Source organism: Ranitomeya imitator, chromosome 4, assembly GCF_032444005.1.
Source record: "Ranitomeya imitator isolate aRanImi1 chromosome 4, aRanImi1.pri, whole genome shotgun sequence".
Lineage (NCBI taxonomy): Eukaryota > Metazoa > Chordata > Amphibia > Anura > Dendrobatidae > Ranitomeya > Ranitomeya imitator.
The window spans coordinates 3823001-3966854 of NC_091285.1; the positions used below are offsets into that span (position 1 = coordinate 3823001).

General features: G+C 49.2%; 2 protein-coding genes and 1 long non-coding RNA gene across 3 annotated transcripts; 1 reads left to right on the plus strand and 2 right to left on the minus strand.

Annotated features, from left to right (window-relative positions):
• Window positions 1-41640: 41640 nt before the first annotated feature.
• Window positions 41641-44364, minus strand: LOC138673823 (uncharacterized). Its single transcript, XM_069761859.1, has one exon. It carries the CDS (start codon window positions 44362-44364, stop codon window positions 41641-41643), a length of 2724 nt encoding a protein of 907 aa, XP_069617960.1.
• A 38403-nt stretch (window positions 44365-82767) lies between these two features.
• Window positions 82768-83908, plus strand: LOC138674941 (uncharacterized). The gene is made up of 2 exons (XR_011320620.1): window positions 82768-83176; window positions 83779-83908. It is a non-coding gene; the product is annotated as an uncharacterized lncRNA (long non-coding RNA).
• KCNJ8 (potassium inwardly rectifying channel subfamily J member 8) lies at window positions 83898-120844 on the minus strand. The gene is made up of 3 exons (XM_069762779.1): window positions 119650-120844; window positions 99372-99807; window positions 83898-85365 (listed from the first exon to the last, which is right to left on the minus strand). Exons 2-3 carry the CDS (start codon window positions 99722-99724, stop codon window positions 84474-84476), a joined length of 1245 nt encoding a protein of 414 aa, XP_069618880.1. The 5' UTR covers window positions 99725-99807; window positions 119650-120844; the 3' UTR covers window positions 83898-84473.
• Between the last annotated feature and the right edge of the window lie 23010 nt (window positions 120845-143854).

Genomic DNA, 143854 nt, shown 5'->3' on the forward strand with positions numbered 1-143854 from the left:
CCTGCGGAACCTCTCTGTAAGAGAATAGCAGGTGTGGGCGGTAGCACTCCCATCCTTGGGTCTCAACCAGCCTGCATAGCATCTGTTTGAGGGTGTCGTTGTAGCAGCGCTCACACAAACCGCTTTGGAACTTGTAGCTCTCTGGCGCCCCCCTTACCCTCAGGTCAAGCAGGGAACTACACCTAGGATAATTGGTCGCCGGATGGGCCGCTTCACTGCAGACTGGCTAGTAGTCACGCTGCAGCGAGGGAATTATAAATGCTCAGGCCGCAGCCAGACAATAGCTTATAAAACCCTGTTCCGTCGCTACCAGCTCACCTGAGTAGCCCAGAACACAATTCGCTGCCACCAGCTCAGATTTCTCCACAGAGGGGTTCAGAGCCGACCCAAATTAGTAGCGTAATTAATTTCAGAAGACTTAGGGTACATTTTAGAGCAAGGGGGCGAAGCTAGTAAATATTATAACTTTTACACCATAAAAGCTTAGGCAGTGCTTATAAAAGTTCACCTATGAACAAAACAAAGCTTAAGGAGTGGCGCTTCCCACAACAATACACAATCCAAACCGAAAGAATCAGAAGTAGATGCCAATATAAAATTTTCAGAACAGTTTATTAGCAACAATTTACTAAAAAAAAAAGTACAAACAAGTTAAAAAAATGAAGATACTAGTGCACAATACAACCGCCCAACTGGGTAGTACACCCCTATATATCTTGACATTATCACCATAAATTGCCATCCATTAAGCTGAACACCACATACGTATAAGCTGAGGGCTCCTTATAAATGCATATGATGCCCCACTATATAGGTTCCTTTTGTTCAAGGTGGCTGATCTTGGCCTACAACCCTCCCATGGAAATGTTCCCAAGAGGATACAAGATATTCTAACTGTCAAAAAACTGTCAAAAAGACACAAAGCTATATGTGATTCCTATAGTGTATATAGGTAACTGCTTGTCAAAAAAATGCAAACTGATTCCATGAGAATAAAGTGCACAGTGCGTAAGGTCGGTCACAAGTCATATTGCATATATGTTATTAACAATATAATCTTATTGTGGCAGACACAGATAAAGGTAAACGGTCAACTTAACATGAGCATACAGATTGCTTCAATGTACCAGTACAGCAGTATACAGCATTTAATAGCAGCATAAGGACTCTTTCTTTGTGGGGTCTTTACTCAGTTCGGAGCCCCCGCAGATCACATCCCCAGTCCCCCCTCTCCAGTATCTGACCCCATGATGTGATGCTGGATCCGATCCCTTCCTCTGACATGTAATTATGTCTGTCGCCTCCTCTGATTATGGGGCAGGATTGTGCTGATGAGATGGAGTGATTACTGCCTGTAGGGGACGGCGTCTCGTATCACCGGTACCCAGAGACTGTACAGGTTAATGCCGCCATAGATGAGCACAGAGAGTTAATAATCCCGCAGCCAATTATAAGGTGACATCGAATCATTGCACAACACCTGCCTCCATCAGCCTTCACATCACTCCGATTACAGCAGCTCTCGCTGTTATCAGCCACTGCAATCATCGCTGTGCCGGATTTCATATTTACTCTTTTGCGGCCCCTCGTCATATGCAGACATGTGTGCCTGACAAGGAGCATGACCCCACATGTGGCCGGCTACAGACATTTACTTACCGGCCTCAGTATCGTGGTCATTTGATGCATCTTCCTAGAGATCGTTCCTCCATCTTGTACAAGCCAAAATAGGTCACCAGCAGTGCCAGCGTTAGGGGCAGGCGAACTAGGCAGCTGCCCGGGGTTCCCATTACCCAAGGGGCCAACAGGCATCATTGACGCGGATACAGTTGAAAGCAATGAAGGAGGAGAAAACATTACGACACGCTCCTTGTCCCATCATCACCCTCTGCCTCTGACGCCGCGGGTGCGAGGACGTCATGGTGCAACCCGCTGTGTCAGGCAGAGGAGCTGCTGAGGTACTGTGTTATCAGCCATTGTACAGGAGGGGGAGAAGGTGAGCTGTGATATCACCTATTGTGAATGGTGGATCCTGATGTGATGCTAGTTACTACTCATGGACAATGGGTAATGAAAACACCGGAGGTCTGAAGCCAGGAGGGAGCATCTAAGAGGGGTGAAATAACAGAATAGTCAGGTCACAGTCCAGGAGGATTAAATACCAAGAAGACAGAGGATCAAGCAAAGGAATGGCCAGAACGAGGTCCAAGGTCAGGCAGAAGATCAGGGCACTGAGGAGAGAGGACCAAGGCAAACAGAGGACCAAGGCAAACAGAGGACCAAGGCAAACAGAGGACAATGGCAAACAGAGGACCAAGGCAAACGGAGGACCAAGGCAAACAGAGGACCAAGGCAAACGGAGGACCAAGGCAAACAGAGGAGCAAGGCAAACAGAGGACCAAGGCAAACGGAGGACCAAGGCAAACAGAGGACCAAGGCAAACGGAGGACCAAGGCAAACAGAGGACCAAGTCAAACAGAGGACCAAGGCAAACGGAGGACCAAGGCAAACAGAGGACCAAGGCAAACAGAGAACCAAGGCAAACGGAGGACCAAGGCAAACGGAGGACCAAGGCAAACGGAGGACCAAGGCAAACAGAGGACCTAGGCAAACAGAGAACCAAGGCAAACGGAGGACCAAGGCAAACGGAGGACCAAGGCAAACGGAGGACCAAGGCAAACAGAGGACCATGGCAAACAGAGGACCAAGGCAAACAGAGGACCAAGGCAAACAGAGGACAAAGGCAAACAGAGGACCAAGGCAAACGGAGGACCAAGGCAAACAGAGGACCAAGGCAAACGGAGGACCAAGGCAAACAGAGGACCAAGGCAAACAGAGGACCAAGGCAAACGGAGGACCAAGGCAAACAGAGGACCAAGGCAAACATACACCAGGGAGAAAGAAGCTACAACTGGCACACAGCAAGAGCTGGACTCAGAGTCAAGAGTTCCCACTTTTAGTGTGAATTCCTCCATCAACAGCTGGACAACGTTCTGAAGTAGCGGTGTCCTGTCAATGGCGACAATCTTACTGTCCCATAATCCTAATTTAAGAACCAATCCGGAATCAATGAAGTTGGCGACAGATGCACAGTCAATGAAGGAGAAAAAAAAAAAACAGCCACAGCCTCTGGAGGCATAGTTCCACATTCAGACACATATAGATAGATAGATAGATAGATAGATAGATAGATAGATAGATAGATAGATAGATAGATAGGTAGATAAAAAAGAACACAGCAGCACATGTACTTGAATCTAGGCCATGTGAAAACACAGACAAATATTCAAAAATGAAGATTCTTAGCACATAAATTGGCCAATTCATGTGTGCCCATCAACCAGGGCAAGGTGATCTCCCTCTGATTGGTCCTACTCTACTGTACATGCCACTCTTGGGCCACCAGCCTACAACTCTGGACAAAACATGTCACTCTGGGCTAAACCTACAATTTATGGGCAGGTAGAGTTGATTACCGCCACCTGCAAGGTCAATGGGAGGAGTACAAGATCAGTCTGGATGCAGCCACATCCATATATTAAATAGAGAAAAAGATCACCTTGCCATGGTTGATGGGCACAGATGAATTGGCCAATTTATGCGCTAACAATCTTCATTTCATCTATAACTGTAAGTTTCATGAAAAAAACTATTTAAAAATTTTTTTTGAGAAAAAATATTTTTGAGAACTATAATTCATATTGAATATTTGTCTGTGTTTTCACATGGCCTAGATTCATGTACATGTGCTGAAGAATGGTCTAAAATTCCAGAAGAGCATTCTTAGGCTACGTTCACATTAGCGTTCCGCTACTGTGCGTCGCTGTTGCTTCGGCGACGCAGCGGCGACGCAGCGGTGACGCGCCCCTATGTTTAACATAGGGGACGCGTGCGTTTTTTGGGTGGCGTTTTTCGACACGTGCGTCGTTTCCGACGCTAGCGTCGGACGCAAGAAAATGCAACAAGTTGCATTTTTCGTGCGTCCGATTTTCGTCAAAAAACGACGCACGCGTCGCAAAATGCAGCGTTTTTGCCGACGCACCAGCGCGCAACGCTAATGTGAACGTAGCCTAAGACACTCATTGATGGTTACCGGAAGCGGTTGGTCGCAGTTATTTTGGCTAAAGGTTGTGCAACCAAGTATTAGGCTGAGGGTGCCAATACTTTTGTCTGGCCCATTTTTGGAGTTTTGTGTGAAATGATCAATGTTTTGCTTTTTGCTTCATTCTCTTTTGTGTTTTTTTCATTGAAGACAAATTAAATGAAGATAATAATACCAAAGAATTTGTGTTTGCAATCATTTTCAGGAAGAAACTGAGTATTATCTGACAGAATTGCAGTCCTAATGCACTGGGACATATGGAACTAGCCTGGTTGCCTGCAATGCTCTGAACACATGTAAGTGTTAATTTCTCATTTAACCCCTATTATTTTATAATTACCTTGTACGTATTTTCAATTGTCTCATATTGTAACATCTTTATATAACTGTTTATAAACACTGCCTGAAACCTTTGGTGGGATATATTATTTAATACTAGATTCGTTCTTCCTGTTCTAAAACGTACCCTAAGTCTTCTGAAGAGAATTACGCTACTGTTTTGGGTTAGCTTCGGACCCGTTTAATCGAAGCTGGTGGCAGCATATGTTTGTACTGGGTAGTTGGGAGTCATTGTAGCGACTGCGGTGTTGATAATTATTGTTCCTGCCTGAGTGGGAGTAGTTAAATCGCCTCGTTGCAGCGTGCCCAATAGCCAGTACATAGCAGGCAGCCTTTCTGGCGACTAATTACCCCAGGGTGCAGTACCTAATCTGACCTGAGAGTAAGGGGGGCGCAAGGGAGCTGCAAGTTTCATGTGGAACTGTAAAGCGGGATATACATAAATCCCTGCAGTTCGTGGTATATTGAAGAGCAGTGGGATACCTAGAATAAGCCCCTGCTGTAAACTAAGAGGTCAATAGCCTTGTGTGTTTTTTCATCACATTGTGGAGTGGAGAGATAACTAAGATAAGCCCCCCTGCACATGTAATAGCCGTCTGTTGGCCTAAAGTCACCCCGATCCGTGACGGCAGGGCTGCCACTAGAAATTTCGGGGCCCCATACTGGCAAAATTTTCGGGGCCCCCTTGAGACTCCGCCCAGGCTCCACCCCAGCCCCGCCTCCAGGCTCCACCCCTCGAACTGTCCACAGTCCCACCGCCATCTCTTGGAAAATCTCCACTTCTCACCTATCACACATTAACAGTTCCCATCACCAGATCACACATATAGCCAGCAGCTTTTGTTTTGGCCAAAAGATTTTTTAAGCCGCCACCAGAACACGGTAGACACTTTTGGCCGGGCCCTACTCTACTGTAACCTACTAAATATTTGTTAAAATATGCAATACAATTTAGGTATATTTTTATTTATTTTTCAATTTTTAAAATGAACAATAATATCACATAGAAGGAACAAATACCACAACACCATGACCAGATGACATATTACCACCACAGTGACTGAATAATATCAAACACAAGGAACAAATACCACAACACCATGACCAGACCGCATATTACCACCACATAGTGACTGAATACTACAATACTGATCAGTAATAAATAAAAAAAACCACAATACTATCACCATCAGTGCCATTATACACAGGAGATCTGTAATTAGTAAGCAGTGTCTACAGGTAATACAGTGATCACCGGTGACATTATACACAGGAGCTCTGTATATAGTATACAGTGTATAGTGTCAGTGTATAGTTAACACTGACTCACCAGTGACGTCTCTAGGTGAAGTCCTTCATCTTTCATCCAGCACAGACCGCCATCATTTCTTCCAGCCAGGACTCGTCTCTGCAGAAATAACACAGTTATCTTGAGTTCCACTTGCAGAACACATTACTTAATTTTTCACAACTTCTACATTACACCACATAAAGAAGGTGACATAGTATCACTCTGCACAGTAACAGGACCTCCCCCCCATTTAAAACAGTATACTCAAAAAATAAAATAAATACATCACTGCAATAATAATATCCCTTAATTAGCCCCTATGGTAATATTCGCCATCCTAGCCCCCGTGTGTCTCATTGCAGGCTCCAGCCATATGTTCTCCCATCCTGCCCTCATGAGTATCCATTCTGCCCCATATGATCTCCCCATCCTGCCCCATCTGTCTCCATCGTATCCATCCTGCCCCCTCTGCGTCCAGCACACTCTGCCCCCTCTGCGTCCAGCACACTCTGCCCTCTCTGCGTCCAGCACACTCTGCCCCCTCTGCGTCCAGCACACTCTGCCCCCTCTGCGTCCAGCACACTCTGCCCCCTCTGCGTCCAGCACACTCTGCCCCCTCTGCGTCCAGCACACTCTGCCCCCTCTGCGTCCAGCACACTCTGCCCCCTCTGCGTCCAGCACACTCTGCCCCCTCTGCGTCCAGCACACTCTGCCCCCTCTGCGTCCAGCACCCTCTGCCCCCTCTGCGTCCAGCACACTCTGCCCCCTCTGCGTCCAGCACACTTTGCCCCCTCTGCGTCCAGCACACTCTGCCCCCTCTGCGTCCAGCACACTCTGCCCCCTCTGCGTCCAGCACTCTGCCCCCTCTGCGTCCAGCACACTCTGCCCCCTCTGCGTCCAGCACACTCTGCCCCCTCTGCGTCCAGCACACTCTGCCCCCTCTGCGTCCAGCACACTCTGCCCCCTCTGCGTCCAGCACACTCTGCCCCCTCTGCGTCCAGCACACTCTGCCCCCTCTGCGTCCAGCACACTCTGCCCCCTCTGCGTCCAGCACCCTCTGCCCCCTCTGCGTCCAGCACACTCTGCCCCCTCTGCGTCCAGCACACTCTGCCCCCTCTGCGTCCAGCACACTCTGCCCCCTCTGCGTCCAGCACACTCTGCCCCCTCTGCGTCCAGCACACTCTGCCCCCTCTGCGTCCAGCACACTCTGCCCCCTCTGCGTCCAGCACACTCTGCCCCCTCTGCGTCCAGCACCCTCTGCCCCCTCTGCGTCCAGCACACTCTGCCCCCTCTGCGTCCAGCACACTTTGCCCCCTCTGCGTCCAGCACACTCTGCCCCCTGTGCGTCCAGCACACTCTGCCCCCTCTGCGTCCAGCACACTCTGCCCCCTCTGCGTCCAGCACACTCTGCCCCCTCTGCGTCCAGCACACTCTGCCCCAGCGTTCTTCCCTGGGCCCCCGGATCGCCGCTCTCAAGAAAAAAAAAAAAAAGTTCTTCTTACCTGCCGCGGTCCTGCGGCGGGCGAAGTCTCCACGCAGCTGCAGCGTGCATGCACTCGCCGGCGACTGACAATGATGTCAGACGCCGGCGACATGCACGCACGCTGCGGCTGACGTCAGCGCCTGCCAGCCTCAGATTGGCTGGTGGCGCCGCGGCTGTTAACTATTGACGTGCGGGCCCGCACGTCAATAGCTTTAAACAGCTGCAGCGTCAGCGCTAAGGGCCCGGTTCAGCCTGCGGCTGCCGGTAGGGGCCCGGTGAGCAGATAAGACGGGGCCCGATGCGGGCCCCCTCTGCTCACCGGGCCCCATACGCCAGTCACGGCCGTCATGCCCTGATGGCGGCCCTGCGTGACGGGGTGACGGTCACGGTGGGAATCATGACAATGGTAGAATAGGACCCATCAGAGGGAGATCACCTTGCCGTGGTTGATGGGCACACATGAATTGGCCAATGTATGTGCTAAGAATCTTCATTTCATCTAAAATTGTAAGTTTTATGAAAAAAAAATTATTTTGAGAATACTTTTGAGAACTATAATTCATATTGAATATTTGTCTGAGTTTTCACATGGCCTAGATTCATGTACATGTGCTGCTGTGTTCATATATATATATATATATATATATATATATACCGTATATTTATATATATTTCATACAGCGCTAGATAGCAGAAAACCCAGTAATTCAATTGCCGGCTTTTGCTATCTCCTTCCCAAACCCGACAGGATATGAGACATGATTACATACAGTAAACCATCTCATATCCCTTCTTTTATTACATATTCCTCTTTACTGTTAGAGGTCTCTGTGTGCAAAATTTGGGGACTTTAGCTGTTAAAATAAAGGGTTAAATTGCGGAAAAAACTGGCGTGGGCTCCCACTCAATTTTCTCTGCCAGAATGGTAAAGCCAGTGACTGAGGGCAGATTGTATATTGTGAGCCCTCGCGGGCAGGGTCCTCTCTCCTCCTGTATCGTCACCCATCCCTTGTAGATTGTGAGCCCTCGCGGGCAGGGTCCTCTCTCCTCCTGTATCCTCACCCATCCCTTGTAGATTGTGAGCCCTCGCGGGCAGGGTCCTCACTCCTCCTGTATCCTCACCCATCCCTTGTAGATTGTGAGCCCTCGCGGGCAGGGTCCTCTCTCCTCCTGTATCGTCACCCAGCCCTTGTAGACTGTGAGCCCTCGCGGGCAGGGTCCTCTCTCCTCCTGTATCCTCACCCATCCCTTGTAGATTGTGAGCCCTCGCGGGCAGGGTCCTCACTCCTCCTGTATCCTCACCCATCCCTTGTAGATTGTGAGCCCTCGCGGGCAGGGTCCTCTCTCCTCCTGTATCCTCACCCAGCCCTTGTAGATTGTGAGCCCTCGCGGGCAGGGTCCTCTCTCCTCCTGTATCCTCACCCATCCCTTGTAGATTGTGAGCCCTCGCGGGCAGGGTCCTCTCTCCTCCTGTATCCTCACCCATCCCTTGTAGATTGTGAGCCCTCGCGGGCAGGGTCCTCTCACCTCCTGTATTCTCCCCCAGCCCTTGTAGATTGTGAGCCCTCGCGGGCAGGGTCCTCTCTCCTCCTGTATCCTCACCCATCCCTTGTAGATTGTGAGCCCTCGCGGGCAGGGTCCTCACTCCTCCTGTATCCTCACCCATCCCTTGTAGATTGTGAGCCCTCGCGGGCAGGGTCCTCTCTCCTCCTGTATCCTCACCATCCCTTGTAGATTGTGAGCCCTCGCGGGCAGGGTCCTCTCTCCTCCTGTATCCTCACCCATCCCTTGTAGATTGTGAGCCCTCGCGGGCAGGGTCCTCTCTCCACCTGTATCCTCACCCATCCCTTGTAGATTGTGAGCCCTCGCGGGCAGGGTCCTCTCTCCTCCTGTATTCTCACCCATCCCTTGTAGATTGTGAGCCCTCGCGGGCAGGGTCCTCTCTCCTCCTGTATCCTCACCCATCCCTTGTAGATTGTGAGCCCTCGCGGGCAGGGTCCTCTCTCCTCCTGTATTCTCACCCATCCCTTGTAGATTGTGAGCCCTCGCGGGCAGGGTCCTCTCTCCTCCTGTATCCTCACCCATCACTTGTAGATTGTGAGCCCTCGCAGGCAGGGTCCTCTCTCCTCCTGTATTCTCACCCATCCCTTGTAGATTGTGAGCCCTCGCGGGCAGGGTCCTCTCTCCTCCTGTATCCTCACCCATCCCTTGTAGATTGTGAGCCCTCGCGGGCAGGGTCCTCTCTCCTCCTGTGTCCTCACCCATCCCTTGTAGATTGTGAGCCCTCGTGGGCAGGGTCCTCTCTCCTCCTGTATCCTCACCCATCCCTTGTAGATTGTGAGCCCTCGCGGGCAGGGTCCTCTCTCCTCCTGTACCAGTTATGACTTGTATTGTTTAAGATTATTGTACTTGTTTTTTATTATGTATACCCCTCCTCACATGTAAAGCGCCATGGAATAAATGGTGCTATAACAATAAATAATTATAATAATAATAGCCTGGAGAGGGTCCATGGTTACTTCCCCCTCCCCCCCTGGCTAAAAACATCTGCCCCCAGCCACCCCAGAAAAGGCACATCTGGAAGATGCGCCTATTCTGGCACTTGACCACTCTCTTCCCATTCCCCTGTAGCGGTGGGATATGGGGTAATGAAGGGTTAATGTCACCTTGCTATTGTAAGGTGACATAAAGCCGGGTTAATAATGGAGAGGCGTCAATAAGACCGCTATCCATTATTAATCCAATAGTAGTAAATGGTTAATAAAACACACACACATTAGGAATAAAGTATTTTATTGAACTAAAGACAGGTTGTTGTAATAGTTTACTATACTCTCAATCCAATTGAAGACCCTTGTCACCTGAAACAAAGTTAAAATAAAAAATCAACAATATCCCATACCTTCCGTCGTTCAGTCTTGTCCCACGCTGTAAATCCATCTGAAGGGGTTAAATAATTTTACAAGCAGGAGCTCTGCTAATGCAGCAGCCCCTACCTGTAAAAATTGGGGAATGAATGGAAAGCAGGGGAACGTAGCTACCTAGACTTGCGGGGTGAAGGAAGTGGGGCTGTCTGATAATTTGCCCACTGATGTTTTGTTGGGGACTGATTTGGGGAGGATGGTTGCATACTACGTCCCTGACACCCCTCCCCAATCTACTAATAAGGGTAAAGTTAACCCTGATGATGATGATGATGGGAAATCGCATGTGTTACCTGACCATGCTTTATCTTGTAATGATGCATCTAATAACCATTTTTTCCCTAGGATTGATGGTGAAAATGTTGTACCTGTGCCAGCTGAACCTGATAATGATTTTTCTGTGAAGGTTGATGTGTCCATAGGTACAGGCGTGCCCAGCCACGTCGCTCTGCGGAGTGAGACGGCTGAGGAACCCCTAACAGGGGCAAGTGTCGGTGCTACAGGAAATGGGAAGATGCATGGGAACCGTGAGGAAGGTGATGCCATGAAAGTGACCAGTGCCAGCGAGGAAGGTAACTGGCCCATAAGTAGCACTGCCCCTGGAGTGTTGGGGGTGGATGGGAGGTAGAGCCCATAGCAGCGCCGGTTGATGGGCCTGTAGAAACCCCCGGGGAGACAGCCTACGTAGCTGCTGTCACCCGCAGTCAGAGTGCCCGGAACGCAGATAACGTTCTGCCTTCCGGACCCTCATCAGTCATCACTGTGACTGAACCAGAGGTGGACCCAGAGCAGGTCCAAGAGGGTTCCCGTGGGGAAGGGACCCTGACATCGCTTCTGGCTTCCCCTAGCCAGGAGTTTCAGGCCGCTCTGCACACAGATGCGAGCCTAGAGAGTGTGAGACAACTCGCCGAGACATCCACCTCCGGGACTGAGGAGAGGGAGTTCTGGGAACGAGGAAGGTTGTACCGGGAGACAGTACCCGGAAAATTGCAAAAGGAGTGCTTGAGGGAAAGACAGCTGGTCGTCCCGCAGCAATTCTGGGGTGAGTTGTTGCGGATTGCCCATGAGATCCCGCTAGCTGGACACTTGGGGATCAGCAAAACTAAGGCCCGGCTGTCTCAACACTTCTATTGGCCTAAGATGGGGACAGATGTGTCAAACTACTGCCGCTCCTGTGTCACCTGTCAAAGAGTGGGGAAGGCGGGGCCTGCTCTTAAGGCTCCCCTGATCCCTTTGCCAGTGATAGAAGAGCCTTTCCAGAGGATCGCGGTGGACATTGTGGGCCCGCTGGCCGTCCCCAGCAGCTCTGGAAAGCAATACATCCTTACTGTGGTAGACTACGCTACCCGGTACCCAGAGGCAGTAGCTCTGTCGTCAACTAGGGCAGATAAGGTGGCGGATGCCCTGTTGGCCATCTTTTCATGTGTAGGGTTTCCCAGGGAAATGCTTACTGATCAAGGGACCCAATTTATGTCTCGCCTAATGGAGGCTCTTTGTAAGAGAATGCAGGTGAAGCACCTGGTATCGAGTGCGTATCACCCACAGACCAATGGCTTGTGTGAACGATTCAATGGTACCCTCAAACAGATGCTACGCATGCTGGTTGAGACCCAAGAGCACAACTGGGAGCGGTATCTCCCACACCTGCTATTCGCTTACCGAGAGGTTCCGCAGGCCTCAACGGGGTTCTCCCCTTTCGAGCTCCTGTACGGCAGGCGAGTCTGGGGACCCCTTGGGTTCTTAAGAGAATCCTGGGAAGAGGAGCCGAACCCTTCTGAAGTGTCCATAGTGGATTATCTCATGTGCTTCCGTGACAAGATGCAGACCTTGACGCAGTTGGTGCATGACAACATGACGCAGGCTCAGGCTGACCAGAAGCACTGGTACGACCAGAACGCCCGGGAAAGGACCCACCACGTGGGTCAAAAGGTGTGGGTGTTGGTCCCCGTACCAAAGGATAAGCTTAAGGCAGCCTGGGAGGGCCAGTACGTCGTCCACCAACAGCTCAACCCGATCACCTACGTGGTCACGCTTGACCACACTCGGGGTAGGCGAAAGGCCTTTCACGTCAACATGATGAAGGCTCATCACGAACGTGAACCTTTCGTCCTACCGGTCTGCGGCCTGCCCGAAGACGGGGAGAAAGACACCCTCCTTGACATGCTGGCCCAAGCCAAGGCCGGTGGGTCCATCGAAGACGTGGAGGTAAGCACCTCACTAACCCCAGCAGTCCCAGTTGCGGACCATGCTGAAACCCTTCCGGGCCAAGTTCTCCAGCCGACCTGGAAGGACTGAGTTAGCAGTCCACGAGGTGGACACCGGGAATCATGCCCCACTACGGCGAACACCTTATCGAATCTCCGACCAAGGGCAGCAGGTTATGTGCCAGGAGATCGATGAGATGTTACAGCTGGGGGTGATTCGACAGTCAAAGAGCGCGTGGGCCTCACCTGTAGTTCTCGTGCCAAAGAAGGATTGGACCACCCGGTTCTGCGTGGACTAAAAGGGGGTTCAATGCCATCACAGCCTCTGACGTGCACCCAATGCCGTGTATCGAGGAGCTGCTTGAAAGGTTAGCTGGCGCAAACTACCTGACCATAATGGATCTGAGTCGAGGATACTGGCAGATTCCTCTGAGCCCCGAGGCACAGGAGATGTCCGCTTTATCACACCCTTTGGACTGTACGAGTCCACGGTCATGCCCTTCGGCATGAAGAATTCCCCTGCCACTTTCCAGCGGATGGTCAACCACCTGCTTCAGGGACTGGAGGAGTACGCGGTGGCGTATTTGGATGACATTGTCATCTTCAGTTCCTCCTGAGATGAACACCTGCAGCATCTCGAGAAGGTGCTCAGGCGAATTCACCGAGTCGGACTGACTATCAAGCCCGAAAAGTGCAAGATAGGCATGAGTGAGGTCCACTACCTGGGGCACCGGGTAGGCGGGGGCACCCTAAAGCCAGAGCCTGAGAAAGTGGGAGCGATCGTGAACTGACCCACACCCAGGACCAAGAAACAGGTGATGTCCTTACTGGGCACCGCAGGGTAATATAGGCGCTTCGTACAGCACTATAGTAGCCTGGCAAAACCCTTGATGGACCTCACCAGGAAGAAGCTACCCCACATCGTCAACTGGACCGATGGCTGTGAGGGGGCCTTCCAGGTGTTCAAAACAGCACTGTGCAACGCCCCTGTGTTGAAAGCAGTTGACAGCAGTCAATTGTTCTTGGTACAGACCGACGCCAGCGAGTTTGGCCTTGGTGCTGTGCTCAGCCAGGTTGACTCGGAGGACCAAGAGCACCCCGTGTTGTACCTGAGCCGGAAACTTTTGCCGAGGGAAGTGGCCTACTCCATCATCGAGAAGGAGTGCCTGGCTATAGTCTGGGCTCTGCAACGCTTGCAGCCCTACTTGTACGGTCACACCTTCACCGTAGTGACTGACCACAACCCTCTGCACTGGCTAAACGCCATGTGCGGAACCAATGGCAGGTTGCTACATTGGAGCCTTGCTCTTCAACAGTTTGACTTCACCATTGAACAGAAAGCGGGCAGGGAGCATGGCAATGCAGATGGACTCTCCCGCCAGGGTGAACCTACTGAGGTGCGCATGGAGGAGCACCGAGAGGTCCTGCCTCCGTAGCGCAGACCAAAAGGGGGAGGTATCACGATATTGTATGAAATGTAATATGATTTTGTAGCTTTACCTGTTAGCACCCATGCTGTGGGCTAAAAACCCCCCTTCTCTGTGTGTTTCTGTTTGCTGAGATGTGTATGTGTAGATCCCAAACCCCTCATGCCCCAACCAGAAGAATTTTTATTGTGCTTAGAGCTGTAAGCCGATCTCCCTACATTGCTCACTCTCCCTCCTCCCATCTAGAATGAGCTAGAACTGGTATAGAATTTCTTTAAAGACAGGAAGTCCTTTGTTCCATTATAATAAGATATTGGGCCACCAATTTGGGCTAGGAAAATGAGAAGTCCATGTTGCGAATCTCCATCGGCGGATCTATCATCCACTATAAGAGCGAGCAGCTAGGCCCAATGAGTGCAAAGTGCGGATTTCTCCTCAACTGTGCAGAACAACTAGGACAAATTTGGTCTCATTAGAAAGCCAATTTTAAAATAAGATGAATGCTGGGTGTGTTATGATTCTGACACGTTCGGGAGCGAAAATACAAGAATTATAACAATTGTTGGCGAAAATTGTACAGCTGAGGAGAGGGGAGGGCGATGTTAACTCAACCCTTTTAGTGACGTCATCAGGCTGCAGCTATAAGTTTTCTGCAAGGCACTAACAGTTAGTCTTACCTGAGGAGCTCTTACTGCCAGCCCTGATGAACTGGGATATTTGGAGCTCCACCCACTAGCCTGGTTTTGCCTGAAATGACCTGAACACATGTAAGTGTTAACTTCTCATTTAATCCCTGTTATTTTATAATTACCTTTGTACATATTTCCAATTGTCTCTTTTGTAACATCCTTGTAATATTTTGATAAACACTGCCTAATCTTTCGGAGTAAAAATATTTAAATTACTAGTCTCGTTGTTCCTGCTCTAAAAACGTACCCTAAGTCTTCTGAAGGGAATTACGCTACTGTTTTGGGTTAGCTTCGGACCCGTTAATCGAAGCTGGTGGCAGCATACCTTGTCCTGCGCTTTTGGGAGTCGTTGTAGCGACGGCGGCGTTGATAATTATTGTTCCTGCCTGAGTGGGAGTAGTTATATCGCCTCGCTGCAGCATTCCGAATAGCCAGTACATAGCAGGCAGCCTTTCTGGCGACTAATTACCCTAGGTGCAGTACCTAATCTGACCTGAGGGTAAGGGGGCGCCAGAGAGCTGCAAGTTTTCAAGCGGAACTGTAAAGCGGGATATACATAAATCCCTGCAGTTCGTGGTATATTGAAGAGCAGTTGGATACCTAAAATAAGCCCCTGCTGTAAACTAAGAGGTCAATAGCCTTGGGTGTGTTTTCATCACAGTGTAGCAGTGGGGGGATAACTAAGATAAGCCCCCCTGCACATGTGATAGCCGTCTGTTGGCCTAAGGTCACCCCGATCGGTGACGTAGGGGTGACAGTCACGGTGTGAATCGTGAAAAGTACACTATATAGTGGTGTGTGATCTCTGTGTAGTGCACTATATAGCGGTGTTTTCTCGGTGTAGTACACTATATAGCGGTGTGTGATCTCTGTGTAGTGCACTATATAGCGGTGTGTGATGTCGGTGTAGTACACTATGTATAGCGGTGTGTTTTCTTTGTGTAGTGCACTATATAGCGGTGTTTTCTCGGTGTAGTACACTATAGTGGTGTGTTTTCTCTGTGTAGTACACTATATAGCGGTGTATGTGATCTCTGTGTAGTACACTATATAGCGGTATGTGATCTCTGTGTAGTACACTATATAGCATTGTGTGTGTGATCTCTGTGTAGTACACTATATAGCGGTGTGTGATCTCTGTGTAATGCACTATATAGCTGTGTGTGATCTCTGTGTAGTACACTATATAGCGGTGTATGTGATCTCTGTGTAGTACACTATATAGCGGTATGTGATCTCTGTGTAGTACACTATATAGCTGTTTGTGATCTCTGTGTAGTACACTATATAGCGGTGTGTGATCTCTGTGTAATGCACTATATAGCTGTGTGTGATCTCTGTGTAATGCACTATATAGCTGTGTGTGATCTCTGTGTAGTACACTATATAGCGGTGTGTGATCTCTGTGTAATGCACTATATAGCTGTGTGTGATCTCTGTGTAATGCACTATATAGCTGTGTGTGATCTCTGTGTAATGCACTATATAGCTGTGTGTGATCTCTGTGTAGTACACTATATAGCGGTGTGTGATCTCTTTGTAGTGCACTATATAGCGGTGTGTGATCTCGGTGTAGTACACTATGTATAGCGGTGTGTGATCTCTGTGTAGTGCACTATATAGCGGTGTGTGATCTCTGTGTAGTACACTATATAGCGGTGTGTGATCTCTGTGTAATGCACTATATAGCTGTGTGTGATCTCTGTGTAGTACACTATATAGCGGTGTGTGATCTCTGTGTAGTACACTATATAGCAGTGTGTGATCTCTGTGTAGTGCACTATATAGCGGTGTGTGATCTCGGTGTAGTACACTATGTATAGCGGTGTGTGATCTCTATGTAGTGCACTATATAGCAGTGTTTTCTCGGTGTAGTACACTATAGCGGTGTGTGATCTCTGTTTTTTGCACTATATAGCGGTGTGTTTTCTCTGTGTAGTGCACTATATAGCGGTGTTTTCTCGGTGTAGTACACTATAGTGGTGTGTTTTCTCTGTGTAGTGCACTATATGGCGGTGTTTTCTCAGTGTCGTACACTATAGCGGTGTGATGGCGTCACTTTCAGTATACTTTGCGCACTTGGTGACCTGATCGCGCCGAGATCCGTAGCTGTCGCAGGATCCCAGTACAGCCATGGTGACAGTGTCTGGTGTAGTGAGGATATGTGACTGGTGACCTTTTTACGCTCCTTCCGTCTGGCTTCTCACGTGTCTCCTAATAAACCGTAATGAGCGCGGTGATTGTGGCCGCTCCGGGCGCTGGTGGACGCGCTATGGATGCGCTCGGTGGCGATGCCGCAGGTGGAGGTCAGGCTCTTGGACGCCACAATTTTGCACACTCTATTATGTGTCATTTTCTTCTGGGAAAAAACATTCATCACCGTAAATTACATCCAATTTACTGCGCATATTACACGCGGTCACCGAGCGCCGGAGATGTCAGCGCGGCTCTCACCGGAGGATAAGCGATGAGCGGCGGCTATTTATCACAGTAATTGTGTTGTGGATTATGTGTGCGACGGAAAGAGCCGAAATAATGAGATCTGTGACTATGAAATTATCCCGGAGGACGGAGCATCCACATCATCTGCCTGTTCTCCACCTTATGTGTTTATGTATCTTCTAATACCTACTATCTATTATCTAATATCTACGATAATCTACTATCTATTATCTCCGCTCTCTCTGCGCACTCACATACTGCTCCACTCTTTCTTTCAACCGCTCTCTTTCCCTCTCCCACTCACATACTGCTCCACTCTTTCTTTCGCCCGCTCTTTCTTTCGCCCGCTCTTTCTTTCGCCCGCTCTCTTTCCCTCTCCCACTCACATACTGCTCCGCTCTTTCTTTTGCCCGCTCTTTCTTTCGCCCGCTCTCTTTCCCTCTCCCACTCACATACTGCTCCGCTCTTTCTTTCGCCCGCTCTTTCTTTCGCCCAATCTTTCCTTCTCCCGCTCACATACTGCTCTGCTCTTTCTTTTGCCCGCTCTTTCTTTCGCCCGCTCTTTCCTTCTCCTGCTCACATACTGCTCCGCTCTTTCTTTCGCCCGCTCTTTCCTTCTCCCGCTCACATACTGCTCCGCTCTTTCTTTCGCCCGCTCTTTCCTTCTCCCGCTCACATACTGCTCCGCTCTTTCTTTCGCCGGCTCTTTCCCTCTCCCACTCACATACTGCTCCGCTCTTTCTTTCGCCCGCTCTTTCCTTCTCCCGCTCACATACTGCTCCGCTCTTTCTTTCGCCGGCTCTTTCCCTCTCCCACTCACATACTGCTCTGCTCTTTCTTTCACCCGCTCTTTCCTTCTCCCACTTACATACTGCTCCGCTCTTTCTTTCGCCCGCTCTTTTCCTTCTCCCGCTCACATACTGCTCCGCTCTTTCTTTCGCCCGCCCTTTCTTTCGCCCGCTCTTTCCTTCTCCCGCTCACATACTGCTCCGCTCTTTCTTTCGCCCGCTCTTTCTTTCGCCCGCTCTTTCCTTCTCCCGCTCACATACTGCTCTGCTCTTTCTTTCGCCGGCTCTTTCCCTCTCCCACTCACATACTGCTCTGCTCTTTCTTTTGCCCGCTCTTTCCTTCTCCCGCTCACATACTGCTCCGCTCTTTCTTTCGCCCGCTCACATACTGCACCGCTCTTTCTTTCGCCCGCTCTTTCTTTCGCCCACTCTTTCCTTCTCCCGCTCACATACTGCTCCACTCTTTCTTTCGCCCGCTCTCTTTCCCTCTCCCACTCACATACTACTCCATTCTTTCTTTCGCCCGCTCTCTTTCCCTCTCCCACTCACATACTGCTCCGCTCTTTCTTTCGCCCGCTCTCTTTCCCTCTCCCACTCACATACTGCTCCGCTCTTTCTTTCGCCCGCTCTTTCTTTCGCCCGCTCTTTCCCTTGCCTGCTCACATACTGCTCCGCTCTTTCTTTTGCCCGCTCTCTTTCCCTCTCCCACTCACATAATGCTCTGCTCTTTCTCTCACCCGCTCTTTCTTTCACCTGCTCTTTCCTTCTCCCGCTCACATACTGCTCCGCTCTTTCTTTCGCTCGCTCTTTCTTTCGCCCGCTCACATACTGCTCTGCTCTTTCATTCACCCGCTCACATACTGCACCGCTTTCTTTCACCCGCTCTTTCTTTCACCCGCTCTTTCCTTCTCCCGCTCACATACTGCTCTGCTCTTTCTTTCGCCGGCTCTTTCCCTCTCCCACTCACATACTGCTCTGCTCTTTCTTTTGCCCGCTCTTTCCTTCTCCCGCTCACATACTGCTCCGCTCTTTCTTTCGCCCGCTCACATACTGCACCGCTCTTTCTTTCGCCCGCTCTTTCTTTCGCCCACTCTTTCCTTCTCCCGCTCACATACTGCTCCACTCTTTCTTTCGCCCGCTCTCTTTCCCTCTCCCACTCACATACTACTCCATTCTTTCTTTCGCCCGCTCTCTTTCCCTCTCCCACTCACATACTGCTCCGCTCTTTCTTTCGCCCGCTCTCTTTCCCTCTCCCACTCACATACTGCTCCGCTCTTTCTTTCGCCCGCTCTTTCTTTCGCCCGCTCTTTCCCTTGCCTGCTCACATACTGCTCCGCTCTTTCTTTTGCCCGCTCTCTTTCCCTCTCCCACTCACATAATGCTCTGCTCTTTCTCTCACCCGCTCTTTCTTTCACCTGCTCTTTCCTTCTCCCGCTCACATACTGCTCCGCTCTTTCTTTCGCTCGCTCTTTCTTTCGCCCGCTCACATACTGCTCTGCTCTTTCATTCACCCGCTCACATACTGCACCGCTTTCTTTCACCCGCTCTTTCTTTCACCCGCTCTTTCCTTCTCCCGCTCACATACTGCTCCGCTTTTTCTTTCGCCCGCTCACATACTGCACCGCTCTTTCTTTCGCCCGCTCTTTCCATCTCCCGCTCACATACTGCTCCGCTCTTTCTTTCGCCCGCTCACATACTGCACCGCTCTTTCTTTCACCCGCTCTTTCCTTCTCCCGCTCACATACTGCTCCGCTCTTTCTTTCGCCCACTCTTTCTTTTGCCCGCTCTCTTTCCCTCTCCCACTCACATACTGCACCGCTCTCTCCGAAGAGTCTCCTGAAGTGAGTGTCCCTCACTACTGAGTATTTGGTGCAGTGTAGCAGTAAGTGGCTCTCATCCTCCAGGGCCTCCAGGTCACAGTGTAGGCACAGTCTTTCCTCCCTGGGCTTGTAGCTCTGTCTGTGCCAGCCGACCTCGATGACCAGACTGTGGGCACTGAGTCTATATCGGCTCAGGATCTGGCGATCTCTGGGATCCGAGAGTTACTCCAGATATGGGGCTGTAATGACCAGAGGTCCGAATAAGATCCAGTGAGTCACAAACCAAGACCAAGGCAGAAATCTCCAACGGTATTTACTCAAAAGCAAAATAATAAAGGTAATATGGAGAATATTAAGGCAGATGCACCCCAAAGATACACTAGCTCAGCAGCAGCTGAAATCACTGTGCCACTCCAAGGGAGTTCTCTCCAGAGAACTGTATACTACAACAGACTAATAAGAAATTTACCTAACAGGGCAACTAAAAACAGGAAACAAGTGTAAATTGAATGTAGTGTTATCAAGGGAGCCCCTGGAACGGCACACTGAGTATAACTTACACAACTCTAACATAAGATACACCTCTAAAGTAACAATTAAACACTCAGAGCAGAGATACCCGGGTATCTATAACTATGGTACCGTATCCTGAGATGGATTTACTCTGAGGCAGGAATCCGCACAGGCTGCAGCCAGTCCATATCTTCAGCGCCAATAAGTTACAGCAAGCTCCTCTTGTCTTGTCGGCCGATGCCGAGCCCAAACGCCGGGGACTTAGTTAGTGGTCTCACGATGTAGTCTCTGCTTCTGTAGCTCCTAGGAATGCTTCCACGACAACCCGTCCGTCTCTGTATCAGCAGTCTGCCCAGACTTGTTTCTCCACTCAATGCACAGGGAATCCACAGACTTCCAAATACGTACTGGGTTTTTAGTAAAGTCTCAGTCTTTTCTTAGATAAAGGGTTAGCTCTTCTCCAGGAAACGTTAGCAACAAAAGTCTCTCAAAAGCTTCTTTTCCTCCAAACACACTCGCAGTAAATCCACACACAGTCTCTTTTTAAGATATCACAGCAGCTTCTGCCTTTTCTTCCCGCCTTTCTCTCTCAGCTCTCACTTCCTTGTTTCACTTTACACACAAGACACCAGACCCCACCCCCCAGCACACATTGTCTCCGGGAGTTTTGCAGGGTCTGTCCTCTGCTGCAGCAGGCAAAAACCACAGGGTCCTAGTGCCCTCTCAGTGGGACTACAGTTCACTCACTTACAGGGCCAGTCTGTAGTCTCTCTGTAGACTCTGGTACACGGTCAGTTTCTGTGAGCTGCTGATCTCGTTCCTCCAGACACTGACGTACCTCTCCTGCCTCTCCTCTACCATCTTCATGATTGTGGCTTTGTCAGGTTGTTTTGGTTGACGGTTCGGTCAGGTTGGGTTTGGGTGAACTGATCTGGGGGTTCTGGTTTATTTAGGTTTTATGGTGACGAGAGCTCAGACTGCTACTCTGTAGGTGAGCCTGGAAGGATAGCGCCCTCTTCAGGACTGCTAGGTGCAGTGGGAATCTGCCCAGCTCGGCCCGACAGGCACTGTTGGAGGTGCTCCGATGGACCTGGAGAAGGTGCTTGTAGAATTCCAGGTGGAATATTTCTGTTCGGTTTGAATCCCATCTTGACCAGTCTGGGTAGGTGTGAGGACCCCAGACTTTACTGCCGTACAGGAGGATTGGGACAGTGATGGAATTAAGGATTTTTAGCCAGACCCTCACTGGTGGCCTCAGATGGTAGTTTTCTTCGGATGGCATAGAGGGGCCTTGTCTTTCATGGTCTCTATGGCTTGTTTGACGCTCCCTGATTATGGATTTCCAGGCCCAGGTCTGTGCTTCTGCCCTACCTGTAAGTGGCACAAATGAAGGGTTCTGGTGGATCTTGCCTTTCTCCTCTGGACACCATGATGTTTGTTTTTATTTGGGCTGATATGGAGTTAGTGAGTACGGAAAGTATTCAGACCCCTTTAAATTTTTCACTGTTTCATTGCAGCCATTTGGTAAATTCAAAAATGTTAAATTTTTCTCATTAATAATTAATAATCTTTATTTTTATATAGCGCTATCATATTCCGCAGCGCTTTACAGTTTGCACACATTATCATCACTGTCCCCGATGGGGCTCACAATCTAGAATCTCTATCAGTCTTTGGAATGTGGGAGGAAACCGGAGAACCCGGAGGAAACCCACGAAACGCGAGGAGAACATACAAACTCCTTGCAAATGTTGTCTGTACACTCTTCAACATTTATTTATTTATTTATTTCAGTCAAGATGGGGTGCAATTTTTGCAAATTTATTAAAAAAGAAAACCTGAAATCTCCCATGGTCATAAGTCTTCAGCCCCTTTGCTCAGTATTGGGTAGAAGCCCCTTTTGAGCTCGTACAGCCAGGAGTCTTCTTGGGAATGATACAATAGGTTTTTCACACCAGGATTTGGGGATCATCGGCCATTCTTCCTTGCAGATCCTCTCCAGTTCCGTCAGGTTGGATGGTGAACGTTGGTGGACGCCATTTTCAGGTCTCCAGAGATGACCATTGGGTTTAGGTCAGGGCTCTGGCTGGGCCGGTCAGGAATGGTCACAGAGTTGTTCTGAAGCCGCTCCTTTGTTATTTTAGCTGTGTGCTTAGGGTCATTATCTTGTTGGAAGGTCAATCTTCGGCCAAGCCTGAGGTCCAGAGCACTCTGGAAGAGGTTTTCATCCAGGATATCTCTGTACTTGGCCGCATTCATGTTTTCTTTAATGACAACCAGTCCTATCCCTGCAGCTGAAGAACACCCACATAGCATGATGCTGCCTCCACCATGCTTCACTGTGGGGATTGTATTGGGCAGGTGATGAGCAGTGCCTGGTTTTCTCCACACATACCGCTTAGAATTATCACCAAAAAGGTCTATCTTCATCTCATCAGACCAGAGAATCTTATTTCTCATATTCTGGGAGTCCTTCATGTGTTTTTAGTAAACTCTATGCGGCTGCCATAAAGGCCTGACTGGTGGAGGCTGCAGTGATAGTTGACTTTGTGGAACTTTCTCCCATCTCCCTCCTGCATCTCTGGAGCTCAGCCACAGTGATCTTGGGTTCTTCTTTACCTCTCACCAAGGATCTTCTCCCATGATTGCTCAGTTTGGCTGGACGGCCAGGTCTAGGAAGACTTCTGGAGGTCCCAAACTTCTTCCATTTAAGGATTATGGAGGCCACTGTGCTCTTAGGAACCTTGAGTCCTGCAGAAATTCTGTTGTAACCTTGGCCAGATCTGCGCCTTGCCACAATTCTGTCTCTGAGCTCCTTGGCCAGTTCCTTTGGCCTCATGATTCTCCTTTGGTCTGACATGCACTGTGAGCTGTGAGGTCTTATATAGACAGGTGTGCGCCGCTCCAAATCGAGTCCTAACAGTTTAATTAACCCCTTGTGTCCCCCCCGAAAGCTCTCCTTAAAGAGATATTTCACAACAGTACACGGAGCCAAGAGCCAGGATTCTCAAAACTCAAACATACCGTATTTTTCGGACTATAAGATGCATCGGACCATAAGACGCACCCCAAAATTGGGGTGAAAATTGCAGAAAAAAAAGATTTTTTATAACATGGGGGTCCGTCTTATTGTCCGAATTTACAGTATCTTACCTGAGGGATGGCGGTGGCAGAGCAGGGTCACAGGAGGCAAGGTGTCGGAAGAAGGTGGGGTGATGCTGGGATGAGAAGGTGCTGGGATGAGAAGGTGCTGGGATCAGGAGGTGCTGGGATCAGGAGGTGCTGGGATCAGGAGGTGCTGGGATCAGGAGGTGCTGGGATCAGGAGGTGCTGGGATCAGGAGGTGCAGTGAGCGGTTTGGCGTGAGAGGGGTCCCTGGCTTACCATGCAGGCTTACCTAGGTGGCAGAGGTAAATGGCCGCGGGAGGCCGCGCGTGCGCAGATGGAGATCGCGGCGGCCATTTTCCTGAAGCCCCGGGAAGCAGAGCGCTCCATCTGCGCATGCGCGGCCTCCGGAAAATGGCCGCCACCACCGATAACAAGAGGATTCACCCGGCTCTGCTGCATACCGGGCCTGCTGCATCACCTCACCGGAGAAAGGGACCCCGCTTACTGCGCCTCCTCTACCGCCACACCCCCGCAACCACACCTCTGCCACCGCACCTCAGCCACCTAGGTAAGCCTGCATTGTGACTATTAGACGCACCCCCCATTTTCCCCCCTTTTTTGGGGGGGGAAAAAGTGCGTCTTTTAGTCCGAAAAATACGGTAAGTGCTTCTCTGGGATCCACTGAATAAAACAATGTATATCCGATAGTTTTGGGCACAAAATACTAATTCTCCTAAATCATCCTATCAAAAAAGCTTGGAGAATTTCTTAATAAAATCAAGAATTCTTTATTGAACACTAATTAATAAAACACACAGATTGTAAGTAGTACATGATTGGACAATACATGATACCTTCAAGTAAGAAGTGCTACAAATATTTGATAGTTTCTTAAAAATACATGATTATTATTATTATAACCTTCTCAATTGCAGTCACAAATCTCCACAATTTATTCATGCAAAATCAGTACAGAAATGTTATATATAGGATGATTATTGATATTCTTTTATTACATTGCCCTCTAGTGGGATGGAGAGGATTGCATCCTATTGGTGATGTAAGCCATATACCCTGCTGCAATGCTTTCTATAGTTCCTTGTTTGCCTTTTTGCAGATTAAGCCAAGCTCCATCCAATACCCATATACTGTATCTCCTTTACATTGATTTATAATCACTGCAATAGTGCATAAACAAAGAGGAAAGAGGAAAGGCGATCCCCATAGCAAACCGATGCCTCTAAGCCTTAGGGTGACACCACAGAGTCAGACTGAAGGGCCACATGTGGGAACCTCCTAACATGTTTCGCGCTCTTGCCGGCGTGATCATTTTACCCCGTTGCCGGGACTTCTGCCTGCTACAGAGCTTGCAGAGAGGTTTATCCAGCACATCTTCCGCTGTCACGGATTTCCTCTGGAGACCTATGTGCAAACCTCCAAACGTGGTGCTGACTTCTCTTCTGCAGACCGCCCTCCATCCAGTGGCCAGGGTGAGAGTCCACCAGGTTCTGGCCACTTCCTGCGGCATTTCCCACACGCATCATGACGATTGGGCCGAGCTCTTACATGATTGTTATAGGAGAATTCTGCCCAGGGTAAGAAAGTCTTCTGCAAGATCGCCCTCCTTCATGACCAGCCAGGAATCCCCCTTCCAGGGTCGGCCGATGCTGTCGCCAAGGATTTCGCTAATATCTGGGAGGAAACGAAATCCACTGTAGAGAAATCACCTATGAAGAGGCATGCTGAGTGCTGACGAGACGCTGGGGCCCACCTTCTTATCGTCGTGGAGATAAGGTCGAGTTATCGTAAGTACGTTCTGATCAAGAACCCATCCTACAAGCTGGTTCCTCACTTCATCGGGACCTTTGCAGTCATCGAGCACATGAATGCCAATATGCCATACCTTCTAAGTGTAACCCGCCAGCCTCACAAGTAGCCGGTCAATTCCACGTGTCCCTCCTGACCTGGTCATCTTGAGTCCCTTCTTCAAGGATCCAGGTGCTCTGCCTGTGGGACGCCCGCCAGGGCCGTGGGTCCGGTACTAAAAGGGGATGTCACGGTGGCGGTGACCCAGTACATGGCCCTGGGCGACCAAGTAAAAGGGAAAGTCTTTAAAGGGGTTTGGTGAAATAAAGTTTTTTTGTGGTTTTCAGTCAGAGGGACCAATGCTGCTTTAAGGGGTCCGCTGGGGTGATGTTATGGCAGCTAGATGGTATAACGTCCCACAGGTGAAGTATCTCCCCAGGGCTCCCGGTGTGTAGATGGAGATGGTAAATGATGTAGCAAGAAATGGAGGACACAGGTGTCTTTACCTGGTTTACTGAAGACTTCAGGCAGCCACAGTCCAGGGTCCCAGATCATGGCAGGCAGGGTCCGGCCGGCTTGGAGGAGAGTCCAGAGTCCATTTTACAAGGTGGAGTTAGAAGCCTTCCTCTAGCGCGGTGGTGGTGTAGTCCCTTGCTGCCTTAGGCCTCACACAAGGTCCCCACGTGTTTTCTCTGTCTCATCTCTTCCCGGGTTTGATGTCCTGGTGGAGTAGGGAGACTCTGGTGGTATATAGGTGACGTAGACATCAGATGGAGAGGGGAGGATGGAGCTGCTGATTCTGGTCTCTTCATGGCCGTCTCCTCTCTTCCCCGGTTTGATGTCCTGGTGGAGTAGGGAGACTCTGGTGGTATATAGGTGACATAGACATCAGATGGAGAGGGGAGGATGGAGCTGCTGATTCTGGTCCATTCATGGCCGTCTCCTCTCTTCACCGGTTTGATGTCCTGGTGAAGTAGGGTGACTCTGGTGGTATATAGGTGATGTAGACATCAGATGGAGAGGTGAGGATGGAGCTGCTGATTCTGGTCTCTTCGTGGCCATCTCCTCTCTTCCCCGGTTTGATGTCCTGGTGGAGTAGGGAGACTCTGGTGGTATATAGGTGATGTAGACATCAGATGGAGAGGGGAGGATGGAGCTGCTGATTCTGGTCCATTCATGGCCGTCTCCTCTCTTCACCGGTTTGATGTCCTGGTGAAGTAGGGTGACTCTGGTGGTATATAGGTGATGTAGACATCAGATGGAGAGGTGAGGATGGAGCTGCTGATTCTGGTCTCTTCGTGGCCGTCTCCTCTCTTCCCCAGTTTGATGTCCTGGTGGAGTAGGGAGACTCTGGTGGTATATAGGTGATGTAGACATCAGATGGAGAGGTGAGGATGGAGCTGCTGATTCTGGTCTCTTCGTGGCCGTCTCCTCTCTTCCCCGGTTTGATGTCCTGGTGAAGTAGGGTGACTCTGGTGGTATATAGGTGACGTAGACATCAGATGGAGAGGTGAGGATGGAGCTGCTGATTCTGGTCTCTTCGTGGCCGTCTCCTCTCTTCCCCGGTTTGATGTCTTGGTGGAGTAGGGAGACTCTGGTGGTATATAGGTGACGTAGACATCAGATGGAGAGGTGAGGATGGAGCTGCTGATTCTGGTCTCTTCGTGGCCGTCTCCTCTCTTCCCCGGTTTGATGTCCTGGTGAAGTAGGGTGACTCTGGTGGTATATAGGTGATGTAGACATCAGATGGAGAGGGGAGGATGGAGCTGCTGATTCTGGTCTCTTCGTGGCCGTCTCCTCTCTTCCCCAGTTTGATGTCCTGGTGAAGTAGGGAGACTCTGGTGGTAGATAGGTGACGTAGACATCAGATGGAGAGGTGAGGATGGAGCTGCTGATTCTGGTCTCTTCGTGGCCGTCTCCTCTCTTCCCCGGTTTGATGTCCTGGTGAAGTAGGGAGACTCTGGTGGTATATAGGTGACGTAGACATCAGATGGAGAGGTGAGGATGGAGCTGCTGATTCTGGTCCATTCATGGCCGTCTCCTCTCTTCCCCGGTTTGATGTCCTGGTGAAGTAGGGTGACTCTGGTGGTATATAGGTGATGTAGACATCAGATGGAGAGGTGAGGATGGAGCTGCTGATTCTGGTCTCTTCGTGGCCGTCTCCTCTCTTCCCTGCTTTGATGTCCTGGTGAAGTAGGGAGACTCTGGTGGTATATAGGTGACGTAGACATCAGATGGAGAGGTGAGGATGGAGCTGCTGATTCTGGTCTCTTCGTGGCCGTCTCCTCTCTTCCCTGCTTTGATGTCCTGGTGAAGTAGGGAGACTCTGGTGGTATATAGGTGATGTAGACATCAGATGGAGAGGTGAGGATGGAGCTGCTGATTCTGGTCTCTTCGTGGCCGTCTCCTCTCTTCCCTGCTTTGATGTCCTGGTGAAGTAGGGAGACTCTGGTGGTATATAGGTGACGTAGACATCAGATGGAGAGGTGAGGATGGAGCTGCTGATTCTGGTCTCTTCGTGGCCGTCTCCTCTCTTCCCCAGTTTGATGTCCTGGTGGAGTAGGGAGACTCTGGTGGTATATAGGTGATGTAGACATCAGATGGAGGTGAGGATGGAGCTGCTGATTCTGGACCTTTCATGGCTGTCTCCTCTCTTCCCCGGTTTGATGTTCTGGTGAAGTAGGGAGACTCTGGTGGTATATAGGTGATGTAGACATCAGATGGAGAGGTGAGGATGGAGCTGCTGATTCTGGTCTCTTCGTGGCCATCTCCCCTCTTCCCCAGTTTGATGTCCTGTTGGAGTAGGGAGACTCTGGTGGTATATTGATGATGTAGACATCAGATGGAGAGGTGAGGATGGAGCTGCTGATTCTGGTCTCTTCGTGGCCGTCTCCTCTCTTCCCCAGTTTGATGTCCTGGTGAAGTAGGGAGACTCTGGTGGTGTATAGGTGACATAGACATCAGATGGAGAGGGGAGGATGGAGCTGCTGATTCTGGTCTCTTCGAGGCCGTCTCTGTTATGAAAGGCAATTCAGTACTACAATGGACATAGCGGTCAGAGCACATACAGTGATCTGACAATAACCCAAAATCATAGAACGAGCTCTGAGACGTGGGAACTCTGCAGACCGCAATCCCTAATCCTCTCCAAACAACACTAAAGGCAGCCGTGGATTGTGCCTAACTCTGCCTATGCAACTCGGCACAGCCTGAGAAACTAACTAGCCTGAAGATAGAAAATAAGCCTACCTTGCCTCAGAGAAATACCCCAAAGGAAAAGGCAGCCCCCCACATATAATGACAGTGAGTAAGATGAAAAGACAAACGTAGAGATGAAATAGATTCAGCAAAGTGAGGCCCGACTTTCTTAACAGATCGAGGATAGAAAAGGTAACTTTGCGGTCTACACAAAACCCTAAAGAAAACCACGCAAAGGGGGCAAAAAGACCCTCCGTACCGAACTAACGGCACGGAGGTACACCCTTTGCGTCCCAGAGCTTCCAGCAACAAATTAGACAAGCTGGACAGAAAAAATAGCAAACAAATAGCAAAGAAGAACTTAGCTATGCAGAGCAGCAGGCCACAGGAATGATCCAGGGAAAAGCAAGTCCAACACTGGAACATTGACAGGAAGCCAGGATCAAAGTATTAGGTGGAGTTAAGTAGAGAAGCACCTAACGACCTCACCAGATCACCTGAGGGAGGAAACTCAGAAGCCGCAGTACCACTTCCCTCCACCAACAGAAGCTCACAGAGAGAATCAGCCGAAGTACCACTTGTGACCACAGGAGGGAGCTCTGCCACAGAATTCACAACAGTACCCCCCCCTTGAGGAGGGGTCACCGAACCCTCACCAGAGCCCCCAGGCCGACCAGGATGAGCCACATGAAAGGCACGAACAAGATCGGGAGCATGGATATCAGAGGCAAAAACCCAGGAATTATTTTCCTGAGCATAACCCTTCCATTTAACCAGATACTGGAGTTTCCGTCTAGAAACACGAGAATCCAAAATCTTCTCCACAATATACTCCAATTCCCCCTCCACCAAAACCGGGGCAGGAGGATCAACAGATGGAACCATAGGTGCCACGTATCTCCGCAACAATGACCTATGGAATACGTTATGTATGGAAAAAGAATCTGGAAGGGTCAGACGAAAAGACACAGGATTAAGAACCTCAGAAATCCTATACGGACCAATGAAACGAGGTTTAAACTTAGGAGAGGAAACCTTCATAGGAATATGACGAGAAGATAACCAAACCAGATCCCCAACACGAAGTCGGGGACCCACACGGCGTCTGCGATTAGCGAAACGTTGAGCCTTCTCCTGGGACAAGGTCAAATTGTCCACTACATGAGTCCAAATCTGCTGCAACCTGTCCACCACAGTATCCACACCAGGACAGTCCGAAGACTCAACCTGTCCTGAAGAGAAACGAGGATGGAACCCGGAATTGCAGAAAAATGGCGAAACCAAGGTAGCCGAGCTGGCCCGATTATTAAGGGCGAACTCAGCCAAAGGCAAAAAGGACACCCAGTCATCCTGATCGGCAGAAACAAAGCATCTCAGATATGTTTCCAAGGTCTGATTGGTTCGTTCTGTCTGGCTATTAGTCTGAGGATGGAAAGCCGAGGAAAAAGACAAGTCAATGCCCATCCTACCACAAAAGGCTCGCCAAAACCTCGAAACAAACTGGGAACCTCTGTCAGAAACAATATTCTCTGGAATGCCATGCAAACGAACCACAAGCTGGAAGAACAAAGGCACCAAATCAGAAGAGGAAGGCAATTTAGACAAGTGTACCAGATGGACCATCTTAGAAAAGCGATCACAGACCACCCAAATGACTGACATCTTTTGAGAAACAGGAAGATCAGAAATAAAATCCATAGAGATATGTGTCCAAGGCCTCTTCGGGACCGGCAAGGGCAAAAGCAACCCACTGGCACGAGAACAGCAGGGCTTAGCCCGAGCACAAATCCCACAGGACTGCACAAAAACACGCACATCCCGCGACAGAGACGGCCACCAAAAGGATCTAGCCACCAACTCTCTGGTACCAAAGATTCCAGGATGACCAGCCAACACCGAACAATGAACCTCAGAGATAACTTTATTGGTCCACCTATCAGGGACAAACAGTCTCTCCGCTGGACAACGATCAGGTTTATTAGCCTGAAATTTTTGCAGCACCCGCCGCAAATCAGGGGAGATGGCAGACACAATTACTCCTTCCTTGAGGATACCCGCCGGCTCAGACAAACCCGGAGAGTCGGGCACAAAACTCCTAGACAGAGCATCCGCCTTCACATTTTTAGAGCCCGGAAGGTACGAAATCACAAAGTCAAAACGGGCAAAAAACAGCGACCAACGAGCCTGTCTAGGATTCAACCGCTTGGCAGACTCGAGATAAGTCAAGTTCTTATGATCAGTCAATACCACCACGCGATGCTTAGCTCCTTCAAGCCAATGACGCCACTCCTCGCATGCCCACTTCATGGCCAGCAACTCTCGGTTGCCCACATCATAATTACGCTCAGCAGGCGAAAACTTCCTGGAAAAAAAAGCGCATGGTTTCATCACTGAGCAATCAGAACCTCTCTGTGACAAAACAGCTCCTGCTCCAATCTCAGAAGCATCAACCTCGACCTGGAACGGAAGCGAAACATCTGGTTGACACAACACAGGGGCAGAAGAAAAACGACGCTTCAACTCTTGAAAAGCTTCCACAGCAGCAGAAGACCAATTGACCAAATCAGCACCCTTCTTGGTCAAATCGGTCAATGGTTTGGCAATACTAGAAAAATTGCAGACGAAGCGACGATAAAAATTAGCAAAGCCCAGGAACTTTTGCAGACTTTTCAGAGATGTCGGCTGAGTCCAATCATGGATGGCTTGGACCTTAACAGGATCCATCTCGATAGTAGAAGGGGAAAAGATGAACCCCAAAAATGAAACCTTCTGCACACCAAAGAGACACTTTGATCCCTTCACAAACAAAGAATTAGCACGCAGGACCTGAAAAACTGTTCTGACCTGCTTCACATGAGACTCCCAATCATCCGAGAAGATCAAAATGTCATCCAAGTACACAATCAGGAATTTATCCAGGTACTCTCGGAAGATGTCATGCATAAAGGATTGAAACACTGATGGAGCATTGGCAAGTCCGAACGGCATCACTAGATACTCAAAATGACCCTTGGGCGTATTAAATGCAGTTTTCCATTCATCGCCTTGCCTGATTCTCACCAGATTATACGCACCACGAAGATCTATCTTGGTGAACCAACTAGCTCCCTTAATCCGAGCAAACAAATCAGATAACAATGGCAAGGGGTACTGAAATTTAACCGTGATCTTATTTAGAAGGCGGTAATCTATACAAGGTCTCAGCGAACCATCCTTCTTGGCTACAAAAAAGAACCCTGCTCCTAATGGTGACGATGACGGGCGAATATGTCCCTTCTCCAGGGATTCCTTCACATAACTGCGCATAGCGGCGTGCTCAGGCACAGATAAATTAAACAGTCGACCTTTTGGGAATTTACTACCAGGAATCAAATTGATAGCACAATCACAATCCCTATGCGGAGGTAGGGTATCGGACTTGGGCTCATTAAAATACATCCCGGTAATCAGACAAGAACTCTGGAACCTCAGAAGGGGTGGATGACGAAATTGACAGAAATGGAACATCACCATGTACCCCCTGACAACCCCAGCTGGACACCGACATGGAGTTCCAATCTAATACTGGATTATGGGCTTGTAGCCATGGCAACCCCAACACAACCACATCATGCAGATTATGCAACACCAGAAAGCGAATATCCTCCTGATGTGCAGGAGCCATGCACATGGTCAGCTGGGTCCAGTACTGAGGCTTATTCTTGGCCAAAGGCGTGGCATCAATTCCTCTCAATGGAATAGGACACTGCAAGGGCTCCAAGAAAAACCCACAACGCCTAGCAAACTCCAAGTCCATCAAATTCAGGGCAGCGCCTGAATCCACAAATGCCATGACAGAATACGATGACAAAGAACAGATCAAGGTAACAGACAAAACAAATTTTGACTGTACCGTACCAATGATGGCAGACCTAGCGAACCGCTTAGTGCGCTTAGGACAATCAGAGATAGCATGAGTGGAATCACCACAGTAGAAACACAGCCCATTCAGACGTCTGTGTTCTTGCCGTTCAACTCTGGTCAAAGTCCTATCGCACTGCATAGGCTCAGGTTTATGCTCAGGTAATACCACCAAATGGTGCACAGATTTACGCTCACGCAAGCGTCGACCGATCTGAATGGCCAAAGACATAGACTCATTCAGACCAGCAGGCATAGGAAATCCCACCATGACATCCTTAAGGGCTTCAGAGAGACCCTTTCTGAAAATAGCTGCCAGCGCACATTCATTCCACTGAGTGAGCACGGACCACTTTCTAAACTGCTGACAATAAATCTCTATCTCATCCTGACCCTGACACAGAGCCAGCAAATTTTTCTCTGCCTGATCCACTGAATTAGGTTCATCGTACAGCAATCCGAGCGCCAGGAAAAACGCATCGATATTACTCAATGCAGGATCTCCTGGCGCAAGAGAAAATGCCCAGTCCTGAGGGTCGCCGCGCAAAAAAGAAATAACAATCAAAACCTGTTGAACTGGGTCACCAGAGGAGCGAGGTTTCAAGGCCAGAAACAATTTACAATTATTTTTGAAACTCAGAAACTTAGTTCTATCTCCAAAAAACAAATCAGGAATAGGAATTCTTGGTTCCAACATAGATTTCTGATCAATAGTGTCTTGAATCTTTTGTACTCTTGCCGAGAGCTGATCCACAAATGAAGACAGACTTCTAATGTCCATCGCTACACCTGTGTACTGAACCACCCAAATGTCTAGGGGAAAAAAAGGCAAAACACAGTGCAGAGAAAAAAAAATGGTCTCAGAACTTCTTTTTTCCCTCTTTTGAGAATCATTAGCACTTTGGGCTTCCTGTACTGTTATGAAAGGCAATTCAGTACCACAATGTACATAGCGGTCAGAGCACATACAGTGATCTGACAATAACCCAAAATAATAGAACGAGCTCTGAGACGTGGGAACTCTGCAGACCGCAATCCCTAATCCTCTCCAAACAACACTAGAGGCAGCCGTGGATTGCGCCTAACTCTGCCTATGCAACTTGGCACAGCCTGAGAAACTAACTAGCCTGAAGATAGAAAATAAGCCTACCTTGCCTCAGAGAAATACCCCAAAGGAAAAGGCAGCCCCCCACATATAATGACTGTGAGTTAAGATGAAAATACAAACGTAGGGATGAAATAGATTCAGCAAAGTGAGGCCCGACTTTCTTAACAGATCGAGGATAGAAAAGGTAACTTTGCGGTCTACACAAAACCCTAAAGAAAACCACGCAAAGGGGGCAAAAAGACCCTCCGTACCGAACTAACGGCACGGAGGTACACCCTTTGCGTCCCAGAGCTTCCAGCAACAAATTAGACAAGCTGGACAGAAAAAATAGCAAACAAATAGCAAAGAAGAACTTAGCTATGCAGAGCAGCAGGCCACAGGAATGATCCAGGGAAAAGCAAGTCCAACACTGGAACATAGACAGGAAGCCAGGATCAAAGCATTAGGTGGAGTTAAGTAGAGAAGCACCTAACGACCTCACCAGATCACCTGAGGGAGGAAACTCAGAAGCCGCAGTACCACTTCCCTCCACCAACAGAAGCTCACAGAGAGAATCAGCCGAAGTACCACTTGTGACCACAGGAGGGAGCTCTGCCACAGAATTCACAACACGTCTCCTCTCTTCCCCGGTTTGATCTCCTGGTGGAGTAGGGAGACTCTGGTGGTATAAAGGTGATGTAGACATCAGATGGAGAGGGGAGGATGGAGCTGCTGATTCTGGTCTCTTCGTGGCCGTCTCCTCTCTTCCCCAGTTTCATGTCCTTGTGAAGTAGGGAGACTCTGGTGGTATATAGGTGACGTAGACATCAGATGGAGAGGTGAGGATGGAGCTGCTGATTCTGATCTCTTCGTGGCCGTCTCCTCTCTTCCCCGGTTTGATGTCCTGGTGAAGTAGGGAGACTCTGGTGGTATATAGGTGACGTAGACATCAGATGGAGAGGGGAGGATGGAGCTGCTGATTCTGGTCTCTTCGTGGCCATCTCCTCTCTTCCCCGGTTTGATGTCCTTGTGGAGTAGGGAGACTCTGGTGGTATATAGGTGACGTAGACATCAGATGGAGAGGTGAGGATGGAGCTGCTGATTCTGGTCTCTTCGTGGCCATCTCCTCTCTTCCCCGGTTTGATGTCCTGGTGAAGTAGGGTGACTCTGGTGGTATATAGGTGACATAGACATCAGATGGAGAGGTGAGGATGGAGCTGCTGATTCTGGTCTCTTCGTGGCCATCTCCTCTTCCCCGGTTTGATGTCCTGGTGGAGTAGGGAGACTCTGGTGGTATATAGGTGACGTAGACATCAGATGGAGAGGTGAGGATGGAGCTGCTGATTCTGGTCTCTTCGTGGCCATCTCCTCTCTTCCCCGGTTTGATGTCCTGGTGAAGTAGGGTGACTCTGGTGGTATATAGGTGACATAGACATCAGATGGAGAGGTGAGGATGGAGCTGCTGATTCTGGTCTCTTCGTGGCCATCTCCTCTCTTCCCCGGTTTGATGTCCTGGTGAAGTAGGGTGACTCTGGTGGTATATAGGTGACGTAGACATCAGATGGAGAGGGGAGGATGGAGCTGCTGATTCTGGACCTTTCATGGCTGTCTCCTCTCTTCCCTGGTTTGATGTCCTGGTGAAGTAGGGAGACTCTGGTGGTATATAGGTGACGTAGACATCAGATGGAGAGGTGAGGATGGAGCTGCTGATTCTGGTCCATTCATGGCCGTCTCCTCTCTTCCCCGGTTTGATGTCCTGGTGAAGTAGGGAGACTCTGGTGGTATATAGGTGATGTAGACATCAGATGGAGAGGTGAGGATGGAGCTGCTGATTCTGGTCTCTTTGTGGCCGTCTCCTCTCTTCCCTGGTTTGATGTCCTGGTGAACTTGGGAGACTCTGGTGGTATATAGGTGACGTAGACATCAGATGGAGAGGGGAGGATGGAGCTGCTGATTCTGGTCTCTTCGTGGCCGTCTTCTCTCTTCCCCGGTTTGATGTCCTGGTGAAGTAGGGAGACTCTGGTGGTATATAGGTGACGTAGACATCAGATGGAGCTGCTGATTCTGGTATCTTTGTGGCCGTCTCCTCTCTTCCCCGGTTTGATGTCCTGGTGAAGTAGGGAGACTCTGGTGGTAGATAGGTGACGTAGACATCAGATGGAGAGGGGAGGATGGAGCTGCTGATTCTGGTCCATTAATGGCCGTCTCCTCTCTTCCCCGGTTTGATGTCCTGGTGGAGTAGGGAGACTCTGGTGGTATATAGGTGACGTAGACATCAGATGGAGAGGGGAGGATGGAGCTGCTGATTCTGGTCCATTCGTGGCCATCTCCTCTCTTCCCCGGTTTGATGTCCAGGTGAAGTAGGGAGACTCTGGTGGTATATAGGTGACGTAGACATCAGATGGAGAGGGGAGGATGGAGCTGCTGATTGTGGTCCATTCGTGGCCATCTCCTCTCTTCCCCGGTTTGATGTCCTGGTGGAGTAGGGAGACTCTGGTGGTATATAGGTGCCGTAGACATCAGATGGAGAGGTGAGGATGGAGCTGCTGATTCTGGTCCATCCTGGTGGAGCTCTTCTTCACACCAGATCACTGTTCCTCCTGAGCAGCCGCCCTGTTTGATGTCTTTATTTTCCAGGGCAGGCACAGATTTCCCTGTATCTGATGGGCACCAGGGTTTCGTGTTCAGCTCTGGTCTATGTTTCTGTATTTCTCGTCTCTGTAGAACGTCGGGGTCATTTGTTTTACATCTAAAGGTCGAGGTGTTCAGGCTCAAGAACACTAGTAACCTTCAGATTCACCGCAAATCTGCAATTTGTTAACATTTTGGGACTTGAATGGTTTCCTGCAAAGAGTCACAATTGAAAAAAATCTTCCTAAAAATATCTAGAACATTCCAAACAGTCCTCATTAATCAACCAGATACAACAACATTGGACGAGGCGAAAATAGAAAACTGTCACATGGTTATTACATACAGCAGATGCCACAAAAGTCACAATGTACCGAAAACAATAGAAACAAAGCAAAAACTGACCCCAGAGACTCATAACAATGTATCCCATCGTGTCTTCTACTCAAATCACCTCCAGAGCTGCACTCACTATTCTGCTGTTACATCGTGTCTTATCCTCCAGTCACCCCAGAGCTGCACTCACTATTCTGCTGTCACATCATGTCTTATCCTCCAGTCACCTCCAGAGCTGCACTCACTATTCTGCAGTTACATCGTGTCTTATCCTCCAGTCACCTCCAGAGCTGCAGTCACGATTCTGTTGTTATATTATGTCTTATCCTCCAGAGCTGCAGTCACTATGCTGATTGGAAGTGCCCCTATGTCCCTAACAAAATGCCCCATGTTCTCCCTGAACTATTGGGGGGTCCTATGTGTACCCCCTGTTCATGAACAGATCGCACTGAGGTGTTGGGATCTGTCGATCACTTGCTCTGTTGGTGTCCTGGACTCGGTGCCTTCTAGATTCCGCTGTTGGCTCCTTGTAGTACCGCACTCCTGTCTCCAGCAGGTGGCGGCAGATGCCCGTGTCATGGTGTACAGAGAGGAGGCTGTGCTCAGTCCCTGGACTCTACCGATACTGCGGCCGGGGACCGGGGGACCGATACTGCGACCGTGGACCGGGGGACCGATACTGCGGCCGTGGACCGGGGGACCGATACTGCGGCCGGGGACCGGGGGACCGATACTGCGACCGTGGACCGGGGGACCGATACTGCGACCGGGGACCGGGGGACCGATACTGCAGCCGGAGACCGGGGGACCGATACTGCGCCCGTGGACCGGGGGACCGATACTGCGGCCGGGGACCGATACTGCGACCGTGGACCGGGGGACCGATACTGCGACCGAGGACCGGGGGACCGATACTGCAGCCGGAGACCGGGGGACCGATACTGCAGCCGGGGACCGGGGGACCGATACTGCAGCCAGGGACCGGGGGACCGATACTGCAGCCAGGGACCGGGGGACCGATACTGCGACCGAGGACCGGGGGACCGATACTGCAGCCGGAGACCGGGGGACCGATACTGCAGCCGGGGACCGGGGGACCGATACTGCAGCCGGGGACCGATACTGCAGCCAGGGACCGGGGGACCGATACTGCGGCCGGGGACCGGGGGACCGATACTGCGGCCGGGGACCGGGGGACCGATACTGCGACCGGGGACCGGGGGACCGGTACTGCGACCGGGGACCGGGGGACCGATACTGCGGCCGGGGACCGGGACCGGGGGACCGATACTGCGACCGGGGACCGGGGGACCGATACTGCGACCGGGGGACCGATACTGCGGCCGGGGACAGGGGGACCGATACTGCAACCGGGGACCGGGGGACCGATACTGCGGCCGGGGACCGATACAGCGACCGTGGACCGGGGGACCGATACTGCGACCGAGGACCGGGGGACCGATACTGCAGCCGGAGACCGGGGGACCGATACTGCAGCCGGGGACCGGGGGACCGATACTGCAGCCAGGGACCGGGGGACCGATACTGCGGCCGGGGACCGGGGGACCGATACTGCGGCCGGGGACCGGGGGACCGATACTGCGACCGGGGACCGGGGGACCGATACTGCGACCGGGGACCGGGGGACCGATACTGCAGCCGGGGACCGGGACCGGGGGACCGATACTGCGACCGGGGACCGGTGGACCGATACTGCGACCGGGGGACCGATACTGCGGCCGGGGACAGGGGGACCGATACTGCAACCGGGGACCGGGGGACCGATACTGCGGCCGGGGACCGGGAGACCGATACTGCGGCCGGGGACCGGGGGACCGATACTGCGACCGGGGACCGGGGGACCGATACTGCGGCCGGGGACTGATACTGCGACCGGGGACCGGGGGACCGATACTGCGGCCGGGGACAGGGGGACCGATACTGCGGCCGGGGACCGGGGGACCGATACTGCGACCGGGGACCGGGGGACCGATACTGCGGCCGGGGACCGGGGGACCGATACTGCGACCGGGGACAGGGGGACCGATACTGCGGCCGGGGACCGAGGGAACGATACTGCGACCGGGGACCGATACTGCGACCGGGGACCGGGGGACCGATACTGCGGCCGGGGACCGGGGGACCGATACTGCGGCCGGGGACCGGGGGACCGATACTGCGACCGGGGACCGGGGGACCGATACTGCGGCCGGGGACCGATACTGTGACCGGGGACCGGGGGACCGATACTGCGACCGGGGACCGATACTGCGACCGGGGGACCGATACTGCGGCCGGGGACAGGGGGACCGATACTGCGGCCGGGGACCGGGGGACCGATACTGCAACCGGGGACCGGGGGACCGATACTGCGGCCGGGGGACCGATACTGCGACCGGGGACAGGGGGACTGATCCTGCGGCCGGGGACCGGGAGACCGATACTGCGGCCGGGGACAGGGGGACCGATACTGCGGCCGGGGACCGATACTGCGGCCGGGGACCGGGGGACCGATACTGCGGCCTGGGATCGGGGGACCGATACTGCGGCCGGGGACCGGGGGACCGATACTGCGGCCGGGGACCGGGGGACCGATACTGCGGCCGGGGACAGGGGGACCGATACTGCGGCCGGGGACCGGGGGACCGATACTGCGGCCGGGGACCGGGGGACCGATACTGGGGCCGGGGACCGGGGGACCGATACTGCGGCCAGGGACCGATACTGCGGCCGGGGACCGGGGGACCGATACTGCGGCCGGGGACCGGGGGACCGATACTGGGGCCGGGGACCGGGGGACCGATACTGCAACCAGGGACCGGGGGACCGATACTGCGGCCGGGGACAGGGGGACCGATACTGCAGCCGGGGACCGGGGGACCGATACTGCGGCCGGGGACCGGGGGACCGATACTGCGGCCGGGGACCGGGGGACCGATACTGCGGCCGGGGACAGGGGGACCGATACTGCGGCCAGGGACCGATACTGCGGCCGGGGACCGGGGGACCGATACTGCGGCCGGGGACCGGGGGACCGATGCCGGGGACCGGGGGACCGATACTGGGGCCGGGGAGCGGGGGACCGATACTGGGGCCGGGGACCGGGGGACCGATACTGCGACCGGGGACCGGGGGACCGATACTGCGGCCGGGGACCGGGGGACCGATACTGCGGCCGGGGACCGGGGGACCGATACTGCGACCGGGGACCGGGGGACCGATACTGTGACCGGTGACCGGGGGACCGATACGGGGACCGGGGGACCGATACTGCGGCCGGGGACCGGGGGACCGATACTGCAGCCGGGGACCGGGGGACCGATACTGCAGCCGGGGACCGATACTGCAGCCGGGGGACCGATACTGCGGCCGGGGACCGGGGGACTGATACTGCGGCCGGGGACCGGGGGACCGATACTGCGGCCGGGGACCGGGGGACTGATACTGCGGCCGGGGACCGGGGGACCGATACTGTTGCTGGGGATCTATGTCGGGGACTGGAGCGGTTAATGTCTGTGCTGGGCGGCTCCATCAGGCCCGGCCGCCCCCCCTCTCCCCCCGCTCCATTAACCAATATGTTGGAACATTTTTAACCCCTTAATGACCGGCAATGCATCTCTATGCTGCCCTGAGATATCAGAGACTAGCGCCCCCCACAGGCTATAATCCCGCAGCTGTCGCCGTCCTCTATAACTGACCACTTCCTGCATCAACCACGATCAGAGCTGTCACCGTCCAACTCTGTTTAACCCCTTACATGCTGCTGTCAGTAGTGACTACATCATATAAATGGTTACAGATTGTGGGGGCTTCTCCCTCTTTATCGGCCCCCAGAGATCATCATTGTGGGGTCCTGATGTTTGCCGGCAGTTCACGACCAAATCGCGGCCTCAGAGTCTGCCGGCTGTTGTAACCTGTTCATGAGATAATTATACACATTATCATTCCTGTCCCGCCACTTTGTATTACTTCCTGATAATCACCTGAAGGGTTAATAACCCACCTGACAGTTTTCAGTATGTCGGGGGGCGCGGTTTTTATATGGTCTCCAATATATGAGACCCCTAAAGACGCTTCAGACCTGGATAGGACCCTAAAAAAACACATTTTGTAAATTTCAAAGAAAAATTGCTGCTCCATTATTAAACCTCCTAAAATTTACATTTTACAAACGGCGCCGATGTGAAGCCGACACAGGATTAAAGGGAAAATCATTCAAAGGGTGAAAATTGCTCATTTTTAACCATTTTTCTCAAATTTCTGATTTGTTTTTTTTACATAAACATAAAACATATCAACCTAAATTTATAATTATCATAAAGTATAATGTGCCACGAAAAAACAGTCTCAAAATCACTGGGATTTGTTGAAGTGTTCCAGTATGACCACATAAAGTGACACTGGTCAGATTTCAAAAATTTGGCTCCGTCACTAAAGGGTTAAACAACTTCACAACGCACAAGATGTGAACTAATCATTGTCTATCACTGCTATCCGGTTATCAGCCCCGCCCCCAGTGATGACATCACTGATATAATGATGAGACCACGCCCTTTATACTCCAGCCCCGCCCCCAGTGATGACATCACTGATATAATGACGAGACCACACCCCTTATACTCCAGCCCCGCCCCCGGTGATGACATCACTGATATAATGACGAGACCACACCCCTTATACTCCAGCCCCGCCCCGGTGATGACATCACTGATATAATGATGATACCACACCCCTTATACTCCAGCCCCGCCCCTAGTGATGACATCACTGATATAATGACTAGACCACACCCCTTATACTCCAGCCCCGCCCCGGTGATGACATCACTGATATAATGATGATACCACACCCCTTATACTCCAGCCCCGCCCCTAGTGATGACATCACTGATATAATGACTAGACCACACCCTTTATACTCCAGCCCCGCCCCCAGTGATGACATCACTGATATAATGACGAGACCACACCCCTTATACTCCAGCCCCACCCCCGGTGATGACATCACTGATATAATGACGAGACCACACCCCTTATACTCCAGCCCCGCCCCGGTGATGACATCACTGATATAATGATGATACCACACCCCTTATACTCCAGCCCCGCCCCAGTGATGACATCACTGATATGAGACCACACCCCTTATACTCCAGCCCCACCCCCGGTGATGACATCACTGATATAATGATGAGACCATACCCCTTATACTCCAGCCCCGCCCCGGTGATGACATCACTGATATAATGATGAGACCACACCCCTTATACTCCAGCCCCACCCCTCATCTATCACTGCTGACAACCTGCCTGTATACATGTGAGAGATTATCAGCCCCGCCCCCGGTGATGACATCACTGATATAATGAGACCACGCCCCTTATACTCCAGCCCCGCGCCCTCATCTATCACTGCTGTCAGCCCCGCCTGGTTGTGTTCTCATCAGTTATGAAGTCACATCCTCTCTTCCTGCTTCTCATTGGCTGGTTGTCCTATAGTTAGTGATGTCATTATGTGCTGTCAGTGATGGGTTTGTGCCGTATTATTTTCTTTCTATACTTTGATTTCCGCAGATCTACAACCGTTCACCCTCCAGACTGCAGGGGAGATCTCTGCGGAGGCTGCGGGGAGATCGCTGTGGGGGGCTGTGGGGAGATCTCTGCGGGGAGCTCTCTGCGGAGGCTGCGGGGAGATCTCTGCAGAGGCTGCGGGGAGATCGCTGTGGGGAGATCTCTGCGGGGAGCTCTCTGCGGAGGCTGCGGGGAGATCGCTGTGGGGGGCTGTGGGGAGATCTCTGCGGGGAGATCTCTGCGGAGGCTGCAGGGAGATCGCTGTGGGGGGCTGTGGGGAGATCTCTGCGGGGAGATCTCTGCGGAGGCTGCGGGGAGATCTCTGCAGAAGCTGCGGGGAGATCTCTGTGGGGGGCTGTGGGGAGATCTCTGCAGGGAGATCTCTGCGGAGGCTGCGGGGAGATCTCTGCGGAGGCTGCGGGGAGATCTCTGCAGAGGCTGCGGGGAGATCTCTGCAGAGGCTGCGGGGAGATCTCTGTGGGGGGCTGTGGGGAGATCTCTGCGGGGAGATCTCTGCGGAGGCTGCGGGAAGATCTCTGTGGGAGGCTGCGGGGAGATCTCTGTGGAGGCTGCGGGGAAATCTCTGTGGGGGGCTGCGGGGAGATCTCTGCAGGGAGATCTCTGCGGAGGCTGCGGGGAGATCTCTGTGGAGGCTGCGGGGAGATCTCTGCGGAGGCTGCGGGGAAATCTCTGTGGGGGGCTGCGGGGAGATCTCTGCGGAGGCTGGGGGAGATCTCTGCGGGGGCTGCAGGGAGATCTCTGCGGGGGCTGCGGGGAGATCTCTGCGGAGGCTGCGGGGAGATCGCTGTGGAGGGCTGTGGGGAGATCTCTGCGGGGAGATCTCTGCGGAGGCTGCGGGGAGATCGCTGTGGGGGGCTGTGGGGAGATCTCTGCAGGGAGATCTCTGCGGAGGCTGTGGGGAGATCGCTGTGGGGGGCTGTGGGGAGATCTCTGCGGGGAGATCTCTGCGGAGGCTGCGGGGAGATCTCTGTAGGGAGATCTCTGTGGAGGCTGCGGGGAGATCTCTGCGGAGGCTGCGGGGAGATCTCTGCAGAGGCTGCGGGGAGATCTCTGTGGGTGGTTGTGGGGAGATCTCTGCGGGGAGATCTCTGCGGAGGCTGCGGGGAGATCTCTGTGGGAGGCTGCGGGGAGATCTCTGTGGGAGGCTGCGGGGAGATCTCTGTGGGGAGATCTCTGCAGAGGCTGTGGGGAGATCTCTGTGGGGGGCTGTGGGGAGATCGCTGTGGGGGGCTGTGGGGAGATCTCTGCGGGGAGATCTCTGCGGAGGCTGCGGGGAGATCTCTGCAGGGAGATCTCTGTGGAGGCTGCGGGGAGATCTCTGCGGAGGCTGCGGGGAGATCTCTGCAGAGGCTGCGGGGAGATCTCTGTGGGGGGTTGTGGGGAGATCTCTGCGGGGAGATCTCTGCGGAGGCTGCGGGGAGATCTCTGTGGGAGGCTGCGGGGAGATCTCTGTGGGAGGCTGCGGGGAGATCTCTGTGGGGAGATCTCTGCAGAGGCTGTGGGGAGATCTCTGTGGGGGGCTGTGGGGAGATCTCTGCAGGGAGATCTCTGCGGAGGCTGCGGGGAGATCTCTGCGGAGGCTGCGGGGAGATCTCTGCGGAGGCTGCGGGGAAATCTCTGCGGAGGCTGGGGGGAGATCTCTGAGGGGGCTGTAGGGAGATCTCTGCGGGGGCTGCGGGGAGATCTCTGCGGAGACTGCGGGGAGATCTCTGCGGAGGCTGCGGGGAGATCTCTGCGGAGGCTGCAGGGAGATCTCTGCGGAGGCTGCTGCGGAGGCTGCAGGGAGATCTCGGCGAAGGCTGCGGGGAGATCTCTGTGGAGGCTGCGGGGAGATCTCTGCGGAGGCTGCGGTGAGATCTTTGCGGGGAGACCTCTGTGGAGGCTGCGGGGAGATCTCTGCGGAGGCTGCGGGGAGACCTCTGCGGAGGCTGCGGGGAGATCTCTGTGGAGGCTGCAGGGAGATCTGTGCGGAGGCTGCGGGGAGATCTCTGCGGAGGCTGCGGGGAGATCTCTGCGGAGGCTGCGGTGAGATCTTTGCGGGGAGACCTCTGTGGAGGCTGCGGGGAGATCTCTGCGGAGGCTGCGGGGAGACCTCTGCGGAGGCTGCGGGGAGATCTCTGTGGAGGCTGCAGGGAGATCTGTGCGGAGGCTGCGGGGAGATCTCTGCGGAGGCTGCGGGGAGATCTCTGTGGGGGGCTGTGGGGAGATCTCTGCAGGGAGATCTCTGCGGAGGCTGCGGGGAGATCTCTGCGGAGGCTGCGGGGAGATCTCTGCGGAGGCTGCGGGGAGATCTCTGTGGGGGGCTGTGGGGAGATCTCTGCAGGGAGATCTCTGCGGAGGCTGCGGGGAGATCTCTGCGGAGGCTGCGGGGAGACCTCTGCGGAGGCTGCGGGGAGATCTCTGTGGAGGCTGCAGGGAGATCTGTGCGGAGGCTGCGGGGAGATCTCTGTGGAGGCTGCGGGGAGACCTCTGTGGAGGCTGCGGGGAGATCTGTGCGGAGGCTGCGGGGAGATCTCTGTGGAGGCTGCGGGGAGATCTCTGTGGAGGCTGCGGGGAGATCTCTGTGGGGGGCTGCGGGGAGATCTCTGTGGGGAGGGTCATCAGTGGGTCCGGGAAGCTTTATCAGATGGTGACCAGTGTCCCTCTGCCACCTCACAGGGGTCCGTGGTGCCGGCCTGCGGTACATCGTCTGCGCGTCTCCTCCCGGCGTCGTCCTCCTTTGTACATTTGCTTTGTCCGTTCTTGCTGACAACCAACGTGGCCGCCATTACTCTTGCTCAGGTTGTCAGGCAGCTTCCCCGTTGCCGATGGTTACACTGTGACAATTTTTGACATATTTTAGGTCTGGTGTCGGTGCAGTCACATGACTCCGTGACGAGCGACATTCCCGGCGACCGCTGCTCTGAAGCCTTCTGTGAACTCCGCGCCCTCCACCTCGTGTCACTGTGGATCTAACAGAAATGTTCCCACAGCTTCATCCGAGCGACACATCTGCCCCAGAGCGGAAGACGCAGCCCCTCAAAGGCCGAGACGCCGCAGCTGCACCCTGACATCTCCCACCAGAGCAAAGCGTGGGAAACTCCACTGAGGAGAGCGACTCCCAGAAGCCTCTGCTGCAAGGACTCAGGAGAACCACCGAACACATGTGCCAGAAAGCATGCTGGGAAATGGGAGAGACGGACCGCAAAACACAAAGTCCGCACTGATCCTGAGTTACGTCCTGCATTATACTCCAGAGCTGCACTCACTATTCTGCTGGTGCAGTCACTGTGTACATACATTACATTACTGATCCTGAGTTACATCCTGTATTATACTCCAGAGCTGCACTCACTATTCTGCTGGTGCAGTCACTGTGTACATACATTACATTACTGATCCTGAGTTACCTCCTGTATTATACCCCAGAGCTGCACTCACTATTCTGCTGGTGCAGTCACTGTGTACATACATTACATTACTGATCCTGAGTTACATCCTGTATTATACTCCAGAGCTGCACTCACTATTCTGCTGGTGCAGTCACTGTGTACATACATTACATTACTGATCCTGAGTTACCTCCTGTATTATACCCCAGAGCTGCACTCACTATTCTGCTGGTGCAGTCACTGTGTACATACATTACATTACTGATCCTGAGTTACATCCTGTATTATACTCCAGAGCTGCACTCACTATTCTGCTGGTGCAGTCACTGTGTACATACATTACATTACTGATCCTGAGTTACCTCCTGTATTATACCCCAGAGCTGCACTCACTATTCTGCTGGTGCAGTCACTGTGTACATACATTACATTACTGATCCTGAGTTACATCCTGTATTATACTCCAGAGCTGCACTCACTATTCTGCTGGTGCAGTCACTGTGTACATACATTACTGATCCTGAGTTACATCCTGTATTATACTCCAGAGCTGCACTCACTATTCTGCTGGTGCAGTCACTGTGTACATACATTACATTACTGATCCTGAGTTACCTCCTGTATTATACCCCAGAGCTGCACTCACTATTCTGCTGGTGCAGTCACTGTGTACATACATTACATTACTGATCCTGAGTTACATCCTGTATTATACTCCAGAGCTGCACTCACTATTCTGCTGGTGCAGTCACTGTGTACATACATTACATTACTGATCCTGAGTTACCTCCTGTATTATACCCCAGAGCTGCACTCACTATTCTGCTGGTGCAGTCACTGTGTACATACATTACATTACTGATCCTGAGTTACATCCTGTATTATACTCCAGAGCTGCACTCACTATTCTGCTGGTGCAGTCACTGTGTACATACATTACATTACTGATCCTGAGTTACATCCTGTATTATACCCCAGAGCTGCACTCACTATTCTGCTGGTGCAGTCACTGTGTACATACATTACATTACTGATCCTGAGTTACATCCTGTATTATACCCCAGAGCTGCACTCACTATTCTGCTGGTGCAGTCACTGTGTACATACATTACATTACTGATCCTGAGTTACCTCCTGTATTATACCCCAGAGCTGCACTCACTATTCTGCTGGTGCAGTCACTGTGTACATACATTACATTACTGATCCTGAGTTACCTCCTGTATTATACCCCAGAGCTGCACTCACTATTCTGCTGGTGCAGTCACTGTGTACATACATTACATTACTGATCCGGAGTTACCTCCTGCATTATACTCCAGAGCTGCACTCACTATTCTGCTGGTGCAGTCACTGTGTACATACATTACTGATCCTGAGTTACATCCTGTATTAAACTCCAGAGCTGCACTCACTATTCTGCTGGTGCAGTCAGTGTGTATATATATTACATTACTGATCCTGAGTTACATCCTGTATTATACTCCAGAGCTGCACTCGCTATTCTGCTGGTGCAGTCACTGTGTACATACATTACATTACTGATCCGGAGTTACCTCCTGCATTATACTCCAGAGCTGCACTCACTATTCTGCTGGTGCAGTCACTGTGTACATACATTACATTACTGATCCGGAGTTACCTCCTGTATTATACTCCAGAGCTGCACTCACTATTCTGCTGGTGCAGTCAGTGTGTATATATATTACATTACTGATCATGAGTTACATCCTGTATTATACTCCAGAGCTGCACTCACTATTCTGCTGGTGCAGTCACTGTGTACATACATTACATTACTGATCCGGAGTTACCTCCTGTATTATACTCCAGAGCTGCACTCACTATTCTGCTGGTGCAGTCACTGTGTACATACATTACTGATCCTGAGTTACATCCTGTATTATACCCCAGAGCTGCACTCACTATTCTGCTGGTGCAGTCACTGTGTACATACATTACATTACTGATCCTGAGTTACCTCCTGTATTATACCCCAGAGCTGCACTCACTATTCTGCTGGTGCATTCACTGTGTACATACATTACATTACTGATCCTGAGTTACCTCCTGTATTATACCCCAGAGCTGCACTCACTATTCTGCTGGTGCATTCACTGTGTACATACATTACATTACTGATCCGGAGTTACCTCCTGTATTATACCCCAGAGCTGCACTCACTATTCTGCTGGTGCAGTCACTGTGTACATACATTACATTACTGATCCGGAGTTACCTCCTGCATTATACTCCAGAGCTGCACTCACTATTCTGCTGGTGCAGTCACTGTGTACATACATTACTAATCCTGAGTTACATCCTGTATTATACTCCAGAGCTGCACTCACTATTCTGCTGGTGCAGTCAGTGTGTATATATATTACATTACTGATCCTGAGTTACATCCTGTATTATACTCCAGAGCTGCACTCACTATTCTGCTGGTGCAGTCACTGTGTACATACATTACATTACTGATCCGGAGTTACCTCCTGTATTATACTCCAGAGCTGCACTCACTATTCTGCTGGTGCAGTCACTGTGTACATAAATTACTGATCCTGAGTTACATCCTGTATTATACCCCAGAGCTGCACTCACTATTCTGCTGGTGCAGTCACTGTGTACATACATTACATTACTGATCCTGAGTTACCTCCTGTATTATACCCCAGAGCTGCACTCACTATTCTGCTGGTGCATTCACTGTGTACATACATTACATTACTGATCCTGAGTTACCTCCTGTATTATACCCCAGAGCTGCACTCACTATTCTGCTGGTGCATTCACTGTGTACATACATTACATTACTGATCCGGAGTTACATCCTGCATTATACCCCAGAGCTGCACTCACTATTCTGCTGGTGCAGTCACTGTGTACATACATTACATTACTGATCCGGAGTTACCTCCTGCATTATACTCCAGAGCTGCACTCACTATTCTGCTGGTGCAGTCACTGTGTACATACATTACATTACTGATCCGGAGTTACCTCCTGCATTATACCCCAGAGCTGCACTCACTATTCTGCTGGTGCAGTCACTGTGTACATACATTACATTACTGATCCTGAGTTACCTCCTGCATTATACTCCAGAGCTGCACTCACTATTCTGCTGGTGCAGTCACTGTGCACATACATTACATTACTGATCCTGAGTTACCTCCTGTATTATACCCCAGAGCTGCAATCACTATTCTGCTGGTGGAGTCACTGTGTACATACATTACATTACTGATCCTGAGTTACCTCCTGTATTATACCCCAGAGCTGCACTCACTATTCTGCTGGTGCATTCACTGTGTACATACATTACATTACTGATCCTGAGTTACCTCCTGTATTATACCCCAGAGCTGCACTCACTATTCTGCTGGTGCAGTCACTGTGTACATACATTACATTACTGATCCGGAGTTACCTCCTGCATTATACTCCAGAGCTGCACTCACTATTCTGCTGGTGCAGTCACTGTGTACATACATTACATTACTGATCCGGAGTTACCTCCTGCATTATACCCCAGAGCTGCACTCACTATTCTGCTGGTGCAGTCACTGTGTACATACATTACATTACTGATCCTGAGTTACCTCCTGCATTATACTCCAGAGCTGCACTCACTATTCTGCTGGTGCAGTCACTGTGCACATACATTACATTACTGATCCTGAGTTACCTCCTGTATTATACCCCAGAGCTGCAATCACTATTCTGCTGGTGGAGTCACTGTGTACATACATTACATTACTGATCCTGAGTTACCTCCTGTATTATACCCCAGAGCTGCACTCACTATTCTGCTGGTGCATTCACTGTGTACATACATTACATTACTGATCCTGAGTTACCTCCTGTATTATACCCCAGAGCTGCACTCACTATTCTGCTGGTGCATTCACTGTGTACATACATTACATTACTGATCCGGAGTTACATCCTGTATTATACTCCAGAGCTGCACTCACTATTCTGCTGGTGCAGTCACTGTGTACATACATTACATTACTGATCCGGAGTTACCTCCTGCATTATACTCCAGAGCTGCACTCACTATTCTGCTGGTGCAGTCACTGTGTACATACATTACATTACTGATCCGGAGTTACCTCCTGCATTATACCCCAGAGCTGCACTCACTATTCTGCTGGTGCAGTCACTGTGTACATACATTACATTACTGATCCGGAGTTACCTCCTGCATTATACCCCAGAGCTGCACTCACTATTCTGCTGGTGCAGTCACTGTGTACATACATTACATTACTGATCCTGAGTTACCTCCTGCATTATACTCCAGAGCTGCACTCACTATTCTGCTGGTGCAGTCACTGTGTACATATCTGCCATCTTCTCGAGTTTTCTGTTCTCTGTCTGGAGTCCATTATTTCACTCACAGGAGATTGTTTAGAACAAAGTCTCAGACATTGATTACATTGAAAGTCTTCACACCCGTGAACGTTTCCACATTTTTTACGTTACAGCCACAAAGTTCCATGTTTGTTATTGGGATTTTCTGTGACACAAAGTAACAAGTATTAGTGACGAGTAAAGGGAATGATACAGGGTGTACTAACTATTGTACAAATATAAATCTGAACATTCTGAAATTGTGCATTAGTATTCACCCCCGTGAGTCAGTAGTTTGAAGGAAAACCCCGTGCTGCAGTCTTTTGGGGTCTGTCTCTCCACCTTTCTCTGCAGTCTTTTGGGGTCTGTCTCTCCACCTTTCTCTGCAGTCTTTTGGGGTCTGTCTCTCCTCCTTTCTCTGCAGTCTTTTGGGGTCTGTCTCTCCACCTTTCTCTGCAGTCTTTTGGGGTCTGTCTCTCCTCCTTTCTCTGCAGTCTTCTGGGGTCTGTCTCTCCTCCTTTCTCTGCAGTCTTTTGGGGTCTGCCTCTCCACCTTTCTCTGCAGTCTTTTGGGGTCTGTCTCTCCTCCTTTCTCTGCAGTCTTTTGGGGTCTGTCTCTCCTCCTTTCTCTGCAGTCTTTTGGGGTCTGTCTCTCCACCTTTCTCTGCAGTCTTTTGGGGTCTGTCTCTCCACCTTTCTCTGCAGTCTTTTGGGGTCTGTCTCTCCACCTTTCTCTGCAGTCTTTTGGGGTCTGTCTCTCCTCCTTTCTCTGCAGTCTTTTGGGGTCTGCCTCTCCACCTTTCTCTGCAGTCTTTTGGGGTCTGTCTCTCCACCTTTCTCTGCAGTCTTTTGGGGTCTGTCTCTCCACCTTTCTCTGCAGTCTTTTGGGGTCTGTCTCTCCTCCTTTCTCTGCAGTCTTTTGGGGTCTGCCTCTCCACCTTTCTCTGCAGTCTTTTGGGGTCTGTCTCTCCTCCTTTCTCTGCAGTCTTTTGGGGTCTGTCTCTCCTCCTTTCTCTGCAGTCTTTTGGGGTCTGTCTCTCCACCTTTCTCTGCAGTCTTTTGGGGTCTGTCTCTCCACCTTTCTCTGCAGTCTTTTGGGGTCTGTCTCTCCTCCTTTCTCTGCAGTCTTTTGGGGTCTGCCTCTCCACCTTTCTCTGCAGTCTTTTGGGGTCTGTCTCTCCACCTTTCTCTGCAGTCTTTTGGGGTCTGTCTCTCCACCTTTCTCTGCAGTCTTTGGGGTCTGTCTCTCCTCCTTTCTCTGCAGTCTTTTGGGGTCTGTCTCTCCTCCTTTCTCTGCAGTCTTTTGGGGTCTGTCTCTCCTTTCTCTGCAGTCTTTTGGGGTCTGTCTCTCCACCTTTCTCTGCAGTCTTTTGGGGTCTGTCTCTCCACCTTTCTCTGCAGTCTTTTGGGGTCTGTCTCTCCACCTTTCTCTGCAGTCTTTTGGGGTCTGTCTCTCCTCCTTTCTCTGCAGTCTTTTGGGGTCTGTCTCTCCACCTTTCTCTGCAGTCTTTGGGGTCTGTCTCTCCTCCTTTCTCTGCAGTCTTTTGGGGTCTGCCTCTCCACCTTTCTCTGCAGTCTTTTGGGGTCTGTCTCTCCTCCTTTCTCTGCAGTCTTTTGGGGTCTGTCTCTCCTCCTTTCTCTGCAGTCTTTTGGGGTCTGTCTCTCCTCCTTTCTCTGCAGTCTTTTGGGGTCTGTCTCTCCACCTCTCTCTGCAGTCTTTTGGGGTCTGTCTCTCCACCTCTCTCTCCAGTCTTTTGGGGTCTGTTTCTCCTCCTTTCTCTGCAGTCTTTTGGGGTCTGTCTCTCCACCTTTCTCTGCAGTCTTTTGGGGTCTGTCTCTCCACCTTTCTCTGCAGTCTTTTGGGGTCTGTCTCTCCTCCTTTCTCTGCAGTCTTTTGGGGTCTGCCTCTCCACCTTTCTCTGCAGTCTTTTGGGGTCTGTCTCTCCTCCTTTCTCTGCAGTCTTTTGGGGTCTGTCTCTCCTCCTTTCTCTGCAGTCTTTTGGGGTCTGTCTCTCCCTCCTTTCTCTGCAGTCTTTTGGGGTCTGTCTCTCCACCTTTCTCTGCAGTCTTTTGGGGTCTGTCTCTCCACCTTTCTCTGCAGTCTTTTGGGGTCTGTCTCTCCACCTTTCTCTGCAGTCTTTTGGGGTCTGTCTCTCCACCTTTCTCTGCAGTCTTTTGGGGTCTGTCTCTCCTCCTTTCTCTGCAGTCTTTTGGGGTCTGTCTCTCCACCTTTCTCTGCAGTCTTTTGGGGTCTGTCTCTCCACCTTTCTCTGCAGTCTTTTGGGGTCTGTCTCTCCTCCTTTCTCTGCAGTCTTTTGGGGTCTGTCTCTCCACCTTTCTCTGCAGTCTTTTGGGGTCTGTCTCTCCTCCTTTCTCTGCAGTATTTTGGGGTCTGTCTCTCCTCCTTTCTCAGCAGTCTTTTGGGGTCTGTCTCTCCCTCCTTTCTCTGCAGTATTTTGGGGTCTGTCTCTCCTCCTTTCTCTGCAGTCTTTTGGGGTCTGTCTCTCCCTCCTTTCTCTGCAGTATTTTGGGGTCTGTCTCTCCTCCTTTCTCAGCAGTCTTTTGGGGTCTGTCTCTCCCTCCTTTCTCTGCAGTATTTTGGGGTCTGTCTCTCCACCTTTCTCTGCAGTCTTTTGGGGTCTGTCTCTCCTTTCTCTGCAGTCTATTGGGGTCTGTCTCTCCTCCTTTCTCTGTAGTCTTTTGGGGTCTGTCTCTCCTCCTTTCTCTGCAGTCTTTTGGGGTCTGTCTCTCCCTCCTTTCTCTGCAGTCTTTTGGGGTCTGTCTCTCCCACCTTTCTCTGCAGTCTTTTAAGGTCTGTCTCTCCAGCTTCTCTGCAGTCTTTTGGGGTCTGTCTCTGCCACTTTTCTCTGCAGTCTTTGGGGTCTGTCTCTCCACCTTTCTCTGCAGTCTTTTGGGGTCTGTCTCTCCTTTCTCTGCAGTCTTTTGGGGTCTGTCTCTCCTCCTTTCTCTGCAGTCTTTTGGGGTCTGTCTCTCCACCTTTCTCTGCAGTCTTTTGGGGTCTGTCTCTCCCTCCTTTCTCTGCAGTATTTTGGCGTCTGTCTCTCCTTTCTCTGCAGTCTATTGGGGTCTGTCTCTCCTCCTTTCTCTGTAGTCTTTTGGGGTCTGTCTCTCCTCCTTTCTCTGCAGTCTTTTGGGGTCTGTCTCTCCTTTCTCTGCAGTCTTTTGGGGTCTGTCTCTCCTTTCTCTGCAGTCTATTGGGGTCTGTCTCTCCTCCTTTCTCTGCAGTATTTTGGGGTCTGTCTCTCCTCCTTTCTCTGCAGTCTTTTGGGGTCTGTCTCTCCTCCTGTCTCTGCAGTATTTTGGGGTCTGTCTCTCCCTCCTTTCTCTGCAGTCTTTTGGGGTCTGTCTCTCCACCTTTCTCTGCAGTCTTTTGGGGTCTGTCTCTCCTTTCTCTGCAGTCTATTGGGGTCTGTCTCTCCTCCTTTCTCTGCAGTCTTTTGGGGTCTGTCTCTCCACCTTTCTCTGCAGTCTTTTGGGGTCTGTCTCTCCTCCTTTCTCTGCAGTCTTTTGGGGTCTGTCTCTCCTCCTTTCTCTGTAGTCTTTTGGGGTCTGTCTCTCCTCCTGTCTCTGCAGTATTTTGGGGTCTGTCTCTCCCTCCTTTCTCTGCAGTCTTTTGGGGTCTGTCTCTCCTCCTTTCTCTGCAGTCTATTGGGGTCTGTCTCTCCTCCTTTCTCTGCAGTCTTTTGGGGTCTGTCTCTCCCTCCTTTCTCTGCAGTCTTTTGGGGTCTGTCTCTCCAGCTTCTCTGCAGTCTTTCGGGGTCTGTCTCTGCCACCTTTCTCTGCAGTCCTTGGGGTCTGTCTCTCCACCTTTCTCTGCAGTCTTTTGGGGTCTGTCTCTCCTCCTTTCTCTGCAGTCTTTTGGGGTCTGTCTCTCCTTTCTCTGCAGTCTATTGGGGTCTGTCTCTCCTCCTTTCTCTGTAGTCTTTTGGGGTCTGTCTCTCCACCTTTCTCTGCAGTCTTTTGGGGTCTGTCTCTCCCTCCTTTCTCTGCAGTATTTTGGGGTCTGTCTCTCCACCTTTCTCTGCAGTCTTTTGGGGTCTGTCTCTCCTTTCTCTGCAGTCTATTGGGGTCTGTCTCTCCTCCTTTCTCTGTAGTCTTTTGGGGTCTGTCTCTCCTCCTGTCTCTGCAGTATTTTGGGGTCTGTCTCTCCTCCTTTCTCTGCAGTCTTTTGGGGTCTGTCTCTCCTTTCTCTGCAGTCTATTGGGGTCTGTCTCTCCTCCTTTCTCTGTAGTCTTTTGGGGTCTGTCTCTCCACCTTTCTCTGCAGTCTTTTGGGGTCTGTCTCTCCTCCTTTCTCTGCAGTCTATTGGGGTCTGTCTCTCCACCTTTCTCTGCAGTCTTTTGGGGTCTGTCTCTCCTTTCTCTGCAGTCTATTGGGGTCTGTCTCTCCTCCTTTCTCTGTAGTCTTTTGGGGTCTGTCTCTCCTCCTTTCTCTGCAGTCTTTTGGGGTCTGTCTCTCCTTTCTCTGCAGTCTATTGGGGTCTGTCTCTCCTCCTTTCTCTGCAGTCTTTTGGGGTCTGTCTCTCCCACCTTTCTCTGCAGTCTTTTAAGGTCTGTCTCTCCAGCTTCTCTGCAGTCTTTTGGGGTCTGTCACTCCACCTTTCTCTGCAGTCTTTTGGGGTCTGTCTCTGCCACTTTTCTCTGCAGTCTTTGGGGTCTGTCTCTCCTCCTTTCTCTGCAGTCTTTTGGGGTCTGTCTCTCCTTTCTCTGCAGTCTTTTGGGGTCTGTCTCTCCACCTTTCTCTGCAGTCTTTTGGGGTCTGTCTCTCCTTTCTCTGCAGTCTATTGGGGTCTGTCTCTCCTCCTTTCTCTGCAGTCTTTTGGGGTCTGTCTCTCCTCCTTTCTCTGTAGTCTTTTGGGGTCTGTCTCTCCTCCTTTCTCTGCAGTCTTTTGGGGTCTGTCTCTCCTCCTTTCTCTGCAGTCTTTTGGGGTCTGTCTCTCCACCTTTCTCTGCAGTCTTTTGGGGTCTGTCTCTTTTTTCTCTGCAGTCTATTGGGGTCTGTCTCTCCTCCTTTCTCTGTAGTCTTTTGGGGTCTGTCTCTCCTCCTGTCTCTGCAGTATTTTGGGGTCTGTCTCTCCTCCTTTCTCTGCAGTCTTTTGGGGTCTGTCTCTCCTTTCTCTGCAGTCTTTTGGGGTCTGTCTCTCCTTTCTCTGCAGTCTATTGGGGTCTGTCTCTCCTTTCTCTGTAGTCTTTTGGGGTCTGTCTCTCCTCCTTTCTCTGCAGTCTTTTGGGGTCTGTCTCTCCCACCTTTCTCTGCAGTCTTTTGGGGTCTGTCTCTCCCTCCTTTCTCTGCAGTATTTTGGGGTCTGTCTCTCCTCCTTTCTCTGTAGTCTTTTGGGGTCTGTCTCTCCTTTCTCTGCAGTCTTTTGGGGTCTGTCTCTCCTTTCTCTGCAGTCTATTGGGGTCTGTCTCTCCTCCTTTCTCTGTAGTCTTTTGGGGTCTGTCTCTCCTCCTTTCTCTGCAGTATTTTGGGGTCTGTCTCTCCTTTCTCTGCAGTCTATTGGGGTCTGTCTCTCCTCCTTTCTCTGCAGTCTTTTGGGGTCTGTCTCTCCCACCTTTCTCTGCAGTCTTTTGGGGTCTGTCTCTCCCTCCTTTCTCTGCAGTATTTTGGGGTCTGTCTCTCCTCCTTTCTCTGTAGTCTTTTGGGGTCTGTCTCTCCTTTCTCTGCAGTCTTTTGGGGTCTGTCTCTCCTTTCTCTGCAGTCTATTGGGGTCTGTCTCTCCTCCTTTCTCTGTAGTCTTTTGGGGTCTGTCTCTCCTCCTTTCTCTGCAGTCTTTTGGGGTCTGTCTCTCCACCTTTCTCTGCAGTCTTTTGGGGTCTGTCTCTCCTTTCTCTGCAGTCTATTGGGGTCTGTCTCTCCTCCTTTCTCTGTAGTCTTTTGGGGTCTGTCTCTCCTCCTTTCTCTGCAGTCTTTTGGGGTCTGTCTCTCCCTCCTTTCTCTGCAGTCTTTTGGGGTCTGTCTCTCCCTCCTTTCTCTGTAGTCTTTTGGGGTCTGTCTCTCCACCTTTCTCTGCAGTCTTTTGGGGTCTGTCTCTCCAGCTTCTCTGCAGTCTTTTGGGGTCTGTCTCTGCCACTTTTCTCTGCAGTCTTTGGGGTCTGTCTCTCCACCTTTCTCTGCAGTCTTTTGGGGTCTGTCTCTCCTTTCTCTGCAGTCTATTGGGGTCTGTCTCTCCTCCTTTCTCTGTAGTCTTTTGGGGTCTGTCTCTCCTCCTTTCTCTGCAGTCTTTTGGGGTCTGTCTCTCCACCTTTCTCTGCAGTCTTTTGGGGTCTGTCTCTCCCTCCTTTCTCTGCAGTATTTTGGGGTCTGTCTCTCCACCTTTCTCTGCAGTCTTTTGGGGTCTGTCTCTCCTTTCTCTGCAGTCTATTGGGGTCTGTCTCTCCTCCTTTCTCTGTAGTCTTTTGGGGTCTGTCTCTCCTCCTGTCTCTGCAGTATTTTGGGGTCTGTCTCTCCTCCTTTCTCTGCAGTCTTTTGGGGTCTGTCTCTCCTTTCTCTGCAGTCTATTGGGGTCTGTCTCTCCTCCTTTCTCTGTAGTCTTTTGGGGTCTGTCTCTCCTCCTTTCTCTGCAGTCTTTTGGGGTCTGTCTCTCCACCTTTCTCTGCAGTCTTTTGGGGTCTGTCTCTCCTCCTTTCTCTGCAGTCTATTGGGGTCTGTCTCTCCACCTTTCTCTGCAGTCTTTTGGGGTCTGTCTCTCCACCTTTCTCTGCAGTCTTTTGGGGTCTGTCTCTCCTCCTTTCTCTGCAGTCTTTTGGGGTCTGTCTCTCCCACCTTTCTCTGCAGTCTATTGGGGTCTGTCTCTCCTCCTTTCTCTGTAGTCTTTTGGGGTCTGTCTCTCCCCCTTTCTCTGCAGTCTTTGGGGTCTGTCTCTCCTCCTTTCTCTGCAGTCTTTTGGGGTCTGTCTCTCCTCCTTTCTCTGCAGTCTTTTGGGGTCTGTCTCTCCTCCTTTCTCTGCAGTATTTTGGCGTCTGTCTCTTCACCTTTCTCTGCAGTCTTTGGGGTCTGTCTCTGCCACTTTTCTCTGCAGTCTTTGGGGTCTGTCTCTCCTCCTTTCTCTGCAGTCTTTTGGGGTCTGTCTCTCCACCTTTCTATGCAGTCTTTGGGGTCTGTCTCTTCACCTTTCTCTGCAGTCTTTGGGGTCTGTCTCTGCAGTCTTTGGGGTCTGTCTCTCCCACTTTTCTCTGCAGTCTTTGGGGTCTGTCTCTGCAGATTTGCCCATCTAGAAGTGACATTTTGCTCTCTCAGTGACGTCTGTGATCAGTCATTTTCCCGTCTCGTCACAGATTCTCTGGGATTTGGGTCTGGACGGTGACTGCTCCTCTCTAAACCCTCTATGGTGGCTCTGGCAGGATGTTGAGGGCTGTTCCCATGCTGGAAGGTGAACCTACGCCCCAGTCTCAAGAATTTCACTGTCTCTAACAGGTTTTCCTCTAGGATCGCCTTGTATTTAGCTACATCTATCGACCCATCACCTCTGACCAGATTCCCTGCCACTGCTGAAGAAAAGCCTCCCCACAGCATGATGCTGCCACCATGTATGACAGTGGGGATGGTGTTTTCAGGGTGATATGCAGTGTTCGTTTTCCTCCACATACTCACTGTGTCCCCTACATGGGACTTCTTGCGGCTTCCACAATGCCTTTCTACTTGCTCCTCTTCCATAAAGGGCAGATTTGTGGAGCACACGACTAATAGTTCTCCTGTGGACAGTTTCTCCCCCCTGTGGATCTGCGGCTCCTCCAGTGACCATGGGCCTCTCGGCTGCTTCTCTCATTAATCCTCTCCTTCCTTCAGATGTCAGGTTAGGTGGACAGCCATGTCTTGGTAGGTTTGCAGTTGGCCATACTCCCTCCATGTTTGGATGATGGATTGATGCTCTGTGAGATGCTCAGAGCTTGGGCTATTTTCTATAACCTAACCCTGCTTTCCTCCTCTCCACCACTTTATCCCTGACTTGTCTGGTGGGCTCCTTGGTTTTCATGATCCCTGATGTTCTCACACAAACCTCTGAGGCCTTCACGGAACAGCTGTCGTTATACTGAGGAGGAATCACACCCAGGGGGACGCAGGGTACTAATGATGTGACTTCTGGGGGCGATCGGTCACTCAGGATGATATTTAGGGGCATCAGACTACAGGGGGATGAATATTAATGCACAATATTCAGATTTATGTTTGTATAATAAATAGTACACCCCATATCATTTCCTTTACTCATCACAAAAAATGTGCTACTTTGTTTCACAGAAAATCCAATAAAATTGTCATGCTCCTGGGTTTGATCCGTTGAGCTTGTGTTTTGTGGTCGGCTTCTCTTTCAGCGGAGGGATAGGAGATGCACCTTTTCTCTGTCTAGCTTAGCACAGGTGTTTCCCTTTGTCCACCTATCTCCTTTCAGGTGCAGCTTTATATTCTGTCCCCCTGCAGGTGTTTCCTGCTGGTTCTAGATGCATTCAGATGTGCTGGCATTGAAGTTTGGAGCCAGTCTGTGAGATTCCGGCTAAGGGTTTCCGCTTTGCTGTTTCTTCTGTTTAGCTTTAGTAAGTCCGCTGTATATTTGTTATCAGAACTTGCTTTATTCTCTCTTTGGTATCTAGTTACTTTACTCACTCTGAGATCTTTCCTTGGTCCAGCACACTTCTCTTCTTGTAGGTAATTCACACTCTGCTCTCCGATTCTTTAGCAGGAACGTGAACTCACCTATTTTTCCCAGTAAGTAGCTATACTTGAAGCTGTTCGGGGCGTTCAGGGTGAGCCGCCGTCTAGTGGGGGCGCCATTGTGCTATCTTAGGGTCCCAATCTCTGCGGTCAGGTAGGGACACACCAGGGTCAGAGTCGGGCTTTTGCCAGTCTGAGCGCGGATCTGTCAGGTTCTGGTTTTTGTACGCTACCTGTGTGCAGTCATAATAAGAATACATTTAAGTTTGTGGGTGTAACCTGAAAAAAAAGTTGGAAAAGTTCACGGGTTCTGAAGACTCTACAAGCCACATTGAGATGTATTCCGCCCCAGATAAAGCTGCTTAGGACAGGACTTATCCCTTTAAGGGTGTGTGTTCAGTCAGTGGATGGGCAGCGAGGGGTTACGTCTGCTGTGTGCAGGGAATGAGGTTACTTCGTGCCTTCTGCGTGCCGCCCTCCACATACAGTGTAATGCAGACCATCTGTCACTGATCTCCGCCATCCACGAGGTCGTGGGAAACTTTATAGATCCGAGAAGAACATCCTCAGCGTCTAATGCCGCCACCCGGACGAAAAGCTGCAGCCGCTGGGCCGAACACCGCCGCTCCGAATTATCTGGCATAACCCGCTGAGAAATCAGGAAAAACGAGCGACACGGCGCAAAGCCAAAAGGCACCGCGGAAACGTGAACGTTCCCGGACTAGAAATGTCAGAGCACAGCTCTGTCTAATGGTGCATTTACAGCTGGTACAACCTGGGTATATAAGGATATATGTACAGCCGGTATAACCTGGGTATATATGTACAACCTGGATATATAAGGATTTATGTACAGCCGGTATAACCTGGGTATATATGTACAACCTGGATACATAAGGATATATGTACAGCCGGTATAACCTGGGTATATAAGGATATATGTACAGCCGGTATAACCTGGGTATATATGTACAACCTGGGTATATAAGGATATATGTACAGCCGGTATAACCTGGGTATATATGTACAACCTGGGTATATAAGGATTTATGTACAGCCGGTATAACCTGGGTATATATGTACAACCTGGGTATATAAGGATATATGTACAGCCGGTATAACCTGGGTATATATGTACAACCTGGGTATATAAGGATTTATGTACAGCCGGTATAACCTGGGTATATATGTACAACCTGGGTATATAAGGATTTATGTACAGCCGGTATAACCTGGGTATATATGTACAACCTGGGTATATAAGGATATATGTACAGCCGGTATAACCTGGGTATATATGTACAACCTGGGTATATAAGGATATATGTACAGCCGGTATAACCTGGGTATATATGTACAACCTGGGTATATAAGGATATATGTACAGCCGGTATAACCTGGGTATATATGTACAACCTGGGTATATAAGGATATATGTACAGCCGGTATAACCTGGGTATATATGTACAACCTGGATACATAAGGATATATGTACAGCCGGGATAACCTGGGTATATATGTACAACCTGGGTATATAAGGATATATGTACAGCCGGTATAACCTGGGTATATATGTACAACCTGGGTATATAAGGATATATGTACAGCCGGTATAACCTGGGTATATATGTACAACCTGGGTATATAAGGATATATGTACAGCCGGTATAACCTGGGTATATATGTACAACCTGGATACATAAGGATATATGTACAGCCGGTATAACCTGGGTATATATGTACAACCTGGGTATATAAGGATATATGTACAGCCGGTATAACCTGGGTATATATGTACAACCTGGGTATATAAGGATATATGTACAGCCGGTATAACCTGGGTATATATGTACAACCTGGGTATATAAGGATGTATGTACAGCCGGTATAACCTGGGTATATATGTACAACCTGGGTATATAAGGATGTATGTACAGCCGGTATAACCTGGGTATATATGTACAACCTGGGTATATAAGGATGTATGTACAGCCGGTATAACCTGGGTATATATGTACAACCTGGGTATATAAGGATGTATGTACAGCCGGTATAACCTGGGTATATATGTACAACCTGGGTATATAAGGATGTATGTACAGCCGGTATAACCTGGGTATATATGTACAACCTGGGTATATAAGGATGTATGTACAGCCGGTATAACCTGGGTATATATGTACAACCTGGGTATATAAGGATATATGTACAGCCGGTATAACCTGGGTATATATGTACAACCTGGGTATATAAGGATATATGTACAGCCGGTATAACCTGGGTATATATGTACAACCTGGGTATATAAGGATGTATGTACAGCCGGTATAACCGGGGGATTTATGTACAGCTGGTATAACCTGGGTATATAAGGATATACTGTATGTATAGCTGGTACAACCCGCAGAGTGAAGGCAAAAGGGCCAACAAGTCCTAAGCATCTCTGGGAACTCCTTCAAGATTGTTGGAAGACCATTCCCGGTGACTACCTCCTGAAGCTCATCAAGAGAATGCCAAGAGTGTGCAAAGCCGTCATCAAAGTAAAAGGTGGCTACTTTGAAGAACCTGGAATATAAGACATAATTTCAGTTGTTTCACACTTTTTTGTTAAGTATATAATTCCACATGTGTTAATTCATAGTTTTGATGCCTTCAGTGTGAATGTACAATTTTCATAGTCATGAAAATACAGAAAAATCTTTAAATGAGAAGGTGTGTCCAAACTTTTGGTCTGTACTGTATGTATAGCTAGAACAACCTGGGTATATAAGGATATCAGGAAGGGCTCCAGATCCCGCCAAACACAGAGCTTCTGCTACTATCCTCCAGTCACCTCCAGAGCTGCACTCACTATTCTGCTGCTACATCGTGTCCTATCCTCCAGTCACCTCCAGAGCTGCACTCACTATTCTGCTGCTACATCCTGTCTTATCCTCCAGTCACCTCCAGAGCTGCACTCACTGTTCTGCTGCTACATCATGTCTTATCCTCCAGTCACCTCCAGAGCTGCACTCACTATTCTGCTGTTACATCCTGTCTTATCCTCCAGTCACCCCCAGAGCTGCAGGGATCGCTGGGACATCGGACATTCTCCTTTCTGGATATGGGGAGAGATGATTTGCAGCCAGTAACAGGCGGTAACCATGGTAACAGCGATTGTTGTTTCCAGAGGTCTCGTTTTGTTCAGGAATAAATCTCTTCCTGTAAACTTGTGAGTCCCGGAGCGCAGATTCCCGGGTGATGGCGTCACAGGTTGCACCGCGGCGTGCGGGAGACGTCCGGGGTCCGCACAGCCCATAATATTCAGAAACACACATATACATGTGAGAACAGCGGCCATCAGCCCGGCCCGAGCTGCAGCGCGGAGTCCGCACACGGCTGACGTGAATAGTGAGTGCAGCTCTGGAGGTGACTGGAGGATAACACACGATGTAGCAGCAGAATAGTGAGTGCAGCTCTGGAGGTGACTGGAGGATAAGACACAATGTAACAGCAGAATAGTGAGTGCAGCTCTGGAGGTGACTGGAGGATAAGATACGGTCACTTATCGCACGAGGAGACTAGGGGGGTTGAATATGGTGAACCCCGTGGTGTTTCTAGTGAACACCTTTTTGAAAGTTAACGTGGCAAACCTCTGGAAAGAGAGGGCTCCTCTGTGGGTATTCTCCTGCAAAGGATGGTTTCAGCCTTTCTTCCAGGAATGGGAGACAGGGGGAAGATTGAAGGATCTTCGCACACCCCACGGGCATCTCCCGGCTTATGTTACCCCGGTTCTGAAAATGATGCGCCGGTGGGGTCTGGGAATGTGGGAAGTGAGGTCCCTCCCGAGGAAACTCCTCGACATGCGGGTCTTGCTTTTGCATTTTCAGAGACCATTGATCCTCAAGGACTGCCCGAGTCGGGATCTAGAGGTTGGGTTGAGTTTGTTAAATTCTAGCAGGATCCCCAAGAAATATTGGGACTTGACTTGGCGCTGGTTCCAAGGTAAGTTGTATGTGAGGGACAATTTGAAGCACAGGAGCTCCGAGGACAGGAATTGTCCCCGTGAGGCTTGCGCTACCTTGCTGGAAAGCATGGAGCACTTCCTGCTTCATTGTCCCTTTAATACAGAGATGTACAACAGGGTGGGCGCTTCCATTGGTTGGCCGCGGCTGGCCACTCTGTCCTATGCCGAGTGGGCCTACGGAGCGTTCAGAGACCTCGGGAGAAGGGACCGAGCCACTTTATTCTTAGTCAGCGCAGTGGTCAGGTATTTCACGTGGAACGCACGAGTTTTAGTTTCGACGCAGAGTAAAATCCTCCGAGTAGATGAAGTTTGTAGCAGCATCCTAGGTGCCCTGGTGAAGGTGCGTTCTCTGGAGTGCGGGGGTCTGGGTGCCCGGAGGGCGGCCCATCTCTGGAGGGGTTTCTCCTTCGGGGTGCCTTAGTCCATTAGCGCTCCTATATCCTGGTGGTGGGCTGATATCTTTACACCCTAGATTTTTGTTTTGTATTTCTGTTGCCTGAATAGAAGGTTTGCAGGCATCGAACTTGAGCCTCGGGTGGTGAGAATGTAGGTTGTGTTCTGTGATGTTGGTTTATGTATATATTGTATATAGTGTATTGTATATATTGTATATAGTGTGTATAATAGAGGGTCTTAGTTAGGTTGGGTGGGGGGATTGGGGGGTTCAACGGCGATAATAAGAGACTGATCCGGCCTGGCCCAGGCCCCCGCCTGGGGAAAAACTTTGGGGCCTGATCCTAGCTCGGATGATTCCTGAACTTTGTGGCCAGAGCTGGATCAGGGGTGGCGGGATAGTTAGGGTAGGTGTGTGTATATATATTTAAAAAAAAAAAATTAAAAAATAAATAAAATTAAAAAAAAACAACAAAAAAAACAAGACAAAAACAAATGTTAATGTTGTACACTGTGTTGTGTTTAGGTTTGTTGTAGGGTGAATGTGGTGGTGTAAGGGGGGCTGTAAGGTTCGGCAGTGGGACCAGCAGGGTTGTGTTGTGTTTGCGGTGTTGTATAGTGTTTGGTTTAGTGTAATGTGTTTATAGTGTATATATTGTATATAATATTGTATATAGGACGGTGTGAATGTAGTTGGGGTTGTATATAGTAGTATGAATGACGCTGGGCCGGGGGTCTTACATGATTTTATACTATTTATTATTTATAATTTTTTACAGGTATTCACGTAAGTTATGAGTATTTTGTTTGTTGTCTTTTAGTTTTGCTTTTTTATGTTATTGGAATTTTTCTTTCTCGTCCCTGATTTGTAGGTCATGAACTTTCTCCATTTTTGTTCCATTTCCGGTTTATTACTTTGTGGCTTTTCTCGTTTGTTGTCGTCTGATTGGAGCTTTGTTCTTATGTTCTGTTCTGTTGTGTTTTATTTGTAATGTATCACAGTTATTGTCATGTAAAGTATTTCATTTTATTTAATAAAAGACCTGGAGGATAAGACACAATGTAGCAGCAGAATAGTGAGTGCAGCTCCGGAGGATAAGACACAATGTAGCAGCAGAATAGTGAGTGCAGCTCCGGAGGATAAGACACAATGTAGCAGCAGAATAGTGAGTGCAGCACTTTTTCCCGTCAGTGTTGTCATTTAGACTGTTGGAATGTTGGGGGCTTCTCCCTCTCGGAGGAAATCTTCTCCTGACAGCACAGGCAGCGTGTTCTCCGGTAAGTATGTGCCCCCCGCGCCTCTGTGTGATGTCAGCGAGTTCTTATAATGAATCGGTCCAGACCCGATGAATTCTCCTTATAAGGGAATCTGTGCTGCGCCCGGGGCTCGTCCCCCCCCCCCCCTGCGCCTGGGGCCCATCACCGCCCGTCCTCAGGGATCATCCGGTTTATGTGCCTTCGGGTATAGGGGGCCGCAGCGTCGCTGATCCCACCGCAGGCTACTCCGGGCCCCAAGCCTTTAGGGCCCAGTGTGGGTCATGTGGCAGCGCATCCGTTATCTGCCCCTGGAGCTGCCGTCCTCAGTCTCAGACTGTGTGAATGAGTCGTTACTTTGGATGCTGAGGGTTTGTGACATTGTGTCGTTTCTGCTTCTCCAGATCTTTGCTGCTTATTATCTTTTTGTGACGAGATGATTCGTGGTCCAGCGTCATCCGCCCGTCTCCGCACCGTCCGCAGCCGGTCACGGCCATCATTACCAGGCTTCCGCCCCGTGGTCAGTGATGAGCTCTCACCTGGATCCACCTGTCCTATTTAAGATAGATGATGCTATGGTAACAAATCCTCAGCTGTAGGAGACATTCGATATTTAGCGCTGGTCATGGTCTCAGCGGGTTGTGGTGACAGCCCTCCAAACAGTATAATGGCCCCCACATAGCCCTCCAGACAGTATAATAGCCCCCACATAGCCCTCCAGATAGTATAATAGCCCCCACATAGCCCTCCAGACAGTGTAATAGCCCCCACATAGCCCTCCAAACAGTATAATGACCCCCACATAACACTCCAGACAGTATAATGGCCCCCACATAGCCCTCCACACAGTATAATAGCCCCCACATAGCCCTCCAGACAGTATAATAGCCCTCACATAGCCCTCCAGATAGTATAATAGCCCCCACATAGCCCTCCAGACAGTGTAATAGCCCCCACATAGCCCTCCAAACAGTATAATGACCCCCACATAACACTCCAGCCAGTATAATGGCCCCGAAATAGCCCTCCAGACAGTGTAATAGCCCCCACATAGCCCTCCAAACAGTATAATGACCCCCACATAACACTCCAGACAGTATAATGGCCCCCACATAGCCCTCCAGAGAGTGTAATAGCCCCCACATAGCCCTCCAAACAGTATAATGACCCCTACATAGCCCTCCAAACAGTATAATGACCCCTACATAACACTCCAGACAGTATAATGGCCCCCACATAGCCCTCCAGACAGTATAATAGCCCCCACATAGCCCTCCACACAGTATAATAGCCCCCACATAGCCCTCCACACAGTATAATGGCCCCCACATAGCCCTCCAGACAGTATAATAGCCCCCACATAGCCCTCCAGACAGTATAATAGCCCCCACATAGCCCTCCAGACAGTATAATGGCCCCCACATAGCCCTCCAGACAGTATAATAGCCCCCACATAGCCCTACAAACAGTATAATGACCCCCACATAACACTGCAGACAGTATAATGGCCCCCACATAGCCCTCCACACAGTATAATAGCCCCCACATAGCCCTCCAGACAGTATAATTGCCACCACATATCCCTCCAGACAGTATAATGGCCACCACATAGCCCTCCAGACAGTATAATTGCCACCACATATCCCTCCAGACAGTATAATGGCCCCCACATAGCCCTACAAACAGTATAATGGCCCCCACATAGCTCTCCAGACAGTATAATGACCCTTACATAGCACTCCAGACAGTATAATAGCCCCCACATAACCCTCCAAACAGTAAAATGGCCCCCACATAACCCTCCACACAGTATAATAGCCCCCACATAGCCCTCCAGACAGTATAATGGCCACCACATAGCCCTCCAGACAGTATAATGGCTCCCACATAGCCCTACAAACAGTATAATGGCCCCCACATAGGCCTCCAGACTGTAATAGCCCCCACATAGCCCTCCGAACAGTATAATGACCCCTACATAGCACTCCAGACCGTATAATAGCCCCCACATAGCCCTCCTAACAGTATAATGGCCCCCCATAGCCCTCCAGGCAGTACAATGGCCCCCACATTGCCCTCCAAGCAGTATGATAGCCCTCACACAGCCCTCCAAACAGTATAATAGCCCCGCACAGATACTCATCCAAACAGTATAATGGCCCCTCACACAACCCTCCAAACAGTATAATAACCCCCCAGGGGTGGATTAAGGGTAGCCAGGGCCCCGGGCTGTTCACATACTGTGGGCCCCCCCGGTCATGTGACGGGGGTCATGTGACGGGAGTCATGTGATGGGGGTCATGTGACGGGGGTCATGATATACCTGAACCAGATTATTCCAGAAAAATGGCCGGGCCCTACTCTGCTGTAACCTATTAAATATTTGTTAAAATCTGCAATACAATTTAGGTATATCTTGACCAATAATATAGTAACATAGTAACATAGTTAGTAAGGCCGAAAAAAGACATTTGTCCAGCCAGTTCAGCCTATATTCCATCATAATAAATACCCAGATCTACGTCCTTCTACAGAACCTAATAATTGTATGATACAATATTGTTCTGCTCCAGGAAGACATCCAGGCCTCTCTTGAACCCCTCGACTGAGTTCGCCATCACCAACTCCTCAGGCAAGCAATTCCAGATTCTCACTGCCCTAACAGTAAAGAATCCTCTTCTATGTTGGTGGAAAAACCTTCTCTCCTCCAGACGCAAAGAATGCCCCCTTGTGCCCGTCACCTTCCTTGGTATAAACAGATCCTCAGCGAGATATTTGTATTGTCCCCTTATATACTTATACATGGTTATTAGATCGCCCCTCAGTCGTCTTTTTTCTAGACTAAATAATCCTAATTTCGCTAATCTATCTGGGTATTGTAGTTCTCCCATCCCCTTTATTAATTTTGTTGCCCTCCTTTGTACTCTCTCTAGTTCCATTATATCCTTCCTGAGCACCGGTGCCCAAAACTGGACACAGTACTCCATGTGCGGTCTAACTAGGGATTTGTACAGAGGCAGTATAATGCTCTCATCATGTGTATCCAGACCTCTTTTAATGCACCCCATGATCCTGTTTGCCTTGGCAGCTGCTGCCTGGCACTGGCTGCTCCAGGTAAGTTTATCATTAACTAGGATCTTCAAGTCCTTCACATACAAGGAACAAATACCACCGCACCATGACCAGACTACAAATTACAACCACAGTGATCGAAGAATATCACATACAAGGAACAAATACCACAACACCATTTCCAGACCACATATTACCACCACATAGTGACTGAATCCTACAATACTGATCAGTAATAAAAAAAAAAAACACAATACTATCACCATAAGTGCCAGTATTCACAGGAGATATGTACTTAGTATGCAGTGTCTATGTAGAGGTAATACAGAGATCACTGGTGGTATTATACACATGAACTCTGTATATAATGTATAGGTAATACAGTGATCACTGGTGACATTGTACACAGGACCGCTGTATATAGTGTATAGTGTCAGTGTATAGGTAACACTGACTCACCAGTGACGTCTCTAGGTGAAGTCCTTCATCTTTCATCCAGCACAGACCGCCATCATTTCTTCCAGCCAGGACTCATTTCTGCAGGAAATAACAGTTATCTCGAGCTCCGCTTGCAGAACACATTACTTAATTTTTCACAACTTCTACATTACACCACATGAAGATAAAAAGGCGATATAGTGTCACTCTGCACAGTAACAGGACCGCCCCCCCATTTAAAACAGTATACTAAAAAAAAATAAAATAAATACATCACTGCAGTAATAATATCCCTTAATTAGCCCCTATGGTAATAATATTCCCCATCCTGGACCCCGTGTGTCTCATTCCTGGCTCCAGCCATATATTCTCGCATCCTGCCCTCATGAGTATCCATTCTACACCATATGATCTCCCCATCCTGCCCCATCTGTCTCCATCGTATCCATCCTGCCCCATGATCCAATCCTGCCCCGTGTCTCCAATCATGCCCCATGTCTACTGTCATGATCTGGTAATTCAGTACCACAATGGACATAGGAGTCAGAGCACATACAGTGACCTGACAATAACCCAAAAACATAGAACGAGCTCTGAGACGTGGAAACTCTGCTGACCGCAATCCCTAATCCTCTCCAACACAACTAGAGGCAGCCGTGGATTGCGCCTAACGCTCCCTATGCAACTCGGCACAGCCTGAGAAACTAGCTAGCCTGAAGATAGAAAATAAGCCTACCTTGCCTCAGAGAAATACCCCAAAGGGAAAGGCAGCCCCCACATATAATGACTGTGAGTTAAGATGAAAAGACAAACGTAGAGATGAAATAGATTTAGCAAAGTGAGGCCCAACTTTCTGAACAGAGCGAGGATAGGAAAGGTAACTTTGCGGTCAACACAAAACCCTACAAACAACCACGCAAAGGGGGCAAAAAAGACCCTCCGTACCGAACTAACGGCACGGAGGTACACCCTCTGCGTCCCAGAGCTTCCAGCAAGCAGGAAAAAACAAATAGACAAGCTGGACAGAAAAAAACAGCAAACAAAAAGCAAAAGCGGAACTTAGCTATGCAGAGCAGCAGGCCACAGGAACGATCCAGGAGGAAACAGGTCCAATACTAGAACATTGACTGGAAGCCAGGATCAAAGCACTAGGTGGAGTTAAATAGAGCAGCACCTAACGACTTCACCACATCACCTGAGGAAGGAAACTCAGAAGCCGCAGTACCACTTTCCTCCACCAACGGAAGCTCACAGAGAGAATCAGCCGAAGTACCACTTGTGACCACAGGAGGGAGCTCTGCCACAGAATTCACAACAGTACCCCCCCCTTGAGGAGGGGTCACCAAACCCTCACCAGAGCCCCCAGGACGACCAGGATGAGCCATATGAAAGGCACTAACAAGATCGGGAGCATGGACATCAGAGGCAAAGACCCAGGAATTATCTTCCTGAGCATAACCTTTCCACTTAACCAGATACTGGAGTTTCCGTCTTGAAACATGAGAATCCAAAATCTTCTCCACAATATACTCCAACTCCCCCTCCACCAAAACCGGGGCAGGAGGATCAACAGATGGAACCATAGGTGCCACGTATCTCCGCAACAATGACCTATGGAATACGTTATGTATGGAAAAAGAATCTGGAAGGGTCAGACGAAAAGACACAGGATTAAGAACCTCAGAAATCCTATACGGACCAATGAAACGAGGTTTAAACTTAGGAGAGGAAACCTTCATAGGAATATGACGAGAAGACAACCAAACCAAATCCCCAACACGAAGTCGGGGACCCACACAGCGTCTGCGATTAGCGAAACGTTGAGCCTTCTCCTGGGACAAGGTCAAATTGTCCACTACATGAGTCCAAATCTGCTGCAACCTGTCCACCACAGTATCCACACCAGGACAGTCCGAAGACTCAACCTGCCCTGAAGAGAAACGAGGATGGAACCCAGAGTTGCAGAAAAACGGCGAAACCAAGGTAGCCGAGCTGGCCCGATTATTAAGGGCGAACTCAGCCAAAGGCAAAAAGGACACCCAGTCATCCTGATCAGCAGAAACAAAGCATCTCAGATATGTTTCCAAGGTCTGATTGGTTCGTTCGGTCTGGCCATTAGTCTGAGGATGGAAAGCCGAGGAAAAAGACAAGTCAATACCCATCCTACCACAAAAGGCTCGCCAAAACCTCGAAACAAACTGGGAACCTCTGTCAGAAACGATATTCTCTGGAATGCCATGTAAACGAACCACATGCTGGAAGAACAATGGCACCAAATCAGAGGAGGAAGGTAATTTAGACAAGGGTACCAAATGGACCATCTTAGAGAAGCGATCACAGACCACCCAAATGACTGACATCTTTTGAGAGACGGGAAGATCTGAAATAAAATCCATAGAGATATGTGTCCAAGGCCTCTTCGGGACCGGCAAGGGCAAAAGCAACCCACTGGTATGAGAACAGCAGGGCTTAGCCCGAGCACAAATCCCACAGGACTGCAAAAAAGTACGCACATCCCGCGACAGAGAGGGCCACCAAAAGGATCTAGCCACTAACTCTCTGGTACCAAAGATTCCAGGATGACCAGCCAACACCGAACAATGAACCTCAGAGATAACTTTATTCGTCCACCTATCAGGGACAAACAGTTTCTCCGCTGGGCAACGATCAGGTTTATTAGCCTAAAATTTTTGCAGCACCCGCCGCAAATCAGGGGAGATGGCAGACACAATTACTCCCTCTTTGAGGATACCCGCCGGCTCAGATAAACCCGGAGAGTCGGGCACAAAACTCCTAGACAGGGCATCCGCCTTCACATTTTTAGAGCCCGGAAGGTACGAAATCACAAAGTCAAAACGGGCAAAAAACAGCGACCAACGAGCCTGTCTAGGGTTCAACCGCTTGGCGGACTCGAGATAAGTCAAGTTCTTATGATCAGTCAAGACCACCACACGATGTTTAGCTCCTTCAAGCCAATGACGCCACTCCTCGAATGCCCACTTCATGGCCAGCAACTCTCGATTACCCACATCATAATTTCGCTCAGCAGGCGAAAACTTCCTGGAAAAGAAGGCGCATGGTTTCATCACCGAGCAATCAGAACTTCTCTGCGACAAAACAGCCCCTGCTCCAATCTCAGAAGCATCAACCTCGACCTGGAACGGAAGCGAAACATCTGGCTGGCACAACACAGGGGCAGAAGAAAAACGACGCTTCAAGTCTTGAAAAGCTTCCACAGCAGCAGAAGACCAATTGACCACATCAGCACCCTTCTTGGTTAAATCGGTCAATGGTTTGGCAATGCTAGAAAAATTGCAGATGAAGCGACGATAAAAATTAGCAAAGCCCAGAAACTTTTGCAGACTTTTCAGAGATGTCGGCTGAGTCCAATCATGGATGGCTTGGACTTTAACAGGGTCCATCTCGATAGTAGAAGGGGAAAAGATGAACCCCAAAAATGAAACCTTCTGAACACCAAAGAGACACTTTGATCCCTTCACAAACAAAGAATTAGCACGCAGGACCTGGAACACCATTCTGACCTGCTTCACATGTGACTCCCAATCATCCGAGAAGACCAAAATGTCATCCAAGTATACAATCAGGAATTTATCCAGGTACTCTCGGAAGATGTCATGCATAAAGGACTGAAACACTGATGGAGCATTGGCAAGTCTGAATGGCATTACTAGATACTCAAAATGACCCTCGGGCGTATTAAATGCTGTTTTCCACTCATCGCCTCGCTTAATACGCACAAGATTATACGCACCACGAAGATCTATCTTGGTGAATCAACTAGCCCCCTTAATCCGAGCAAACAAATCAGATAACAACGGCAAGGGGTACTGAAATTTAACCGTGATCTTATTTAGAAGGCAGTAATCTATACAAGGTCTCAGTGAACCATCCTTCTTGGCTACAAAAAAGAACCCTGCTCCTAATGGCAACGATGATGGGCGAATATGACCCTTCTCCAAGGACTCCTTCACATAACTCCGCATAGCGGCGTGCTCAGGCACAGATAAATTAAACAGTCGACCTTTTGGGAATTTACTACCAGGAATCAAATTGATAGCACAATCACAATCCCTATGCGGAGGTAGGGTATCGGACTTGGGCTCATCAAATACATCCCGGTAATCAGACAAGAACTCTGGAACCTCAGAAGGGGTGGATGACGAAATAGTCAGAAAAGGGACATCACCGTGTACCCCCTGACAACCCCAGCTGGACACAGACATGGATTTCCAATCTAATACTGGATTATGGACTTGTAGCCATGGCAACCCCAACACGACCACATCATGCAGATTATGCAACACCAGAAAGCGAATAACCTCCTGATGTGCAGGAGCCATGCACATTGTCAGCTGGGTCCAGTATTGAGGCTTATTCTTGGCCAAAGGTGTAGCATCAATTCCTCTCAATGGAATAGGACACTGCAAGGGCTCCAAGAAAAAACCACAGCGCCTAGCAAACTCCAAGTCCATCAAATTCAGAGCAGCGCCTGAGTCCACAAATGCCATGACAGAATACGATGACAAAGAGCAGATCAAGGTAACGGACAGAAGAAATTTTGACTGTACCGTACCAATAGTAGCAAACCTAGCGAACCGCTTAGTGCGCTTAGGACAATCAGAGATAGCATGAGTGGAATCACCACAGTAGAAACACAGCCCATTCAGACGTCTGTGTTCTTGCCGTTCAACTCTGGTCAAAGTCCTATCGCACTGCATAGGCTCAGGTTTAAGCTCAGGTAATACCGCCAAATGGTGCACAGATTTACGCTCACCAAGCGTCGACCGATCTGAATGGCCAAAGACATAGACTCATTCAGACCAGCAGGCATAGGAAATCCCACCATGACATCCTTAAGGGCTTCAGAGAGACCTTTTCTGAAAATAGCTGCCAGCGCACATTCATTCCATTGAGTGAGTACGGACCACCTTCTAAATTTCTGACAGTAAATCTCAATCTCATCCGGACCCTGACACAGATCCAGCAAATTTTTCTCTGCCTGATCCACTGAATTAGGCTCATCGTACAGCAATCCGAGCGCCAGGAAAAACGCATCAACATTACATAATGCAGGATCTCCTGGCGCAAGGGAAAATGCCCAGTCTTGAGGGTCGCCACGTAAAAAAGAAATAATAATTCTCACTTGTTGAACTGGGTCACCAGAGGAGCGAGGTTTCAAGGCCAGAAACAGTTTGCAATTATTTTTGAAATTCACAAACTTGGCTCTATCACCATAAAACAAATCAGGAATAGGAATTCTTGGTTCCAACATAGACTTCTGAACCACCAAATCTTGAATCTTTTGTACATTTATAACGAGATTATCCATTGAAGAGCACAGACCCTGAATGTCCATGTCCACACCTGTGTCCTGAACCACCCAAATGTCTAGGGGGAAAAAAAGGCAAAACACAGTGCAGAGAAAAAAAAATGGTCTCAGAACTTCTTTTTTCCCTCTATTGAGAATCATTAGTACTTTTGGGCTTCCAGTACTGTCATGATCTGGTAATTCAGTACCACAATGGACATAGGAGTCAGAGCACATACAGTGACCTGACAATAACCCAAAAACATAGAACGAGCTCTGAGACGTGGGAACTCTGCTGACCGCAATCCCTAATCCTCTCCAACACAACTAGAGGCAGCCGTGGATTGCGCCTAACGCTCCCTATGCAACTCGGCACAGCCTGAGAAACTAGCTAGCCTGAAGATAGAAAATAAGCCTACCTTGCCTCAGAGAAATACCCCAAAGGGAAATGCAGCCCCCACATATAATGACTGTGAGTTAAGATGAAAAGACAAACGTAGAGATGAAATAGATTTAGCAAAGTGAGGCCCGACTTTCTGAACAGAGCGAGGATAGGAAAGGTAACTTTGCGGTCAACACAAAACCCTACAAACAACCACGCAAAGGGGGCAAAAAGACCCTCCGTACCGAACTAACGGCACGGAGGTACACCCTCTGCGTCCCAGAGCTTCCAGCAAGCACGAGAAAACAAATAGACAAGCTGGACAGAAAAAAACAGCAAACAAAAAGCAAAAGCGGAACTTAGCTATGCAGAGCAGCAGGCCACAGGAACGATCCAGGAGGAAACAGGTCCAATACTAGAACATTGACTGGAAGCCAGGATCAAAGCACTAGGTGGAGTTAAATAGAGCAGCACCTAACGACTTCACCACATCACCTGAGGAAGGAAACTCAGAAGCCGCAGTACCACTTTCCTCCACCAACGGAAGCTCACAGAGAGAATCAGCCGAAGTACCACTTGTGACCACAGGAGGGAGGTCTGCCACAGAATTCACAACAGTCTACATTCTGCCCATGCCTCCAGTCCTGCCCCCAGTGTGTCCAGCAATCTGCCCCAGTGTGTCCAGCATATTACCCCCAGTGTGTCCAGCAATCTGCCCCAGTATGTCCAGCATATTGCCCCCAGACAGTGTCCAGCAATCTGCCCCAGTGTGTCCAGCAATCTGCCCCAGTGTGTCCAGCAATCTGGCCCAGTGTCTCCAGCATTGCCCCAGTGTCTCCAGCATTGCCCCAGTGTGTCCAGCAATCATCTGCCCCAGTGTGTCCAGCATATTACCCCCACCGTCTCCAGCAATCTGCTCCACTGTCTCCAGCAATCTGCCCCACCGTCTCCAGCAATCTGCCCCACTGTCTCCAGCAATCTGCCCCACCGTCTCCAGCAATCTGCCCCACCGTCTCCAGCAATCTGCCCTACCGTCTCCAAGATTGCCCCACTGTCTCCAGCATTGCCCCACTGTCTCTAGCAATCTGCCCCACTGTCTCCAGCATTGCCCCCCAGTGTGTCCTCCAGCATTGCGCCCCAGTGTGTCCTCCAGCATTGCCCCCCAGTGTGTCCTCCAGCATTGTCCCCCAGTGTGTCCTCCAGCATTTCCCCCCAGTGTGTCCTCCAGCATTGCCCCCCAGTGTGTCCTCCAGCATTGCCCCCAGTGTGTCTAGCAATCTGCCCCAGTATGTCCAGCATTGCCCCCAGTGTGTCCTCCAGCATTGCCCCCCAGTGTGTCCTCCAGCATTGCCCCCCAGTGTGTCTAGCAATCTGCCCCAGTATGTCCAGCATTGCCCCCAGTGTGTCCTCCAATCTGCCCCAGTGTCTCCAGCATTGCCCCCAGTGTGTCCTCCAGCATTACCCCCAGTGTGTCCTCCAGCATTGCCCCCCAGTGTGTCCTCCAGCATTGCCCCCCAGTGTGTCCTCCAGCATTGCCCCCCAGTGTGTCTAGCAATCTGCCCCAGTATGTCCAGCATTGCCCCCAGTGTGTCCTCCAATCTGCCCCAGTGTCTCCAGCATTGCCCCCAGTGTGTCCTCCAGCATTGCCCCCCAGTGTGTCCTCCAGCATTGCCCCCAGTGTGTCCTCCAGCATTTCCCCCCAGTGTGTCCTCCAGCATTGCCCCCCAGTGTGTCCTCCAGCATTGCCCCCTAGTGTGTCCTCCAGCATTGCCCCCCAGTGTGTCCACTGATAACTGATCCAACAAAAAAACAAACTAAAAAAAACAAACAAGCAGTCTCCTCACCTGTCCGCGCTCCAGGCGGCGAGCTCCCTGCTGCAGCGCACACTCGCCGGCGACTGGCAATGACGTCAGACGCCGGCGACGTGTGCGCTGCGGCCGACATCAGCAGCCAGCCTCCGATTGTCTGGCGGCTGTTGTTGTTAACTATTGATGTGCGGGCGCGCGCCCGCACATCAATAGGAAACCGCCGCAGCGCCGGAAAGGGCCCGGTGAGCAGATGAGAAGGGGCCCAATGCGGGCCCCCTCTCTCTGCCCACCGGGTCCGGGGGCACATAAACGCCGCCCGGCGGGCATTCACAATCACAGACGATTATCAGAGGGTTAATCTGTGCGGTAGCCCAGGGCCCCCCAGACCACTGGGCCCTGGGCTACCGCCCATATTGACCCTCTGATAATCCGCCCCTGTAACCCCCACATAGCCCTAAAAACAGTATAATGGCCCCAACACAGCCCTCCAAACATTATAATCGCCCCCACATAGTCCTCCAGACAGTATAATAGCCGCCACATAGCCCTCCACACAGTATAATAGCCCCCACATAGCCCTCCAGACAGTATAATAGCCCCCACATAGCCCTCCAGACAGTATAATAGCCCCCACATAGCCCTCCAGATAGTATAATAGCCCCCACATAGCCCTCCAAACAGTATAATGGCCCCCACATAACACTCCAGACAGTATAATGGCCCCCACATAGCCCTCCAGACAGTGTAATAGCCCCCACATAGCCCTCCAAACAGTATAATGACCCCCACATAGCCCTCCAGACAGTATAATAGCCCCCACATAGCCCTACAAACAGTATAATGACCCCCACATAACACTGCAGACAGTATAATGGCCCCCACATAGCCCTCCACACAGTATAATAGCCCCCACATAGCCCTCCAGACAGTATAATGGCCCCCACATAGCCCTCCAGACAGTATAATGGCCCCCACATAGCCCTACAAACAGTATAATGGCCCCCACATAGCCCTCCAGACAGTATAATAGCCCCCACATAGCCCTCCAGACTGTAATAGCCCCCACATAGCCCTCCGAACAGTATAATGACCCCTACATAGCACTCCAGACAGTATAATAGCCCCCACATAGCCCTCCTAACAGTATAATGGCCCCCCATAGCCCTCCAGGCAGTATAATGGCCCCCACATTGCCCTCCAGACAGTATAATGGCCCCCACATTGCCCTCCAAACAGTATAATGGCCCCCACATTGCCCTCCAAGCAGTATACTAGCCCCCACACAGCCCTCCAAACAGTATACTAGCCCCGCACAGATACTCATCCAAACAGTATAATGGCCCCTCACACAACCCTCCAAACAGTATAATAACCCCCACATAGCCCTAAAAACAGTATAATGGCCCCAACACAGCCCTCCAAACATTATAATCGCCCCCACATAGTCCTCCAAACAGTATAATGGCCCCTCACACAGTCCTTCAAACAGTATAATGACCCCTCACATAGCCCTCCAAACAGTATAATGGATCAGACATAGCCCTCCAAACAGTATAATGGATTAGACACAGCCCTCCAAACAGTATATTGGCCCCAACACAACCCTCCAAACAGTATAATCACCCCCACATAGCCCTCCAAACAGTATAATGGCCCCTCACACAGTCCTCCAAACAGCATAATGACCCCTCAAATAGCCCTCCAAACAGTATAATGGATCACACATAGTCCTCCAAACAGTATAATGGCCCCACATAGACCTCAATGTACTCAACCCTCCCCTCTCCCTGTGTCCCCATTCTTCGGTCTCATGTCCTGAAGCTGTGCACTTCACTTTGTGTCTTCACGCCCTCTGTGCAGAGACGCGGAGTTCAGACGCAGAGGACAATAAAGGTGAAGGACGTTGTCTCCATTCCATCGGCATTCAGGATACTGCTACAGCTGAAAGTGCAATGCCGGACGGGGGGAAACCGGTGTCCCTGGGACCCCAAGGACGGGCGGTGACCAAATACTGATGATGGAGGCGATGGGCGGTCACCAGGTACTGATTGGATTGACATTTTTCTTCTCTTCAACCACTTTGTATTTAGTTAATTGATACAATAAACCATTAATGATTCTGTGTCTGAAGTGTCTTACTCTGCATCATTTTCCACACCTGCCTCACTTTTGCACAGCACTGTATATACAGTATACACTATATATATATATTGCAAGATTGCTCTCACTAAGTGTATTGGGGGACACTCGCTTGGCGCGGGATTAACGTAGTCAGGCACGATTTTTCGCTTAAACACAGTCTATACGGTTTATTAAAGGGTCATAAACCGGGTTGTGCACAGTTCATATTATACATTTCATCAAACACAACAGGCACCAACTGGTGATATTAACTTGCAGCTTTGTCTTCAACACTTCACTTACGGCTTTGTTTCACGGACACTAAACATGCTGGACCTCACACTTCGCCCAGTTACCATGGGTGTTCGTACACCGTACACTTCACCAATGTCCATGGAGCACAACAGGCACCAACATACGACATTACGGTTGTAGCAACTAAACACGCTGGTCCTCTCCTGACCAGTTGCCGTGGGTTACCACACAGTTCATATCACAAGCACCAACAGTCTGTATAGGTACCTGACTGGAGCTCCTGCTCCACCTGCTGACTCCTTGTCAGTCCTCCGGGAAAGCGGCCTCACGGGAATCACCAACTTGCCTGGGCAGCATATCTTAGTCAGTCCAGACCCACCGAAGGACGGTAGCTTACCCAACAGTTCCACTGTGCGCTTTTCAGGGATCCGGTCCTACTCCCAGGACCTCCCAAAACACAAGCGTGTGGCCTGTCCAGGTGCTATTCAGGACCACTGTCCAACACCCCAGGCCACTAGGTCCAAAGCCCCACCATGTGCTCTTCAGGACTCCTACTCCCAGGAAATCCAAACACAGGTGGTTCAGTGTGCTATTCAGGGATCCGGTCCTACTCCCAGGACCTCCCAACACACAGACTCTCCAGGACCTTCCACTGGAACCACACAGGAACATGTGACCCACACCCTGGCCACATTATATACCCTTAACCACTCCCCTGGGAGGGAGTGTGGGTGTGTGGCTAGTTTGTCCCGCCCATCTCACATAACTAGCCCTGCCAAACCTCCCATCTCTATTATACAACACTATAACTATAGGACTACAGGTCCCAGAACACCACATCGCTTCAGGCTGGCAGCGCAGAGTCTCCTCCTCTGCGGCACATATATCGGCCATTCACCACAATGCCGGACTTTGTCACAATCACATCCATGCATGCAACTGCCATGCACTGTCACAGCCTCAATACACCTCTGTGTGTATACTGGGGAGACTATGCAGCGCCCCCTACCTGTTACAGGGGTCACTGCATCACAATATACAGTTAGGTCCATATATATTTGGACAGAGACAACATTTTTCTAATTTTGGTTACAGACATTACCACAATGAATTTTAAACAAAACAATTCAGATGCAGTTGAAGCTCAGACTTTCATCCTTCATTTGAGGGTATCCACATTAAAATTGGGTGAAGGGTTTAGGAGTTTCAGCTCCTTAACATGTGCCACACTGTTTTTAAAGGGACCAAAAGTAATTGGACAATTGACTCCAAGGCTATTTCATGGACAGGTGTGGACAATCCCTTCGTTATGTCATTCTCAATGAAGCAGATAAAAGGCCTGGAGTTGATTTGAGGTGCGGTGCTGCATTTGGAAGGTTTTGCTGTGAAGTAAACATGCGGTAAAGGAGGTCTCCATGCAGGTTAAACGAGCCATCCTTACGCTGCGAAAAGAGAAAAAAACCATCTGAGAAATTGCTACAATATTAGGAGTGGCAAAATCTACACTTTGGTACATCCTGAGAAAGAAAGAAAGCACTGGTGAACTCATCAATGCAAAAAGACCTGGGCGCCCACGGAAGACAACAGTGGTGGATGATCGCAGAATAATCTCCATGATGAAGAGAAACCCCTTCACAACAGCCGACCAAGTGACCAACACTCTCCAGGAGGTCGGCGTATCAATATCCAAATCTTCCGTAAAGAGAAGACTGCATGAAAGTAAATACAGAGGGTTCACTGCACGGTGCAGCAGCTCATAAGCATCAAGAAGAAAAAGGCTAAAAAACATCTAAAAAAGCCGCACAGTTCTGGAAGAACATTCTATGGACAGATGAAACCAAGATCAACCTCTACCAGAATGATGGAAAGAGAGAAGTATGGTGAAGGCGTGGTACAGCTCATGATCCAAAGCATACCACATCATCTGTAACACCCGGCGGAGGCAGTGTGATGGCGCGGGCATGCATAAACCCGGCGGAGGCAGTGTGATGGCGCGGGCATGCATAAACCCGGCGGAGGCAGTGTGATGGCGCGGGCATGCATAAACCCGGCGGAGGCAGTGTGATGGCGCGGGCATGCATAAACCCGGCGGAGGCAGTGTGATGGCGCGGGCATGCATAAACCCAGCAGAGGCAGTGTGATGGCGTGGGCATGCATAAACCCGGCGGAGGCAGTGTGATGGCGCGGGCATGCATAAACCCGGCGGAGGCAGTGTGATGGCGCGGGCATGCATAAACCCGGCAGAGGCAGTGTGATGGCGCGGGCATGCATAAACCCGGCGGAGGCAGTGTGATGGCGCGGGCATGCATAAACCCGGCGGAGGCAGTGTGATGGCGTGGGCATGCATGGCTGCCAGTGGCACTGGGTCACTAGTGTTTATTGATGATGTGACACAGGACAGAAGCAGCCGAATGAATTCTGAGGTATACAGAGCCGCCATACTGTGTGCTCAGATCCAGCCAAATGCAGCCAAACTGATTGGTCGTCGTTTCATACTACAGATGGACAATGACCCAAAACATAAAGCCAAAGCAACCCAGGAGTTTATTAAAGCAAAGAAGTGGAATATTCTGGAATGGCCAAGTCAGTCACCTGATCTCAACCCAATTGAGCAGCATTTCACTTGTTAAAGACTAAACTTCAGGCAGAAAGGCCACAAACAAACAGCAACTGAAAACCACCGCAGTGAAGGCCGAGCATCAAAAAGGAGGAAACAGCGTCTGGTGATGTTCATGAGGTCAAGACTTCAGGCAGTCATTGCCAACAAAGGGTTTTCAACCAAGTACTAAAAATGAACATTTTATTTACAATTATTGAATCTGTCCAATTACTTTTGGTCCCTTTCAAAACAGGATGGCACATGTTAAGGAGCTGAAACTCCTACACCCTCCATCCAATTTTAATGTGGATACCCTCAAATGAAAGCTGAAAGTCTGAACTTCAACTGCATCTGAATTGTTTTGTTTAAAATTCATTGTGGTAATGTCTATAACCAAAATTAGAAAAATGTTGTCTCTGTCCAAATATATATGGACCTAACTGTATGTTAAACACACAGGGCCTGCCAGATGATAAAACCAGAGCACAAACAATGTACAGTTCAAAATATATATTTTATTTATAGAAAATACGAGTTTAATAACAGCGACAGTAACATCAAACTTACCTTTCAATACGGCAGAAAAATTGACTTTCTCGATCTCACTATTGGTGTTGATTAAAGAGGATATCTTTACACCAATCTTTACAGGAAACCTACTGCTTCAAACTCATTTCTGCATGCTACATCGTCCCACCCACAGGCAACAATTAGGGGTATTCCAGTGGGACAATTTTTGAGAGCTAAAAGGATATGCACCAAATCTGAGGATTTTCTGGAACAATCCAGAGACCTCGCTGAACGCTTTCAACAAAGAGGCTACAGCAGAAGAAGCATTAGAAGGGGATATGCGAGAGGAAACCAAAAATCAAGGGTCGATCTATTATACGGGACAGCTGGGCAGGTTGGCAGTAAAAAGGCGGATGATCAAGTCAGAATGATCACCACCTACCATAATAAATGGCATCAGTTTCGGGAGGTTATAGAAAAACACTGGAGTGTTCTATTTACCGACCCAGTTCTTAAAAAAGTCCTGCCCATAAAAGCACAAATTACTGCCAGAAGGTCTAAGAATTTGTCCGATACTCTGGTTCACAGTTTCTACAATCCAACCAGTTTAAACAAGAAATTAGCAGATGTTGCCAATGCTGGTTTTTATCCATGCCGTCTATGTAAGGCCTGCTCTAATACTATTAAATCTAAGATTTTGTTAAATTTTGACGGTACAAAGAAATATAACATCAGAAAACACATAACATGTTCAACTAGGGGAGTAATTTATCATGCCACCTGCCCCTGTGGGAAAATTTATATCGGTCTTACTTCCCGAGAATTAAAGAACACTGCAGGGATATAGAAAAGGCCAGAACAGTGGAGGACGAAACAAGCCTAAAAACGTTGCCAAGACATTTTAAGAAATATCATGCATGCAGTACGGTTGGATTGGTAATAAGGGGCATAGACTCTGTAACCATGGGAATACGAGGAGGGGACATTGGTAGGACCCTGGCTCAAGTGGAGAGCCGGTGGATTTATAGATTAGGTACCATGGCCCCTCAGGGTTTAAATGAAAGTCTTGGCTTTGGGGCTTTTTTGTAATTAACATTCTTGCTGTCATCTATCTGATACAGTTTTAGGGGATTCAGTGGGTTTATTGGTTATGGTTTTAATTGTTTTTATTTCTCTCTTTATATGTCTTTAGTTCATCTGACACCAATCATTGTTCAATCTCCGGCTCTGGCTTAATTGGTTTTGTGATGGTGCATGTGTAATTGAAAATTTATGGACGCCATATATTTACTACGCTCAAGGCCCTAACACTATGTATCAACTCTGGTTGATTGAAAAATGGATACAGACTTAGAAGAATTTGGAGATGGTGCTCTTTCTAATAACGGACATCATGGAAAGCCGTGGGGGATCGTCATTATTAATTCAATATAAATGTTTGGTTTAATCACTTTAGCACATGAGCACCTTATTATAGATTGCCCTAATAGGGTAGGTTTTTTCTTGCAATACTACCCTATGTGTTTAGTATATTGCTTTAGATAAATATCATGTATGATGTATTTGTCATCACATTAACACTTATTTGCACATGTCCACGTACAGCGTTGGGATGTGCGCATGGTACTGGCACTAAGGCTGGACCCTCTCGCTTCTGGTACAGGCGGGTGTCCCCCACCTCACCCCATAATTGGGCTGGGATGTGGGTCCCGCCACCTCCGGAGGTGCGTGGATCCTTTATAGCTGAGGCCCCGGTTATACATGCGCCATTATTCCCACGCTGACTTATACACAATCACTTTTTCAAATGTGCATGTATTTATGCCTTTCGACACAAGTATTGAGATGATTGTCCATCCCTATGGGGGTGGTGATATTTATGTCTTGTGTGGGCACGATGTCTTTGTATTTTGTATTATGTATTATTTTTTTATTTTTCATCTTTTATTTTTTATTTTTGTTTTTTATTTCCCACTTATTATTCCTCATTATTTATTATCCTTATGTCTAATTTGGTTTTGGGTTAATATATTATAGTGATCCCCTTTGCGGTGAATTGCGACAATCATGTTATTCTTCCGATTTCATAGGATCCCATTTGCGGTCGGTAATGTGCAGAATTTTCACCTTATAGTAACGTAGTTAAATGGCGTAGCATACATGAATTTTGGATGCATTGTATTGGTAATAGATGATTCAACTTACTTATGGCGATTTTGTTTGCCGGGTTGATCTATGGCTGTGGTGCTGCATTTTTGATAGGTGGTGGTGTATTCTGTGGTGTGGATCATGCGGATTGACTATTCAGCGTCATGGTTACTTGGCAACCTGAATCATTTACGCCACTACCGCTCTTGCGCTCTCTATGTAGAGCCTTGGATGATCGGTGATTAAGCTCACGGCTGTTCGGCCGTTCTCTTGCAGTTGCGCACTAGCAGAAGGGCGTGTTTAAGATCATTGAATCCTTCGAGTCAGGAAAGCATCTTCGTCATTAGGAAACGTAGCAGTATGTCATCATTGATCCGGCGTTCCGGATGAGGCGCTGAGTATATGGAATAACTTTTAATTGTTATGGTTGCTTGGTAAGCTGAATCAGCTATATCACGATCGCTCTTGTGCTCTTTATACAGAGCTTTGGGCGATGGGTAACTATGATAGGCCGTTTGCTTGCAGTTGCGCATTATGCTGATGGGCGTGTTAGGGGAGCGTCATGGTTACTAGGCAACGTAGCGGTGCGTCATCACTGATCCGGCGCTCCGGATGTAATGCTGACATTTGTATTCACACGTGGTAATGCCGGAGAATGGATGATTGGCTGATGGTGTCTTAAATAGCCCTCCTTCCCCTCCCTACTATACGCCCCCAGAGGAAGAACATATCGAAACGCGCGTAGGGGTATATGCTGGTCTCGTGTGTGTGCATAGAGGTAATTATGGTCTTCTGCTTTACATCTTAGCTAGCCGAATATATGGTAGCATTGCCTGCTTTCTTAGTCATTAGTGTCATATAGAGGCTTTATTATGGTAGTAAGTCTTGACGTATTATTAGTCCATTCAAGCCTTATTGGCTGGCGTTCAAGTAAATTGTGCTAACACATGGACACGTTAATTGACTGAATGTCTTGCTTCAGGCTGACCTACAGATTTATAATTAAGCAACAACAACCAGAAATAAATTTATTTATATTTACCATACTAGTACCCAAGAGGGGTTGTTGTTTAGCTTATATGCACCGCACTTTAAACCAGACATTGGTTCGGAGGTATTTTTCCACATTATGAGATTGTATTATATGGATGTTTTTATTCCTTTTTTGTATAAATATATATTTTGAACTGTACATTGTTTGTGGTCTGGTTTTATCATCTGGCAGGCCCTGTGTGTTTATCATTGTGCTCAATGTGTTCTGTTAAATAATTTGGACTAATATGTATAAAAATATCACAATATATGTGTATATACTATAGCTTTATGCACTGTATAATGCTCTGGATGTTTATTCACTCTTGTTTTTTTTTTTTTATACAGTTTTTGAAACCAAAAAAAAAGCCAAGAGAAACTCCAGAGATGTCTCCACATAGATCAGCTCCCGTGGCGCCCCCTGTAGACCATCCTTACATCTTCCATGAAAAAAATAAACACAAGGATTGTGGGTAAATCATTTAATAATTGCAGCAGAAAACATTCACTCATTCTAGAAGTAACGATACAATATGGAGGGGAGGGTAGGAGAGGTGGACGAAGTGGGGGGAAAAAGAAGGAAGGTGGACGAGGCAGAGGGAGGAAGATGGTGGAAGGAAAAGGAAGATGGCGGTTGATGGAAGAGGCAGAAGAAGGTGGAAGAGGCAGGAGAAAATGGAGAAGGTGGAGAATGTGCAGGAAGATACTGGAAGAAGAGGAAGGTGGAAGAGGCAAAGACAACCTTTATGGTTCAGGATGATGAAAATGAGAAGAGAAAGGAGGAAAAGGGTGAAAGATGGTGGAATGTGGAAAAAGGCAGAGAAGTGAGGAGGAAAATGGTAGAATAGTGTTAAGAGTGGTGGAAGGCAGAGAAGAGTGGAGAAAGTGAAGGAAGATGGAAGACATTGGAGGAAGGTGCAAAGGGTGAAAGAAAGAGGAGGAAAAGGATGGGAGAGGAGTACGGAAAAGGCAGAAGATAGGCGATAGCGGGAAACCAGTATGGAGGACAGTGGCGAGTGATGGAGGACGACAGGGCGCGTCTGTCATGTCTCCTTGCTCTGCTCTGGGGCCATGAACTGCACTTTGGGCACAATGAGTCCCGAGTTGTTGCGTCTCATGGAGTTGGTGCGCCGCATAGAGTTGTTTCTCCTCATGGAGTTGCGCTTCCTCAGAGAGTTCTGGTGGGAGAGCTCGCTCTTCTGGAGAGTGTGTATCAATATGGAGGGCTTTTCATCCAGTTCGCGGGCGCTGCAGCGGGGAGTTGCCACTTTGGTTGTGTTACCAAATTTGGAATAGTCCACAGAGTAGACCTCTTCCTCCTCGGAGACAATGGGCATGAAGCGATGACCCCACAGGATCTCCTCAGTGACATACGAGGTTCTGGCCTGGGTGGTAATCCCTGTGGTCTCCACCACCCCCTCTAGAAGAACAATGACCTCCAGGTCCTGGGTGGACAGGTCGGAGGCGCAGATGTCATACAGGGGACTCCTCTTATCTATCACATGACTGATAATCAGCGGCGCCACCAGGAAGATGTTGTTGCTCTCTATGGCGTTGTCCACCGGGACATCGATCTGATGGATGGGGATGATCTCTCCTTCTGGCGTAACGGTCTTCCTGACCACCTGAATCCTCACAGATGCGCTAATAATCATGCTCTTACGCAGATCTCCGACCCGGAACATGAAGCAAAGCTTCCCGTTCCTCACGGCAATAACAGCATGGCGGCTGAAGATTAGGGTCTCGGCCCGACGGTGCGACTGTGTCGTCTTCATGAAGATACAGCCCAACATGATGGCGTTAACGATCAGACCCACAATGTTCTGCATGATCAGGAGGGAGATGGCGAGGGGGCACTCTTCTGTCATCATCCGCCCCCCAAAGCCAATGGTCACCTGCACCTCGATGGAGAAGAGGAACGCGGCAGTGAACGACCTGGAGGAGGGAAAACATGGTGGTCACTATGGATGTCACTGCCATTACGGGGACAGATCAGTCAGTTGTAGGTTGTATTGCAGCTAAAGGAAAAGCAGCTGTATTTAAATCATCTGATATAGGGAGTGAGCGAGTGGGGAGTGGTGTGCGCTCAGTGTGGTGTATGCTCAGTCCGGTGTGACCTCAGTCTGGTGTACGCTCAGTCCGGTGTACGCTCAGTCCGGTGTGACCTCAGTCCGGTGTACGCTCAGTGTGGTGTGACCTCAGTCCAGTGTGACCTCAGTCCGGGGTGCGCTGAGTCCGGTCACATGCGGTCACATGCATGCAGTCCTTGAGCAGCCGTGTGAGGGTGCAGACTGCTGTGCCAGATGTGAGGAACTGCATATAAATGAACAGCTGACAACACCGAGATCTATAGACAATGTGGAGAGGAGAGTGCGGATCACGGAGCAGGTGAGCGCTGAGGTAGAGGAGGGGTGGATGGTACCATGGAGCTGAAGGACACTGAGGCCGCCAGCTGGGTGACAGTGGGTGGGATAGAGGGAAGGAGGAGTCAAGGGAATAATACAAGAGGGAGGAGACGAGGGAATAATACAAGAGGGAGGAGACGAGGGAATAATACAAGAGGGAGGAAACATGGGGGAGGAGAGGAGGAAATAATACAAGAGGGAGGAGACGAGGGAATAATACAAGAGGGAGGAAACATGGGGGAGGAGACGAGGGAATAATACAAGAGGGAGGAGACGAGGGAATAATACAAGAGGGTGGAGACGAGGTAATAATCAAGAGGGAGGAGACGAGGGAATAATACAAGAGGGAGGAAACATGGGGGAGGAGACAAGGGAATAATACAAGAGGGAGGAGACAAGGGAATAATACAAGAGGGAGGAGACGAGGGAATAATACAAGAGGGAGGAGACGAGGAAATAATACAAGGAGGAGAGGAGGAACAAATACAAAATGGAGGAGAAAAAGAACTAAAACAAGAGGGAGGAAATAACACAAGAGGGAGGAGACTAGGAAATAATACAAACGGGAGGAAATGAGGAAATAATGCAAGAGAGAAAAGATGAGGAAATGACTCAAGAGGGAGGAGACGAGGAAATATGACAAGAGTGAGGAGGTGGCGAGGGATTTATACAACAGGGAAAAGGAGGTGAATAAATCATACAGGAGTGAGGAGAAAATACAAGAGCGAGGAAAGGATAAATAATACAAGAGGGAGGAGACAATAAAATAATACAAGATGGAGGAGACGAATAAATACTATAAGATGAGGAAATAATACTGAAGGAAAGTGTAAGGAAAATCACACACACACACAAGGGAGGAGCCGGGGGATACGGATATGCCCCCGCTGTCACCAATCTGTGGCAGAGCTTACAGTCACAGCTCTCTGGCGCCCCCCTTACCCTCAGGTCAGTCATGGAACTGTACCTATGATAAGTAGTCACCGGAGAGGCTGCCCTATCACATTCTGGTTATTGGGGCACTATGAGGTGAGGGCAGTATATATACCAGCAGTCCCAGGTCAGGAATATAGATATAAACCTCCGATCCATCACTGCCAGGATCCTCCAATAACACCAGGACGGTGTGCTGCCACCAGTTCCTCGTTAGATATAAGCCCGGTCCGTTAAGCTTATATCTGGTCAGAAACCAACCTCAGGTAGCGTATAAGTACTAGCCGGACTCACAGGTGTGAGAAATCGGGTTTCTAGATAAAAGAGCAGCCCAAAATTAATTGATATTTTAATTGCCAAAAGGCAAACTAGATAATACACATATATACAGAGTAATATACAGAGATTACAGCCAGAGGTACAGATAAAGGCCATGTGCACACGTTCAGTATTTTTCGCGTTTTTTTCACGTTTTTTCGCTATAAAAACGTGATAAAAATGCTTACATATGCCTCCTATTAATTACAGTGTATTCCGCATTTCTAGTGCAAATGTTGCTTTTGTTTCCGCGAAAAAAATCGCATTGCGGAAAAAAAAGCAACATGTTCATTAAAAATGCGGAATTCGGGATTCCGCACACCTAGGAGTGCATTGATCTGCTTACTTTCCGCATGGGGCTGTGCACACCATGCGGGAAGTAAGCAGATTATGTGCGGTTGGTACCCAGGGTGGAGGAGAGGAGACTCTCCTCCACGGACTGGGCACCATATAATTAGTAAAAAAAAAGAATTAAAATAAAAAATAGTCATATACTTACCCTCTGATGGCCCCGGAGTCCTCCCGCCTCTCATCAGTGCATGCTGCCGATTCTGTTCCTATAGATGGTCTGTGTGAAGGACCTGCGATGACGTCGCGGTCCTGTGATTGGTCGCGTGACCACGACGTCATCGAAGGTCCTGCACACACACACCATCTATAGGAATGGACGCCGCTGAGGAGATCGGCTGTCTGCAGGGTGAGTATAACCATTTTTTTAATATTTTTTATTATTTTTAAACATTCTATCTTTTACTATAGATGCGGCATAGGCTGCATCTATAGTAAAAAGTTGGTCACACTTGTCAAACACTGTGTTTGACAAGTGTGACCAACCTGTCAGTCAGTTTTCCAAGCGATGCTACAGATCGCTTGGAAAACTTTAGCATTCTGCAAGCTAATTACGCTTGCAAAACGCAAAAAAACACAAAAAAAACACAAAAAAAAAAAATGCGGATTTCTTGCAGAAAATTTCCAGTTTTCTTCAGGAAATTTCTGCAAGAAATCCTGACGTGTGCACATACCCAAGGGGAGGATACAGGTTGGGATAGCAGCTAGCCGTATGTGTCACGTTACCGGTTCTTATCACTTGTGGATGGAGGGAAGCTCTTGTATCCACAGGCGCTGTCTTAGCTCCTGGTAAGTCTCCACATGTGACGTGATGTGGCATCCATGGCAGAACAAAGATGGGGCTACAGGTGTGTAGCTAGCTTTTAACCCTTAGTGCGCCCCTCCCATATTTGCCACCGCCGCTCTGGGTTGGAGTGAATTCTCGTCATCGGGTTCATTGGGGCTGGACCGATACAGAGAGTCCAAATTTGGGTCGGCTAAGTGGTTCTGGAGAGCCGGTCTCGATAGCTCGGTATCGGGCACAGCTAGAGAAATATAAAACGCAAGGGTGTGTGCAGGGGGCTCCCAGGGTTCTGGTGGTACACTGGACTTAACCCTGAGATGCACAGTACTTTCATAATTCATCTCTAGATGTCAGTGCCAAAGAGTCTAGATGTTTCCCTTGATGTTGGCTGCCTTGCACACACAGGACAGCAGGGGGTCCTAGCTCTGTTCCTCCTTGCCTCCATTAACATTAGGCTTGTAATTTTCGGGCCATTTGGCAAAAAGTTCTGCTCTTTTGGGAATTGTGTACTTTTCCCAAGGGTGGGGGGTCTCACCCTTCAGGAGTAGAGGGAGATCTCTGGATAATCTATGGGGCCTGAATTCATAAATCCAAAATGGAGTCTTCCTTGTCCCTCACACCCCTGCTGTAGAGGGCGCTAGGGGGTATCACATTCCGCAACCTCCCCTTGCCGGGATAATCCGTCATCATTGCCATGGTCCCACCCCCTTTTGTGGCGAATGGCGAAATGGTATTGCTGGAGCGAGTCTCCAGCGTAGCAACCTCCCATTCGTCCCGGAGACCATGTGTAACCAGCTGAGGGGTTGTGGTCCATCTCCATGGTGATGTGGTGCCCGTATAAGTAGGACTGCAGACGCTGCAGGGCCCATACGATTGCCAGGCATTCCTTTTCCATCATGGAGTAGGCCACCTCCCTTGGCAAAAGCCTCCTGCTCAGATACAGGATGAGATGCTCTTGGCCCGTCGAGTTAACGTGACTGAGCACAGCATCGAGGCCATAGTCACCGGCGTCTGTCTGTACTATAAATAGCCGTTCAAAGTCAGAAGCTTGGTACTGGGAAGCTAGAGAGCAGTTTTGAGTGCCTGAGAAGCTGTCTCGCAGGGGACTGTCCAGTCAACTGCGACGGACAGCTTCTTCTTGGTGAGGTCCATCAGGGGCTTTGCCTGGTTACTATAGTACCCGGCGGTCCCCAGGAAGGACATCACCTGCTTCTTAGTCCTGGGGGTGGGCCAGGATGCAATGGCATCCACTTTCCCAGGCTCTGGCTTCAGAACACCCCGCCTACCCGGTGACCCAGGTAGAGGACCTTGCTCATGCCCAGATGGCATTTTTCCAGCTTGATGGTCAAACCTGCCCGTTGGATCCGCCCAAGCACCTGCGCCAGATGCTCTAGGTGATCCTCCCAGGAGGCAGTTAAGATGGCAATATCATCCAGGTACGCGGTCGCATACTCTTCAAGTCCCTTGAGCAGTGTGTTTACCATCCACTGAAAAGTGGCAGGGGCATTCTTCATGCCAAACGGCATCACAGTGGACTCGTACAGTCCAAAAGGAGTAATAAAGGCATAGCATTCCCATGCCTCACAGGTCAGGGGAATCTGCCAATATCCCCGGCTCAGATCCATGATGATCAGGTACTTGGCCCCGGCCAACTGGTCGAGCAGGTCATCGATGCGTGGTATGGGGAACGCATCGGTGACGGTCACAGCATTGAGCCCCCTGTAGCTCACGGAGGACCAGGTTGTTCGGTCCTTTTTGGAGACGAGGACCACGGGCGAAGCCCACGCGTTGCTGGACACTTGGATCACCCCCAGCTTCAGCATTTCATCAATCTCTTGGCGCATGTGCTGCTGCATCTTGAGAGAGACACAATATGCTGAACGCCGGATTGGGGGGTGATTACCGGTGTTCACGTCATGGCCGGCTGTCTATGTCCTTCCGGGCAGGCTGCTGAACAGCTCCCGGAAGTGGTGTAGGGTGACCCCTCAGCTGGGACTGTTGGTCCTCCGAGGGCTGGTTGCCAACCTTCACATCCTCAATGGATCCACCCGCCATAGCCTGGGTGAGCAGATCCAGGAGGGTTTCTGCTTCTCCTTCCTCGGAAAGGTTGCACAAGGGGAGGGTGCAGGCCTCCCACTAATGATGGGCCTTCATCATGTTCACATGGAAGGCATTCCTCCATCCACGGTTGTGGTCCATGGTGACCAGGTACATGACGGCGTTAATCTGCTTGGGCACGAAGTATGGGCCCTCCCAGGCCGCCTGAAGCTTGTTCTGTGGTACAGGGACCAGTACCCTCACCTTTTGACCCACCTGGTAGGTCCACAAGGATTCTGGTTGTACCAACGCTTCTGATCAGTCTAAGCTTGTGCCATATTGTCATGCACCAGCCTCGTCAAGGCCATCATCTTGTCCCGGAAGCGCACAACATACTCGATGACTGACACTCCAGGGGTGGCCAAGTCCTCTTCCCATGCCTCTTTCACCAGAGCCAGGGGCCCCTGCACACATCGCCCATACAGGAGCGCAAAGGGGGAGAAGCCTGTTGAACCTCCAGATAGGCGAATAACAGGTGTGGGAGGTACCGCTCCCAATCTCTCCCATTGGAATCGACCAACATCTTAAGTATCTGCTTCAAGGTGCCATTGAACTGCTCGCACAAGCCATTAGTCTGTAGGTCGTACGGGCTGCCCACCAGATGTGGTACATTTATTTTATTACAGAGGGACTCCATCAGCTGCGACATGAACTGGGTCCCTCGGTCGGTGAGCATTTGGCAGTAGCCACCTTCTCAGCCCGAATGGACGACAAAGCTACAGCTTCCGGGTACCGGGTGGCATAATCTACTACCGTCAGTATGAAGCGTTTCCCGGAGCGGCTGGGAATGGACAGCGGTCCACTGAGATCTACAGCTACCCTTTTGAAAGGCTCCTCAATGATGGGCAAAGTCACCAGTGGGCTTTGGGGCGCAGCCCTGCCTTCCCCACCCTCTGACAGGTGTCAAGCCAACGGCAGTAGGCAGCCACATCAGCCCCCATTTTAGGCCAGTAGAAATGCTGGGCTAGCCTGGCCTTGGTTTTAGCGATCCCAAAGTATCCGGCCATCGGATCTCATGTGCGATCCGCAACAATTCCGCCCTGAACGAATAAGGTACCACTAACTGTCGATCCCTGGGCCACACCTCCGGTGAACCCTGCTAGACTGTTACCCGGTACAGCAGTCCCTGGTCACAGACAACCCGCTCGCAGTCTGACTCCATGGGAGGCTGTGACACCTGTTCTTTAAGAGCTTTCAGGACGTCATCAGCTTCTAACGCTGCCTGAAACCCTTGACTAAACGTGGCCAGAATAGACAAAACTGTCACGTCCTCCGTCAGCTCCCCCGTCTCCTGGCCTCTGTCTGTCTGACTCGGCAGCCAGGACGGACTGCAGACACCCAGAGTACTGCAGGAGGGACACCAGACACCCCCGAGTACTGCAGGAGGGACGCCAAACACCCCCGAGTACCTCAGGATGGACTGCAGACACCCAGAGTACTGCAGGACGGATGGCAGAGACCCCCGAGTAGCACAGGATGGATGGCAGGCACCTCCGAGTACCGCAAGACGAATGGCAGACACCCCCCGAGTACCGCAGGATGGACGGCAGACACCCCCGAGTACCGCAGAACGGACTGCAGACACCCCCGAGTACCTCAGGATGGACTGCAGACACCCCCGAGTACCTCAGGACGGACTGCAGACACCCCCGAGTACCTCAGGACGGACTGCAGACACCCCCGAGTACCTCAGGACGGACTGCAGACACCCCCGAGTACCTCAGGACGGACTGCAGACACCCCCGAGTACCTCAGGATGGACTGCAGACACCCCCGAGTACCTCAGGATGGACAGCAGACACCCCCCCGAGTACCTCAGGACGGGCTGCAGACACCCCCCCTTCCCCCCGAGTACTGCAGGAGGGACGCCAGACACCCCCCGAGTACTGCAGGAGGGACGCCAGACACCCCCCCCGAGTACTGCAGGAGGGACGCCAGACACCCCCCGAGTACTGCAGGAGGGACGCCAGACACCCCCCGAGTACCGCAGGATGGACGGCAGACACCCCGAGTACCTCAGGATGGACTGCAGACACCCAGAGTACTGCAGGACGGATGGCAGAGACCCCCGAGTAGCACAGGATGGATGGCACGCACCTCCGAGTACCGCAAGACGAACGGCAGACACCCCCCGAGTACCGCAGGATGGACGGCAGACACCCCTGAGTACTGCAGGATGGATGGCAGACACCCCCGAGTACTGCAGGACACACGGCAGACATCTCCGAGTACCGCAGGATGGACGTCTTACACGAGGATCTCACATCACCTCATGACCTGGCGTCAACATGGCCGTGAGAGGGATCGGTCCTGTCAATGATGACTTCTGGACATCTGTCAGGTCAGCAGTCTTCCCCATGATTGTGGACCTATTAAAACAGACTAACATACCTTTATAAACACTTAGGAGCCTTTACAGGTGTTTATTCTTAATTATTCTAATTTACTGAGATAATGACTGTTGAGTTTTCATTGGCTGTAAGCCATAATCATCAACATTAACAGAAATAAACACATGAAATAGATCCCTCTGTGTGTAATGAGCCTATAGAATATATGAGTTTCACTTTTTGTATTGAAGAACTGAAATAAATTCACTTTTTGATGATATTTTCATTTTGTGAGAAGCCCCTGTATTTGAAATTGATTTAACAACTGAATGGTTATTAATGGAACATGCTGGCATTGGGGAACAGGTATCAGTGGGGAAACACAGGGTCAGCATTAGGTACCACAAGGGTCAGTATTGGGCCCTCTTCTTTTTTTACATATTTATTAACAACCTTGTAGAGGGCGTTCAGAGTAGAATTACGATATTTGCAGATGACACTAAACTCCTGTAAAGTAATGATACTCAACTGCAGAAGATGGCTCATAATCACATTGGGGGTTATTCAGATATAAAAGCGAAGGATGAGGGGTGATTTTATTGTAATGTAGAAATATATGAGGACTAGATGGTGGCCCGATTCTAACGCATGGGGTATTCTAGAATATGCATGTCCACATAGTATATTGCCCAGCCACGTAGTATATTGCCCAGCCACGTAGTATACTGCCCAGCTATGTAGTATATTGCCCAGCCACATAGTATATTGCCCAGCCACATAGTATATTGCCCAGCCACGTAGTATATTGCCCAGCCACATAGTATATTGCCCAGCTATGTAGTATATTGCCCAGCCACATACTATATTGCACAGCCACGTAGTATATTGCCCAGCCACGTAGTATATTGCCCAGCCACGTAGTATATTGCCCAGCCACATAGTATATTGCCCAGCCATGTAGTATACTGCCCAGCTATGTAGTATATTGCCCAGCCACATACTATATTGCACAGCCACATAGTATATTGCCCAGCCACGTAGTATATTGCCCAGCCACGTAGTATATTGCCCAACCACGTAGTATATTGCACAGCCACATACTATATTGCACAGCCACGTAGTATATTGCCCAGCTATGTAGTATATTGCCCAGCCACATAGTATATTGCCCAGCCACATAGTATATTGCCCAGCCACGTAGTATATTGCCCAGCCACGTAGTATACTGCCCAGCTATGTAGTATATTGCCCAGCCACATACTATATTGCACAGCCACGTAGTATATTGCCCAGCCACGTAGTATATTGCCCAGCCACGTAGTATATTGCCCAACCACGTAGTATATTGCCCAGCCACATACTATATTGCACAGCCACGTAGTATATTGCCCAGTCACGTAGTATATTGCCCAGCCACGTAGTATATTGCCCAGCTATGTAGTATATTTCCCAGCCACATACTATATTGCACAGCCACGTAGTATATTGCCCAGCCACGTAGTATATTGCACAGCCACGTAGTATATTGCCCAGCCACGTAGTATATTGCACAGCCACGTAGTATATTGCACAGCCACGTAGTATACTGCCCAGCTATGTAGTATATTGCCCAGCCACATAGTATATTGCCCAGCCACATAGTATATTGCCCAGCCACATACTATATTGCCCAGCCACGTAGTATATTGCCCAGCCACGTAGTATATTGCCTAGCCACGTAGTATATTGCCCAACCACGTAGTATATTGCCCAGCCACATACTATATTGCACAGCCACATACTATATTGCCCAGTCACGTAGTATATTGCCCAGCCACGTAGTATATTGCCCAGCCACGTAGTATATTGCCCAGCCACGTAGTATATTGCCCAGCCACGTAGTATACTGCCCAGCTATGTAGTATATTGCACAGCCACGTAGTATATTGCACAGCCACGTAGTATATTGCACAGCCACGTAGTATACTGCCCAGCTATGTAGTATATTGCCCAGCCACATAGTATATTGCCCAGCCACATACTATATTGCCCAGCCACGTAGTATATTGCCCAGCCACATAGTATATTGCCCAACCACGTAGTATATTGCCCAGCCACATACTATATTGCCCAGCCACATACTATATTGCACAGCCACGTAGTATATTGCCCAGTCACGTAGTATATTGCCCAGCCACGTAGTATATTGCCCAGCCACGTAGTATATTGCCCAGCCACGTAGTATACTGCCCAGCTATGTAGTATATTGCCCAGCCACATAGTATATTGCCCAGCCACGTAGTATACTGCCCAGCTATGTAGTATATTGCCCAGCCACATACTATATTGCACAGCCACGTAGTATATTGCCCAGCCACATAGTATATTGCCCAGCCACATAGTATATTGCCCAGCCACGTAGTATACTGCCCAGCTATGTAGTATATTGCCCAGCCACATACTATATTGCACAGCCACGTAGTATATTGCCCAGCCACGTAGTATATTGCCCAGCCACGTAGTATATTGCCCAACCACGTAGTATATTGCCCAGCCACATACTATATTGCACAGCCACGTAGTATATTGCCCAGTCACGTAGTATATTGCCCAGCCACGTAGTATATTGCCCAGCCACGTAGTATATTGCCCAGCTATGTAGTATATTTCCCAGCCACATACTATATTTCACAGCCACGTAGTATATTGCCCAGCCACGTAGTATATTGCACAGCCACGTAGTATATTGCCCAGCCACGTAGTATATTGCACAGCCACGTAGTATATTGCACAGCCACGTAGTATACTGCCCAGCTATGTAGTATATTGCCCAGCCACATAGTATATTGCCCAGCCACATAGTATATTGCCCAGCCACATACTATATTGCCCAGCCACGTAGTATATTGCCCAGCCACGTAGTATATTGCCCAGCCACGTAGTATATTGCACAGCCACGTAGTATACTGCCCAGCTATGTAGTATATTGCCCAGCCACATAGTATATTGCCCAGCCACATAGTATATTGCCCAGCCACATACTATATTGCCCAGCCACGTAGTATATTGCCCAGCCACGTAGTATATTGCCTAGCCACGTAGTATATTGCCCAACCACGTAGTATATTGCCCAGCCACATACTATATTGCACAGCTACATACTATATTGCCCAGTCACGTAGTATATTGCCCAGCCACGTAGTATATTGCCCAGCCACGTAGTATATTGCCCAGCCACGTAGTATATTGCCCAGCCACGTAGTATACTGCCCAGCTATGTAGTATATTGCACAGCCACGTAGTATATTGCACAGCCACGTAGTATATTGCACAGCCACGTAGTATACTGCCCAGCTATGTAGTATATTGCCCAGCCACATAGTATATTGCCCAGCCACATAGTATATTGCCCAGCCACATACTATATTGCCCAGCCACGTAGTATATTGCCCAGCCACGTAGTATATTGCCCAACCACGTAGTATATTGCCCAGCCACATACTATATTGCCCAGCCACATACTATATTGCACAGCCACGTAGTATATTGCCCAGTCACGTAGTATATTGCCCAGCCATGTAGTATATTGCCCAGCCACGTAGTATATTGCCCAGCCACGTAGTATACTGCCCAGCTATGTAGTATATTGCCCAGCCACATAGTATATTGCCCAGCCACGTAGTATACTGCCCAGCTATGTAGTATATTGCCCAGCCACATACTATATTGCACAGCCACGTAGTATATTGCCCAGCCACATAGTATATTGCCCAGCCACATAGTATATTGCCCAGCCACGTAGTATACTGCCCAGCTATGTAGTATATTGCCCAGCCACATACTATATTGCACAGCCACGTAGTATATTGCCCAGCCACGTAGTATATTGCCCAGCCACGTAGTATATTGCCCAACCACGTAGTATATTGCCCAGCCACATACTATATTGCACAGCCACGTAGTATATTGCCCAGTCACGTAGTATATTGCCCAGCCACGTAGTATATTGCCCAGCCACGTAGTATATTGCCCAGCTATGTAGTATATTTCCCAGCCACATACTATATTGCACAGCCACGTAGTATATTGCCCAGCCACATAGTATATTGCCCAGCCACGTAGTATATTGCACAGCCACGTAGTATACTGCCCAGCTATGTAGTATATTGCCCAGCCACATAGTATATTGCCCAGCCACATAGTATATTGCCCAGCCACATACTATATTGCCCAGCCACGTAGTATATTGCCCAGCCACGTAGTATATTGCCCAACCACGTAGTATATTGCCCAGCCACATACTATATTGCCCAGCCACATACTATATTGCACAGCCACGTAGTATATTGCCCAGTCACGTAGTATATTGCCCAGCCATGTAGTATATTGCCCAGCCACGTAGTATATTGCCCAGCCACGTAGTATACTGCCCAGCTATGTAGTATATTGCCCAGCCACATAGTATATTGCCCAGCCACGTAGTATACTGCCCAGCTATGTAGTATATTGCCCAGCCACATACTATATTGCACAGCCACGTAGTATATTGCCCAGCCACATAGTATATTGCCCAGCCACATAGTATATTGCCCAGCCACGTAGTATACTGCCCAGCTATGTAGTATATTGCCCAGCCACATACTATATTGCACAGCCACGTAGTATATTGCCCAGCCACGTAGTATATTGCCCAGCCACGTAGTATATTGCCCAACCACGTAGTATATTGCCCAGCCACATACTATATTGCACAGCCACGTAGTATATTGCCCAGTCACGTAGTATATTGCCCAGCCACGTAGTATATTGCCCAGCCACGTAGTATATTGCCCAGCTATGTAGTATATTTCCCAGCCACATACTATATTGCACAGCCACGTAGTATATTGCCCAGCCACGTAGTATATTGCCCAGCCACGTAGTATATTGCCCAGCCACGTAGTATATTGCACAGCCACGTAGTATATTGCACAGCCACGTAGTATATTGCACAGCCACGTAGTATATTGCACAGCCACGTAGTATATTGCACAGCCACGTAGTATATTGCACAGCCACGTAGTATATTGCACAGCCACGTAGTATATTGCCAGCCACGTAGTATATTGCACAGCCACGTAGTATATTGCCCAGTCACGTAGTATATTGCCCAGTCACGTAGTATATTGCCCAGCCACGTAGTATATTGCCCAGTCACGTAGTATATTGCCCAGTCACGTAGTATATTGCCCAGCCACGTAGTATATTGCCCAGCCACGTAGTATATTGCCCAGCCACGTAGTATATTGCCCAGCCACGTAGTATATTGCCTAGTCACGTAGTATATTGCCCAGCCACGTAGTATATTGCCCAGCCACGTAGTATATTGCCCAGCCACGTAGTATATTGCCCAGCCACGTAGTATATTGCCTAGTCACGTAGTATATTGCCCAGCCACGTAGTATATTGCCCAGCCACGTAGTATATTGCCCAGCCACGTAGTATATTGCCCAGTCACATAATATATTGCCCAGTTACGTAGTATATTGCCCAGTCACGTAGTATATTGCACAGTGACCGAGTATACAGCACAGAGCCATGTAGTATACAGACTTAAAATAAACATATACTCACGCTCCGTTGAAGTCCTGGCCCTGTGTGCGGTGCATCCAGCAACTTCCGGTCCCAGGGTTGGTATGGGCGCAGGACCTGTGATGAGGTCGCGGTCACATGACCATGACGTCATGGCAGGTCCTTGTCGCATACCATCTTTGCCACCAGACCCTGCCGCTTGCATGGAGCGGTCACCGGAGCGTCGCGAGGTGCGGGAAAGGCGCCGGAATGTGAGTATATAATGATTTTTTATTTTTTTTTTATTATTTTTAACATTAGATCTTTTTACTATTGGCAGTGCATAGGCAGCCTCAATAGTAAAAAGTTGGTCCCACAGGGTTATTAGCGGCGTTAACGGAGTGCGTTACACAGCGGCTTAGCGCGGTCCGTTACCGCCGGCATTAACCCTGTGTGAGCGCTGACTGGAGGGGAGTACGGAGCGGGCACTGACTGCGGGGAGGAAGGAGCGGCCATGTTGCCGCCGGACTGTGTCCGTCGCTGATTGGTCGTGGCAATGGTCGTGGGCGTTTTGCCACGACCAGTCAGCGACTTAGATTCCATGACAGACAGAGGCCGCGACCAATGAATATCCGTGACAGACAGACAGAAGGACAGACAGAAAGACGGAAGTGACCCTTAGACAATTATATAGTAGATGAGTACAGACATCTGTATAATGATCATTACACTAATGACTGCTAAGGGGACAAGGGGCATCCTCTACGCCTGGAAGAAAGAATCACAGACACAGATTCTCTACGGTAAGAGCAGTGAGACTATGGAACTCTCTGTGACGTGGGTTTACGATGGTTGATTCACTATCTAGACGTCTTTCTTGATAAATATAATATTCCAGGTCATGTGATGGGACGTGGAACCGGGGAACTCGTCTGCTCGCTGTGTGGAGTCAGGAAGCAATTTTCCCCTAATATGGAGCCATTAGTATTTGACCCAGGGGGTTTCTTGCTTCTTCTGGACCAACATGTGAGGTGATAGAATGAACTCGATGGTTTACGTCTACCTTCAACACTATGAAACTATGGATGTCGCTGTTATGGGGGCACTGAGGATGCTACTAGGACATCAGAGCAATACCCCTGCAGCCACCATTGCGTTCGGTCCGGACCCTGTGACTTCGCCCCTCTCCCTCCTTACTTGACATTGGCGACACACGGCTCCCGGGAGGTCGTGTTCTCAGTGATGTCCATGTCACCGTGAGCGAAGGCGACGAGCCACCAGATCATGGCGAACAGCAGCCAGCTGCACAGGAAGGACATGGTGAAGATGACCAGCGTGTGGCGCCACTTCAGGTCCACCAGGGTGGTGAAGACGTCCTGCAGGAAGCGGCCCTGTTCCCGGATGTTTTTGTGCGCCACGTTGCAAGCTCCATTCTTTGCTACAAATCGTGCTTTCCTCAGTTGGTCACGGATTCTTGGTTTCCGTAGATTTTCAGCAGCAATTCTGGCCAGAACATATTCCTCAGGGATTATACTTTTCCGGGCCAACATCCTGTCGGTGTCATAGTCCGTAATAATTTGTAATATACAAGGTGGGGGCGACGATGAGTCCTGCTACCTCCCGGGGGTCCGCACTAAAGGGGAAACGGAAAAGAGATCGATGAAGACCAAAAACATCAATGACATCACTGAGACGCCTATCCATCACTAGAGATCAGCGGTGACCTCACTGAGAATGCCTCCTATCCATCACCAGAGATCAGCGGTGACCTCACTGAGAATGTCTCCTATCCATCACCAGAGATCAGCGGTGACATCACTGAGAATGCCTCCTATCCATCACTAGAGATCAGCGGTGACCTCACTGAGAATGTCTCCTATCCATCACCAGAGATCAGCGGTGACCTCACTGAGAATGCCTCCTATCCATCACCAGAGATCAGCGGTGACATCACTGACAATGTCTCCTATCCATCACCAGAGATCAGCGGTGACATCACTGACAATGTCTCCTATCCATCACTAGAGATCAGAGGTGACATCACTGAGAATGCCTCCTATCCATCACCAGAGATCAGAGGTGACATCACTGAGAATGCCTCCTATCCATCACCAGAGATCAGCGGTGACATCACTGAGAATGCCTCCTATCCATCACCAGAGATCAGAGGTGACATCACTGAGAATGCCTCCTATCCATCACCAGAGATCAGCGGTGACATCACTGAGAATGTCTCCTATCCATCACCAGAGATCAGAGGTGACATCACTGAGAATGCCTCCTATCCATCACCAGAGATCAGCGGTGACATCACTGAGAATGCCTCCTATCCATCACCAGAGATCAGAGGTGACATCACTGAGAATGTCTCCTATCCATCACCAGAGATCAGAGGTGACATCACTGAGAATGTCTCCTATCCATCACCAGAGATCAGCGGTGACATCACTGAGAATGTCTCCTATCCATCACCAGAGATCAGCGGTGACATCACTGAGAATGCCTCCTATCCATCACCAGAGATCAGCGGTGACATCACTGAGAATGCCTCCTATCCATCACCAGAGATCAGAGGTGACATCACTGAGAATGTCTCCTATCCATCACCAGAGATCAGCGGTGACATCACTGAGAATGCCTCCTATCCATCACCAGAGATCAGAGGTGACATCACTGAGAATGTCTCCTATCCATCACCAGAGATCAGCGGTGACATCACTGAGAATGCCTCCTATCCATCACCAGAGATCAGAGGTGACATCCCTGAGAATGCCTCCTATCCATCACCAGAGATCAGAGGTGACATCACTGAGAATGTCTCCTATCCATCACCAGAGATCAGCGGTGACATCACTGAGAATGCCTCCTATCCATCACCAGAGATCAGAGGTGACATCACTGAGAATGTCTCCTATCCATCACCAGAGATCAGCGGTGACATCACTGAGAATGCCTCCTATCCATCACCAGAGATCAGAGGTGACATCACTGAGAATGTCTCCTATCCATCACCAGAGATCAGAGGTGACATCACTGAGAATATCTCCTATCCATCACCAGAGATCAGCGGTGACCTCACTGAGAATATCTCCTATCCATCACCAGAGATCAGCGGTGACATCACTGAGAATGTCTCCTATCCATCACCAGATATCAGAGGTGACATCACTGAGAATGCCTCCTATCCATCACCAGAGATCAGCAGTGACATCACTGAGAATGTCTCCTATCACCAGAGATCAGCGGTGACATCACTGAGAATGCCTCCTATCCATCACTAGAGATCAGCAGTGACATCACTGAGAATGTCTCCTATCCATCACTAGAGATCAGAGGTGACCTCACTGAGAATGCCTCCTATCCATCACCAGAGATCAGCGGTGACATCACTGAGAATGCCTCCTATCCATCACCAGAGATCAGCGGTGACATCACTGAGAATGCCTCCTATCCGTCACCAGAGATCAGCGGTGACATCACTGAGAATGCCTCCTATCCATCACCAGAGATCAGAGGTGACATCACTGAGAATGTCTCCTATCCGTCAGCAGAGATCAGCGGTGACATCACTGAGAATTTCTCCTATCCGTCACCAGAGATCAGCGGTGACATCACTGAGAATGCCTCCTATCCATCACTAGAAATCAGAGGTGACATCACTGAGAATGCCTCCTATCCATCACCAGAGATCAGAGGTGACATCACTGAGAATGTCTCCTATCCATCACTAGAGATCAGAGGTGATATCACTGAGAATGTCTCCTATCCATCACCAGAGATCAGAGGTGACATCACTGAGAATGCCTCCTATCCATCACCAGGGATCAGCGGTGACATCACTGAGAATTTCTCCTATCCATCACCAGAGATCAGCGGTGACATCACTGAGAATGCCTCCTATCCATCACCAGAGATCAGAGGTGACATCACTGAGAATGCCTCCTATCCATCACCAGAGATCAGAGGTGACATCACTGAGAATGCCTCCTATCCATCACCAGAGATCAGAGGTGACATCACTGAGAATGTCTCCTATCCATCACTAGAGATCAGAGGTGACATCACTGAGAATGTCTCCTATCCATCACCAGAGATCAGCGGTGACATCACTGAGAATGTCTCCTATCAATCACCAGAGATCAGCGGTGACATCACTGAGAATGCCTCCTATCCATCACTAGAGATCAGAGGTGACATCACTGAGAATGCCTCCTATCCATCACCAGAGATCAGCGGTGACCTCACTGAGAATGCCTCCTATCCATCACCAGAGATCAGCGGTGACATCACTGAGAATGCCTCCTATCCATCACCAGAGATCAGCGGTGACATCACTGAGAATGCCTCCTACCCATCACCGGAAATCAGAGGTGACATCACTGAGAATGCCTCCTATCCATCACCAGAGATCAGCGGTGACATCACTGAAAATGCCTCCTATCCATCACCAGAGATCAGTGGTGATGTAAGGAGGTTGCTTTCCCTGCTCCTTGCCTGGAACCACTTAGACAGCTGGGTTGTTGGGGGGAAGACTTTCTGCCCTGGACAGAGGGGAGGAGGTGACTGCTGGGAAGAGAGGGGTGTGGTCAGAAAAAGAGCGGGAAAGCAGAGAGAGGGCAGCGCGCCAAAGAGAGGGCAGGCTGCAGCGCCATGCTCCCCTAAAGGTAGTGCTCCCCGTGAGGGCACTGAGGCGGAGATACCCACCATAGTGAGGCTGGATGTGAGAGTGTGGACTTGGCAGCCTCCGTAATCCGAAAAGACGCATCTCCTGACAGGGACCTGAGCGCACTGCCCTGGTGATTGCAGTGACAAGCCAGAACCCCTGAGTGACAAGTGAACTGCTCAGTGTGTGTGTAGCATTTCTGCTGCAGAAATCCTGCCAGCCTGATATACAGAGACTCAGCAGAGTGGCTGAGTTACTTCCTGCTTTCAGCTTCACTGGAAGAAAAGACTTAACCCCGGAGTCTCCAGTTCCCAGGAGACAGAGAAGAGACTTCAGGATCTCAACCACTGTGGGTGACTGTATCCACGTTGGAATAAGGGCCCTCAAGTCAGGACCTTCCTGGACTGATAAGTTACAAGAACATTCGTTAACCATTGAGATTCTGCTTAACTGTTTGCTGTTTGCTTTATCTCTATTAACCCCCTGTTTACTCACTGCGAGGAGAATCTTACTCCTGTTAATAAATTCCCCTCAACAGTTGGTCTGTCTGTTCCGTGGTGACATACTCTACCCTGCACTCTATTACAGTGACATCACTGAGAATGTCTCCTATCCATCACCAGAGATCAGCGGTGACATCACTGAGAATGCCTCCTATCCATCACCAGAGATCAGCGGTGACATCACTGAGAATGCCTCCTATCCATCACTAGAGATCAGCGGTGACATCACTGAGAATGCCTCCTATTCATCACCAGAGATCAGAGGTGACGTCACTGAGAATGTCTCCTATCCATCACTAGAGATCAGAGGTGACATCACTGAGAATGTCTCCTATCCATCACCAGATATCAGAGGTAACATCACTGAGAATGTCTCCTATCCATCACCAGAGATCAGAGGTGACATCACTGAGAATGTCTCCCATCCATCACCAGAGATCAGAGGTGACATCACTGAGAACGCCTCCTATCCATCACCAGAGATCAGAGGTGACATCCCTGAGAATGCCTCCTATCCATCACCAGAGATCAGCGGTGACATCACTGAGAATGTCTCCTATCCATCACCAGAGATCAGCGGTGACATCACTGAGAATGTCTCCCATCCGTCACCAGAGATCAGCGGTGACATCACTGAGAATGTCTCCTATCCATCACCAGAGATCAGCGGTGACATCCCTGAGAATGCCTCCTATCCATCACCAGAGATCAGCGGTGACATCCCTGAGAATGCCTCCTATCCATCACCAGAGATCAGCGGTGACATCCCTGAGAATGCCTCCTATCCATCACCAGAGATCAGCGGTGACATCACTGAGAATGTCTCCTATCCATCACCAGAGATCAGCGGTGACATCCCTGAGAACGCCTCCTATCCATCACCAGAGATCAGCGGTGACATCACTGAGAATGCTTCCTATCCATCACTAGAGATCAGAGGTGACATCACTGAGAACGCCTCCTATCCATCACCAGAGATCAGAGGTGTCATCACTGAGAATGTCTCCTATCCATCACCAGAGATCAGAGGTGTCATCACTGAGAATGTCTCCTATCCATCACCAGAGATCAGAGGTGTCATCACTGAGAATGTCTCCTATCCATCACCAGAGATCAGAGGTGACATCACTGACAATGTCTCCTATCCATCACTAGAGATCAGCGGTGACATCACTGAGAATGTCTCCTATCCATCACCAGAGATCAGAGGTGACATCACTGAGAATGCCTCCTATCCATCACCAGAGATCAGCGGTGACATCACTGAGAATGCCTCCTATCCATCACCAGAGATCAGCGGTGACATCACTGAGAATGCCTCCTATCCATCACTAGAGATCAGAGGTGACATCACTGAGAATGCCTCCTATCCATCACCAGAGATCAGCGGTGACATCACTGAGAATGCCTCCTATCCATCACCAGAGATCAGCGGTGACATCACTGAGAATGCCTCCTATCCATCACCAGAGATCAGAGGTGACATCACTGAGAATGTCTCCTATCCATCACCAGAGATCAGCGGTGACATCACTGAGAATGCCTCCTATCCATCACCAGAGATCAGAGGTGACATCACTGAGAATGTCTCCTATCCATCACCAGAGATCAGCGGTGACATCACTGAGAATGCCTCCTATCCATCACCAGAGATCAGAGGTGACATCCCTGAGAATGCCTCCTATCCATCACCAGAGATCAGAGGTGACATCACTGAGAATGTCTCCTATCCATCACCAGAGATCAGCGGTGACATCACTGAGAATGCCTCCTATCCATCACCAGAGATCAGAGGTGACATCACTGAGAATGTCTCCTATCCATCACCAGAGATCAGCGGTGACATCACTGAGAATGCCTCCTATCCATCACCAGAGATCAGCGGTGACATCACTGAGAATGCCTCCTATCCATCACCAGAGATCAGAGGTGACATCACTGAGAATGTCTCCTATCCATCACCAGAGATCAGCGGTGACATCACTGAGAATGCCTCCTATCCATCACTAGAGATCAGAGGTGACATCACTGAGAATGTCTCCTATCCATCACCAGAGATCAGCGGTGACATCACTGAGAATGTCTCCTATCCATCACCAGAGATCAGAGGTGACATCACTGAGAATGTCTCCTATCCATCACCAGAGATCAGCGGTGACATCACTGAGAATGCCTCCTATCCATCACTAGACATCACTGAGAATGCCTCCTACCCATCACCAGAGATCAGCGGTGACATCACTGAGAATGCCTCCTATCCATCACCAGAGATCAGCGGTGACATCACTGAGAATGCATCCTATCCATCACCAGAGATCAGCGGTGACATCACTGAGAATGCCTCCTATCCGTCACCAGAGATCAGAGGTGACATCACTGAGAATGTCTCCTATCCATCACTAGAGATCAGAGGTGACATCACTGAGAATGCTTCCTATCACCAGAGATCAGCGGTGACATCACTGAGAATGCCTCCTATCCATCACCAGAGATCAGCGGTGACATCACTGAGAATGTCTCCTATCCATCACTAGAGATCAGCAGTGACATCACTGAGAATGTCTCCTATCCATCACTAGAGATCAGAGGTGACCTCACTGAGAATGCCTCCTATCCATCACCAGAGATCAGCGGTGACCTCACTGAGAATATCTCCTATCCATCACCAGAGATCAGCGGTGACATCACTGAGAATACCACCTATCCATCACCAGAGATCAGAGGTGACATCACTGAGAATATCTCCTATCCATCACCAGAGATCAGCGGTGACATCACTGAGAATATCTCCTATCCATCACCAGAGATCAGCGGTGACATCACTGAGAATGTCTCCTATCCATCACCAGATATCAGAGGTGACATCACTGAGAATGCCTCCTATCCATCACCAGAGATCAGCAGTGACATCACTGAGAATGTCTCCTATCACCAGAGATCAGCGGTGACATCACTGAGAATGCCTCCTATCCATCACTAGAGATCAGCAGTGACATCACTGAGAATGTCTCCTATCCATCACTAGAGATCAGAGGTGACCTCACTGAGAATGCCTCCTATCCATCACCAGAGATCAGCGGTGACATCACTGAGAATGCCTCCTATCCATCACCAGAGATCAGCGGTGACATCACTGAGAATGCCTCCTATCCGTCACCAGAGATCAGCGGTGACATCACTGAGAATGCCTCCTATCCATCACCAGAGATCAGAGGTGACATCACTGAGAATGTCTCCTATCCGTCAGCAGAGATCAGCGGTGACATCACTGAGAATTTCTCCTATCCGTCACCAGAGATCAGCGGTGACATCACTGAGAATGCCTCCTATCCATCACTAGAAATCAGAGGTGACATCACTGAGAATGCCTCCTATCCATCACCAGAGATCAGAGGTGACATCACTGAGAATGTCTCCTATCCATCACTAGAGATCAGAGGTGATATCACTGAGAATGTCTCCTATCCATCACCAGAGATCAGAGGTGACATCACTGAGAATGCCTCCTATCCATCACCAGGGATCAGCGGTGACATCACTGAGAATTTCTCCTATCCATCACCAGAGATCAGCGGTGACATCACTGAGAATGCCTCCTATCCATCACCAGAGATCAGAGGTGACATCACTGAGAATGCCTCCTATCCATCACCAGAGATCAGAGGTGACATCACTGAGAATGTCTCCTATCCATCACCAGAGATCAGAGGTGACATCACTGAGAATGTCTCCTATCCGTCACCAGAGATCAGCGGTGACATCACTGAGAATGCCTCCTATCCATCACCAGAGATCAGAGGTGACATCACTGAGAATGCCTCCTATCCATCACCAGAGATCAGAGGTGACATCACTGAGAATGTCTCCTATCCATCACTAGAGATCAGAGGTGACATCACTGAGAATGTCTCCTATCCATCACCAGAGATCAGCGGTGACATCACTGAGAATGTCTCCTATCAATCACCAGAGATCAGCGGTGACATCACTGAGAATGCCTCCTATCCATCACCAGAGATCAGCGGTGACATCACTGAGAATGCCTCCTACCCATCACCGGAAATCAGAGGTGACATCACTGAGAATGCCTCCTATCCATCACCAGAGATCAGCGGTGACATCACTGAAAATGCCTCCTATCCATCACCAGAGATCAGTGGTGATGTAAGGAGGTTGCTTTCCCTGCTCCTTGCCTGGAACCACTTAGACAGCTGGGTTGTTGGGGGGAAGACTTTCTGCCCTGGACAGAGGGGAGGAGGTGACTGCTGGGAAGAGAGGGGTGTGGTCAGAAAAAGAGCGGGAAAGCAGAGAGAGGGCAGCGCGCCAAAGAGAGGGCAGGCTGCAGCGCCATGCTCCCCTAAAGGTAGTGCTCCCCGTGAGGGCACTGAGGCGGAGATACCCACCATAGTGAGGCTGGATGTGAGAGTGTGGACTTGGCAGCCTCCGTAATCCGAAAAGACGCATCTCCTGACAGGGACCTGAGCGCACTGCCCTGGTGATTGCAGTGACAAGCCAGAACCCCTGAGTGACAAGTGAACTGCTCAGTGTGTGTGTAGCATTTCTGCTGCAGAAATCCTGCCAGCCTGATATACAGAGACTCAGCAGAGTGGATGAGTTACCGTATTTTTCGGACTAAAAGACGCACTTTTTCCCCCCCAAAAAAGGGGGGAAAATGGGGGGTGCGTCTAATCGTCGCAATGCAGGCTTACCTAGGTGGCAGAGGTGCGGTGGCAGAGGTCCGGTGGCAGAGGTGCGGTTGCGGGGGTGTGGCGGCAGAGGAGGCGCAGTAAGCGGGGTCCCTTTCCCCGGTATGGTGATGCAGCAGAGCCGGGTGAATCCTCTTGTTATCGGTGGTGGCGGCCATTTTCCGGAGGCCGCGCGTGCGCAGATGGAGCGCTCTGCTTCCCGGGGCTTCAGGAAAATGGCCGCCGCGATCTCCATCTGCGCACGCGCGGCCTCCCGCGGCCATTTTCCTGAAGCCCCGGGAGCAGAGCGCTTCATCTGCACACGCGCGGCCTCAGGAAGATGGCCGCGCCCACCGATAACAAGAGGATTCACCCGGCTCTGCTGCATACCGGGCCTGCTGCATCACCATACCGGGGAAAGGGACCCCGCTTACTGCGCCTCCTCTGCCGCCACACCCCCGCCACCGCACCTCTGCCACCGGACCTCTGCCACCGCACCTCTGTCACCTAGGTAAGCCTGCATGGTACGCCAGGGACCCCTCTCACGCCATATCTCTCACTGCACCTCCTGATCCCAGCACCTCCTGATCCCAGCACCTCCTGATCCCAGCACCTCCTGATCCCAGCACCTCCTGATCCCAGCATCACCCCATCTCTGCCGACACCCTGCCTCCTGTGACCCTGCTCTGCCACCGCCATAAGATACTGTAAATTCGGACAATAAGACGGACCCCCATGTTATAAAAAAAAATCTTTTTTTCTGCAATTTTCACCCCAAATTTGAGGTGCGTCTTATGGTCCGGTGCGTCTTATAGTCCGAAAAATACGGTACTTCCTGCTTTCAGCTTCACTGGAAGAAAAGACTTAACCCCGGAGTCTCCAGTTCCCAGAAGACAGAGAAGAGACTTCAGGATCTCAACCACTGTGGGTGACTGTATCCACGTTGGAATAAGGGCCCTCAAGTCAGGACCTTCCTGGACTGATAAGTTACAAGAACATTCGTTAACCATTGAGATTCTGCTTAACTGTTTGCTGTTTGCTTTATCTCTATTAACCCCCTGTTTACTCACTGCGAGGAGAATCTTACTTCTGTTAATAAATTCCCCTCAACAGTTGGTCTGTCTGTTCCGTGGTGACATACTCTACCCTGCACTCTATTACAGTGACATCACTGAGAATGTCTCCTATCCATCACCAGAGATCAGCGGTTACATCACTGAGAATGCTTCCTATCACCAGAGATCAGCGGTGACATCACTGAGAATGCTTCCTATCACCAGAGATCAGCGGTGACATCACTGAGAATGTCTCCTATCCATCACCAGAGATCAGAGGTGACATCACTGAGAATGTCTCCTATCCATCACCAGAGATCAGCGGTGACATCACTGAGAATGCCTCCTATCCATCACTAGAGATCAGAGGTGACATCACTGACAATGCTTCCTATCACCAGAGATCAGCGGTGACATCACTGAGAATGCCTCCTATCCATCACTAGAGATCAGAGGTGACATCACTGAGAATGCTTCCTATCACCAGAGATCAGCGGTGACATCACTGAGAATGCTTCCTATCACCAGAGATCAGCGGTGACATCACTGAGAATGTCTCCTATCCATCACCAGAGATCAGCGGTGACATCACTGAGAATGCCTCCTATCCATCACCAGAGATCAGCGGTGACATCACTGAGAATGTCTCCTATCCATCACTAGAGATCAGAGGTGACCTCACTGAGAATGCCTCATATCCATCACCAGAGATCAGCGGTGACATCACTGAGAATGCCTCCTATCCATCACCAGAGATCAGCGGTGACATCATTGAGAATGCTGTTATGAAAGGCAATTCAGTATCACAATGGATATGGAGGTCAGTGCACATACAGTGATCTGACAATAACCCAAAATAATAGAACGAGCTCTGAGACGTGGGAACTCTGCTGACCGCAATCCCTAATCCTCTCCAAACAACACTAGAGGCAGCCGTGGATTGCGCCTAACTCTGCCTATGCAACTCGGCACAGCCTGAGCAACTAACTAGCCTGAAGATAGAAAATAAGCCTACCTTGCCTCAGAGAAATACCCCAAAGGAAAAGGCAGCCCCCCACATATAATTACTGTGAGTTAAGATGAAAAGACAAACGTGGGGATGAAATAGATTCAGCAAAGTGAGGCCCGACTTTCTTAACAGAGCGAGGATAGGAAAGATAACTTTGCGGTCTACACAAAACCCTAAAGAAAACCACGCAAAGGGGGCAAAACGACCCTCCGTACCGAACTAACGGCACGGAGGTACACCCTTTGCGTCCCAGAGCTTCCAGCAAAACAATTAGACAAGCTGGACAGAAAAAATAGCAAACAAATAGTAAAGAAGAACTTAGCTATGCAGAGCAGCAGGCCACAGGAATGATCCAGGGAAAAGCAAGTCCAACACTGGAACATTGACAGGAAGCATGGATCAAAGCATTAGGTGGAGTTAAGTAGAGAAGCACCTAACGACCTCACCAGATCACCTGAGGGAGGAAACTCAGAAGCCGAAGTACCACTTTCCTCCACAAACGGAAGCTCCCAGAGAGAATCAGCCGAAGTACCACTTGTGACCACAGGAGGGAGCTCTGCCACAGAATTCACAACAGTACCCCCCCCCCTTGAGGAGGGGTCATCGAACCCTCACCAGAGCCCCCAGGCCGACCAGGAAGAGCCACATGAAAGGCACGAACAAGATCGGGAGCATGGACATCAGAGGCAAAAACCCAGGAATTATCTTTCTGAGCATAACCCTTCCATTTAACCAGATACTGAAGTTTCCGTCTTGAAACACGAGAATCCAAAATCTTCTCCACAATATACTCCAATTCCCCCTCCACCAAAACCGGGGCAGGAGGCTCAACAGATGGAACCATAGGTGCCACGTATCTCCGCAACAATGACCTATGGAATACGTTATGTATGGAAAAAGAATCTGGGAGGGTCAGACGAAAAGACACAGGATTAAGAACCTCAGAAATCCTATACGGACCAATGAAACGAGGTTTAAACTTAGGAGAGGAAACCTTCATAGGAATATGACGAGAAGATAACCAAACCAGATCCCCAACACGAAGTCGGGGACCCACACGGCGTCTGCGATTAGCGAAACGTTGAGCCTTCTCCTGGGACAAGGTCAAATTGTCCACTACATGAGTCCAAATCTGCTGCAACCTGTCCACCACAGTATCCACACCAGGACAGTCCGAAGACTCAACCTGTCCTGAAGAGAAACGAGGATGGAACCCAGAATTGCAGAAAAATGGCGAAACCAAGGTAGCCGAGCTGGCCCGATTATTAAGGGCGAACTCAGCCAAAGGCAAAAAGGACACCCAGTCATCCTGATCGGCAGAAACAAAGCATCTCAGATAGGTTTCCAAGGTCTGATTGGTTCGTTCGGTCTGGCCATTAGTCTGAGGATGAAAAGCCGAGGAAAAAGACAAGTCAATACCCATCCTACCACAAAAGGCTCGCCAAAACCTCGAAACAAACTGGGAACCTCTGTCAGAAACGATATTCTCTGGAATGCCATGCAAACGAACCACATGCTGGAAGAACAATGGCACCAAATCAGAGGAGGAAGGCAATTTAGACAAGGGTACCAGATGGACCATCTTAGAAAAGCGATCACAGACCACCCAAATGACTGACATCTTTTGAGAAATGGGAAGATCTGAAATAAAATCCATAGAGATATGTGTCCAAGGCCTCTTCGGGACCGGCAAGGGCAAAAGCAACCCACTGGCACGAGAACAGCAGGGCTTAGCCCGAGCACAAATCCCACAGGACTGCACAAAAGTACGCACATCCCGCGACAGAGATGGCCACCAAAAGGATCTAGCCACTAACTCTCTGGTACCAAAGATTCCAGGATGACCAGCCAACACCGAACAATGAACCTCAGAGATAACTTTATTGGTCCACTTATCAGGGACAAACAGTTTCTCCGCTGGACAACGATCAGGTTTATTAGCCTGAAATTTTTGCAACACCCGCCGCAAATCAGGGGTGACGGCAGACACAATTACTCCTTCCTTGAGGATACCCGCCGGCTCAGATAAACCCGGAGAGTCGGGCACAAAGCTCCTTGACAGAGCATCCGCCTTCACATTTTTAGAGCCCGGAAGGTACGAAATCACAAAGTCAAAACGGGCAAAAAACAGCGACCAACGAGCCTGTCTAGGATTCAACCGCTTAGCAGACTCGAGATAAGTCAAGTTCTTATGATCAGTCAATACCACCACGCGATGCTTAGCTCCTTCAAGCCAATGACGCCACTCCTCGAATGCCCACTTCATGGCCAGCAACTCTCGATTGCCCACATCATAATTTCGCTCAGCAGGCGAAAACTTCCTGGAAAAGAAGGCGCATGGTTTCATCACTGAGCAATCAGAACCTCTCTGCGACAAAACAGCCCCTGCTCCAATCTCAGAAGCATCAACCTCGACCTGGAACGGAAGAGAAACATCTGGTTGACACAACACAGGGGCAGAAGAAAAACGACGCTTCAACTCTTGAAAAGCTTCCACAGCAGCAGAAGACCAATTGACCAAATCAGCACCCTTCTTGGTCAAATCGGTCAATGGTTTAGCAATACTAGAAAAATTGCAGATGAAGCGACGATAAAAATTAGCAAAGCCCAGGAACTTTTGCAGACTTTTCAGAGATGTCGGCTGAGTCCAATCATGGATGGCTTGGACCTTAACAGGATCCATCTCGATAGTAGAAGGGGAAAAGATGAACCCCAAAAATGAAACCTTCTGCACACCAAAGAGACACTTTGATCCCTTCACAAACAAAGAATTAGCACGCAGGACCTGAAAAACCGTTCTGACCTGCTTCACATGAGACTCCCAATCATCCGAGAAGATCAAAATGTCATCCAAGTACACAATCAGGAATTTATCCAGGTACTCTCGGAAGATGTCATGCATAAAGGACTGAAACACTGATGGAGCATTGGCAAGTCCGAATGGCATCACTAGATACTCAAAATGACCCTCGGGCGTATTAAATGCAGTTTTCCATTCATCTCCTCGCCTGATTCGCACCAGATTATACGCACCACGAAGATCTATCTTGGTGAACCAACTAGCCCCCTTAATCCGAGCAAATAAATCGGATAACAGCGGCAAAGGGTACTGAAATTTAACAGTGATCTTATTAAGAAGGCGATAATCTATACAAGGTCTCAGCGAACCATCCTTCTTGGCTACAAAAAAGAACCCTGCTCCTAATGGCGACGATGACGGGCGAATATGCCCCTTCTCCAGGGATTCCTTCACATAACTGCGCATAGCGGTGTGCTCAGGCACGGATAAATTAAACAGTCGACCTTTTGGGAATTTACTACCAGGAATCAAATTGATAGCACAATCACAATCCCTATGCGGAGGTAGGGCATCGGACTTGGGCTCATCAAATACATCCCGGTAATCAGACAAGAACTCTGGAACCTCAGAAGGGGTGGATGACGAAATAGTCAGAAATGGGACATCACCATGTACCCCCTGACAACCCGAGCTAGACACCGACATGGATTTCCAATCTAATACTGGATTATGGGCTTGTAGCCATGGCAACCCCAACACGACCACATCATGCAGATTCTGCAACACCAGAAAGCGAATAACCTCCTGATGTGCAGGAGCCATGCACATGGTCAGCTGGGTCCAGTATTGAGGCTTATTCTTGGCCAAAGGTGTAGCATCAATTCCTCTCAATGGAATAGGACACTGCAAGGGCTCCAAGAAAAACCCACAACGCTTAGCATATTCCAAGTCCATCAAATTCAGGGCAGCGCCTGAATCCACAAACGCCATAACAGAATACGATGACAAAGAGCAGATCAAGGTAACGGACAGAAGAAATTTTGACTGTACCGTACCAATGGTGGCAGACCTAGCGAACCACTTAGTGCGCTTAGGACAATCAGAGATAGCATGAGTGGAATCACCACAGTAGAAACACAGCCCATTCAGACGTCTGTGTTCTTGCCGTTTAACTCTGGTCAAAGTCCTATCGCACTGCATAGGCTCAGGTTTAAGCTCAGGTAATACCGCCAAATGGTGCACAGATTTACGCTCACGCAAGCGTCGACCGATCTGAATGGCCAAAGACATAGACTCATTCAAACCAGCGGGCATAGGAAATCCCACCATGACATCCTTAAGGGCCTCAGAGAGACCCTTTCTGAACATAGTTGCCAGCGCAGATTCATTCCATTGAGTGAGCACTGACCACTTTCTAAATTTCTGACAATATACCTCTATCTCATCCTGACCCTGACAAAGAGCCAGCAAATTCTTTTCTGCCTGATCCACTGAATTAGACTCATCGTACAGCAATACGAGCGCCAGGAAAAACGCATCGATATTACTTAATGCAGGATCTCCTGGCGCAAGAGAAAATGCCCAGTCCTGAGGGTCGCCGCGCAAAAAAGAAATAACAATCAAAACCTGTTGAACTGGATCACCAGAGGAGCGAGGTTTCAAGGCCAGAAATAATTTACAATTATTTTTGAAACTCAGAAACTTAGTTCTATCTCCAAAAAACAAATCAGGAATAGGAATTCTTGGTTCTAACATAGATTTCTGATCAATAGTGTCTTGAATCTTTTGTACTCTTGCCGAGAGCTGATCCACAAATGAAGACAGACTTCTAATGTCCATCGCTACACCTGTGTCCTGAACCACCCAAATGTCTAGGGGAAAAAAAAGGCAAAACACAGTGCAGAGAAAAAAAAAATGGTCTCAGAACTTCTTTTTTCCCTCTATTGAGAATCATTAGTACTTTTGGCTTCCTGTACTGTTATGAAAGGCAATTCAGTACCACAATGGACATAGCGGTCAGAGCACATACAGTGATCTGACAATAACCCAAAATCATAGAACGAGCTCTGAGACGTGGGAACTCTGCAGACCGCAATCCCTAATCCTCTCCAAACAACACTAGAGGCAGCCGTGGATTGCGCCTAACTCTGCCTATGCAACTCGGCACAGCCTGAGAAACTAACTAGCCTGAAGATAGAAAATAAGCCTACCTTGCCTCAGAGAAATACCCCAAAGGAAAAGGCAGCCCCCCACATATAATGACTGTGAGTTAAGATGAAAAGACAAACGTGGGGATGAAATAGATTCAGCAAAGTGAGGCCCGACTTTCTTAACAGAGCGAGGATAGGAAAGATAACTTTGTGGTCTACACAAAACCCTAAAGAAAACCACGCAAAGGGGGCAAAAAGACCCTCCGTACCGAACTAACGGCACGGAGGTACACCCTTTGCGTCCCAGAGCTTCCAGCAAAACAATTAGACAAGCTGGACAGAAAAAATAGCAAACAAATAGCAAAGAAGAACTTAGCTATGCAGAGCAGCAGGCCACAGGAATAATCCAGGGAAAAACAAGTCCAACACTGGAACATTGACAGGAAGCATGGATCAAAGCATTAGGTGGAGTTAAGTAGAGAAGCACCTAACGACCTCACCAGATCACCTGAGGGAGGAAACTCAGAAGCCGCAGTACCACTTTCCTCCACAAACGGAAGCTCCCAGAGAGAATCAGCCGAAGTACCACTTGTGACCACAGGAGGGAGCTCTGCCACAGAATTCACAACAGAATGCCTCCTATCCATCACTAGAGATCAGAGGTGACATCACTGAGAATGCTTCCTATCACCAGAGATCAGCGGTGACATCACTGAGAATGCTTCCTATCACCAGAGATCAGCGGTGACATCACTGAGAATGCCTCCTATCCATCACCAGAGATCAGCGGTGATGTAAGGAGGTTGCGTTCCCTGCTCCTTGCCTGGAACCACTTAGACAGCTGGGTTGTTGGGGGGAAGACTTTCTGCCCTGGACAGAGGGGAGGAGGTGACTGCTGGGAAGAGAGGGGTGTGGTCAGAAAAAGAGCGGGAAAGCAGAGAGAGGGCAGCGCGCCAAAGAGGGCAGGCTGCAGCGCCGTGCTCCCCTAAAGGTAGTGCTCCCCGTGAGGGCACTGAGGCGGAGATACCCACCATAGTGAGGCTGGATGTGAGAGTGTGGACTTGGCAGCCTCCGTAATCCGAAAAGACGCATCTCCTGACAGGGACCTGAGCGCACTGCCCTGGTGATTGCAGTGACAAGCCAGAACCCCTGAGTGACAAGTGAACTGCTCAGTGTGTGTGTAGCATTTCTGCTGCAGAAATCCTGCCAGCCTGATATACAGAGACTCAGCAGAGTGGCTGAGTTACTTCCTGCTTTCAGCTTCACTGGAAGAAAAGACTTAACCCCGGAGTCTCCAGTTCCCAGGAGACAGAGAAGAGACTTCAGGATCTCAACCACTGTGGGTGACTGTATCCACGTTGGAATAAGGGCCCTCAAGTCAGGACCTTCCTGGACTGATAAGTTACAAGAACATTCGTTAACCATTGAGATTCTGCTTAACTGTTTGCTGTTTGCTTTATCTCTATTAACCCCCTGTTTACTCACTGCGAGGAGAATCTTACTCCTGTTAATAAATTCCCCTCAACAGTTGGTCTGTCTGTTCCGTGGTGACATACTCTACCCTGCACTCTATTACAGTGACATCACTGAGAATGTCTCCTATCCATCACCAGAGATCAGCGGTGACATCACTGAGAATGCCTCCTATCCATCACCAGAGATCAGCGGTGACATCCCTGAGAATGCCTCCTATCCATCACCAGAGATCAGCGGTGACATCACTGAGAATGTCTCCTATCCATCACCAGAGATCAGCGGTGACATCCCTGAGAACGCCTCCTATCCATCACCAGAGATCAGCGGTGACATCACTGAGAATGTCTCCTATCCATCACCAGAGATCAGCGGTGACATCCCTGAGAACGCCTCCTATCCATCACCAGAGATCAGCGGTGACATCACTGAGAATGTCTCCTATCCATCACCAGAGATCAGCGGTGACATCCCTGAGAACGCCTCCTATCCATCACCAGAGATCAGCGGTGACATCACTGAGAATGTCTCCTATCCATCACCAGAGATCAGCGGTGACATCACTGAGAATGTCTCCTATCCATCACCAGAGATCAGCGGTGACATCACTGAGAATGTCTCCTATCACCAGAGATCAGCGGTGACATCACTGAGAATGTCTCCTATCCATCACCAGAGATCAGCGGTGACATCACTGAGAATGCCTCCTATCCATTACCAGAGATCAGAGGTGACATCACTGAGAATGCCTCCTATCCATCACCAGAGATCAGCGGTGACATCACTGAGAATGCCTCCTATCCATCACTAGAGATCAGCGGTGACATCACTGAGAATGCCTCCTATCCATCACCAGAGATCAGCGGTGACATCACTGAGAATGTCTCCTATCCATCACCAGACATCAGAGGTGACATCACTGAGAATGCCTCCTATCCATCACCAGAGATCAGCGGTGACATCACTGAGAATTCCTCCTATCCATCACCAGAGGTGTCATCACTGAGAATGCCTCCTATCCATCACTAGAGATCAGCGGTGACATCACTGAAAATGCCTCCTATCCATCACCAGAGATCAGAGGTGACATCACTGAGAATGCCTCCTATCCATCACCAGAGATCAGAGGTGACATCACTGAGAATGTCTCCTATCCATCACTAGAGATCAGCGGTGACATCACTGAGAATGCCTCCTATCCATCACCAGAGATCAGCGGTGACATCACTGAGAATGTCTCCTATCCATCACCAGAGATCAGAGGTGTCATCACTGAGAATGTCTCCTATCCATCACCAGAGATCAGAGGTGACATCACTGAGAATGCCTCCTATCCATCACCAGAGATCAGAGGTGACATCACTGAGAATGCCTCCTATCCATCACCAGAGATCAGCGGTGACCTCACTGAGAATGCCTCCTATCCATCACCAGAGATCAGCGGTGACATCACTGAGAATGCCTCCTATCCATCACCAGAGATCAGAGGTGACATCACCGAGAATGCCTCCTATCCATCACCAGAGATCAGCGGTGACATCACTGAGAATGCTTCCTATCACCAGAGATCAGAGGTGACATCACTGAGAATGCCTCCTATCCATCACCAGAGATCAGTGGTGATGTAAGGAGGTTGCTTTCCCTGCTCCTTGCCTGGAACCACTTAGACAGCTGGGTTGTTGGGGGGAAGACTTTCTGCCCTGGACAGAGGGGAGGAGGTGACTGCTGGGAAGAGAGGGGTGTGGTCAGAAAAAGAGCGGGAAAGCAGAGAGAGGGCAGCGCGCCAAAGAGAGGGCAGGCTGCAGCGCCGTGCTCCCCTAAAGGTAGTGCTCCCCGTGAGGGCACTGAGGCGGAGATACCCACCATAGTGAGGCTGGATGTGAGAGTGTGGACTTGGCAGCCTCCGTAATCCGAAAAGACGCATCTCCTGACAGGGACCTGAGCGCAATGCCCTGGTGATTGCAGTGACAAGCCAGAACCCCTGAGTGACAAGTGAACTGCTCAGTGTGTGTGTAGCATTTCTGCTGCAGAAATCCTGCCAGCCTGATATACAGAGACTCAGCAGAGTGGCTGAGTTACTTCCTGCTTTCAGCTTCACTGGAAGAAAAGACTTAACCCCGGAGTCTCCAGTTCCCAGAAGATAGAGAAGAGACTTCAGGATCTCAACCACTGTGGGTGACTGTATCCACGTTGGAATAAGGGCCCTCAAGTCAGGACCTTCCTGGACTGATAAGTTACAAGAACATTCGTTAACCATTGAGATTCTGCTTAACTGTTTGCTGTTTGCTTTATCTCTATTAACCCCCTGTTTACTCACTGCGAGGAGAATCTTACTCCTGTTAATAAATTCCCCTCAACAGTTGGTCTGTCTGTTCCGTGGTGACATACTCTACCCTGCACTCTATTACAGTGACATCACTGAGAATGTCTCCTATCCATCACTAGAGATCAGCGGTGACATCACTGAGAATGTCTCCTATCCATCACCAGAGATCAGCGGTGACATCACTGAGAATGCCTCCTATCCATCACCAGAGATCAGAGGTGACATCACTGACAATGTCTCCTATCCATCACCAGAGATCAGAGGTGTCATCACTGAGAATGCCTCCTATTCATCACCAGAGATCAGAGGTGACGTCACTGAGAATGCCTCCTATCCATCACCAGAGATCAGCGGTGACATCACTGAGAATGTCTCCTATCCATCACCAGAGATCAGCGGTGACATCACTGAGAATGCTTCCTATCCATCACTAGAGATCAGAGGTGACATCACTGAGAACGCCTCCTATCCATCACCAGAGATCAGAGGTGACATCACTGAGAATGCCTCCTATCCATCACCAGAGATCAGCGGTGACATCACTGAGAATGTCTCCTATCCATCACCAGAGATCAGCTGTGACGTCACTGAGAATGCCTCCTATCCATCACCAGAGATCAGCAGTGACATCACTGAGAATGTCTCCTATCCATCACCAGAGATCAGCGGTGACATCACTGAGAATGTCTCCTATCCATCACCAGAGATCAGTGGGGAGTTTAATGCACCAGATCTGTTCTTTGTGGCACAGTGATGCGTTTCCACAGCTCATGCCGGTATCTGTCTACAATACTAATCAGTTGTCACCTACCGTAAGTCCACATTGTAGAGGGTCTCCAGGGTCTATGGACTCTGCTGCCCAATGTGTCACCGGGAAAGCTGAATCCTGTGCACAGAGGCCACAGATGATCGGTCTCTGCACCTCGAGCTCTTCACTGAGATGACCGCTTCTTGCACCTTGAAGTCTTCAGTTCTGATCACAGATGACTGGTCCCTGCACCTTGAGGTCTTCGGTTCTGATCACAGATGACCGGTCCCTGCACCTTGAGGTCTTCAGTTCTGATCACAGATGACCGGTCCCTGCACCTTGAGGTCTTCAGTTCTGATCACAGATGACCGGTCCCTGCACCTTGAGGTCTTCAGTTCTGATCACAGATGACCGGTCCCTGCACCTTGAGGTCTTCAGTTCTGATCACAGATGACCGGTCCCTGCACCTTGAGGTCTTCAGTTCTGATCACAGATGACCAGTCCCTGCACCTTGAGGTCTTCAGTTCTGATCACAGATGACCGGTCCCTGCACCTTGAGGTCTTCAGTTCTGATCACAGATGACCGGTCCCTGCACCTTGAGGTCTTCGGTTCTGATCACAGATGACCGGTCCCTGCACCTTGAGGTCTTCGGTTCTGATCACAGATGACCGGTCCCTGCACCTTGAGGTCTTCAGTTCTGATCACAGATGACCGGTCCCTGCACCTTGAGGTCTTCGGTTCTGATCACAGATGACCGGTCCCTGCACCTTGAGGTCTTCGGTTCTGATCACAGATGACCGGTCCCTGCACCTTGAGGTCTTCGGTTCTGATCACAGATGACCGGTCCCTGCACCTTGAGGTCTTCGGTTCTGATCACAGATGACCGGTCCCTGCACCTTGAGGTCTTCGGTTCTGATCACAGATGACCGGTCCCTGCACCTTGAGGTCTTCGGTTCTGATCACAGATGACCGGTCCCTGCACCTTGAGGTCTTCGGTTCTGATCACAGATGACCGGTCCCTGCACCTTGAGGTCTTCAGTTCTGATCACAGATGACCGGTCCCTGCACCTTGAGGTCTTCAGTTCTGATCACAGATGACCGGTCCCTGCACCTTGAGGTCTTCAGTTCTGATCACAGATGACCGGTCCCTGCATTCAGCAGCTTTTGTTGTCAATCCCGGGTAACCTCCTCAGTCCTCCTGGAGCTTTTGGTACAGAACAAACATCTGTTCCCCTGTTCTGCTCCCAGTCTGGACGTTTTCCTACAGCAGCAGCCTGTGGTGACGTGAGGAGAGGGATGGTCCTAGAGCAGGGGGAGTCTTGTCCTGGGACTCAGAGACCCTGGTGAGCTCCACCAGGAGGGCAATGTGCCCGGGTACAGCCAGTCCTGGCACGGCACACAGGGACAGCAAACAGGAGCCATGACCCCTGCACCGCACCGCTGACCCCGGGCCAGGAAGAGAAGGAACAATAAGACATGGAAAATAACTAGAAACAGCTAAAATAATCCAGAAACCTGTTAAAAAGTCTCTGGTCGACCTGGAACGAGGGGCAGAGGGACCCCACTAAACAATAAGTGGGAATCCCATGCTGATAACATCACAGTTATAACAGAACTATTGTTCTGTTACTAAAGAGGCGCCCGAATGTAATGTTTATTTCATAAATGGAAAATAAACATAAAGAGAAGAAACTTTATAATAAATATTACAGGAGACATTGGCTTCATTCTCCGCCAGGACATAGAATGCTCAACATTCTCAGATCACAAGAAAAAATGTATCCAGTGATGACAAAATGTTTCATTTCTGAGATAGAATGTTACCAGGAGCAACTGTCATCTCGGTAACGAGAAGGAGGAGTAGCTGGAGACAAAGCCCCTCCCCCTCATCTACATATAATCAGGAGCAACTTACATCGCCTCCCAGTCAAGAAACAATCGGTGAACACTAATTGCAGATTTCACCCTAGAACAGAACAATTTGAAAATGAAGACGATTCCTCTAATTTACAGTTAATTGTTATTAATTTCATTATGTTCAGAATAATAATCTCTTTATTTATATAGCGCCAACATATTCCACAGCGCTTTACAGTTTGCACACATTATCATCGCTGTCCCCGATGGGGCTCACAATTTAAATTCCCTATCAGTATGTCTTTGGAATGTGGGAGGAAACCGGAGAACCTGGAGGAAACCCACCAAACACGGAGAGAACATACAAACTCTGCACATGTCCTTGGTGGGATTTGAACAAAGGACTTCAACATTTATTATTGATTTATGAATAAAAAATAAACAAAGATCTGAAATAAGATTACTAACCACCACAAGGGGGATTGCTTTAAATAAAAAGATACATGATAAGATCCTGTCTGCAGCCACCACTAGGGGGAGCTCCCTGTATACAGAGATACATGATAAGATCATGTCTGCAGTCACCACTAGAGGGAGCTCCCTGTATACAGAGATACATGATAAGATCATGTCTGCAGTCACCACTAGGAGGAGCTCCCTGTATACAGAGATACATGATTAGATCCTGTCTGCAGCCACCACTAGGGGAGCTCCCTGTATACGGAGATACATGATAAGATCCTGTCTGCAGTCACCACTAGGGATAGCTCCCTGTATACGGAGATACATGATAAGATCCTGTCTGCAGTCACCACTAGGGGGAGCTCCCTGTATACAGAGATACATGATAAGATCCTGTCTGCAGCCACCACTAGGGGGAGCTCCCTGTATACAGAGATACATGATAAGATCCTGTCTGCAGTCACCACTAGGGGGAGCTCCCTGTATATAGAGATACATGATAAGATCCTGTCTGCAGTCACCACTAGGGGGAGCTCCCTGTATACAGAGATACATGATAAGATCCTGTCTGCAGCCACCACTAGGGGGAGCTCCCTGTATACAGAGATACATGATAAGATCCTGTCTGCAGTCACCACTAGGGGGAGCTCCCTATATACAGAGATACATGATAAGATCCTGTCTGCAGCCACCACTAGGGGGAGCTCCCTGTATACAGAGATACATGATAAGATCCTGTCTGCAGTCACCACAAGGGGGAGCTCCCTGTATACAGAGATACATGATAAGATCCTGTCTGCAGCCACCACTAGGGGGAGCTCCCTATATACAGAGATACATGATAAGATCCTGTCTGCAGCCACCACTAGGGGGAGCTCCCTGTATACAGAGATACATGATAAGATCCTGTCTGCAGTCACCACTAGGGGGAGCTCCCTGTATACAGAGATACATGATAAGATCCTGTCTGCAGCCACCACTAGGGGGAGCTCCCTGTATACAGAGATACATGATAAGATCCTGTCTGCAGTCACCACTAGGGGGAGCTCCCTATATACCGAGATACATGATAAGATCCTGTCTGCAGTCACCACTAGGGGGAGCTCCCTATATACAGAGATACATGATAAGATCCTGTCTGCAGTCACCGCTAGGGGGAGCTCCCTGTATACAGAGATATATGATAAGATCCTGTCTGCAGCCACCACTAGGGGGAGCTCCCTGTATGCAGAGATACGTGATAAGATCCTGTCTGCAGCCACCACTAGGGGGAGCTCCCTGTATACAGAGATACATGATAAGATTCTGTCTGCAGCCACCAATAGGGGGAGCTCCCTGTATGCAGAGATACGTGATAAGATCCTGTCTGCAGCCACCACTAGGGGGAGCTCCCTGTATACAGAGATATATGATAAGATCCTGTCTGCAGCCACCACAAGGGGGAGCTCCCTGTATACAGAGATACATGATAAGATCCTGTCTGCAGCCACCACTAGGGGGAGCGCCCTATATACAGAGATACATGATAAGATCCTGTCTGCAGCCACCACTAGGGGGAGCTCCCTGTATACAGAGATACATGATAAGATCCTGTCTGCAGTCACCACTAGGGGGAGCTCCCTGTATACAGAGATACATGATAAGATCCTGTCTGCAGCCACCACTAGGGGGAGCTCCCTGTATACAGAGATACATGATAAGATCCTGTCTGCAGTCACCACTAGGGGGAGCTCCCTATATACAGAGATACATGATAAGATCCTGTCTGCAGTCACCACTAGGGGGAGCTCCCTATATACAGAGATACATGATAAGATCCTGTCTGCAGTCACCGCTAGGGGGAGCTCCCTGTATACAGAGATATATGATAAGATCCTGTCTGCAGCCACCACTAGGGGGAGCTCCCTGTATGCAGAGATACGTGATAAGATCCTGTCTGCAGCCACCACTAGGGGGAGCTCCCTGTATGCAGAGATACATGATAAGATCCTGTCTGCAGTCACCACTAGGGGGAGCTCCCTGTATACAGAGATACATGATAAGATTCTGTCTGCAGCCACCACTAGGGGGAACTCCCTGTATGCAGAGATACATGATAAGATCCTGTCTGCAGCCACCACTAGGGGGAGCTCCCTGTATACAGATACATAAGATCCTGTCTGCAGCCACCACTAGGGGGAGCTCCCTGTATGCAGAGATACGTGATAAGATCCTGTCTGCAGCCACCACTAGGGGGAGCTCCCTGTATACAGAGAAACATGATAAGATCCTGTCTGCAGCCACCACTAGGGGGAGCTCCCTGTATGCAGAGATACGTGATAAGATCCTGTCTGCAGTCACCACTAGGGGGAGCTCCCTGTATACAGAGATACATGATAAGATCCTATCTGCAGCCACCACTAGGGGGAGCTCCCTGTATACAGAGATACATGATAAGATCCTGTCTGCAGCCACCACTAGGGGGAGCTCCCTGTATACAGAGATACAAGATAAGATCTTGTCTGCAGTCACCACTAGGGGGAGCTCCCTGTATACAGAGACACATAATAAGATCCTGTCAGCAGTCACCACTAGGGGGAGCTCCCTGTATACAGAGATACTTGATAAGATCCAGTCTGCAGTCACCACTAGGGGGAGCTCACTGTATACAGAGATACATGATAAGATCCTGTCTGCAGTCACCACTAGGAGGAGCTCCCTGTATACAGAGATACATGATAAGATCCTGTCTGCAGCCACCACTAGGGGGAGCTCCCTGTATACAGAGATACAAGATAAGATCCTGTCTGCAGCCACCACTAGGGGGAGCTCCCTGTATACAGAGACACATAATAAGATCCTGTCAGCAGTCACCACTAGGGGGAGCTCCCTGTATACAGAGATACTTGATAAGATCCAGTCTGCAGTCACCACTAGGGGGAGCTCACTGTATACAGAGATACATGATAAGATCCTGTCTGCAGTCACCACTAGGAGGAGCTCCCTGTATACAGAGATACATGATAAGATCCTGTCTGCAGCCACCACTAGGGGGAGCTCCCTGTATACAGAGATACAAGATAAGATCCTGTCTGCAGTCACCACTAGGGGGAGCTCCCTGTATACAGAGACACATAATAAGATCCTGTCAGCAGTCACCACTAGGGGGAGCTCCCTGTATACAGAGATACTTGATAAGATCCAGTCTGCAGTCACCACTAGGGGGAGCTCACTGTATACAGAGATACATGATAAGATCCTGTCTGCAGTCACCACTAGGGGGAGCTCACTGTATACAGAGATACATGATAAGATCCTGTCTGCAGCCACCACTAGGGGGAGCTCCCTGTATACAGAGATACATGATAAGATCCTGTCTGCAGCCACCACTAGGGGGAGCTCCCTGTATACAGAGATACATGATAAGATCCTGTCTGCAGTCACCACTAGGGGGAGCTCCCTGTATACAGAGACACATAATAAGATCCTGTCAGCAGTCACCACTAGGGGGAGCTCCCTGTATACAGAGATACATGATAAGATCCTGTCTGCAGCCACCACTAGGGGGAGCTCCCTATATACAGAGATACATGATAAGATCCTGTCTGCAGCCACCACTAGGGGGAGCTCCCTGTATACAGAGATACATTGTGGTGAAATATATATATACTAGATGGTGGCCTGATTCTAACGCATCGGGTATTCTAGAATATGCACAGCCCACATAGTATATTGGATTATAAAGTGCTAAAAAATACCAGTGCATGTAATAAAATGGTACAATCTCACCCAATTGTTGTTTCCTGATTTTCCACCATTTATAAAGGATCAGGACAGGTGAACTTGAAGTAACGAGAGGAAAAAATATGGTGGGGGGGGGGTCTTGGGGTCTGACTTCCCTGTCATGCCCTCTGCAAAAAGACTCCGCCCTGACAAGGGCAGTACCCAAGTAAAGATCTACTACACGGTGCCCATGACAAGTATAGCCTCCCTGAGTAATGTGTCTTCCTTTTCCAACGCATTTCTTCCCCTGTTCAGGGGGTTCATCAGGGGAAATAGTTCAGGTTGATAAAGGTCTCCTGCAGTGGCAGGTCTGCCCTCCCTATATGATAAGTGACATAAAGCCTGCTGTCTTTATATAGGGAGTGGGCGGGACTTCTGCTACCATGGCGTCTGTCATCACTTCCTACTGTGGGTTAAACGTTCCCTTTCATCAGGGGTATAAATCATACCAGACGCCCAATTAATAGCGAAGTCTCTTATTTAATTAGACATCACTTGTATGATCTCCTTCTTTTGTAAACGCGGCTAAATAACAGGTAGCGTTTAAGTTCTAAGATGCCTCCTGGTCACCTGACCACAGGTCCTGCTCAGCCATGTATCAATCAGCATTACTGCGTGTGTGCGCTTATTACTGGAGGCCCGGTCATGTGACCGCAGGTCCTAGACTGCACTTTTCTCTAATTCATCGCGCATGCGTACTTGCCTATAGTCCTATCAAGCCATGTATCAGTTGGCATTACTGCGCGTGTGCGCTTATTTTTGGAGGCAAGGTAATGTGACCGCAGGTCATGGACTGCATTTTTATCTGATCCCATCACGCGTGCGCACTTGCCTGCAGGCGCAGGTCCTGGTTTCACTTTCGTCACCCGGATCTCACTGCGCTTGCGTTAGAGTAATTTAGATTCACTTATAGGTATAACAAAAAAAAAAAAGGAGAAAAGGAGAAGGAAAGTTTTTTTTTTTTTGTTATACCTATATGTGAATCTAAATTACTCTAACGCAAGCGCAGTGAGATCCGGGTGACGAAAGTGAAACCAGGACCTGCGCCTGCAGGCAAGTGCGCACGCGCGATGGGATCAAAGAAAAATGCAGTCCATGACCTGCGGTCACATTACCTTGCCTCCAAAAATAAGCGCACACGCGCAGTAATGCCGACTGATACATGGCTTGATAGGACTGTAGACAAGTGCGCATGCGCGATGAATTAGAGAAAAGTGCAGTCTAGGACCTGCGGTCACATGACCGGGCCTCCAGTAATAAGCGCACACACGCAGTAATGCTGATTGATACATGGCTGAACAGGACCTGTGGTCAGGTGACCAGGAGGCATCTTAGAACTTAAACGCTACCTGTTATTTAGCCGCGTTTACAAAAGAAGGAGATCATACAAGTGATGTCTAATTAAATAAGAGACTTCGCTATTAATTGGGCGTCTGGTATGATTTATACCCCTGATGAAAGGGAACGTTTAACCCACAGTAGGAAGTGATGACAGACGCCATGGTAGCAGAAGTCCCGCCCACTCCCTATATAAAGACAGCAGGCTTTATGTCACTTATCATATAGGGAGGGCAGACCTGCCACTGCAGGAGACCTTTATCAACCTGAACTATTTCCCCTGATGAACCCCCTGAACAGGGGAAGAAATGCGTTGGAAAAGGAAGACACATTACTCAGGGAGGCTATACTTGTCATGGGCACCGTGTAGTAGATCTTTACCTGGGTACTGCCCTTGTCAGGGCGGAGTCTTTTTGCAGAGGGCATGACAGGGAAGTCAGACCCCGAGACCCCCCCCCCCCCATATTTTTTCCTCTCGTTACTTCAAGTTCACCTGTCCTGATCCTTTATGAATGGTGGAAAATCAGGAAACAACAATTGGGTGAGATTGTACCATTTTATTACATGCACTGGTATTTTTGAGCACTTTATAATTGTTTGTCTGTTTATTGTCTTTTTATCATATAAATTACAGGTTAAGTTTTATCAGATTTAGAAGCTGGCTACGCTAGATGGTGGATATATGTACTAGTCAGAGTAATCTAGAGCAAACTGCTCAGACTTGAATTGCTGAGTATACACGTAGTATATTGCCCAGCCACGTAGTATATTGCCCAGCCACGTAGTATATTGCCCAGCCACGTATGTCACAGGTTAAAAAATAAAAAACAAACATATACTCCCCTTCCGAGAGCCCCTTGTAGTTCAGTCACATAACCGTGACGTCATCAAAGGCCCTGCGCAAGAAGGACCTGCCATGAAGTCACGGTCATGTGACCCCGACGTCATCACAGGCCCTGCGCGCTTGCGTGAGAAGGACCTGCCATGATGTTGCGGTCACATGACCATGATGTCATGGCAGGTCCTTCTCGCGCAGGGCCTTTGATGACGTCGCGGTCACAAAACCGTGACGTCATGGCAGGTCCTTCTCCCATACAATCCTTGGCACCGGAACCTGCTGGAGCGTCGCGAAAGGTGAGTATATAATTTTTTTTAATCATTTTTAACATTAGATGTTTTTACTATTGACGCTGCATAGGCCGCATCGATAGTAAAAACTTGGTCACACAGGGTTTATAGCGGCGGTAACGGAGTGAGTTACCCGTGTCATAACACGGTCCGTTACCGCTGGCATTAACCCTGTGTGAGTGGTGACTGAAGGGAGTATGGAGCGGGCGCCGGGCGCTGATTGCAGGTGAGGGACTAATCGGACTGTGGCCGTCGCTGATTGGTCGCGGCAGCCATGACAGGCAGCTGGCGAGACCAATCAGCGACTTGGATCCCATGACAGACAGAGGCCGCGACCAATGAATATCCGTGACAGACAGATAGACAGACAGAAGGACAGAAAGATGGAAGTGACCCTTAGACAATTATATAATAGATATATATACATATATGTGTGTGTGTGTGTGTGTGTGTGTGCAGTGACTTATGTATAGGTATTGTGTGACTAGTAACATCTGTCCTGAAGGCCGAATGTCTCACCCAGGTGTCATGATTCACACCGTGACCGTCACCCCTACGTCACGGGTCGGGGTGACTTTGGGCCAACAGACGGCTATCACATGTGCAGGGGGGCTTATCTTAGTTATCCCTCCACTGCTAACAATGTGATGAGAAATCACACACAAGGCTATTGACCTCTTAGTTTACAGCAGGGGCTTATTTTAGGTATCCCACTGCTCTTCAATATACCACAAACTGCAGGGATTTATGTATATCCCACTTACAGTTCCACTTAACACTTGCAGCTCTCTGGCGCCCCCTTACTCTCAGGTCAGATTAGGTACTGCACCCTGGGTAATTAGTCACCAGAAAGGCTGCCTGCTATGTACTGGCTATTGGGCACGCTGCAGCGACGCGATAAATACTCCCACTCAGGCAGGAACAATAATTATCAACGCCGCAGCCGCTACAGCATCACTCAACAGTCTGCACACGGTATCACTGCCACCAGCTTCGATTAAACGAGTCCGAAGCTAATCCAACACAACAATAACAGTAGCGTATTTCCCTTCAGAAGACTTAGGGTACGGTTTAGAACAGGAGAACGAACTAATATTAAATATTATATCCCATAAAAATTAGGCAGTGCTTTATCAAAAATATTTTATAAAGATGTTACAAATGAGACAATTGCAAATATGTACAAGGGTAATTATGAAATAAACAGGGATTAAATGAGAAAATGTAACACTCACATGTTCAAAGCATGGCAGGCAACCATACGTCCCAGCTCATTGGACGTGCTGCTGGCTTCAGGAGGAGACAAGAAATCAAGCAGAAGTGACTCCTCAGAGCCTGCCAGACACTTAAAACCTTAAGGCTGTGACATCACAGAAAGGCTGGTTTATCCAGACCCTCCTCTCTCTACATTCTGAGTAAACTTTAAACTATTTTCTCTGATTTCTATAACTTCACTACAAAACATGTCATAGTCATAACAAACCCATCATTCATCTCGGTAACGTGAGCATTCTAATGAGATCAAATATGTCCTATCTGGGATACATATTTACAGAGAAATCCCTACTTCTTTACCAGATGGAGTTAGAAGCCCGAGTTTCAAGGGATGGGTAGATACACCGAGTAGGAATACGAATATATATTTTCGGGTTCTTAACGTAAACATTGTGCCTAATATCGTACAAAAACCAAACAAAGAATCTTTCATGAATTTTGGAGCCATTTTTCCAGTTCCAGCTGGAGGAAGATTCTAACCTGGTCGTAAATACCTTTCGGCCATAAAACTCCCCCCAGTACATTGGCAAAGCAGCTCTTGGCTGAGTGAAAGGGAAGGGGGGGGGGGCTTTTTAGCCCCCAGCCTGCTGCAAGAGAAACTACTTATATGATATTTCATACCATATCGTGACACCAGGTATTAATATGTATTTTCCTAACACAAGCAGACTTCTGTCTACAAATCTCACCAGGGGGTCTAGCTAGGACCAAGAAGAAAGGTAATACTTGACACCTCCCAGCTCTTGGAAGAGAAATGTCAATTACAGCCTGTTAGTATCTCTGTGAGAACGTTTACACAAAGGATCTCAAGAGAAAATAATATATTCATTGGTAGCATGGCCGTGGTCCAATCAAAAACAAGCAATTATGATATTAACCTGAGGAGCTCGTCTAGAAATCTGACTTTCAGACCAAAGCTATAAATTAGACCTGTATACCTAGAATAGTGTTCACATGTGAGGGCAGCCTGAGAAGCTGATGTGTTCCACCAACTCCACTCACCCCACCTCAGGGAGCAGAAAGCAGACTACCAAATTAGATGATTTCTGTAAGTTCCTCCTGTTATTTTTATACTGCTTTGCATAAGTTTTATGTCTTATATTATCATATTTTTATACATTTTTCTTACTGTAAGCATTGAACCTTTTTGTATTAAAGCATAAACTTTAACAAGTTGAACCTTGAAAGTTCTAACGAATCCATAGCCAAGAGGTATGTGAGCCTTATGAGTGGTAGACGATATTAGTATTAATAGTCCAGGACTCATCGCCCGTGTATTCGGTAAGTGGTGGTAGCGTGTATGAGCGGGTGTGTGGCCTGGGTCGGTGTGTGATTTATGCTCCCATTACAGCATAGGACAGAGGTTGAATGCTGGACTGAGAGTGGGGAGATAGATTAACCCTTGCAGGCACAACCCCAAGTCACGTGTGAGAGCAGACACGTGACGAATAAGTGACACCACGGAGCAGCGATCCGTGACAATTGGTGGAAGAGTGGTGGGATAGAATTATTTCTATTAGAGCATTAGTGCATGGTTTAAGCAATTATTCCCTGTAATAAGGAATTGGTATCCTTGCGAGGAGTGCACCAGTTCTACAAGGTTCAGCTCAGTGCTTACTTAGACATACTTGTAAACAGTTTCCCCTCCCCGTTTTTTTCTTTTCTATCTTTTATTTGGCAAAGGCTGTTCATCGATATGGCAGCCCAGTACAAGAAGCAGAGCAAAGAGACTCTGACCGGCCTCTGTGAGCAGAGAGGAATAGAGACAGCCGACAGATCCAGGGAGCGGCTGATACGCGTCTTGGTCGAACAGGACATAGAGCAAAGTGCTGGAACATCAGGGCAAGGAGAGAGCCCACCTCAGAGAGACCCAGCAATGCCAGCTCTTGCACCGGAGATGCCTGATGGAAATGTCAGCAATGCCAGTGCTGAGGAGCCTATGGACTGTACTTTACAAATGGACTTACAACGGCTGGGAACAAGTGATCCCAATCTGCGCATGCAGCTTATTCTATAGCACCGACAGGCTGCAGACCGACAGGCTGAGAGAGAGGCTGCAGAACGCCAGGAGAAGAGAGAGGTTGCAGAACACCGGGAGGAGAGAGAGGCTGTAGAACGCCGGGAGGACAAAGCTTTCCAGCTTCAGATGGCTCAAATCGAGACTGGTATCAATCCTCAGATAACCTCCTGCCAGGACATAAATCCAAGGAGACCACGTCTTGAAAACTTCCCTGTGATGGAGAAGGATACAGACTTTGATACTGTCCTTCGGGGATTTGAAGAAACCTGCAGGCAGTACCATCTACCCCGTGAGCAGTGGGCGCAGTATCTAACCCCAGGGTTGAGAGGTAAAGCCCTGGAAGTTTTTGCTGGCCTCCCACCAGAGCTAGATGGGAGCTATGAGGCCATAAAAGAGGCCCTGATCAGGAAATACAACCTGACACCAGAAGTGTATCGGAGAAAGTTCCGGAACCTACAATGTGGATCCACTGACAGCTATGCGGATGTTGTGAGCACCTTGAGGACCACGTTCCACCAATGGGTTAGGGGACTTTCTGTTAACAGTTTTGAGAATTTAACGGATCTTATGGTCAAGGATCAATTTCTTCACATGTGCCCCACGGATGTACGACAATTTGTGTGTGATCGGGAGCCACAAACTGCGGATCAGGCTGCAAGGATTGCGGACTGCTATGTGGCTAACAGGATGCCTGAGGTGCAGAAGCCATCGGGATTCAGCTGGGGGGGGAGGTAAGCCAAACGGGGACCCTTCTCCCTCTGCCGCTGATCACCAGTGCTGTCCAAGCCCACCTTCTATTGTGTCCCGGGGAATAGACATTCTCTAGGTGATGCACGCCGGTGCTGCTTCTGCAACAAAGTGCAACATGTTAGCGCTGTCTGCCCTGATAGGGAGAAACGCCCAACTACCACCACAAAGCCAACTGTGCCCCCACCGTCAGTCGTCTTTGTAGCCAGCTCTGATGCGAGGGCTAATGAGAACTGTCAATCTGTCACTGTTGGCAATAAAGTCACCATTGGTCTCAGAGACACTGGGGCAGAGGTGACCCTAGGGCGCCCAGCCATGATAACCTCTGCCGATATCATACCAGGAAAGACTATGTCTATAACCGGGATTGGAGGGGTCAGCCCTGCCGTGCCAATGGCCCGTGTGTACCTGGACTGGGGAGCAGGGAAGGGACTGAGAGAAGTGGGAGTATCAGAGGCTAATCCCACCAATGTGTTGCTAGGCACGGACCTGGGGAGGATGGTGTCCCACTATGTTCCTCCCTTGCAAGTGAATGATGCAGAGAAGGTGGAAGAAAGAGACCCACCTGAGATCCCGTGTGAGGAGGCAAAATGTCCAAATGCACAGGACTGTAATTATGTGGCAGCTGTGACCCGGAGTCAGGCTGCGGCTCAGACTCAGGCCCAGAGATTAGAGTATGAGTCTCAGACAGAACTGCCAGGACAGGAGGCCCATTTTGTGGTCCCGGAGCCTCCGTACATGGCAGACCCACCAAGGTCCCTGATAACAGACACTAAAAACTCAGCTTCAGACCAGGGCCTGGCAGTCACACTAGGCCGGGGCCTGCAGGCTGATAGTCAGAGCTTCCAGGAGGCCCTGCAGACAGATGTCAGTCTGGAGGAGCTCAGATGTCTTGCAGACCAACCCCTGCTGCTTCTGGCACAGAGAGAGTATACTGGGACCAGGGCAGACTGTATACAAAGACTATCCCCACGGATGCTACAGAATCTTGGGACTATGAAAGGCGGCTGATCGTCCCTTATCCATTTAGGGAACAATTACTGAGAATTGCACATGAAATTCCTTTGGCCGGACACCTTGGAATACAAAAGACTAAAGCTCGCCTGACACATAACTTCTATTGGCCCAAGAAGGGGACAGATATTGCCAATTTCTGCCGATCGTGTGTAGTTTGTCAGAGAGTTGGGAAGTCCGGGAATATACAAAAAGCTCCATTGATACCACTGTTGTTTGCCTACAGAGAGGTAACCCAGGCGTCTACTGGATTCTACCCCTTTGAACTGGTTTATGGGAGGAGGGTCAGGGGGCCACTTGATTTGATTAAGGACTGTTGGGAGGATGACCCCAGAAATACTGGAGTCTCAGGGGTTGAATATGTAGTACTGCGGCTCAGAGAGAGAATGCAAAAACTGAGCAACCTGGCCCATGAGAACGTGACCCAGGCCCAAATCAACCAGAGGGTCTGGTACGACCGTAATGCCAGACTGAGGGCCTACAAGGAATATATATATGTGTGTAGTGACATATGTCTAGAGTTATATGTGTGACTAGTGATAATGTAACTTCTGTCCTGAAGGCAAGTTGCACCTAGGTGTTAATAGGTACTTCCTTGGGACTAGTAGAAATTCTGTCTCCATATCCCACCAGGAAGTCTGGCTAAGGCCAAGAACAAAGGAACACTTGACACCTCTGAGGTCTTGGAGGGGAGATGCTAAATTGCGGCCTGAGGTAATCTATCCCTGAGAACCTCTCCACAAGAGAAAATAATATATTCATTGGTGGCGTGGCCGTGGCCCAATCAAACAGGCAGCAGTTATGATATGGGCCAAGACCAAAGTTATAAATTTAGGCTGCAGACAGAGAATTGCGTTCACATGTGAGGGCAGCCTGAGAAGCTGATGTGTTCCACCGACTCCATCCCCCCCTCAGGGAGCAGAAACCAAACTACCAGTTAGATGATTTCTGTAAGTTTTCTCCTGTTTATTTTGATACTGTTTTGCATAAGTTGTATGTCTTTTTATTATCATATTTTTATACCTTTATCTTATTGCAAGCATTGAACCTTTTGCTATTAAAGTATAAAACTTTAACAAGTTGAACCTTGAATGTTCTAAAACAATCCATAGCCTAAAGGTGTGTGAGCCTTATGAGTGATAGGCATATTATTATTAGTATTATTGTTAGTTCCGGGACTCATCGCCCGTGTATTCGATGAGTGGTGGCAGCGCATATGAGCGGGTGTGTGGCCTGGTCGGTGTGTGATTTATGCGCCCATTACAGCATAGGACAGAGGTTGAATGCTGGACTGAGAGTGGGGAGATAGATTAACCCTTGCAGGCACAACCCCAAGTCACGTGTGAGAGCAAGCACGTGACGAATAAGTGACTCCACGGAGAAGGGATCTGTGACGGTCCCTATGTTACAGAATAAATTGCAGGCTGCATGGGAGGGACCATACACTGTAGACAAGCTGCTAAATGATGTTAATTATGTGGTGACACTAGCATGCAAAGCGTCAGAAAGTGTTTCATCGGGTGATGCTGCATATGACCAGGGACGCACCTGGTTCCTCTGGCAATCCTTCAAGGAGAGCACAGGGTTCCTGACTTGGCTGAGTATATACTCATAATTCTCAATACGTGGGCGTGTACATTGCTGGGTCTCCCTTAACCCCTCCCTGTATACAGAGATACATAAGATCCTGTCTGCAGTCACCACTAGGGGGAGCTCCCTGTATACAGAGATACATAAGATCCTGTCTGCAGCCACCACTAGGGGGAGCTCCCTGTATACAGAGATACATAAGATCCTGTCTGCAGCCACCACTAGGGGGAGCTCCCTGTATACAGAGATACGTGATAAGATCCTGTCTGCAGCCACCACTAGAGGGAGCTCCCTGTATACAGAGATACATGATAAGATCCTGTCTGCAGCCACCACTAGGGGGAGCTCCCTGTATACAGAGATACATTATAAGATCCTGTCTGCAGCCACCACTAGGGGGAGCTCCCTGTATACAGAGATACATGATAAGATCCTGTCTGCAGCCACCACTAGGAGGAGCTCCCTGTATACAGAGATACATGATAAGATCCTGTCTGCAGCCACCACTAGTGGGAGCTCCCTGTATACAGAGATACGTGATAAGATCCTGTCTGCAGCCACCACTAGAGGGAGCTCCCTGTATACAGAGATACATAAGATCCTGTCTGCAGCCACCACTAGTGGGAGCTCCCTGTATACAGAGATACATGATAAGATCCTGTCTGCAGCCACCACTAGGGGGAGCTCCCTGTATACAGAGATACATAAGTGTTATGAAAGGCAATTCAGTACCACAATGGACATAGCGGGCAGAGCACATACAGTGATCTGACAATAACCCAAAATCATAGAACGAGCTCTGAGACGTGGGAACTCTGCAGACCGCAATCCCTAATCCTCTCCAAACAACACTAGAGGCAGCCGTGGATTGCGCCTAACTCTGCCTATGCAACTCGGCACAGCCTGAGAAACTAACTAGCCTGAAGATAGAAAATAAGCCTACCTTGCCTCAGAGAAATACCCCAAAGGAAAAGGCAGCCCCCCACATATAATGACTGTGAGTTAAGATGAAAAGACAAACGTAGAGATGAAATAGATTCAGCAAAGTGAGGCCCGACTTTCTTAACAGAGCGAGGATAGAAAAGGTAACTTTGCGGTCTACACAAAACCCTAAAGAAAACCACGCAAAGGGGGCAAAAAGACCCTCCGTACCGAACTAACGGCACGGAGGTACACCCTTTGCGTCCCAGAGCTTCCAGCAACAAATTAGACAAGTTGGACAGAAAAAATAGCAAATAAATAGCAAAGAAGAACTTAGCTATGCAGAGCAGCAGGCCACAGGAATGATCCAAGGAAAAGCAAGTCCAACACTGGAACATTGACAGGAAGCCAGGATCAAAGCATTAGGTGGAGTTAAGTAGAGAAGCACCTAACGACCTCACCAGATCACCTGAGGGAGGAAACTCAGAAGCCGCAGTACCACTTCCCTCCACCAACAGAAGCTCACAGAGAGAATCAGCCGAAGTACCACTTGTGACCACAGGAGGGAGCTCTGCCACAGAATTCACAACAGTACCCCCCCCCCTTGAGGAGGGGTCACCGAACCCTCACCAGAGCCCCCAGGCCGACCAGGATGAGCCACATGAAAGGCACGAACAAGATCGGGAGCATGGACATCAGAGGCAAAAACCCAGGAATTATCTTCCTGAGCATAACCCTTCCATTTAACCAGATACTGGAGTTTCCGTCTAGAAACACGAGAATCCAAAATCTTCTCCACAATATACTCCAATTCCCCCTCCACCAAAACCGGGGCAGGAGGATCAACTGATGGAACCATAGGTGCCACGTATCTCCGCAACAATGACCTATGGAACACGTTATGTATGGAAAAAGAATCTGGAAGGGTCAGACGAAAAGACACAGGATTAAGAACCTCAGAAATCCTATACGGACCAATGAAACGAGGTTTAAACTTAGGAGAGGAAACCTTCATAGGAATATGACGAGAAGATAACCAAACCAGATCCCCAACACGAAGTCGGGGACCCACACGGCGTCTGCGATTAGCGAAACGTTGAGCCTTCTCCTGGGACAAGGTCAAATTGTCCACTACATGAGTCCAAATCTGCTGCAACCTGTCCACCACAGTATCCACACCAGGACAGTCCGAAGACTCAACCTGTCCTGAAGAGAAACGAGGATGGAACCCAGAATTGCAGAAAAATGGCGAAACCAAGGTAGCCGAGCTGGCCCGATTATTAAGGGCGAACTCAGCCAAAGGCAAAAAGGACACCCAGTCATCCTGATCGGTAGAAACAAAGCATCTCAGATATGTTTCCAAGGTCTGATTGGTTCGTTCGGTCTGGCCATTAGAAAACACTTAGTGGGAAACATGTCAGTCTCCAACAACATATCACTAATTAAAATAACCGTAGTAAATGACTGACTAGGACCTCCTGGACAAACTGCATATTCATAACGAACGCACAAACCAAAAGAAACGCAGTCAAAAGTCCAAATAAATATAAATATACAAACTTTATTAAATACTACATAATAGGTGTACAGTAAAAGTGGGACAACCACCCGTGCAAACAACAGCACATACAGATGGACAGGAACTAATGCACATTAACCCATATCATCCGTATCATCACCATATATACGCCAAGTATGTATAAGACACTAATAAATATGTCATAGCAAACAATTGCAATATCCAAGTATATACATACCAGCAGTTTAAGAGTGGGTATGTATGTGCATCCAGGACCCGTCCCCCCCAACGCGCGTTTCGGCAAGGTGCCTTTCTCAAGGGGTAACTGGTGTGTAAATAAGGTTAAAATATATACTCACGAACCCGGAAGTATAGCGGTACCCATGATTACCGGCAGCTGTCCCGCACGGCCGCATAACCCGGAAACACAGGGGCCCCATGTGATCACAGGGCAGCGGCACCGCGATGACAGGAGCCGGAGATGACGTGTATGTTGCTGGAATAGATAAACTGAGCCGCCGTCTAAGTATAGAAAAAGGCGGACATGCGCAAATGCAACCACAGGGACAAAGAGCTAGAAGTCCCAATGCGCATGCGCAAAGAGCCCACCGCGGCCATATTATTGGAGACCAACAGCCGCCACTACAAGAAACCCATAGCAGCCATCTTAATGAGGATGAAAACAAGGTGTTGTATGTTAATGATGTAAACACAAAGACCGCCTAAAGCAGACATCTCCAGCAAAATAGCGGACTATCCTTAAAAATGTCCATATAATTTCAAGGGTATATCACCCATAATAACAAACAAATAAGAAGAGGGGACAAAAAAGAGAAAATAAAAATGAAAAAAATGAAAAAAATATATATATATAAAATTGTCTATATTGATGGAGTGTCCCAAATGATAACACATGTATATGTATACACACATGGCACACGCATATACACATGTCCCTCCAACTCGCCCATGTGCAAATGCAAGGAGCACATACGTGCGAGTAACATACCAAACATATCATCTAAGAAGTATACTTGATGGAACAAAATAACAATATAATAGTATAACAGTCTAGCATATGCTGCAAATACACACACATATGTCCGCCCCACACATATAGCCAACATATCACACGGGACACAACACCACATGTATATTGAAAGGGCAATTCATCATCTTCCTGTATGTCGTACTAGAGACGTCTAACATATCCTCTCCAAAGGCTCTCAATGGGAATCCACAAGGCGTTTTCGGTTTTACTTATTCAACCACAGAGGTCATCAAATATTATGTGTCATGGTCCGTAACACTATAAAAAGAAATAAAAACAATTAAAATCAGAATAAAAACACACATATGCGGATGATGTGCACAAGGAGGAGAGAAACAGCAGGCGGCGGACTACAGAAACGGGGCAAAAGACAGGTTCTCATTAAGTCCATCAGGATGGACAGTTTGGAGACGCCATATCCATTGGGTCTCCAATTTCGCTAACCTTTTGGACAATTGTCCACCCCTGATATTAATTTTTAAGGCTTCAATGCCTCTCACTCTTAATAGTGTCGCATTACATTCATGATGTTCCCAAAAATGTCTTGGTATAGTTTTCAATGTAGATCCATCCGTGTGGCCAGAGGCCGCCTGTATCCCCAGTACATGCTCTCTAATGCGGACTTTAAGTTGGCGGGTGGTAAGGCCAACATATATTAGCCCGCAGGGGCATGTAGCGTAATAGACAACATACCTTGTCGTACAAGTGATATGCTGTCTAATTTGAAAGGATTTTGTGCCCTTCGAGTTAAGGAAAGAGACACTCCTTTCTACGTTGGGGCAGGCGACACAATGGCCACACGGACTACAACCAAGTTTGGGTGGAAAATTGTCCAAAAACGTCCTGGTTTGCTGACCACCATAGTGGCTCTGAACTAAATGGTCCCTAAGGTTCCTCGCACGACGGAATGTCAGAGAAGGCCGATCCGGGAGGAACTTCTTAATAGTGGAATCAACCATTAATATTGGCCAGGCTTTTTGTAATATCTGGCGTACCTGATGAGATTTGGTACTGTAGGTGGTAATAAACCTCAACTTATCACTGCCACCCATAGTCACTCGGTCTGAAGAACCATAAATTAAATTGTCACGTCTAGTATGTTTAGCCCTTAGATAGGCCCTTTTGATCGACCTACCGCTATAACCACGCTCTCTGAAACGTCCCCTCAGTTCCTCCGCCCTCTTCTCAAAGTCACAGTCGGTGGAGCAGATGCGTCTAAGACGGAGAAACTGCCCCACCGGTATGGATCTAATCATATGGGCCGGATGCCCGGAGGAGGCGTGCAGAAGAGTATTCGTGGATGTTTCTTTGCGGAAAATATCAGTATTTATTACTCCCATAGGGCCCCTCTTAATAGTGACATCCAAAAAATCGACAGATACAGCATCGGCCATAAATGTGAGGTGAATATTCATGTCGTTGCTGTTCAGACGAGACATATATTGACCAAGGTCGACGGATGTGCCCTGCCAGATGAAGAAGATGTCATCAATATAACGTGTCCACAATGGGACACGATCTATTGATCCCTGTTCATCCGACAGGAGGAGGTCCCTCTCCCACAGCCCCAAAAAGAGACCGGCATAGGAGGGCGCAAAGGCCGCCCCCATGGCGGTCCCCTGGAGCTGAAGGTAGAAGGACCCCTTAAACACAAAAAAATTGTGGGTGAGGGTGAACTCTAGAAGCTCCAGCAGAAGCGCTCTCATACCCACAGATAATGATGAAGTATCAAGGAAAAATCTTACGGCATTAATGCCGTCACTATGTCTGATGTTGGTATAAAGAGATTCCACATCTGCTGTAACCAATAGAGTTCCATCCTCCAAACACAATCCGTCGACCCTGCGCAAAAGGTCCCCAGTATCTTTGAGGAAGGACGGAAGGCTGGTAACCAGGGGCTGAAGATGAAAATCAATCCACCTGTTTACGTGTTCCAACAGGTTCCCTCGTCCTGAAATAATGGGTCTGCCAGGTGGTGACTGGAGGTTTTTATGTATTTTAGGGAGCAAGTACATTGTAGGTACAGTAGGTTCCTTCACAGACAAGGCAATAGCCAAGTCTTTGGTGATAACGTCGTCCTGCACGGCCCGCTGGATAATAGAGTCCAACTTACCAGAAAAAGTGGAAAGTGGATTGTAAGTAAGTTTCTTATAACAAGTCTTATTGTCTAATTGTCTATATACTTCTTTCTCATACATATCCACGGGCCACAGGACGACGTTACCACCTTTATCTGCCGGCTTGATAACTATATCTGGCAGATTTTTAAGGAACCTTAATCTTTCCCTCTCGGCTCTAGATAAATTATCCTGTAAGAAGGAGCATTGGATATTCCTAAATTCCTCCGTCACCACCTGGACAAACAACTCAACATTAGTACAAGAAGATAACGGAGGAAACCTGTTGGAACGAGGACGAATAGATGGAGGAATCTTACCTCCATCATGTCTATGTTCTACCGCCAACTCCTCCAAAATCCTCAGCGCATTCTGTTCTTCCTCTGTGGGGAACAATAGATGTAATTCATTGTTAAAATGGTATCGCCTGAACAGCAACGACCGGGCAAACAGATGAAGATCTTTGACACTGGAAAACATGTCAAAGTTAGATGTAGGGGAGAAAGACAAACCCTTCTCCAATAATTTAAAATCTGTAGCTGATAATATATAATTACTCAAATTAATCACCTTATTGTCCTTTTTAGATGAATCAAACGGTGGATTCCTTCTTTTATAGGGGTGGTAAGAATGATCTCGTAGTCTACTACCACCCTCTCCAGTTATAGAGGCCGATGCTGAAGATTGATCAGACCGTGTACTCAGGGATGATAGAGAAATATTAGAGGTTGTTCTTGTCAATGGTTGATTGTTTTTATTCCTCCATAAATACACTTTCCCAGTTTGGTAGTCCTTATTGTCTCTACCAAACTTAGAAAGTTGTGATTCTTGGATTTTTTTAGCCAATGAATCCATCGACTTCTCGAGGTCACCCTCAAAATTCTGCAATTTATTGGTAGGGCAACCAGCCTTGACTTCAATCTGCATAGAATCAATCAATTTATCCAATTCCATAATTGAATTTGTGTTGAAGTTAATTAATAATTGCATGAGTGTATTGGAACACAGGGTACAGGCCTCTTCCCACTGTGTCACAAAAGATGTATCCTCTACCGGAAATGATGGAATCACCCTGACCCTGAGTCCCCTAGGGACCATTTTATTCCTGACATATTTCTCCAGGAATATTCTATTCCACCATAGACGTGAGCGTTTCAATAGCAAATTTTTGATGGACTGTAATTTATCATCCCATTCCGAGTCCACCGCCTGCTGAACATCCATCCCACTGCCACTGAACACCTGATCCACTTGGTCGAGCCATATTTTCTCTTTGGCTCTATAGTCCATATCGATCTCCACGTAACCTGTGCGTAACACAGCAAACAAGATTAGTAGAAAACACTTAGTGGGAAACATGTCAGTCTCCAACAACATATCACTAATTAAAATAACCGTAGTAAATGACTGACTAGGACCTCCTGGACAAACTGCATATTCATAACGAACGCACAAACCAAAAGAAACGCAGTCAAAAGTCCAAATAAATATAAATATACAAACTTTATTAAATACTACATAATAGGTGTACAGTAAAAGTGGGACAACCACCCGTGCAAACAACAGCACATACAGATGGACAGGAACTAATGCACATTAACCCATATCATCCGTATCATCACCATATATACGCCAAGTATGTATAAGACACTAATAAATATGTCATAGCAAACAATTGCAATATCCAAGTATATACATACCAGCAGTTTAAGAGTGGGTATGTATGTGCATCCAGGACCCGTCCCCCCCAACGCGCGTTTCGGCAAGGTGCCTTTCTCAAGGGGTAACTGGTGTGTAAAATAGTCTGAGGATGGAAAGCCGAGGAAAAAGACAAGTCAATGCCCATCCTACCACAAAAGGCTCGCCAAAACCTCAAAACAAACTGGGAACCTCTGTCAGAAACGATATTCTCTGGAATGCCATGTAAATGAACCACATGCTGGAAGAACAATGGCACCAAATCAGAGGAGGAAGGCAATTTAGACAAGGGTACCAGATGGATCATCTTAGAAAAGCGATCACAGACCACCCAAATGACTGACATCTTTTGAGAAACGGGAAGATCAGAAATAAAATCCATAGAGATATGTGTCCAAGGCCTCTTCGGGACCGGCAAGGGCAAAAGCAACCCACTGGCACGAGAACAGCAGGGCTTAGCCCGAGCACAAATCCCACAGGACTGCACAAAAGCACGCACATCCCGCGACAGAGACGGCCACCAAAAGGATCTAGCCACTAACTCTCTGGTACCAAAGATTCCAGGATGACCAGCCAACACCGAACAATGAACCTCAGAGATAACTTTATTGGTCCACCTATCAGGGACAAACAGTCTCTCCGCTGGACAACGATCAGGTTTATTAGCCTGAAATTTTTGCAGCACCCGCCGCAAATCAGGGGAGATGGCAGACACAATTACTCCTTCCTTGAGGATACCCGCCGGCTCAGACAAACCCGGAGAGTCGGGCACAAAACTCCTAGACAGAGCATCCGCCTTCACATTTTTAGAGCCCGGAAGGTACGAAATCACAAAGTCAAAACGGGCAAAAAACAGCGACCAACGAGCCTGTCTAGGATTCAACCGCTTAGCAGACTCAAGATAAGTCAACTTCTTATGATCAGTCAAGACCACCACGCGATGCTTAGCTCCTTCAAGCCAATGACGCCACTCCTCGAATGCCCACTTCATGGCCAGCAACTCTCGGTTGCCCACATCATAATTTCGCTCAGCAGGCGAAAACTTCCTGGAAAAAAAAGCGCATGGTTTCATCACTGAGCAATCAGAACCCCTCTGCGACAAAACAGCCCCTGCTCCAATCTCAGAAGCATCAACCTCGACCTGGAACGGAAGAGAAACATCTGGTTGACACAACACAGGGGCAGAAGAAAAACGACGCTTCAACTCCTGAAAAGCTTCCATAGCAGCAGAAGACCAATTGACCAAATCAGCACCCTTCTTGGTCAAATCGGTCAATGGTTTGGCAATACTAGAAAAATTGCAGATGAAGCGACGATAAAAATTAGCAAAGCCCAGGAACTTTTGCAGACTTTTCAGAAATGTCGGCTGAGTCCAATCATGGATGGCTTGGACCTTAACAGGATCCATCTCGATAGTAGAAGGGGAAAAGATGAACCCCAAAAATGAAACCTTCTTCACACCAAAGAGACACTTTGATCCATTCACAAACAAAGAATTAGCACGCAGGACCTGAAAAACTGTTCTGACCTGCTTCACATGAGACTCCCAATCATCCGAGAAGATCAAAATGTCATCCAAGTAGACAATCAGGAATTTATCCAGGTACTCTCGGAAGATGTCATGCATAAAGGACTGGAACACTGATGGAGCATTGGCAAGTCCGAATGGCATCACTAGATACTCAAAATGACCCTTGGGCGTATTAAATGCAGTTTTCCATTCATCTCCTCGCCTGATTCGCCCCAGATTATACGCACCACGAAGATC

Excerpts from the sequence above, each read along its gene's own strand:
- LOC138673823 (XM_069761859.1), bottom strand. The coding sequence starts at position 44,364 with ATGTACCGCAGGCCGGCACCACGGACCCCTGTGAGGTGGCAGAGGGAC.
- KCNJ8 (XM_069762779.1), bottom strand. The coding sequence starts at position 99,724 with ATGTTGGCCCGGAAAAGTATAATCCCTGAGGAATATGTTCTGGCCAGA. Across the intron at positions 85,366-99,371 it reads CCGTGTGTCGCCAATGTCAA|GTCGTTCACTGCCGCGTTCC; the intron begins GTAAGGAGGGAG and ends TCCCTCCTCCAG.